The sequence below is a fragment of the Triturus cristatus genome, chromosome 9 (genome assembly GCF_964204655.1).
Source record: "Triturus cristatus chromosome 9, aTriCri1.1, whole genome shotgun sequence".
In the NCBI taxonomy this organism is placed as follows: domain Eukaryota; kingdom Metazoa; phylum Chordata; class Amphibia; order Caudata; family Salamandridae; genus Triturus; species Triturus cristatus.
Genome location: NC_140592.1, coordinates 1,177,507,734 through 1,177,651,912, shown reverse-complemented (window position 1 = coordinate 1,177,651,912; position 144,179 = coordinate 1,177,507,734). Strand labels below are relative to the sequence as shown.

General features: G+C 44.9%; 1 long non-coding RNA gene across 1 annotated transcript; it reads right to left on the bottom strand.

Moving 5' to 3' along the window:
- Window positions 1–50,657: 50,657 nt before the first annotated feature.
- LOC146799579 (uncharacterized) lies at window positions 50,658–126,261 on the bottom strand. Its single transcript, XR_014969283.1, has 3 exons — window positions 126,225–126,261; window positions 126,084–126,141; window positions 50,658–50,712 (listed from the first exon to the last, which is right to left on the bottom strand). It is a non-coding gene; the product is annotated as an uncharacterized LOC146799579 (long non-coding RNA).
- Window positions 126,262–144,179: the final 17,918 nt, after the last annotated feature.

The following is a 144,179-nucleotide window of genomic DNA, read 5'->3' as shown; positions in this document are numbered from 1 at the left end:
CCCAGGCCGTCATCATCAAGTGGCTTGGGGTTGTAGGATTGCTGCCATTGTCGAGGCGACGGGGGAAACGCTGTCATCGAACAGCTGCTGCGTCGGCCTCTTAGGGCAATGTGTCAGCTCCAAACAGCGCAAAGTTGCTGCTGCATCAAAGTCAAGGATTAAAACAGCTGCAAAACCCATGTCTGATGCCCAGAACAAGAGGGGGCACCTCAGGAAAGTGTAGGACTCACATATGCCAGAGTCTAGCAGAACCAGGAGTGTTGCAAGAAGTCATTTGTGTCCCTGAGATTTCAGAAAACAGGAGGCAGCCAGGAAGCCCTTGGAGAATCTTCGGATCAAGGATGTAGAGAGCAGGTACAGTCCCTCTTTCTCCCAGGCAAGAAGCAGTAGGCAGCAGGCAAACACACAAGAGCAAATTGCAAAGGGGCAGTCCTGCCTGTAGCACAGCAATCACCAGACAGCATGCCAACACAGCAGAGCAAGTAACAAAGGCACAGTCCCTCCTAGGGCACAGCATCTCTTCTTCCAGGCAGAATGTCCTTGGTTCCAGTAGAGTTCGGATGTGGTTGTGTCAGAGGTCCATAACATATACCAAGATGTGCTTTTAAAGTGGGGGAGACATCAAAGAGGCCTTTGAAGATCACCAGGTCCCTCACTCTCCTGCCCTGGCTCCAGACACACTACAGCGGGGTGTACAGCTCTTTGTGTGTGGACAGGCACAGCCCTACTCAGGTGCAAGTGTCAGCTCCTCCATCCTAATCTACCTATGGAAGGCCCATCAACCTTGTGATGGGTCATCACGATGCAAATGTCACACTCCAGCTCCCTTTCTTTGACTGTCTAGAGGAAATGCACAAAGCCCAGTTGTCTCCAAACCCAGACGGGCATTTAGAGACAAGCAGAGGCACAGAATGGTTAAAGTAAGTAAATGATGACAACTTTCTAAAAGTGGCATTTCTAGACTTACATTTTAAATCCGAATTCACCATAAATTGTGATTTTATATTTTGAGTCTAGAACACCAAACTCCAAATTTCTATCTGGTCCCAATTGGAAATTACACTGAAAGGGTGTTTAACCCCTTCAGTGCCCCGCCCTTTCCCCCTCCTGTGCCGGGCATTACATTAGCGGGCGGGGTCCATGACGAGATAGTCTCGTCATGGGCAGAGCGCAACCGTGCTCCATGACGAGACTATCTCGTCATGGGCATAGAAGAGGTTAAGGCAATCTCAATGTTAACCTATGGGAGAGATAGGGCTTGCAATAGTGAAACACAAAGTTAAGTTAAGAGTATTTCACTACTATGACATGTAAGAATTAAAGTACATGTTCTAATTTTTAAATATACTTCACCCTGCCCATGGAGCCACCTTGGGCCAGCCATAGGGATGACTTACATATAATAGAATGGAAGGTTTGGGCCTGGCAAGTAGTTTAACTCGCCAGGTTGAAATGGCAGTTTAAAACTGCACACAGATGCTCTGAAGCGGCAGGCCTGAGTCATATGAAAAGGGCTACTGAGTGGGTGGCAGAATCAGTGCTGCAGGCACACTAGTAACATTTGATTTACAGGCCGTGGGCACATACAGCGCTCTTTACTAGGGAATTACAAGTAAATGAAATATTGCAATTGTGGATAAGCCAATGTTACCATGTTTAGAGTTCATAGCATCTGGTTAGCAGTGGTAAAGTGCCCAGAATCCTAAAGCTAACAGAAATGAAGTCAGCCAAACAGGAGGTCAGGAGGCAAAAAGTCAGGGGAAACCACACCAAGGATGCCAGGTCTAACATCAATCTTCCCAAATCCTGAGAGGAGCTTCATGAACAATTATCTCTCCTCATATTACCTACAGGATCTAAAAAAAAATCCAATTACCACTGCTTTGCCTTCTAATCAGGTAGACTTTAGTTTCTGTAGGACTCCAACCGACTCAAATAAGTGTAGGTAGCAAGAAGCAATAGCTCTATTATTCTGACGGGCAATAAGGCGGAACTAGCCAGTCTGAGGGGCTATGACTGACACATCAATAAGGCGATTAGTTATAAAATCTGATGGCCCACCTGCCCTAGAAGAAACCGTCCAGATGCTCCACTGGAGGAAACGTTGTGCACATCCCGAAGTTAATTGTTCAGTTGCTTACGTTAGCCATGAATAGTAGTATGATGCTTATGAGGATGCATCACTTCATTGCTATTGCATCGCCTAATTAGGTTCTACCATTCCTAATTCATTCAGTGCCATTTTCATGAATGTTCATTCTTTACCTCAATATGCTTACTATGATAGGCCAAAAGTATTTCAGGCACATAGCTTATGTTGGTTTGCTACCACTCAGAATTTGCTGCATTAGTGTGTCATGGTATTTTTGCTAGGACAAACGGATCACCTGAACCACAAAATATCATTTTGCCGGAGTCCGCGGAAAAACTTGCATGAGAGCTGATCAATTCAAAACCTGAGCTCAGATTGCCAGATGCTGTGACATGTTTTAGAGCCATTTGCAAATATTCATTTTTGCATTAGAAGTATGCTGTGGTTTGACGTGGATCCCTTGCGCTCCCTTCATGAGAGTAGAAGACAGGCAGTGTGACTCTTTCCAGCACAAGCCCCAGCTGATGATCTCACAAACTTGATCCATGCCTCCATCCATCCATCCTCACTGCCACTTGAGAAGTGAAATCACCCAGCACGATTATGTCATTCCAGAGCTATGCCGTGTTTTAATTAAATTTAACAGACCGGAATCATTTGTCTTGAAAGATGTGAGTCTATTGGCTGGGACCATGGCGTAAAAGGCTCATCCGTAAGAAATAAACAAACATTGCATGTCACAAGATCATCCGAAAGGATGAACTGAATTTGTCTTTCATGGGCAGAGCTAGGGGTAGGCACCAGTAAATTCTGCCAAGTAGCGATTTGCAGAGTTTTTGCCAAACTCTGCATTCCAAGATGAGGGAAGAGTGGGCAAAACTCTGCCGGTCGAGCGGAGTTTACCACCCACCCCTAATAATTACACATAAAATCTGAAAAATTACATGAAATTACACAAAATGCAACTTGGTCGTTTCACATGATATGTTTGCACAAAATGGATCCTTGCACACATTTTTGTTATGTGGACACATTTAAAACAAAGTGCCGCTAACAGCAGATGGTCTTGTTCTGTTGCTTGTTGTAAATTGTAACTGCAAGTGGCATGTTTCACTGGTAAATGGTGCGTAATTACATTGAGTGACATAATGGGGTAATTTCTGGGATATTGTATAACAAGCTTAATGCAAGATTTTCAAAATTATGTAAATTACGCCATCATAATTTACATTTTGCCTAGACCTAATCACATACAGACTGCTATCACATCTGTTGTGAACACTATGGCGGTGTCACATTTCTGTGCTACTGGTTCCTTCCAGTACACAGGTAGCTACAGCCACCTTTTTTCAGCTATTCTCAAGCAGTTGCGGTATAAATGTCTTTATCTAATTTCCGGCTGATAATGCTACAATGAGCAATGAGAGGCATACCACATATAGTTACTTCCACAAATGGAACCCTCATTACATTGCTACCACCTCATTACCAGGTGCAAGTGTACCATAATAGGAAGCATGTTGACTCCATTAATGTGCAGATGGTTTGCATAGTAGATCTCTACATCACCAGTGATTTTGCAAAAAGTCCAGGCTCCACCTATGAATTACTTGTGCTGTGCAGCAGCTGAATACCACAACAGATGGCAAGCTTGCCCATGGAGGGTTTGGTTTATAGGTAACTATCAAACACTATATTGATGCCAATTGTTGTTGTAAAGTTGTGCTGTTACAAATATAATTTCACTCATGTTTGCTTTTGTGATTTGTGACACTTGGGGCAGTTGACCTGTGAGGCTACCAACAGCTGAGGCCACGCGGGATCCTAAATCAAGAGCCGACCACTGGGGACCTACCGGACTGAAGCGAAGAGCAAAATCAGATCGCGAGAAGTGGGGTGGGCCCAAGCCTGATGGCGACGAACAAAGTCAACCAACATGCAGTCCTGAGCAGGCCGCTCCGGTGTGAGGCCTGCCGCAAATAGACAGGAAGAGGTAGAGACAAGTGTAGTGACAGGAAGGGCCCCAAGAACTTGAGCAACTGCAACGGGAGTCGCGAAGATGCACAACAGGGAGCAGAGGGTCATGGACCCAGGCTACGACAGGCGGTGAAACCAGCACACACTGGAGCCACAGCAAGTGGAGTTCAGCATGAGGTTCCAGCGCACTAAGGATTTGGAGTCCAAGGCGAGAAGGCTGAGGCGGGGAAGCTGGGCCTGCAATTGGCCATGGATCCCAGCAGTAGACCAACCAGCACTGGTGACCCGGTCTAGTTGTACGTGGCATAGGACTGGTGTCCCCCTTTTATTTTTTCTTCCTTTTCTGCCCAAGCTTGACAGATCACTGGGAGAACTGGACCAAGGGAGGTGCACACAGAGACGGGATAGAGCCTGACTTCGAGGGGGCTCAATGGCCAACAGAAGTGTCTAGTCACGAAGATAGCGTCTGAGAGGCGAGGCGGGTGTATCAGAGGAAGGCTCTCAGACCCCAACAGAGTTGAAGGAGAGTCGCCCGGAAGCCCAGGAGCAGATAGGAGGACTGGGTCAATGGCAACACCAAGTCAATCAAGATTGGGCCACTTTCTTGGCTCTAGGGAGGTTCTAGCAGCGATGCAAGCAGTAGACATTGACCCTAGATCCTTGTCTGACCACTCATTGGTTCTGCTAGACCTTGCACTCCCTACCCCAGGCGCAAAGACCCCATTTCTGGTGACTGCGAGAGACTCTCCTATGTAGAGCAGAGGTAGTAAAGCAGATAGAGAGCGCGATCGATAGATACCTAGAGGTTAACGATACAGTGGAGACCTCGTGACTGCAATGATCTGGGATGAAATTAAGGCGGTGCTTAGAGGGGAAATGATTACAATTTCTGCATCAGAAAACAAGGAGCAACGTGACAAGTGTACGCACCTATAGCAACAAACTCGCAAAGTGGAGCGTATCCACCACCGTCCTTGGGCACCCAGAGTCTGGAGCCAACTAGAGGTGACCAGGAAACAACTTGCTGGGCTAGATTTGGACAGGGCGGAGTATTCACTTCTCCGCCTCAAGCATGCATTTTATGTGGGGGGTACCAAGCCTAGGAGAATGCTAGCAAACTCAGAGGCCTGCACCAAGCAAATGTGGTTAAGACCTTACTGATGGAAGATGGGACAGTGGAGATGGGGGACGAAGCAGAAGCGGAGAGATTTACGGCCTTCTATAAAGCTTTTTACTCAGAACAAGATCTCCCCGCCACAGGCGATCTCCGGATACCTGGAAAATGCTAAAGTAACAAGCTTGACAGGGAGCAAGCAGCGAGCCCCATAAGGATAGAGGAAGTAATAACAGCTAAATCTAGACTGAAATCACATAAATCCCCAGGTCCAGGTGGCTTTTCAGGCCATTTTTAAAACCTTCTGTAATTTACTGGCTCCTCTCCTCACCAAAGTTTTTACTGAGATTTCAGACTCAGAGACACTCCCCTACTCCATTAAGGAGCCCTTGGTGGTAGTAATAGCAAAACCCGCGAAAGACAAACGTCTGTATGCTTCGTTTACACCAATATCACTCTTGAACATAGACACAAAATAATTTTCAGGGATCCTAGGATCCCGTCTTGCCTCTTATATGGCAGGACTAGAAGGTCCAGACGAAGTCAGATGTATTCCTGGCAGGCAGAGCTCAGATAACACCAAGAGAATTCCTCACCTCATAGACAAGGCATCCTGATTTCAGCGGGACTCAATTCTTTTCTCAATAGACATGGAGAAAGCCTTCAACAGAGTCCACTGGCCCTATCTAGAAGCGGTGCTGAAACGATTCGGATTGGGAGACAAATATCAGGCCTGGGTGCTAAGAGGGCCATGGGTGACTGTCCGGGTGTATGACATGAGATGTGGGAACTTTCTCATAGATCGCGGCACGCAGTTATACGCGCTCTACATGGAGCCCTTTGTGCAGTGAGTCAGGAACGACCCAAAAATCATGGGCATACGATTCGGAGTAGAGGAACACCTAATCACCCTTTACGTGGATGATGAAATTGTATCTTTGAATAGCCCACGGGAGCCCTGCCGGAGTTCCTAAGGGAGGTTGGGAGATTTGGAGCGGTTTCAGGATTCCAAATTAACCTAGCTTAACCACAAGCATTGAGCCTGACAATGACACGAGAATCTAAGGACTTTCTTACACAGACTCTCTCCATCCATTGGGAGCATAGTATAACATATCTGGGGGTCCAATTGGCAATGACTATCCAGGAAGTGATAGATATAAATGGTCGCACATTGGTTAGCAGAGTGCATTCCGATCTAATGAGGTGGAGAGACTTCCCCTTGTTGTGGCTTGGAAGGATCGCAGCCCTAAAAATGTCGGTCCTTCCTAGGATCCTGTACATATTTGTGACGCTACAGCTTTGGCCCTCTACTGCGACACTTTAGACTCTACAGAAAACCCTTCAAAATTATGTTTGGATGGGCAGACTCTCTCAAATGCGTTGTGAACTCACTTGCCAGACACCTGCGCTGAGGGTACTGGGCATTCCATGTATTTTGTGATATTTCCAAGCAGCACAGGTTAGGTTCCTGGTAGAATGGCCTTGCCCAGAATCAGAGAAAAGCTGGCTTTTCATGGATAGAGCACTGGCAGGAACATCCTAATGGAAGGTCCCCTTTTTTGGCAAGACGCACCACCCCCCAACCTTTACCTCTCCGTGATAACAAGCCCCACTCTCCGAGTCTGGGACATTGTGGCCAACAGAGAGAGCTTTCTTCCTTCCTCTCCCTGCTTACTCCGGTGGTGGAGAATCCAGACTTTTCCCCAGGGCTGAATACAGTGGCCTTTTGAGAATGGGTGAAGCCAGGATGCAGATTGATAGGACATTTCTTTGATGTAGAGGGGGCCATACAGTTTAAGGAGAGATAATGATATACCTGAGAGGGAGAGATTCTGATACTTTCAGAATAGGCATTGGTTGATGCAGCCCGAAATGAGACAGGTGACCCAACACCGTTTGACAATTTCACGTGGCCCATAGGGACATTGTTGTTTTTCACTGACTTGGCATGAGGTCATTGCAGCTTGCCTGCTGCTTTGCACACGTTACTACACGTCTTTGCTTTTTGACAATATTCTCAAAGACTCCTTTCACATGAGAGCTCGTCACTGTGTTCCCTCTCTGCATGTTCCTGTGATTTTGACTGAACATTATGTGCAAGGTCGAACAACAATGCCCCTTGTTATTTTGTTCTGGCCAGTCCTTAGCCCTTAGACAAAACATACCGATGCAGCTGTTGTTTGGACAGCGTACTTGGGTTTTTGGTTGGGTGCACGAGTAGGTGGTAGACACTTGGAGAGGGAACTTTCCAGGGAGATGAGCGCTAATGATGTAGATCTACCATCTATAGGCTAAGGTATGGGGTCTGCTGTCAAAGCCCAGAGATCTTCTATTATATAATAATACTTCTTCTTAGCAAGGGGAGGGAGGTTAGGCACTATAGTGCTTTCTCCATTGTCTTTTTATGATGACATCTCCCTTCATGATTTATGGACTGACTGCTATGCTGACAATATTTGTACGTATACTGCATGTTAGGGCACGTTAGTTAAAATATAAAATGTAAACTGTTTTGTGTCTCCGTCAGAACTTATTGTGAACGAGTACAAGGGAGTGAGCGAAAAGGTGAGTCTTGTTACAGTGATTCCTGAGAGAACTGGGAGTGTTGTGTTCTGGGATGTCTAATCATTTGTTTCTCTGCAAATGAGTAGGAGAGCAAGTGAGACACTATAGCTGGTCGGTCCTGGGTTTGTGGGTACTAAGGTGGTGGGAAGACTCAGTCCCTACACACCAAGGTCCCATTTCCTGCGCATAGTTGTATTTGTGCAAAATCCCTGCTACAACAAGTTTCGAGAAATGGCTATTGAGCAAAGAATCAGACAAGCATTTAATGTCGGACCTGTATAAATTGCTCTCTGACAAACCTCACGAATCCAGGTTGGTGTCCCAGCTGAGATGGGAGAGAGAAATGGGGTGGGAGCTTTCCGTTCAGGAGTGGCGGGGCATCTTCCACTGAGCTAGGCACACAGCCACCAATGCAGCCAGCACAGAAACAGCAACAACTAGTGTCACCTACTAGTACTTAACTCCAGCCCACTTACACAGAGTGAACCCACAGTGTAGAGAAAAGTGTTGGAGCTGTAATGGCACCCTGTGGAAACTTGCACAAATCTGGTGGGAGTGCCCTAACCTAACCCAATTTTGGGAGGAAATCCTGACAGAGATTGACAAACATTTCAGCACCCAACTCCTCAGGTTCCTGGCCTATGTGTTGCTTGGCTTCCCCAATCCCACTGACGTTTCCCCTCAAGGCTAGGAGAGGTGGGCACAAGCGCTGGCTCTGGGGGCGGCCCACCAAATGATTCTAGCCCTCTGGGGCACTGATAGGCTTCCGGCAGAATTGGGGTGGCTCCACCGCATTTGGCACCTCTTGAGGATGGAGAGAATTACTATGACACTGACACTACAAGAGGAAGCATTCCGGGAGGCCTGGCAACTGTTTATCCTCCTTTTGTCACAAGAATTCACAGAACTCACCTACCCTAGGTATCTGATACTGCGACGCCTGACTAATCTACAACCCTAACATTATGAAGGAGGCACTTGAGAGTACAAGAGCTAAAGATATACTGTAGCACGAGAACTTGAGAGCACCGAGGGGGGGGGGAAGGTTTTGGGTGGGCTTTGTTGGAGGCAAGTTCCCTTTTTGTATATTAATATAAACGTTGCAAAAAGTACTGATATTGGCCAAATGTTGATGCTATGTCAGAGATTCCAGTGCTTGAATACCTGCTTTATGACGCAACAAATAAAAACAAATATAAACATAATCGGTGTTTTGATTGTGCAATAGCATATTTCCAATATCTTACATTTAATAATGAGTATGCTATATGAGAATTTATGTTTGCAGTTGTTGTATTATTATTTCTGCTTAATCCATCCTAGGTCATGTCATCCTGTCATCTGCTGGGGCACTAGCAAGGCATAGTTTGAAACTTTGGAGTATTGCACACATACTTATTATTGTATTGTAGTATTGTATTGATGCTTGTATAGCGCACTGTCAACCTACGGGCATCCTGGCGCTCTGACAAAACAGATGTCACTAATGCTGAGAGATTAGGCAGGACGGCAACAATCAGGCTGCTGGAAAAAGCCAGGTCTTAAGGCTCTTTCTGAATTCCATTAAGGAGTACATCTGTCTGATCCTCAGTGGGAGCTCGTTCCACATCCGAGCACCCACCACACTAAAAGCCCTCCCGCCCATCCTGGCACGTTTGAATCTAGTTTGTACCAGCAGGTTAGCGCTGGAGGAGCGCAACTTTCTCGGTGGGAGATAACATGTAAATCTCTCCTGAAGAGGGACCGGGCCCGTCCCATGTGTTGCTTTATGGATCAGACAAAGGGATTTAAAAAAGACCCTTTCTCTGACTGGCAGCCAGTGGCTCTCGCAGCGCCTGAGTGGAAGAGGAATCGCGCCCGCGATTTAGCGCCAGCTTCGCTGCAGCCAACTGAACTCTCTGTAGCCCCTGCAAGATGTAATGGGGGGCCCCTAAATACAGGGAGTTACAGTAATCCATTCTACTTAATAGCGTGCTCCTTACGACCAGGGCTCGCATGTCTTCTGGCAAAAGCGGGAGAATCCGACGTAATAGCCGTAATAGCCCAAAACACACGCTGGCTGTTTTACTTGCCTGCGAGTCCAATTGGAGGTTACTGTCAAACAGGAAACCGAGGTTGCATATTGTATTGGCTGGAGCCAGTGGAGCCTCATCCGGGGCGAGCCTGAACTCCCCCGGCAGGTGTTGAATCTGCCTTAACGGCGCGTAGTACAGTACCTCCGTTTTTTCTCCATTAAACTGCAAGGAGTTTCTCCGCAGCCAGTCTATGGTCAGACTCATACAATTTTGAAATTGTTCTAGGGGGACCGCCTGTTTTCCTTCCAGTGAAAAAGCCAATTGCGTATCGTCTGCATAATTGACTAGCTCAACCCCAAACTCCTTGATAATCGAGAATAGTGGCTGTAAATATATATTAAAAAGAATGGGGCTGATGCTGGAGCCCTGTGGTACCCCATAAGCTACGGGGGTTTTTCCAGAGGAAAACGGCCTCAGAGTTACCACCTGTTGTCTCCCTGCCAGGTAAGAGCGGAGCCACTGTAGCACCCGGCCCTTTACCCCTATTTCCTCCAATCGCTCAAGCAGAATTGGATGACTTACTGTGTCGAATGCGGCTGACATATCCAGGAGCACCAAAACAGCGGTGCTCCCGTTGTCAGCCCGCATTCGCATATTGTCCATCATAGTGATCAGGGCCGACTCCGTCCCGTGACCGGGACGGAAGCCAAACTGGTCCCTGTCCAGCAGGTGATGTTCTTCCAAATAATCTGAGAGGGATCTACTCACGGCCTTTTCCAAGATCTTGATAGGAAAAGGGAGGAGGGAGATAGGCCGGAAGTTAGCCGGGTTAGTTGGATCCAGGGTAGGCTTTTTGATAAGAGGGGACACCACCGCCTGCTTCCATCCCTCCGGAACTGAACCTACTTCCAGAGATTGGTTACAGATCTGACGCAACCTAGGAAAGGTCAGGTGGCCATATGACTTCCACACTTTCTGGGGCAGGGGGTCAAGGGGTGAGCCAGAGGAGATACTGTAAGCCATTGTATCAAAGGTAAGGTCCGTAAAGGTAGGGAAGGTGATCAGGGAGTATTGCTGGTCCGAGGTCCCCTTAGTTACCTCTTTACCAGAGTCCTGAGCAGCCACTTCGTTGTCCTTAAAAACGTCAACGATCTTTGCCACTTTATCCTTAAAGTGGGTGGCGATCTCGTCACACAGCTTTTGTGAAGCTTCTACTTTGTTCTCCAGGCATGTTGGAGCTGAAATAGTTCTTACAATTCTAAAGAGTTCCTTAATCCCGTTTGGTGCTTGCACAATGGATTTAGCATAAAAGTTAGCCTTACTTTCCAGAATAAGCAGCTTGTACCTGCTCTGTTCTATCTTTAATGTAAACTTGTCCCTATCCAAATACCCCTTCCTCCATTTCCTTTCGGCCTTCTTGCATTGTAGTCTTAACTGTCTCAAGTCTTCATTATACCAGGGTGCTGAAATTTTATTCCTAGTTTTTATTTTTTTCATCGGGATTAGATGATCTAGAGCATCCGTGATAAACTCCTGGTAGATGTTATAATTATCCTCAAGCGTACTGGAAGCCTGGAATGGGCTCACTGTGGGTGGTATTAAGAGGGCGCCTGTCCTCGCTAATTTAATCCAGTTTCTACCTTTCCGATACAGCACGGCAGTTTTGGCTTGGACAGGATGATCAACTAGCCGTATTTTGAAATGGATGAGGTAGTGATCTGTCCAGATTTGGGGGGTGATATTTAAGAGTTCAGCCTCTGATTCGTTTGCAAATAAAAGATCAAGTATGTGTCCTCCCTGGTGAGTCGGGGAGGTGACTAGTTGTTGGAGACCGAGTTTTTTGCATGTGTACCTCAAATCTCTCAGCTGGTTCTTCATACTGGCATTCTCCCACCAGTTGAAGTCGCCCAAGATGACCATTTTAGAATGTGATAAGGATAGGTCCGCAATGGTGTTCAGGAGGGGCTGCTGTAAAGTATTGCTCCCTGGAGGGCGATAGCAAAGCAGTCCTGTAAAGAGATTACCTCTAGCTTCCTGAAGCGAAAAACCCATCAATTCGATTCCCTCTAACTCATCCACCTGTAACAAAGTGAAATTGAGTTCCTCCCTAAAAATCAGTCCCACCCCTCCTCCTATGCCCTCCTTCCTAGGTTTATGTATGATTTTGAATCCGTCGGGGCAGGCGAGGCCAATCTCTATGGCTGATTGCGCTCTGATCCAGGTTTCAGTGAGAAACAGGGCATCAAGCTTCATATCCTCAATCAGTAGCGCAATTTCAGTATGATGCTTTACTAGTGATCTGCTGTTTATCAGCCCACAATTAAGGTAACTAGGCAAATTGGTGCGCCTATTTCCTGTATCCAACCCCAAATCAGCAGCATTATCATCCATCTCAGTGTTAACAACAGCGGCAATGTCTGCCCTGCTACCTATCTCCAGCAGCTGTTTTTTAGAATAAGTGTGGCATACCTTATTGGTTTTACAGTCGCCGCGCAACGTCCTGGACTTTGCCTGTTTATGTAGTCTGCCGTCTTGGAGCACTAGCGCGCACACCAATATGGCGCCCAACTTCAGTCCCAGACTGTCCTAAAATGGCGCTCGTGAAGCGTAAGTGAAGGATGGAGCCCCGCTCTAAGCAGCAGGTGAGTGAATCTTTTTTTAAAGTGTGGGTATGCGGAGGGAGAGGCCGATGAAATTAAAAATATATAAACAATAAAAGACCAAAATCGGTCGGTAATCTCAGCAGCAAGTTACCAGCCCCTGAGATGCCAGTGATAACCTCCGTGTCAATCTGCTCTGCAAATAGCGCGTTAAGTCAAGTGTGTCAAGAGATCTTCAGTGCAAGTTGCCAGACCACTGATTGAATGTATCTGAAAAAATAGCAGCACACTTCCTCATGGTCATGAAGTGATGCCAATGTAAATAAGTTTCATCTTAGGTACCTGCCACATTTTGTGTATATGTAAAGTCCAGAGGGCAGATTTATGAGACTGTCATGCAGTGCAGCAAATCACCTTGTTGCGCTGCACTGCGTGACAGGATAAAGGGCAGGAATGCCCTGTGTTTAAGCCAATACAGCACATTGCTGCCTTTTTCCTTGCACTGGTGCCCTTTTGGCAGCCTAGCCCCAATGCAGGTACACTTGCACCATGGTGCAATGGGGCCTCTAGTGCATGCAGGATTGTTTTCGTGCAGGAAGGGGCAACTTCCTGGACAAAAATAATCCTTAGAGGAAAGTTTCTCTTTCTGTGTGTGTCACAGAATGCAGCATCAAGAAAGAGGAAGTATTGGGGAGAAATAAAGATATTTCTCCTTGTTATGCCTCCCCTGGGAAGGCATATATTTTTGGTTCATTCCCAGGTTTTTCCAGTTCTGAGAATGCATCAAGGGAGTTGCATGGGAACACCCACGCAATGCCCATGGAATGCCTCCCTAGTGCAGAGTAAGACAACACAGCTATTTGTGCTTCTTTACTACAGATTTATAGAGCCACTAAGGGCCGCACAAAGTTGCCTTGTGTGGCTTCATAAATCACATTTGAGTTTTGTGTCATGCATATACCCCTTTGCGTGTTGCAAACACGATGCAAACCTGCAGATAAATATGCCCCTAGGTCTCTGACTTGATGATGTCCACTGTAGTATATCTGTTGAAAATTGATGTGGCATCTGTGAAAGGAAGTAGGGGACTCGTAAGGTAAGTCAAAGTTCCTTTATTGAAGTCCAAGGTAAACGACCGGTCAGAGCAATCACCAATGCCAACTGCTCTGCTGACCATTCCACGTGCCACCATTCTAACATGGAACCCGCAGTCATGGTGGCATGTGCTAGTATTAAAAATACAGAGCCCAACAATCTGTGCATAATATATGTATGAAACATGGGAGCAGTCCAATGTGTGGCAGATTACCTTTTGTGTTGCTAATGTATTTTGAGGGGCAGTTGCTCACAAAATGAAACACTGAGTGCATGATTAACAAAGGTAAACTTATGTTATGTTAAAATGATTTGTAAAGCACTTCTATACCCTGCCGTGTCTTGGCGTTGCTTCGAAATTGCTGCAATCTGACAACTAAAACTGATAGTTTACTTCCTTAATAGTTGAAAAGCCATGTTTTCAAAGATCTCCAGAAGGTTCAAATGTCTGAGATCCATTTAATGTTTGCTGGAAGGGCATTCCACATTGTAGTTGCATTCCATATAAAGCTTCTTTTGCCCCAAGAAATAGGCCTAAAATTAGGAACAATTATATTATTGGCGCTAAGTGAGCACAGTCGTCTGGTTGCGCGATACCAGATGAAACTCTGTTGCAGGTGTTTCAGGTCTGTACCATGGAGCTTCATATGGGTAATACATAGTGCCTTGAAAGTAATTCTCTGGCTAACTGGCAACTAGTGGTGCTTGCGTAGAGCTTGTCTGGCTAATTGAAATGTAGGGGTACCTAGTAGTAGATGTGCTGCTGTATATTCTGGAGCACTGAAGTTCAGAGAGGAATTGCAGTTAGATGTTCAGATATAAGCCATTATAGTAATCTAGTTTGGAAATGATACCTGTTTCTGATAGTATAGCAGGCAGAGGAGATGACGGCCTAAACTTGGTCACCATATATCAATTTGCTATCCACTTAAAATCCCAGGTTTTTTACTTTTACTTTCTTTTATGGTTCTGGAAAATTGCCCAGTTCTTAAGGCCACCAGCTGGGGGACCAAAAGTAGGTGTCATTGTCAACGAGGATGATCTCTGTTTTTTCTGAGTTCAGGTTGAGGCAATTTAAACTCATCCATTCACTGATTGCCAACATGAAGCTTCTGAGTCTAATGTTGGTATTCCCTGTGTTACTAGCTAAAGAAACAACAATCTGGATGTCGTCTGTGTGTGGTCTGTTAGGGAAGCTAAAGGATTTGATCAGAGCCACCAAAGGTGTATTGTACATGTCAAATATGGTAGGGTTCAGTGAAGACCATTGTGGGACTCCACAAGGCAGAGAAAAAGGGTCAAATTTGAAATCTCCAGAAGATTCTGATTGCTCTCTCTCACTCAGAAAATAACTTATGAGCTCTAGTGCTTTTCCTTTGTTTCCTACCTTAGAGAAACAGTCAATTAATGCTTATGATTGACCATATCGAACGCCGCAGAGAGATCCAGCAAAATCAGTGCTGCTTTCCCCCCTGTATCAAGGGTCGTTCTGATCTCTTCAGTGGTCACGATCAGTGCGGTTTTGTACTATGCCCGCTTCTGAACCCAAATTTAATCAGGTCAAGGAGTTGATTGTCATGTATGAAGGAGAAAATTTGTTTTTTTAATTTAAGGGAGTAGGGTGAATCTTTTCTATAGTTTGGGGAAGTGACCGGTATTGAACATAATATTGAAGATTGTCGTCAGATGCTGTGCAGTAATCGCCATAGCCTTTTTAACAGTGGCTGGAGGACACGGTCTGTTGGCAAACCTGAGTTTGCTTAATTGTTTTGCTTGGCAACCTGTTCAATTTTAAGAGAAAATAATTCAGTGAATATTACAGCCTCCCGTGAAGGGTGACCAGGACTAGTGTCATTTGACTCGGACATGGTGTGGGAGGAAAAATTATTAAAGATCACTTCTATTTTGTTAAGGAAAATGTTAACTAGTATATTTCAGAATTATTGGCTATGTTCAGCCGAATTAGTATAAGGTGGGGTGCACAGTTTGTTAACTGTCAAGAATAACTCCATTGTGGAATTTTCAATTAGTTAAGGGGCATATTATCAAGGACGGCGTTAAAGAATTATTGCCGGTTTAGCGGAAGAAAACTGCCGCTAAAGCGGCGATAATGGCCTTGATAATATGCCCTTGAGAATTCCAATAGAAGTCCACGTTCTGGTGTGAACATGGGCTTCTATTGGAATTCTCCAGGGCATATTATCAAGCCCACTATCGCCGCTATAGCGGCAGTTTTCTGCCGCTAAACCGGCGATAATTTTAACGCCGTCTTTGATAATATGCCCCTAAATTTTTTGAGTGAAGTACTGTGATTTTTATTCAACTATTAATGCCTTGTATTTTGTGAGGTCGTGTTTACATTTTTCTTTTTTTGTGTGGCTACAGTTGACACCTATTACAGGCGTATGATTAACACGTGGGTAACTGAAAACACAAAATTGGGGTCCAGCAACCCCTTCAGTTCTTTGGTAGGCTCCCCTGCGGAGGGCAGATACTGGCAAATGTGATGTTAACTTAATAAAACATGTGAAAGTTCTGCATATAAAAAGATGGGACAGCCTATATTTTTATGTGTGGAGTTCTCCCTCCCCATCTGTGGAGTCTCTACACTGGTAAATTTACAATTAAAATACAGTTATGTGTATACCGAAAAAGCGTAAACCTACATAAACGTTTACGTTTGCCTTTGTGAATCAGGCCCTGTCTTGATATCTTCAGCATAGGTAGAATAATTATATATCTTGGTTGTACATACTGAGATGACAGTAATTATTTTTTTAGGATGAAATGTATATTGTGTCTATAATAAATGATAGGCAATTACATAAAATGTATAGAGAAGTATGAAGGTTTTCGTAACACATCAATGTAACATGTAATTAAATGTATAACAAGTTTGTTAGACATTATTTTTGTTCATTATTTTATTGTTTAATAATTTAGAAAAAATATATAATTTCAGATTCTTCGAAAATAAGCGATTGTTTTTTTTCGAGTGAGGAATTAAGTGTGAGGCAGTAATTGTTTGAGCCTTTTTCAAGACAACAACCCATGAGTGAATAGAAAATATGTGGATAAGGTGAATAGTTCAGAAGCTTAGATTAGAACTTCACTTTTTGCATCTCTTGGTGATGGGTTCTTGGATGTTGTCCTCAACCAAGCCAGATGAGCGACCCTTCCTGAAGTGGCTTGAGTGCCAAGGCAGGGTGGTTAACAGGTGCCTCCGTGTATAAGAGTGGCCCACTTTATGGAGCTGATGGCTGTAGATGTTTCTGGAATTGAGCTGGAAGTAAGTGATGCTTGACCATGAAAAGCAGCAGCTAAATGGGACACTGCTGCAGAAAATGCTCCGAAAGAATCCTGCACCACCCCAGAATGTAAAGTGTGGTAAATCAGAAGATGCTCCAGGAGGCCATTTTGGGTTCTGTGAATCTCATTCTGGGCTCTCATGAAATTGCTATGTAACCTCAGGAGTTCAATATTCTGGCCCAGCTGATCCTACATCGCCCATCAGGTCTCTCCACATGATTCCCTGTTTTTCCCCAGCCTTTTCCTGTGACCCGTGTGTGTGACCACAAGTGTAATATGCCTTGGTTATATATACTGTGTCATCACTGTGGGTGCAACAGGAGCTAGGACACAGGTGGCCACAATTGTTAGTGGCGTGGGGTGACAGGAGGCTTCTGAAGGCAGTGATGTGTGTAATGGGGATAGGTCTCTGCTGCATGCACTAGATCTTGTGTCCTCTGGGAGAGGGATAGGTGTAGGGCACTGGCACCCAAACCTGAAGGGCCAGGCTGGTCTGAAAGATCCTCCTCTTCTTCAGGTGTGCTGCTCCCACTGAAGGTTTGTGACCTTCTTTGCTCAGGCACAGTGGGTAACACAGACGAGGGTAAAAAATTATGCAATTATTATACCAATTGTAACGAGAATATTAACTCTAAAACATTTGCCTTTATTTGTGTTCATATTGCGAAATATGTCTTCAGTGTTTTTGTACACTGTCGCTCAAATTGAGGGTCTATAACATTACATTATTTTCCTTCATATTAAACAAGAAGAGGTTGAGAAAGATTGATGCAGACTGAAGTGAGATTATTTAGCATTTCACAGGCCATGGTTGGCCTAGTGTGTTTGAGCCATGAAAGCCATGGTTGTCTGGCTCTCCTTTCCCAGGGTCTATCTTACTATGCCTAAAAAATACTGTGTGAAGTCCCTCATACACTCGGATGTCAATATTTATGTTGTACAATCCTATCTTTTTCATGGCAGTCAATGAAGACATACTGCACAACATGATTCAACATTCAAGGTATAGGCCATTTAGAAAATGTAGATTCACAATGATTCCTTTTGCTTTGTAGGACAAATGACAGAGCTATATTACTAACATTTAAAGTAGAAAAAATAAATGTAAGTCAGGCACTATGCAGGTGTTATTCAATATCTGTAGGTTAGCTGATTCTCTGTCACTTCACCAAACCCCTCTTGTAGAGTTGGGTATATTAGCCAGATAAAACAATGGAGGTGCAGTACTACCCCGCCTTTATAACCTACTCTCAATGACAGTATTTTCCATACTGACTGACACAAAATCTCTGGGCATTAGCTGGCATAGGTGTTCCAGCCACTGATAATCTGTTGTTAGTGGAGATATGCTGCACTGCAGTTAAGTGAGACAACCGCAATTAGTTAGACAGCCTATCTTCCCTGGTCAGCAGACACAGACCACTTTGAACTGCTTTTGAGTGGCTTATATATACATCATTAAGTTTCCCTTTCTATGATGAGCCCGTGGATGTGTATTTGTCGTTTTAAGAAAAATAAATAGTCCTAGCACCTTTCAAGGACCCATCTCTGCAATTATATTTGATGACTGTGTGTATCACAGTAGAGTGCATGGTATAAGACAAAATGGCTAAACTACAATAGGACTCCACTTTTCCATTCCTTGCGTTTTAGGCATTCTTAAAAGCATGCTTGTGTGTACAATATTAAAAAAATAAGAAAAATCAAGGAATGCAGTGTTATGTGATTTCCAAAACCAGAATGGAAAACATGTAGTCTTGGTAGCATGGATTAATCTCTTCCCATGTGTACTAGCACACATTATTATGTTTATATTGTATAAGATCAATAGAGACAATATGTTTTATGTGAATCTGAGTTGATGGAGATTAGATTGTTATTAGTAACTTGAAAGATGTGGTTGATACATATGGGTGTATGTGAGTTGTTGTCCAAATGGAAGTTCACATCTCTTTGATTATGTCTCTTATATAAGTTGTGTTAAGGAGAATGTTGTGCCAGAGTTAGTATATGGTAGATTATAAAGAATTTTGTAATTTGTGGGAGACATTGGGTAGTCTACTTGTGTGAATAGGCTTTAATTAGTGTATAGATTTGCATTAGGTGTGGCAGAGAATGGAGAGGGTGAAATAGTTTTTGGTAACAGGGTTAGTGTTTGTACTTACCAGTCTCAACTCCACTTGCAATTCCCAGGCTGCTTTCAGTGTGGAGCATGAGCAACGTGTCTCCTCTTAGGGCATGAGGATGAGAGGCTGGGAGAGCCATCAGCATTTGCCAGTTCCTCTTGCAGTGGTATCTGATAATGGTGGATGGGATGATTGATTTCAGAGGACTGAAGTATAGCTACCGGACAGTCCTCCCTTATGACAGATAGTGGCCTGTCAGGCCAAACCCTCGACATGAAGGGCGGTCCATCCTCCAGACTTTAGACCAGCCCACTTGTGTCTCCATGAGGCCTTCTCAATTAGGTTTGTAGAATTTCTTTGAGGTCCCATCAATGACTATCAATATTGTGACTGTCTCCTGCACACCAAAATGGATGCCAAATTTCTTCAGAGTTGGTTGTAGAGCACAACATCGATTTCTCTATCCATTTGCTTCCCTGAAGAATTCAGATGAAGAATACATGTCTCTGCTCTTCATGGGACAAGGAGCATGGTTTGGGGCAGCCTTAATAGCCTGTCTGGATTTACAAAGAATCATCAAGTGGAGTCCTGGAGTGGGTCTCCTGGAACACATGTGTGAACTCTCTGGAATTCCAGTGGTAGTGAAAAAGTGAATTGCAGAGGTATTTAGCTTGTTTTTCCCTTGCAGGTTTTCTGGCATTCTGTAGAAATTTGCACCACCTCTCCTACTGCTGTCCTCCAACTATACATTCTTCCTATAGACAATCCCGCATATTTGATCCCATGTCAATACCTAGGTGCAATTAATATTCCATTGTCTCAATTTTTTTTTCAATAAGTTCAAACATTTCAGGAATGCAGCTATGCAACTAAGTATTCATTTTGCTTCACTTAAGACATCACTGTATTGCCTTTAAACGTGGCTGTGAGAGACTTCATCAACATCAGCCCTTGCATTAAGGTGTCTAGTGTAATGGCAGTCATGGCAGCAGATGTTGGGTCAGCTATTTTATATTTGTCCAATATCACTTCTGAAAAGAAAACTTGCCTTCTGTGTCTCTGATGCAACTGATGAGGACCATGCTAAAAGGCTCTGGGGTCACGCTCGCCTCAGGAGAAATTCAGAAAATATGAGCTGCAGCAGACTACTCACCTGACTGATTCTTGCAACTTAATACTGCCAAAATCTCATCCCAACTTATTCCTTCCTCCAGCACCTTAATGACAAACTTTTTAGTCACTGAGATGTAACTCTTGAGAGTATTAGGTATGCGCATTTTTAAAGTGCAGTATTACCTGTAAGGATATCCTGGCGCTGAGCAGATGTGTGGTCCTAGCTTAAGTAGGGTTGGCTGGTTAATTGAAAAGCCAGGTCTTCTGCTTCTTGCAGAATTTAAGAAGCAATGGAGGAGGCTTTGATGTGGAGTGGAGTGGAAGGTCATTACATGCTTTAGGAGTGATGTAAGAGGACACCCATCCTCCTGAGCTGGTTCCGTATGTGCATGGGAGATGAAATTGGATAGCAAAGCAATGATTCTACCAGCATAAACACCAAATCCCTCAAGTTCATAGCCCAGTGGATGCTTCTTTTACTTGCTTAGTACAAGATATTTTCTGATTCGTCTGTAAAATGTGTCTACCTCTGTAAGAGTAGAGGCTACCTTAACACTTTCCTCATTGGCACTGGAGTAACTAATATCCAGCGCAAATGAGGTAAGAGTTAAGGTAGCCTCTACTCTTACAGAGGTAGACACATTTTACAGACGAATCAGAAAATATCTTAATTTTAACAATTATCCCCATGAAAGTGCCATTATCAATCAAAAGACAAGTACACTAGTAAGAGAAACAGCACAATGTTGTACCAAACAGGGTGCACAGCTGATGTGTAAAATATTGTAGCTGGAGTAGTGGGTCTATGAGCATATAGTATATACAGAAAAGTTACTTTCAAATATTGCCTGTGTTCCTGAAATAGGCCGAGACACAAGACCATTCCAAGATTGCCATCAGCTATGTATGGACGGCAAAGACCTTGTATCTCAGATTAACATGTTGGCCAAGTGATAGTGCAGTCAATCAGCGATTCCTTTCACCACCACTCAGTGTGGTGTCTGGCTGTTCCATTTAACTCAATCCACTCTCTGGTTCAGAAGTGTTCAGGAAACCAAGGTTCAGAGGGTGGCAGTGCACATTCGTCTTCACCTGCTTAATGTCATTACCAGCACCTTAAGTGTCTGATCCCAGTGATCTCCACCCTTGATGATCGAGTCAGTGGTCATGTCAAACAGGCTCCCTTTTAGGACTTTGGTATCTAGTTGGCAGAGGTATGCAACCTGTCCAAGTAGGGACCACAATCCTAGTCAGGGTAAGCTAGATACACACTAAAAGATAACCCATGCTCACCCTCTGGTACATTGGCCCAGATCAGTCGATCTTATCTAAAGAGGCAATGTCTAAAGTATTTGTGCAACACACACACATAGTAAAACAATGAAAATACCACAACAAGACTCCACACATGATTGGTAAAATAGAGAATATTTATCTGAATAAAAGAAGACAAAAATGACAGCAATCTAATAAGTAGAACCAGAGCTATGAATTTTGGAATACTAGACCAAAAGTAGTGCTTAGAAGTCAATAGCACAAAAAGGTTACTTGAGGTCATGCGAGAACGGGGTAAATAAAAAATTAAGGTCAACCGCGATGGAGGGTAGGCCGGCTACAGGACTCAAATAGGTTATGCTGACAAAGTTACTTGGATTGGGCAGGGCGTCGTACAGAGTGTGATGCATCAGTTCGGATTCACACAGTTGGGTCGCATTGTTAAAGTAGAGCCTCACAGTCAGGACCTCGGATCGGAACTGCGTTGTCATCGAACCTCAAAATCAGGTCCTGAGTTGTCGTCGAGCCGCGCAGAGTTTGTTGTAGCTTATGACAAGTAGCTAGGTAGAGTTTTGTTGGTTTCTTTATTAGTTACAAGTTGCTATGTACATCAGCCTTAAAGCCAGGTGAATACATTGCGCCAGCCCTTACTCCAACCTCACCAGGAGCAGCCTCCCTGCTGCTCAGCCCATCTCCAACTGTCACCACTCATCCACACAGGCACCCAAGTATTCCATTCATCACAGTCACACCAACATACCGTTACCATCTTTCACTCTGGCTGAGCAGCTAGGAGACAGCCAGGCTGGGTAGCATACAATGGCACTATGAGGATATAACATTATCCCCTTCCTTTTAAAAGAAAACTGAAAGTGCGAAACAAAAACATGGGCATAACTATAAACAAGACAAAAAAAAATACAGAAGAAGAAAAAGTTCAAACTCAGGGAAGGAAACCCAAATACAACTTCACAAGAGTAAGAACACTGCGTACTTGACAAACCAAATACCCATCCTTCCCAATAAACAAATTCAAAAATGTAGTAAAGGGTGAGCCACACCCCAAGACAAACACCCAAAACCAAAACAGGTAAAGATGGTGAAACCATTATCAACACAGTATACACACGGTGAGGCACGAGGCGACTTACATACAACAACAACACATGAAGCACATGGCGACTTACACAGTACAACAACACATGAAGCGCAGGGGGACTTACACAGAACAACACGTGAGGTGCAGGGCGACTTACACACACAACACTAACCAGTGATGCATGGGATGACTTACACACAGGACAAGAAAAAGTGAGGTGCAGGGCGACTTACACACAAAGCTACAACATGTGCGGCGCAGGGCGACTTACACACAAACGAGAAGACGTGCAGCGCATAATGACTTACACATGTCAACTCCACAACAAAAGTATGTGAATGAATCAAACATAAGGATCCAGAAAGAAATCAACAGAGTTGTCTTTGGATCGCTACTGCATCGGCGTCGAAGAGCCCTGCGTTGGTTCAAATTGATGGAGTGGTGAAGATGCATCGATTTTGTAACAGCTGAAGAACCCACTTCTAAGGCCCCGGACTGAAGGAGGACCCTCCGGCCAGGGCAGGACTCCCAAATGGATGAATCCAGTCATTGTACTCAGCAGGGAAGAGATCAGCAAGCAGCAAGGCAGCTCAGCACAACAGTGAAGCAGTTCCTTAGAACAGTCAGTCAAGCAGAGTGACAATCCTTGTAGCACAGCAGTCCTTACTCCTGGCAGAGTTCTTCACAGGTCCAATAGTGTACTTTCTTGGTACGGTCAGAGCCCCAATACTTATACCCAAATGTGCCTTTGAAGAGGTGGTGACTTTAAAGGCAGCTCCTTGAATTGCAGAGGTCCCATTCATTCTATCCCTGTCTGCCAGGCTATCTGTGGGGGGTAATCATGTCTTTGTGTGGGGATCTGACACAACCTATTCAGATGTAAGTGTCATCTCCCTCTCCTCGTTGTTGTCCACGAAGGGCTATCAGAATGCAGATGAATGCAGATGAGTTCTCTGTCACGCTCACCCTTTCTGTGTTTGTGACAGTCTAAAAGGAATGCACAAAGTGTAGCTGTCACCCCTCCCATCAGACATGTATTGGAGACAGGCTGCAGGCACACAGAACTAAGTTAGAAGTAGAAACATGTCCACTTTCTAAAAGTGAAAAGACAACAAAACAGATGTATTGCACTCAGTGTTCACAGCATAAACAATATGTACAATAGAAACAAACAGAATTCAAATACAGTGTGCACCCTCTGAGGTGGTTCTACCCCCACCGCCTATTCAAAATTGAGAGGAAAAACTAGGACAGAAGTCTTAGACAGAAAGTGCACTACTACCTGCACTCTATAGAGTGTCTCACAGCTTTCTAAAAGTGGCATTTCTAAAATAGTAATTTTACATCCAACTTTACCAGTAAAGAAGATTTATCATTACCATTACAAATATATGAAACCTTTAGCTGCTCGTTTCTAATGAGGAATTACAGCTTTAAAGTATTTTAACTCAGGAGAGTGCTATTCTCTCTTAAGACATTCTCTTTCACAGCCAATTTACGTTATAACACATTCTCTAGCTCGATCTCCTCTCCACCCACACAGGACCCTTGTACTTTTTATTCTAATTTGTAGGATTTATATCCAACTCGTAGCCAGTTTAGAACCTTTATATCACCTCCGCTATTGGTGCTCCCAATACCTCCTTCACATAATCAAGATGGAGACAGTGGGTACCATAGCGTTGTCAATATGTATTCATGATTACTGTGATGTACTGTTACTACGACCTAATACAACATGAATCTCATGATATGCATAACCTACAGTAGGCGATTGTTGGTTGTAAACTCCAAATGTCAACATGGCATCTATGCTCCCAATTCCAATCATACCGAGTGTTCTCTCTCCCCCTCTCTGCATCCCTACTCCAAGAGCGCTGTTGCTTTCTATCTGAATTTTTATTTATTTTACCACTGTACTTCTATGCATATGTACTGTTTATCCTGTGTTTCAGAAAATCAATAAAAAGATTTGAATTAAAAAAAAAAGTATTTTAAGGAATTCCCAGTGCTAGCCTATGAGAGGAGTTGGCCTCACAGTATCGAAAAACGAATTTAGCTGGTTGTCACTACAAGGGCATGTAATCCTAAAAAAAGTAAATGTCTTACTTTTTAGATACACAGCACCCTGCCCTTAGCACTAACCAGGGCCTACCTTAGGAGTGACCTATGCGTAATAAAAGAGGAGTTTAAGGCTTGGCAAGTGGTTTTAAATGCCAGATTGAAGTGGCAGTAAACTGTACACACAGGCCTTGCAATGGTCGGCATGAGACAGGTTTGAAAGACTACTTGTGTGGGTGGCACAACCAGTGTTGCAGCCCCATTTGTAGCATTTAGATTACAGGTTCTGGGTATACGGTATACCAATTGGCAAGGGACTTATAAGTAAACTACATATGCCAATCAGGTATATACCAATGTCGCCATGTTTGGAGGAGAAGCGCATGTCCTTTAGCACTGGTTGACAGTGATAAAGGTCTCAGGGTCTTAAGGCCAACAAAAAGATACAGCAAAAAAGAGATGTAAACAGGCAAAACGTTGGGGGAAGACCACCCTAAGGATGACACTCCTAACACCCCCAATTTCCCATATCCTCATTATAGGTCCAGCCATAATGGTGTGGGGAGGCAGATTCCCTCAGGCCCTCCCATCCTAATTTACAGCACATACACATACACCTTACACCACAGCTCCAGACAGATGAATGGCAGGACTACATGAGCTCTAGTCCATAATGGCCATCTCAATTTGTATGCTTTTATATTCAGAATGGTATGTATATGAGGAATCATAAGTAAATACGGGCTTCTTTGCTTAATAAACGATTTTATAGTTATCTTAAATAGTCGGTAAACCATCGTCTCTTCCTCGCTTAAAATCATGTTCTGCCAATCCAGCAAACGGAGCAGAAATTTTTGGATGTGCTCATTAGAAGCAAAAAGCATTAGCAGATAAAAATGATCTCCAAAGAAGCCTCCATGCTCTGCATAGCTGTTTCTCTGTGGCAGTGGCGGACGGTGACATTTGAAAGTGGTGGGGCGTAAAATGTTTGGCATACTTTAGCATAACGAGCGAGCGTAGCGAGCGAGGCCGAACAACCTAAGGGGGGTTCGGGGGGTTCCTCCCCCCGAGAAAATTTTGAAAAAAAGAGTGGAAAAATGGTGCATTTGCAAGCAAATTTGAGAAAGCAGAAAGGTTATAAAAGCAATGAAGAAAGTGCAGTTATTACAGTAATAAAGAGATCATGTCATATAACATAGGTAGCTGCTTATTCAGTATAACCACAGAGCTTCATAACAGACTTTGAGATATAATGCATTTCTGAGTACCTCACAGGTGTTTTTTATTTAACAAACAACTAAACAGGTGGTAGGAAACTAGCAGCATTGAACATACATATGTTTACTTTTTGTATCTAAACTCAGCACGTCTGTCTTTTAGAGCAGCAAACTTTTCAATTACTTGAACGTTAAAATCAGAGATATTTTGGACTAACTTGCTCTCTATAGAAAGCATTGCCAAAGCATTCAGTCTTTCCTGAAGCATGGTGTTTCTTAGGAATGTCTTAATCCTCTTTAAGGCGGAAAAAGATCGTTCTGCCTCTGCTGTTGTCATAGGAGTGGTTATGACAATTTTAAGTAAAGTCACTGTCTCTGTAAATGTCTTTTCCATATTTAGTTTATAAATTAAAGTCAGCAAAGCCCTGGCATCTCTGGCATTTCGGTACACAGGCATTGAGTACAGTACAGTCAGCTCACTTTTGAGGTCCTCTTGGTTGAGCATGGGATAAGCTTCCACAGCCTCATGCAGAGCATGCTGAGGGAAGGATTCACCATATTTTGCAAAGTTTTGACTTTCCAATAATGCGGCACTCACCAAATGTTTTGTGAAAGCAAACCGTTCTTGTGCATGCACAATTACAATGTCACATATCTCCTTTGCATTTCGGACCAGAGTGGTGATGTTTTTCCTGTGGTTTCCAATAGTTGAAGCCTCTGGCAGTTTGCTGTCTAAATTGTCCACCTCATTTCTCACTATGCTTATGCGCTCGACAAACATAGCGGTATTTCTTTTCACAGAGACAGTATCGATCTCTCGTGCTTGTAACTGATTGTATACATTTTCGACAGCTGACATTATGTCTTGAAATAAAAACAGAAAGAACTGAAACTCTCTATCTTTTAGTGTTCTAGCAAAGCCACGGGCTTCACTTTGAGTTTTGAAATCAAAGCTGTCATTGACTTCTATATTATGAAAACATTTCACAAGGTCCTCCCTATATTGATATATTAGTTGCACTGTACGTATGTTAAAGTTCCAACGAGTTGAGGATCCCCTTGGAACCCTTTTGTCCACAATCTCCTGAAGTGCTTCCGTTCTTTTTGGGGAACGTGAGAAGAATGCTGCCATGCCTCCTACATCCAGAAAGAAAATTCGTGTCTCGGAGATCTTTGATACTGCCTGCTGCATAATAAGATTAAGTTGGTGGGCGTAACAGTGCACGTAATGAGCATAAGGGTACACATCTCTAATTCTTTTCTGTACTCCACCAAGGCTTCCACTCATTACGGACGCACCATCATAGCTTTGTGCAATCATTTTTTTTTTTTGGTGCACCTCTGGAAAAATGAAGTTGAGTTGCCGCAGTATAGCTGCAGTAATGGTTTCTGCAGTAGAGTCTCTTAAATGAGTGAAACCATAGAACCTCTCCACAACATTATTGTCATTGTCCAGGTACCGAAAGACTAATACGGACTGTGTTTGTGTGGCCACATCAGTGGTGTCATCAGCCTGAATAGCCACAAAGTCTGTGTTTTGCAACTCTTGGACAATATGGCTTCTCAGAATTTCGAGCATACACTCAAGGAGTTCATTTTGGATAGTTTTAGAGGTGCCCTTAAAGACTGTAGCAGTTGCTAAATGTACTTCCATTTCTTTGTCTATGCTTGCTATTAAATCCACAAGGCCTTTGAATATTCCTGGATTTGTGGAATCTTCTGATTCATCATGGCCTCGCAATGCCAGTTCGAAAGCACCACAGAAACGAATGCAATCAATTAATTTTGATAGTATGTGCCTATTCCTAGCAACTGTTTCATTGTGTTTCTGTATTGTTTGGCGGTATGCACTGCTTATGTGCTGCTCAATCGGTGTGTCTCCCAACATTCCCAGTCTTGTTACGTTTTCCATATGCTTTTTTGTGTGTGCATGCTTCTTGATTTTTTCAGACAGATGCTTCAAGTCTATCACTCCTTCTCTTGTCCAAGGAAAATCACCATTAAACAGCAAGCAGGGGAAGCAGAACAGTTTGTTTCTTGTCGGACACCCTGTAAGCCATTCAGCTTTTGTGTACCAGGTGTTTGAGAATGTACGTGTGTAAGCTTTTCCTCTGTCCTGGGTAACTTGTTGTAGTTGTAGGTCTGGCCGATCAGGTCCTAATCTCTTTATCTGTAGTTTCTCTTCTAGTTGCCGTGCATGGAATGACCGTGTAATTAATTGTTCTACCGTATTCATCATGTCGATGTTGTCCTTACCAATATGAAAGAAGCCTGTCAATAGTCAAAGTACAACGTATAAGATTTGGTGCATTAATTGCAAATTACAGTATAAATACATCTACCTTGTGCATTTTCGCAATAGTGTGCCATAGTGGTTGCTGAAGGCACTGAAACAGACACTGTTTGAGGGCCTTGAAGAAGGCAAGGAATAGATTGTGCCTTTCACAACCGTTATAGCCCAAACCACAGGGCTAAGGCTCAGTATTAGTAAATTCCATCCACTGAGGGAGGGTACAATGTACAGAATGTGCACCCACCCCAACCACCATGTAGAGTGACCAGAAACATAGCCCTAACTCCAATCTAAATAAAAATATCATCAGTTTCCTTACCTTTAACACTGGTGTTTGCTGGGTCGTAGCTGGGATGAAAGAGCAGCAAAGGAGGTTGGGGCCTCTTGTTCTTTGTCCAAAAATTAGGTAAAGGTTCCAGTTGCAACTTGTCAGGCTTTACCAGGTGCTGAAAATAAAAATATAACAATTTATTTTTGAAAGATTAGGGTAATCAAACAAAGACTGGGGGAAAAAAACATAACGCTACAATTTTTACCTTGCAGTTTGCATGCAGCTTAGATGACAGTTCATAGCTTTTGTCTTTTTTAAAAATGAATACCACCTCTGCCTCCCTAGTACCGACAAATACTGCCTTTATTATATATTTTTGTATTTATATAAAATAAATGTATTGACGGCGCTCGGGATTCGTTCTGAGCGGTGTCGGGAGACGAAAACACGCGTATTTTTGTTCTTAAAAAACTAAGCCTTTTTCTTCTCTGCTTTCCCCGTTGTTCATATTTTTCATCTTTCTCTTCCACCTACTTTCCCTCTATTGTGATCGTCTCTCCTTGTTCGGAGCCCAAAGTCTGACAATTACCAAAGTACGAAACTTCTTACAATGAGGCCAATTAGGACACTGTCGTACAGGGCAAAGTTCATGATGTATACGTGGTTTATTTGCAGTCAATCTTATTTTCAACAGCAGAATGTAATATAAAAGCGCAGTCACAGTCAGCGGTAGTGCAAGAAAAACAAACTACAGCTGGACACGTTCACAACAAAGCTTTCGTCCCGACATGCTGTAGCAGCAGGCAAGCCACCCCATTTTCCTTCACTGAACATTTTTAAGGAAATAGAATTTCTTCGCTTCGCTCTTAAACACGTCAGAATAGCTTGATCATATTTTGAGAGCTGAGCAAACATCTATGTATACCAATTAAACGGCCTCAGTGCTGTGAAAATAATCACAGAGCCCGGCCGAGCACGATTTCTTCAAGCGAGGGGTGGTGGGGGAGTCCTCATTCCAGAAGCAATTCTAAATAAATCATACTGGCTTGTTATGCAGCCGGTGTTTGTGGAATCCCCGGAAACTCGGAAAGGACAGCCCTCTCTTCGTTACTACTAGTCTTCGGACAAGAGTGTGGTAAAAGTAAACATACAGGTTCACTAATCTAATCACTATTTCATCTTACCTTTCTGCCAGGCCCGCCACCGCCAGATGGTGAATATTATAACGAACGTAACGTCGACGAGTGCGACTCGTGACTGACTCCTCGACCTCGACTCCGTGTCCGTGAGTGACTCCAGTCATGTGGCAGCACTGGCGCGAGGCGTGGACGAGCGACACGTGCCAACTGCCGAGGAGTCAGCGAGCGTATCAGCGTACGCCTCGGGAAATCAGGCCAATCATACAAGTGCGGCCACCACCCACGCGCGGCACCCTGCAGGCTGCGCGCCGTGCGCGGATCCTTAGCCAATCATGGCGCTGCATCAGCAGCGCACTTCAACAGGATTGGGCAAAGAGCAGGGTTACTCCCTGCCCATAATGAGACCCGGGGGCTGCGGTCCCTCGCCTCGCCACACCCACACTGCCTCAGAATGAGTCGCTAGGGGAGGAGGGGGGAGGAGGGAAGGTCAAGGTATTGTGTGCGTGTGCGCATGTTCGGGCCAGTCATGACTAGCCCAAAAATTGACATGCGCACACTGCTGCTGCTGCCTGCTGCACTATTTGCGCTGACAGCCCCGCCCCCAGTGCCGTCCACATTGAGTCGGGCATATCCCGATTCCGAGTGCGTGCGGCGCCGTGCGCGAGTCGTGGCAGGCTCGCGATCGAAATTCCAAATATGCATGATGAATGATGACTTGTGCTTAGTGGGGCAACGCCCCAACGCCCCCAATGGACGGACCGCCACTGCTCTGTGGCCGTTGTGCACACATACAGATTACATACTTTGCAGTGCACTCAAGAGTTTGGCGGACCAACAATGGTAATAAAACTGCTTTGGAATCATAAAGTCAAAGCATGTCAACGTTGGAAGAGGCGCCATGCATTGTGATGCTCAAGCTCAGCAGAGATTAATATTAACAGCAAGAATGGTACCTCCCTCGGATCAGACTGACAACAAATATATTGAGATCCAACAGCTATCAGATGGGTAATACAATTTACTAGTGAAATGTCACATCTTGCAAGGTGAGTTGAGGACTTAGGCTAGTTGGTGCAAATTTGGACAAATGTGTTTGTCAAGTTTAAACTTTGCCACAAAAGATATGTAAGTCATGCACCTGGAAGCGCATGTTGTGTTTATGCTTGGCTCAACAAAGGCGATACAATTGTGCCATTAAATGGACGGATGCATGCATACAGGTATGGACATCTTGACAGATGAAAAATCTAATGCATGGAATAATATTGGACAATTAGATGACAAATTACTTTTCTATTAATGTTAACGTCAAAAAATGGCTGGAAAAGCAGCGGTTGCCTTAATCCCTCCCTGATTTTGAAATAAATTAGCATACGCAATTGTCTAGAAAAGTATTTTTCGTATGATTTTTGGGTTTGCAGAGAGCATTATCTGGCTCAGCCCACCCTTGTCATATTAATACAAACTAACCTTTGCACACAGCTTAGTGCCAAGTGTCATTCATCCCTACAAATCAAGAGGAGGCAGTGAGGCTGTGGAGATTAAAGGTCAAAGCTATCAATCACTTCTTTTTCAAAATGAATTGAAGCAGCTGGAAGTTAACGGAGAATATATTTACTTAAAACAGTCCATGCAAAAATTCATTTAAAATGATTTTGAAATAGTTGAATTTGCAAGACATATAGGCTTGAAAATGAAGGAGTGCGTTTGAGAAATGTGAAGGATTCTCATAACCCACAATAATAAATCAGCTGAGATTGGTGCCAGAAAACCTGCCGAGACAACCACTTAAATGCCTAAAGTGAGAGCAGACTTCCTGCAGGGACAAGGGAATTCACAAGGAAGAGTTTAGTTTAACATATAAACGCGAGCACCTGAACGTGGAAAAGCGGCAGAACGGAATAACAGGCATAAACTGAATATTGCCTACAGAAAACAAAACAAAGAAAACATATGCCAGATTAAACGAATGGAAAGACCTGTCTGTAAATTGAAGAGAACACATTAAAGTCAGAGAAGAATTATTCTCACAAAGTGTGGGGAAACGCCTAGCGGTTCTTAAGGAAAAAGAGCGCTTGGTGAGGTAACTGGCACCATCTAGTAATAACATAGAAGGTTTAAACAAAAGAACAGGAAAGGACAAAGGAAAGAGGTCAAGAGAATAAGGAATGGAAGAAAAGTAATAATAGTGAAAGAGAGCTCTGGAAAGATAGGGCGGGGTTCAAAGTTTCGGGGAATGGGGCTAAACCGAAAAATACAGAATACAGAATGAGAAGGCAGATCAACCCAACTACCTCAAAGGGCAAGCAAAATACACACAGGAAAGAAGTAAGGGAACAAATGCGGAGTAAGATGAAGTTGTAACCAGCTAGAACAAGGAATCCCGGAGTATAGTTAACTAAGGTTTTCATACATAAGAGATGAGGAGCAGGAACAGAAGAGTCACAGCAGAAAGGCAGGATCTGGAAAATCAAGCAACTCTATAAGTAACACTGACATCACTAATAACATCAGAACATAAATACAGAGAAATAGATACAGATTGGGTTGGCCACCTGGCGTGAGTGGGGAGCAACCCCTGTCTGTAGGCCAGGTAGAGCGGCCAGGTAGATGCTTCTGTACCCTGTTCTCACTGGAGAATTTAACTTTTACCACAAAAAAGATTCATATGAAAAATTCTCTAAATTTATGATAAAGTTTGAAGGTGGATTAAACTGGCAGTCACAGGCAGTATCTGCCTTTGTTTGGATGAAGGAACTTCAGTCATGCTTGTATTACTGAATCTTTCTGCTGCATTTGATTGCCTTCCACTCCACTCTAATCCACAGACTACATGAAGCAGGCATCCATAGCAAAGCGCTACACTGGCTTAGGGACTTCTTTGATAATTGCACACAATTATTTTTGTCTCAGCCCTTTCAAATCAAGAACCACACACATCAATACAGGGGTCCCTCAGCGTGCATGTTTAAGCCCAGCTCTGTTCAATGTTTATGTGGCTCATTTGGCCCAGATTGTGAGAGCTTGTGGAGTGGAGATTCTGTTATGCGTAGACACTGGAGGCAGCCAGAGTTAAAAAAAAAAAAATCTATTAGATGTAAATTTCTAAGACCCCCAGTTTGACCCCCCCATACTCCGTCGCTCCACCCGCCCTACCACCCTTTTTTTTTGTCGTGGCCGCCACTGGAGCTATGGTCAGCAGACTGGTGGCCCCCGATCTTGACCCTTCTGCAGACCCTTCGCCTCCTCTTGGCCAGATGTGGTGGCTAGTTTTTTTCGTACCTAGCCCTCTATCATTAGAATAAGCTGCCCAACTTCCAGAACTTCAAGAAGCTGCTAAAAACATGGGTGTTCTGAATTTCACTCTGCTTTGGCCTACAGGGCAAGCACTGAGCTACACCTTTGGGAGTGAGTGGTGTGCTATACCAAGTACATACATCAATGAATAAATATTTCAACCAATCATTCATTTGTCCACCATGCCATCTCAGACTAGACACAGTCATATGCAAACCAGTCCTGCCCTTGACCCAATAGGATTAGTCCAGCCTGAACTGCCAAGTGAGGCCCTTTCTAAACTGCAACACAAGCAACCCAGGACCAGTTTCAGTCTCAATGAACTTCTTCCGTCGAATGTATCTTGGTTCCAGGGGCGCAGTGAGTAAGGGACCCACATCTGGGCATACGCTTGGCCACTTAGGGCTTTCATCAAAAACACAAAAGGTGAAACTCATTGTTTTTTTCCCCTCCATGCGTCCTCAGATTAGACCCAGTCATATAAATCAATCTTCTCCTTGGACTTCCTTATCAACTGAATGCTAACTGTGTATCACTTGAGGAATGGGAAAACTAGAAGCAAATCAAGATTGCTCCTTGAAATCTCCCAAAAGATCTAAACCACTCAATTAAAAGTTCGCCTGTCAACTACCAGGACTCTGCAATCAAATCAATGCAAACATGTTTTCTTGTCATAAAGACTTGAAAACGTAACTATTCAGCATTTACCTTTAGGAACAAAGGGCTAATTTGCACCCTGATGGGTGGCCCGCCAGCTCAACGGGTCAATGGAGACTTTCCCAGAATAATTAGCAATTCTCACTTTCCTGATATAGTTAGCAAGGTGGATGCCTGTACGCACAGCTGAATGCCAAGCGGGTCACCATCATGTTTAGGTCCACTCTACATTGCTAAGTGTATTAATTAATTCCTTGCTTGTTTAAAAGTGTGGATCCACAAAATAATTGTTAGTAAATTGAAAGATTTAATAACATGCATGTTTCTAAGAAAAATATTCTGGGCCCGATTCACAGAACTAACTTAAGACAAAATCCTAAATTTACTACCAGTTTGGTATTCACAGAAGGCACTTACTCATTTTGGTATTCACAGAAGGCACTTACTCATTTTGGTATTCACAGAAGGCACTTACTCATTTCGGTATTCACAGAAGTTAGGACTCCTAACTTTAGGACTCCTAAATGCCTTCTGTGAATACCTAAAGTCTTAAAATTAGGATTTTTCTCAGTTTAGGAGTAGTAAAGTTAGGACTACTAACTTTACTACTCCTAAACTGGGGAAAATCCTAACTTTACGACTTTAGGTATTCACAGAAGGCATTTAGGAGTCCTAAAGTTAGGAGTCCTAACTTTACTACTACTAAATTGAGAAAAATGCTAATTTTAAGACTTTCGGTATTCACAGAAGGCATTTAGGAGTCCTAAAGTTAGGAGTCCTAACTTTACTACTACTAAACTGAGAAAAATCCTAATTTTAAGACTTTCAGTATTCAGAAAAGGCATTTAGGAGTCCTAAAGTTAGGAGTCCTAACTTTACTACTACTAAACTGAGAAAAATCCTTATTTTAAGACTTTCGGTATTTACAGAAGGCATTTAGGAGTCCTAAAGTTTGGAGTCCTAACTTTTCTACTCCTAAACTGAGAAAAATCCTAATTTTAAGACTTTCGGTATTCACAGAAGGCATTTAGGAGTCCTAAAGTTAGGAGTCCTAACTTCTGTGAATACCGGAATGAGTAAGTGCCTTCTGTGAATACCAAAATGAGTAAAGTGCCTTCTGTGAATACCAAAATGGTAGTAAGTTTAGGATTTTGTCTTAAATTAGTTCTGTGAATTGGGCCCATTGACTATAATTAACTAATATTGCCATCATGAAAGGAAAGTAAAAGGGTGTAATAAAAAGAGATAGTAACGAGCCTTGAAAAACAGAATGAGCTTTATTTAAGGACATATTACAGTTGAGTGAGAATACGAATACAAAGTCTAACACACATAGAAGTGTCAATAAACAGAGCTATCAGTGGGTGCTGCAGGACACATATGCTGTTATTGCATGTCTGATGCAGAAGGAAAGGCCTTGATCATCCTTTAGAATTCAAACAATCTGATCTGATCAGAGGGAAATTTGATATATTGGGTGAACTTTAATGATTGTTTTGGTTGGAGATCAGCTCGTCGTGATAATGCCTGTATTTTGGCACCTTACTTTGGGTCTTTGATTACTTGCATGGAGGGATGAGAAGTCACCACCTAGTTCAATATATTTGTAATGTTGATCATTGGAAGGATGCACACCGCCACAAGATATGGTAGAGGGCCCACAAAACAAGCATTTGCAATGCAATTGGTCTCGCATATGTGAGAGTTTAAGATATTTGCACTGTAAATTTCAGTGCCTTTTATTTATACGTTTTGATAATTAACACATAAATAAAAGGCATTGTCATGTACAATGACAATCGCTCAAATTCTTGTAAATGCGAGACCTATGCAACAAAGCAGCTGCCACTGTCCCACTTAGAAAGTGAAAGCGGGCATGGCACACTGAATGTTGCAGGAATGCATGTCAATCCATGCAGTGGGAGAAACTACTTGAAGAAAATAGTGCTTACTGACTAAAAAAGGCTCACAGTGTAACAAACAAAGTAAAAAGGCCAGTCCTCATGGGAGGTTATGAATGAAGACAAGGCGGTACTAAGGAGGAACTAACAAGCCTATTAACAAATCAGAAGCCAGCAATTACGAAGGACAATGACACAAGCCAATGACAAATATGGACGGAGAGTGGACGAGGCTTCTATTCCATACTACAATAGAGCATGGCTCGCACAGCAGCGCATGCGCTGCCCAGGCTCGACCTAAAAATGGCTGGAAGACCAGTGCAAAGGAGACTGATCTTAAGATATTTAAAATGGGGATGGCAAATAAGGTGTGTACAATACATAAGTGTATATAGTTAAATAAAGGGTGCAGAATTAATGATGAGGACTTTATGGAAATGCAGTGACGCAGACAGTGAGGAATAACACAACTTTGCTTAAAAATATCCAAGGAAAGAAGAGAATACTTTTTTTATTTATGAGACAATGAGGACAATATTGAGTTGATGGAAATTGCGACTGGGTAAGAAAAGTAAAATATGTTTTTTTTAAATTTAGATAAGTGGTTGAAAATGCGAGATCTGATCAGTAATTGGGAGAGATTATAAAATGCCATTACGGATCAAGTTAGTTGCTTCATCTTACAGAAAAGAGCATTGGGATGAAGCTAGGTAAACCATTGTTACAAAAGCAATGCTTGATTGAAGGAGTTATGTATATAGTAGATTGAATGGATGTTAAGATGGCAAATATTAAGGATTGGAATGGAAATAGTTTGTGCAAGGTAATTTGACCATAAATTTTAAAACGAATGGCCTGATCTAAGGATGCTTCAATTAGCCATGAATTGCGATATTTTGGACTTGCAATATGTGAATCGAAAAATGGAATGTACGAATCTAATGGTATCCAGAAAATAGCAATCGTTAACATTTGTAGTTCACACATGCAGCACCACAAATTGCGAAGCATTAAAATCCGCAACATCAGCGACCATGACATCACCTTACCTGGGAAGTGTGCCAAGTATGGAGAAATCCATAATTATTCACAACACAGATTACTCCACGTGACACCAATCCAGAATGACGAGCCAGGAGCCACATGAGAAGGGTAAGAGAATAGAAAAGCACACGTTCAGCCATCAAGAACTGTAGATCTTTCTGAGGGGGTGTGTTGCAAAGCATGGCACACATTTTGGCAGAACCTCACTCACTGTGCTAAAAGCCACAAATAACAAAATTAAAACAGGCTTCATTAATGATGTGGGATGCTCAGCAAGTCTGTGGACAAAAATCAGTTAAAGTTCGTACTACATTCGTCCAGACTAAGGACACATTTGCAACCAGGAGCCCGGAGGCTGCAACAATCGTGTGGCCCCAGCACTAAGCCTCCACCCACTCCTATGGAAGAAATGACTGAGAGTATTTACATACTGTTACAGAAGGGCCCTTGACTGACACATCATCTCCTTTACCTAAAACATCATGTAAGCCAAGTAAACATAACAAAAGTTGAAAACTGCTGATGCAATTTTTATTTTATTTATTTGAATTGCCATATCAGGATTTCAGTATCTCTGACACAATGCATTATGGGCAGTATATTCTATATGGCACATAAATGTTACCATGTCAGACACATTCCTATTTCATGCACACCTTACTGAAAGAGATGCCAAAAGGTAAGCCAGGAAGCAATATAAAGACAAGCATTTCAAGATTCTAACATGCTTCAATGTGATAATTGCGAGGTCATGGGAAAAACACATTTGTAATGGACCTAGCCATGCTAGCACATTGATTAACATGTAACGAACACTAAAGTTATGCTGATCCACAAGTAAGTTGTAGGAAATCATTGTTTAATCACAGTTGTGAGAGTATTTGTCAGAGTGGGCGGACCGTGTGATGTTGCTCTGTTATTCTCCACAGATACCTTTTTGGATTCTTTCGTATGATTTTGCTTTGTGTAATTTGTACTACTAAAACAAGGCTGGAACACTGTTTTTGTGATTATTTGCCTTGAGAAAGCCCTAGGTGTTCCAGCAACTTTGGGCGAAACACGTGTCAGCTGCACTTTCTGTCACATCAGGCATTAACCCTTATACTCTCAATAAAAATCAATCAAAGATACAAATAATTATTTGGGTATTTATTCTTGAAAAAATCCCAAATTTTCAAGGCATTGCCTTTTTTTCTTGAATTGCTATGTATTACTATTGTTGAATGGGAGGGGGCAAAGACGAGGCAAAGCTTAGAATCTGTCATGCTGACCCTTCCCTCTAATAATAATGATCATAACCATCATGCTATGCAGTGAACATCTCAATATTTGGCTGATACACTCATATATTTTTATGTGCATTTCTTGAAAAAAATATTGATGCAAACAAGAAAGCTAGGGTTATGGTTTTAAGAAAGATAAAATCACATGTAGGAGGGCAATTGACTTATTAGAAAACTTTGTTTTGCTATGTAATGCTATAGTAGCTTACAATCTGTGAGATATGTCCCAGCGTATTCTCATGTCTATTGCTATATATATATATATATATATATATATATTTTTTTTTTTTTCTAAAACACAGGTCTACCAGCCGTTGCACCTCAACACTGCGGGTGCTTGCTCAGCGCACTGTAGAGTGCGTTCTATTCCACAACGCAGGTTCTCACATTCGCAGAACATCTCCACCAGAGCGCACTTCTGAGCCATACACAATGTCCAAGCTTAAATTTCAATGTATTCCATCGTTTCTGCACAAAAGTTAACAAACGCGTTTCGGCGTTGCCGCCTTCGTCAGTGTCAACTTGAAATTTCAAATTAGGTGTTTAAATAAAGATGTGCTATACAATTCATAAACATAGAAAGTGACTCATGAATCCAAAAATAAATAAAGAGTGTTCATTCATGCGGTGGCCATATTGTAAAGGTCTGACTTACGAAATTTTGTTAAGCCAAATTCATATTGCTAAATCATTTCACTTAATTAATGAGTTCCTCTGTCACAATTAACAGTTTTTCATATTTACAATATAAAATAAATGACATGTATTGAAAAATAATTTATATCAATCACTTAAACCGGGAATTAAGCTTCAATCCTTAATCTTAGGAAAGCCGTCAGGCGCGGAAATTAATTTCATGTTCCGCACTACAATCCCCAGGGTTTCTGACCTATTCAAAGCTGCCATACCGTTATTACGCCCTGTATGGGCAGACTACGCAGCCTCGCTTATTTGCGTGTTTTCATTTTATGGACATTCAATTGTAAGTATTCTTTAGTTGAACCTACTGCCCTAAATGTGCTTATCTATGCACTGTAAACAATTTAAATACCAAGAAAAAGTTATCCCTCAAATCTACAGTTTTGATCTATTTAGATCAGCAGCCCTTATCACTATGAGGCAATAATAAATTAATGCCACCCAGTATCTCTTACTCAAGAGCGGATTTAGTCTATGTGAACCCACATTTCTTCTTCATTGTTAAGCCCTCTAGGCATTTTAGTTTGCAACTTGATAATGTACTTAGATTCCAGTGTGCGTAATTTTCTCACATGATCTCCTCCCCTCTCAGATTTGACAACCTGATACAAGCAGAGGAATGTGAGACGATTACTGTTGCTGTCGTGTTCCATTTCAAAATGACGTGCAACAGGATAGTTATGATCCCTGTTATTTATCGCCCTAAGATATTGCAGAACTCTTTTTTTAGTGGGATGGATAGTGCTTCCCACATACTGTTTCCCACAGGGGCACACTAAACAATAGACCGTATAGTCTGAGTTGCAGTTCAAGAGTTGTTAGATAGGGGTTTTTGCCTTTTTCCCTGGTATAAGATAATCTTTTACCTTATGGCTGTTTTTACATGCTTTGCACTTCATGCAGGGAAATAAATCCCTTGATGGGTACAGTTTTCTTCCTTTTAAGCTTCTCACCAAATGATCCTTCAGGGAACTGTCTCTTCTGTATGTCACTAGAGGATAATGTTTTCCCCACTACATTGTCAGATTTCAATATCTTCCAATTTCTTCTGAGAATTTGAAACACTTCTGATGATTTCTCAGTAAAATTGGTGATGACCCTGATATTCTTATCTTTACTTTTTTCCTTATCTGTGAGCAGTTGGCTTCTCTCTGTGGCAATGCATTTTAATTCAGCTTCATCTAAAATGCCCCTACAATAGCCTCTTTTCTGAAATCTCAGTTTGGCCTGCCCTATAGCTTTGTCACATTCTGAGGGGGTGGAACAATTACGCTTCATCCAAAGGAATTCACCTAAAGGAATATTGTTCACCACACTTCTAGGATGACAGCTCCCTGCGTGCAGGATTGTATTTCCTGCAGTTGGCTTCCGGTAGAGCGCTGTTTCTATATTGTTTCCTTCAATGTAGACCCTCATATCTAAGTAAACAACCTCTTTGTTGATAATGCAACTAGTAAATTGCAAATGATGGTCGTTTATGTTCAGGGCTCTGATGAACTCCTCAGCCTCGCTCTGCGAACCACGCCACAAGATGAAAAGATCATTAATGTACCGTGTCCACAGAGCGATGCTATCCATCCATTTTTCATTGGTACCCGCCCAGGCCACGTGCTTCTCCCACCAGTCCACGAACAAGTTTGCGTAGCTGGGGCCGAAGCATGTGCCCATGGCGGTACCTTGCTTTTGTAAATATAGTTGCCCTGAAAAAATGAAAATATTGTTATTCAGACAAAACTTGGTCAGTTCAATAAGCATTTGATTATGCTTGCGGTATTTCAATGGTCTCTTCTCTAAAAAGAAGCTAATGGCTTGCAGGCCATTCTCGTGATTAATGGATGTATATAAGCTGACAATATCCAATGTTATTAACAGCATATCTGGTTCCCATCTGGTACCCTCAATGATGCGTACAAAATCCTTCGTATCACATAAATACGAGTTCAAATCTTTGACCATAGGAGAGATGAAATGATCAATGTATATTGAGGTATTTTCCAATAAGCTATTTTTTGATGATACGATCGGTCGTCCTGGAGGCCATACTTTGCTTTTATGCACTTTAGGTAAGTGATAAAATGTTGCCAGTTCTGGATGTTCACATGTAAGAAAGTTCCAATCTTCCTGATCCAATGTTCCCTCATGTCTCCATCTCGTAATGAGTTCCTGGAAATCTGATATGCTCTTCACATATTGTTGTCTATTTATGGGAATATAGTGTTCTTTCCACTTGAGTTGAGACAGCGCTTCATCCTCATATTGTGTTCTTTTGAGGATCACCACATTATCCCCTTTGTCTGAGGGTTTTATGATTATTGTCTCATCCGCCTTGAGTTTTCCAATCGCTTCCCATTGATCTTTGGTTAGATTCTTCCTTTTCTCATTGAATCCCTCTTTCTGTAAAATTTTCAGTTCATCTATAACAACCTCCTGGAAGGCATCAATTGCATCATATGCTGTCCTTGGAATTGTTCTCGATTTCATTTTTAAATTGCTTTTGCATCCTTTTTGTGCAATGCCACTATCCTCCAACCTCTGGGTAGCATTGGCTTCATGATTTTCCTGATCATCATCTAATTCATGAAGTGTCAGGATAGCTTGCAAATCCGCTCCTGTTAGCTTATCAAAAGCCACTCTTCTTTCTGGAACTTGAGTTACTCCTTCTTTAGGATGTAGTAGATGTATTTTCATAAGCTTGATCTTCCGAATAAAATTATGCAAATCTATGCGTGTCTGTGTGTAGTCAAATGCTGGAGTGGGGCAAAATGTAAGGCCCAACTGTAATACTGTCAATTCAGTTTCTGTCAGATCTCTGTCTGACAGATTAATTACAGTTTGTTCATTCTCATTTAATTCCATCATCCTCCCCGCTTGCTGCGTGTTACGATTGGGGTAGAACGTTCCGTTTCTACTTTTTTTGCCCCTCCTTGTCTTCCTCCTCTTCTTCCTCTTGCTTCTGGTGAATGAGTTCGCTGGGCTGGTCGCTGTCTCAGGTCCCTCATTAGCTTGTATTCTTGAAAAAAAGTTGTGGGTTGACTTATTCCCCTGGTCTCAATATCACTTGATGTTTGTTCTCCTTCAGAGGCTTCTATCTCTGATTCTGAAGTACTTAGTTGTATTTGTGTTTCCTGCCTGCCAGATCTCAATTCTTTTCTGGGGGCATCATACTTCTTGGCGAACATTAATATCCGACCATTATCATAGTCACGTTTATCCCGTAAGAACTTATTCTGAATTCTTGATTTTATTGTCGCTTCATGGTCAATGAGACGTTTTTTCATTGCTTGGCGCAGTTCATCACTTCTTTTCGTGTCCTTCTCACCACTTATTTTTTCCTCAATGTCTTTAATCTCTTGTTGCAATTTAGCTCTATCACTCCACGCATATTTAATTAAGATTTTTAGCATTTCTTTAGTGACCTCCGTTGTATACTCAGCCCATTCCTGTAAAAGTGCTTGGTCTGGATTCTCATAGGAGGGAACTGTGTAAATGCGTAGTCCATGTGGGACTCAACCAACATCAAGATACTTTTGTAGGCTGGTGGCTTCCCACCACTTTTGTATCTCTTTTTCATATGCCTTTTCCAATGCCACATATAAACTTTTCAGCGTTGTGGGAATATTCTTATTACTTTGTCCATTCTTGCTTTCAGTCGTGTCTCCCATTTTTGAAAACAGGCTTTCAGTTGCTTCTTCTCTCTCAATATCCGAAAACATAATCGTCTGCAGAACTCGACAATTATTATTATGCTTGTGACAATCGTATTGCTCTACGCGGCTTGCCGATTTGAAAATAAAGTTCGTAGGATGACTCACCGCAGCCACATCGCCCGGCTCCTCGGGTTCACCAACTCGCGGGTCCTGGCTGTGTTTCCGCGGCTGCGTTCTTCACGAAACAGTCTTATTCTCCGTCTTTGTTTAGACACCGTAGTTGCTTGTACGGTTACCTTCGGCGGGGCAAAGAGCAATAAATAATTTCCAAAACACAGGTCCACCAGCCGTTGCACCTCAACGCCGCGGGTGTGTAAAAGAGCTTTTAAGCATAGGATTAGCACAGTGCCATTCACACTGAGCTAGAAAGTGGCAAAGCATTTTGCCATTTTTACAACAATGTTTTCAAGTATTGGATCAGCAGTGCCACCCACACCAAGCTGACAAATGACAGGTACAGTATTATACCTTTGAATTGGTAAAATACCATGGCAATCTGGAATTAATAAAAACAACCCTTGCCACGGTTTTCATTCTTATTAGGTTATATATAACCATATATTTGCAGACTCTGCCATTTCAGGTTCAGAGTGCCACATATATTATGCAAAAAAAGTAGGAAACCATGGGTAGTACATGAATGTGTTAGGTGGACAGCAGCTTCTCTATAAGGGGAGCACTATATAGACACTCTAAATATGTTCACCTCAAAAATCTGTTTTTGTAGCAACATATTTAAACATAGCCGAGTCCAAAAATGACACAGCATTTTACCAGATAGAGAATTATGGATCTGGATTGCTAAATGCCATCCATGGCAACCTGGGGTAAATGCAGCTCCTGACACCTCTTTCACTCTTATTAATGCTTGTGGGAGAAGCATAGCTTTCTCAAGAAGACACAGATAAACTGAGGCGGAATTGGAGACTTGCTTTGTCATTTCTTGGCTTCATGTGGATACAACTTGTTAATCTTTTGCTCAAACACATTGCCAAAAAATGGCAAAAATGTAAAGGAATATAATGTAGCACATTCAGATAGACGTAAAAGATCAATACATTCATCACATGCAGTTTTGAATATGACATTTACATGGTCATCTGTCCTAGCAAGAAAAGTTACATAGGGAGCACCATTCATCCGGTTAAAAAACACATATACTTAAACATAAGAGAGCAATTGCACAATTGAACTGTCCTTTTGCAAATTGGTATCAAGACATATATGGAGAGAAATGTGAATTATTGAAATTCTTTGCCCATGACAGGGTCCTTCCCAATAGTTGAGGCAGTGGATCAGAAAATATATTAAGACAACTTGAAATATGCTGTACAATCCAAATAAAATCTATATACTCTTCATGTTTCAATATTGAGGAAGACTTGAGTATACATTTGAGATAAGCATATATTTGTCTGTTATCAGAGTATTGGTGTAATGCCACATGCCACTGTCAGGTAGTTTGTCTTAGCAGGCAATAATATTACAAAATGGCAAGCAAAATAAATGGTTTGTAAGAGAGGATTGTTGATGTAGGGCGAAGAACAGGCCAATTGTCACCATAGTGCAAAGATCCTATTGGGCATTGTGGGTTATCACTGCTGAAGATTCGCGTTGGCGCTCACCGCGAGCTGTTGATGCTGCAATGAGGAGTGCCAATCTAATGCTGCCAGGCGTAGATGGTGGGTGCTGTGGTGCAAACAGTCGGGTTCCCCCGGACTTGGCTATTGGCGGGCTATGCGGACGGCAGGATCTTGGTGCGAACTGCCCTGTTTGCGTTTGTGAAGAGCCCAAACATCAGGTTTTCTCCTTTTCTTGATGAGAGAGCTCAACTGATGCCACACCAAGTGCCCAGAACCTGAGGGGAACCTCTTTGGGATTTTGAACTCACTCCAGCAGAGGCCAGCAGGGCTCGATCAGTCCAGTCACAGGTCCAGGCAGCAGGTCAGCTGGACAGTTGCAGGGAGTTCTGAAACTTGTTATGTCCCTGTAGCTCAGAACAGGAGGTGATCTGGCTAAACCTTGGAGTCACATCAGCCTGGGAAGGTAGAGTCTTCCTTCTCAGCTGTCGGGACTACCGGTCCCGATCACATTAAAACTACTAAAATGGCTGCCCTTATTTGAGCGCATGCGTGGAGGAAGTCAGGTGGCGTTAAAACCCGACCTCCCATGTCTACTGACGCTTCGCGCTCCTTGTTGGTTCTCGGCTTCCGCGTCTTTGCTTACCTGAAGTTCCTGAAAGTCGTTGTTGCCTCAATGATCTCGAGAGACTCTGGCTAGCATTGAGTTGCGGGCTTTCCTTCCTGGGACGTCACTCTGTGTCCTTCTAAATCGGCGTCTCGTCGGCGGTGATGGCTGAGGGGGCCTGAAGTCTTCTTGTCGGCTTTCGTCGCACAGACACCCTCTTTGCTTCAGCGCTTCCGGCTTTGCTCCTGACGACGGGTCATGAGAGGCTGTGGTGGACTTTGCCCCAGTGATATCAAGACCTGCATAAAAAAAGAAAGGGGGAAGAAGAAAACTAAGCTATTACGGTAACAGCGCTCTTGCGCTGCTTTTGTTCACTAACATAATGAAATTACTTACCTGACTCGCTCTGGCACTGTGGAATCCGTCCCTTTGTCTTTTTTCTTTATTTCTTTATTATTTTTGGTACCACATCCCTAAAGACAAAAGAAAAGGGTGAAACCTGAAATTAAAGGTTCATATAAGTTTAAGAACACAAGCAAGATACATTGTAAGAATATTAAAGAAGTTATGAATACAGTCAAGAAGAAATGAAAATGTGAAAGACGCCTTTTACTTTAGAGTAAGTTATGCTCTTCATCCTGACGGGTCCTGTGCAATAAGAGAGTACCAACAAAGAATTTACCCCTGTTCCTTGTTGTGTTTCCCTTCTTCCCTGAAATACCTTTGGCACTTTGACAGTTGTTGGGTGCGATGGGTTGTTTGGGGAAGTAGTGGATATTGCTTCATGCCTCTGACGTTCCTGCAAGAATTTAGTGAATCCTGAAAGACTTGACATCAGCAAGCAGAGCAGCAGGAAACAGAGCAGCAGAGTAGCAGGGCAGCAGAGCAGCCACCCTTCTGGCAGCAAAGCAGACCAGCAGTCTTTCTCCTGTAGTATTCAGAAGGTCCAGGAGTGTACTGAAGCGCAGGGTCTGAGGATCCGATATTTATATCTGGTGTCCGCTTTGAAGTAGGAAAGGTTTCAATGGAATTTCCTTTGAAACTCTTGAGGTTTCCTGCCTCCTCTGTCTTAGCTCCAAGCTAGCTTGATGAATAATGCTGTGGTGACAAGTCCTTTGTGTGTGAAGGCAAAGCACAGCCTACGCATTTGCAGGTGAGGCTGTGCCCAGCTCTGCTGAACCCCTCCTGCCAGTTGATAGCCCATTCAGACACACTTAATCTCTCTATTGTGTGGTTGTCTGGGAGGAATAAACAAAGTCTATTTTTATTTTTTATTTTATTTTTTAGTGTCTTATGAGCAGCTTTTCTTTTCTTTTTTTTTTTTCTTTTTTTCCATATCACTCAATACAAAAACGATATCAGCAAGTATACGTACATATATCCACGGGCAGCATCAGGCATAAAAAGCAAAATTAAGCAAACAATACTTCAAATCCCGGTAACTAAGCTAAAGTAATATTCGGCTTAACATTAACCCAATTTAAATCATATTTAGGGGTAGTTTACAACATTAAAACACCTTAAAACTCATTTATCCAAGCAGTTAATAGTCCCCAGATCTTCCTTCCTTTTCGTTTAGCCTGAATACCCTTACGTTTATATAGGGCCATTTCAAATTGATATACATGCAGGAAGCGGCCTTTCCATTGCTGGAACGTCGAAGGAAGTCTATCCAGCCATGCCGCAGATATACACAATCTATACACCGACATAGCTATAAAAGTCAATTCCAGGCCAGGTCCTAAGTAGGTTTTGTCTACTCCCAAAAGCATAAGCTGTGGGGACGGAGTGATGACGCTTTTTAAAATCTCCCCTAAAAAGCTCACAATCTGTAGCTCTATTTGATTTAAACTGGGACAGGAGTAGAATATATGAACCAGGTCTTCCCCTGGAGCATGACATCTGGGGCAGGTTGTCCCAGCCGTACCGCCCCCTTTTGCAATCTTTGCTGGGGTCATATACAAGTCATAAACCGTTTTATAGTGTTGCGATTGCAAATTCGAGGCATACATCACTGTGCCCCCTAGCTCCAGTGATTCCAAAAACCCTGAGTCGACCAAGTCAAGTTTCTCCTTCCATTTCCGATCCTGTTTCTCGAGGTCGTCAGGGACCAATTCCAATAAGCAGCCATATATCTGAGAGATGGAGGGGGTAGCTTCTTTTATGATAACCTCCAATACCGGTATTTGATCAAATCCAGCGGACCCCCCTACTTTCTTTAGAAAAAAATCCCTCATCTGTAAATATTTGAAAAAATCTCGTGGTGATATATTAAATTTACCGCAGACCAGTTCAAAAGGAACAAACGAACTCTCTACCAAAAAATCTCCCAGTCTGCTAACCCCGTTACACCCCCATCTTTTAAAGCAGCTGTCTTGAAATATACAAGGCAGTTGCTCATTTTGTATCAGAGGGGTATATCGGCTATACCTGCCCACCCCTGCTTTTTTCCTAACCAATACCCAATTCCTATAAGCTGCATACAGGGTCTTAAAGCGGGTTCGTTTGAAGTAGCTTTGCTCAAAGAACATCATTAGACACCCCTGAGCAGATTTACCAAGCAATAGCTCATAGATGGAGGGTACCCTGATGCTAGAATCCTGTGCCGTTGTACGACAGCTGAACAATATCTGATAACACTGCAAGACTGCTGATCGATAATACAGCCTGAATTTTGGTAATGCCAAGCCGCCCCTACCTCTAGGTAGACACATAAAAGTGTTCGCTCTTCTGGTCTTCCCGTATGCCCAGATAAAACTAGCTGTTATCCGATCAATTTTTTTTAAACTATATATCAATAATTTCTAGTGGGAGAGATCTAAACACGTATAATATTTTTGGATGAAAAATCATTTTTAATAAATTACATCTTCCCATTATCGACAGTCAAATATTATCCCATCTCATCTTTTAAAATCAAGCTTGGCTTTCACCAAAATAGGGGACACATTTTTATCAACTATCAATTCTATCTTTGAAGTAATGCGAATACCAAAATACGTGGCCTCATTTGTAATCCTAATATCTGATGCTAACGTGTGCCCATTGATTAAAATTTGAGTTTTAGTTTTGTTCAAGAGGAATCCTGTCCCCTTTCCAAAGACTTCAGCCAGTTCCTCCACAGCCCCTATAGCCCTATCTGGATCACTTGTAATTATGGCAATGTCGTCGGCATAGGCAAGAGTCTTGGTATACCAGCCCTGTATTTAACAGGCACAACCTCTTGCGAAACTTCCAACATTCTAATAAAAGGGTCAATAAATAGCGCGAAGAGTAGGGGAGACATAGGGCAGCCCTGTCTTGTGCCCCTCTCTATTACAAAGGATTCGGTTTGTTGTCCCATTATGTTCAGATAGGCAGTAGGTCTTGTATATATTGCCTGGATTGCATTGATAAAGTTTATCCCCAATCCAACACGCTCCATCACTTTCCAGACAAAGGCCCACGACACACGGTCGAAGGCCTTTTCCGCATCTAAAAAACAGACCCCCATTGGTTTAGATAAAGCTTCAGTTGCGTCAAGTATAGTTATGACGCTTTGGATATGGTCTGTAGTTCCCCGCCCCGGGATAAACCCATGCTGTTTATCCTAAACAATCTGGTGTATGACCCCAGCCAGTCGGGTAGCGAAGATCTTTGAGTACAGCTTTCCATCACTATTTAGCAGTGTAATGGGTCTATAGGAGCCAGGCGCAGTGGGATCTTTATCTTTCTTTAAGAATATCATTATATTAGCAACATCCCATGATCTGGGCGGTGAAATCCCCTTACTAACTCCATTTACGAGGTTCTGCAAAGAATATTTTATAAAACTCTAGTGGTATAGAGTCTAACCTTGAAGCCTTACCTGAGGGCAGGGCAAACAAGGCCGATTGCAACTCTTCTAATGAGATTTCTCCCCCTAACATCAACCTATGCTCATCTGTGAGTATAACAGAGCCCAGCGGGCCAGATGAGTGATTGTCTGGTGATGCTGGGCCGGATATAAGCGGTTCTTCATACAGGTTTGCGTAAAACTCCCTAAAGGCCTCCCTAATTTCCCCAGGTTCCGTGACTATATTTCCGCTCATATTCTTAATTTTATCCATATTAAAATCCGTGCTCTGCTGTTTGGCCCTGACTGCCAGGTACCTCCCAATGCGCTCATTATATACATAACGGTCCTGTTCGCTAGCAAGGAGTTTCCCGGCTATTTTCTCTGCATGATGTTCATTTAGGCGGGCCTTAATGATGGCTATCTCGTTTAGAACAGAAGCCGGATCTCTTCCATTTTGGACAACGCCAATTAACGTAGTTTCCAGGGTACTTAAATTACGATATAGTTCTCCCCAGCAATCACAGGCCTTCTTCTGTTTAGAGATGCTAAAGCTCAAGGTTTCACCCCTTATACCTGCTTTGAACGACGAACCCTTCCGCGGCACTGCCCTTATTTATAGAGAAAAAAAAGCGCGATCCAGGACCGCATATGTTCAACATAATCAGGATCCCAGAGCAGCCCCCTTTCAAACGACCACTTTCTAGGTACATGACCGGCAATTATTAGCTCGAACACAATCGGATTATGGTCGGACACAGCTCCAGGATATAAATCCACCCGTGCCCCACTGACCAATACAGGTGTAACCAGGAAGTAGTCCAACCTGGCAAAACTGCCATGCGGAGCTGAGTAGTATGTATATCCTGGATCTGGTGCCCTTAACCCCTTCTGTGCCCATGACGAGCTGGACTCGTCATGGAGCACAGTCGCGCTGTGCCCATGACGAGTCCAGCTCGTCATGGCACCCACCAACGAGGGAAGCGCTGGCGCTCCCCCCGTGAGTGGTCGATCTTTTTCTTTACTGGGAAAGCAGGGGAAGACCTTCCCCTGCCTCCCCCGCCCCCGCGTCATTAATTACGTCAGCGCGCAAGCCGCGCTGACATCATTGGAGGATTCCCCTTTGCTCTCCGAGGCGCAGGAAGCCATTTGCTTCCTGCGCGTCGGAGAGCAAAGGTGAGTTTTGGGGCTGGGGAGGGGGGATTTTTGCATCGGTGGGTTTGTGTTAGGGTGGGGGCACTATGGAAGGCCCAGGCATGCCAGAGGCTCGGCTTCGTTCGTGTGTGCCTGTTGTTGCTTCCTTGTGAAATGGATTCAAATTTGAAAAACGCTCGTCTTTCTAGTTGCTTCCCTGTGAAATGGATCCAAAAATGCTGAGAAATGCCCTTCTTTTTAATTTTTCAAATCCAAAGTGCAGCAGCATGATTTTTGCATCGGTGGGTTTGGGTTAGGGTGTGGGCACTTTGGTATGCCCAGGCATGCCACGAGGCTCGGCTTCGTTCGTGTGTGCCTGTTGTTGTTTCCCTGTGAAATGGATCCAAATTTGAAAAACGCTCGTCTTTCTAGTTGCTTCCCTGTGAAATGGATCCAAAAATGCATAGAAATGCCCTTCTTTTTAATTTTTCAAATCCAAAGTGCAGCAGCATGTAGTAAAATAGAATTTCTTATATGAGAATTAAATACCTAACTAATAGCAAGACAGAGGGGTTGCAAAGTGGCCAGATTGTTTTTTTTTACATCCAAATATACCAGCATCACTTTACAGAGTTTGCCAGTGAAGTGCTACTTTCATTTTCTCGCCTTTCTTTGAAGAGCATTGTTGTTTCCAGGTTGGGAGAGTGTACCATTCCTGGAGGTACTGCAATACCTGGTTGATGGGTGGATTGGAAAACACAATGTGTACCATGGCTCTGTGTTTATGGATGTGGTCTTTTTATACCATACTGCTGACGTTTTGTAAGGATGTAAGCAATGGACAGTGAAACGGTTCCCTTCAGGGCCCTCTAGTCATGTCCATAACTTTTCAGGTGAAACCACTCGCTGATTTCTGAATAGTTAGTGAGAGATCGTTTAGGTAACCATGTTGTTTCTGCTTACATTTCACATGCTTTGCATTCCCTATGAGTGGTTGCTTTTTTTTTTTTTTTTTAGGCAGCATATTACTCTTATCAAGTGCATAATTTGAATTGAGCCACATCCAAGTGTTTATAGCGGGCACAATTAGGTTATAGCTGAAGGCAGTGCGAGTTTCTCTCAGTGGGCAAGTATGGTGTTCAGTGGGGATGTGGCACTATGGCCAGAGCTGTGGAATTTGGAACTGGGGAACCGGGTTCCGCATTCATGACCAGTCCACCACACCACTGCACTGAGGGAGCACATTCCCATGCTAGACCGTAGAAGGCCCCACTAGACCTTAGAAGGCTTGATGTCTTAGCACAAGCAGGTGTGCCCTAGTGGTGTCAATTGTGGGTTAACCTTGAAGGCCTGTCCACCACAATCCATACTGAAGTTCATCTCCAGTCTTGCGGGCAGGCCTACGAAGCAGCACACCCTAGAGCAACAGTGATCCAGTCGCTGTGACTGTCACTGAGGTCACATGAACCTTGAGCAGGTTAGGGCGATGCAAACGGTGTGACCTCACTGCGTACCTATTTCGGGTGGGTGTTTGCATTGTGCGGAGGGGATTACCAGGTAATTATTCACGCAGCTCTCTGATGGATGTCACATGAGGTAAAATACTGCAATAAATGGCAGCCACTCTGAAAACAAGAGAAAACGTTATGTTACATGAGGCAATGGTGGTAATTGTGCATGTATCAAAAGCAAACAAAATACAAGAGGTAGCAAACAATACGTTACAAGAGGAAAAGTGACATGTGTGCAAGTTACAAAAGAGTACAAAGTACAAGTAGAGGTATAAAAGTGCAATAAATGGCAGACACTCAAAACACAGGAACACACTGGGAAGGCACTTCTACGGGCATGGAGAACAGAATTTCCTATAATGTAAAGACTTCCTTCAGACAATAGAGAGGGTGTGAATTAAGTTTGGAAGTGTCTTTGCAGGAGGAGAACTTTGAGGTCAGTTTTGAAGGACTGGGAAGAGGGAGGGGGTGGTCCGGAGCTGAGGCTGAGTTCCAGATTCTCGCGGCGTTGCTTGTAAAAGATTGGGCCATCGATCTTTCCTTCTTGAAAGTGGGAGGTTCAAGTAATAAATGTTGCACAGTACGTGATGGTCTAGAGCATTATATGCATATGTGACAATAACGTTTTTTTCTCCTTTTTATTCTAGTCTAAAGCTTTTGATTCCTGATTCCAGTTTCGACAGTGGTTGTTCTGCAGTTTTGTGTAGTTGCATTGTTTTGGTAAGAATTTTTTGTTTGTTGTATTTACTCCAAATGAGTAATATTGTAATGTCTGAATGAATTTTTTTGTAAGTGATGACATAATGGCCGCATATTTAGTTAGTGGTTTGAGCATGAAATTCTTTGCAATGTGTTTTGCATAGTCTTATGTGTAATTGCTTTTCTCTTTATTTTTTAGTGGGATATTGTTGATCCATACTGTGTCTGTACAGAGTAGGTGGTGGTGAGTAGTTTAGCAGCCTCTGGCAAGTGAGTGGTATTGTTTTGGAGTATATATGAGTTTTTGATAAAGGTGCTTTTTGTTTATTACTTATTTTACAAAGTGTTAGTTGTTGTTGACTTGTTTGATTATTAGTAAGCAATATGGCTAGCCGTAGAATGACTGCTCAACAGGTGGTTGGTATACTTCTTGAATCTTCCTCTGAACATGATTATGAGACTGACAGTGCGTCTGAGGGAGAGGAGGGAGGGGAAGATTCTGGCAGTGAGTTTTCTCTCAACATGGAATCATCAGATGATGAAGGTACTCTCAGTGCAGATGAAGGTACTCTTGGTGTGGATGAAGCAACTCTCAGTGAGTATGAAGTGCCTGTCTTAGAGGAGGAAACTGCTGTGCCGATGGTGCAAGAGGCATCTGGATTGCAGTCTAAGGCTGCTAGGCTTCCTACTGGAAGTGCTGGACTTTGGGTTGATCCAAACATGGTGCAGCCGGTGTTGCCTGCCTCTAGCGGTGATGCAGGGTGTACAGTGGATTGTGAACACTTTTTGCCTATACAGTTTTTTCTGTTGTTAATGGATGATGTATTATTGACCCCCCAGGTTGTCCGTCCACTTTTGGAGTTTCAGAGAAAATTGTGTGGGATCTTGCTAGAAGACTGTTTAACAGAGGCCACCATTTGTACCTTGATAACTTCTATACTGCTGTGCAATTATTTAAGGAATTGTATAAAGTGGACACTTTTGCATGTGGCACAATCTGCTCTAACCGTAAAGGTTATCCGAAAGAGCTTGTTTGCAAAAAACTTCAGAGGGGGCAGTGCAGTTCCTTGCGTAGTGATGAACTACTAGCTGTAAAATTTGTGGACAGGAGGGATGTGTACATGCTGACTATCATCCATGATGAGAGTACTTCACCTGTGGCTGTTTGGGGTCAGGTTGCTGAAGTGCGCAAACCTGTGTGCATTCTAGACTACAATAAGCACATGGGTGGTGTTGACAGAGTAGATCAGAGGTTGGAACCTTACTCTGCTATTTGGAAGGCTTATGTTTGCTATAAGAAGTTGGCCATCCATTTCTTCGAATTAGCAAATTTCAATGCTTTTATTGTGTTCAAGGAGTGTTCTCCTGCGTCAAACTTGACATTTCTTCAGTTTCAGCACTCTGTGATAGCTAGCCTTGTTGTTGTGGAACATGCAAGTGTTCCTAGATTTGGAGTGGTGGAGGATTTGGTTCGATTGAAAGATCGCCACTTTCCTGATTTCATCCCTCCCACACTGGCAAAAGATTTTCCCACTAGGAGATTCAGAGTCTGTTGGCGAAGAGGTACGCGGAAGGAGATTCGTATGTACTGCCCCGACTGTCCTTCTAAACCTAGGCTGTGTGTCCCTGCTTGTTTTAGAGCATACCACACGCAAAATAATTTTTGGGAGCATTCATGAGTGGTAAAGTGAACTGCCTGGTCTGTATTCTTTGAAAAATTTGATTCTGTTTCAAGGTTGGCGTTAGTGCAATGTATTTAGTTTCTGATTTTGTGTTTGTAGATTTGTATCGATTTGCGATTTGTTTGTGTTTTTATTTTTGTCTAAAAAAAATCCTAAATGTGTTGGCGGTGTGTGTGGACTGGCACTTGGTTGGCGGTGTGCATGGAATGGTGCTTGGCTGGCAGTGTGTGAGTAGTGACTAGCTGCTGGTCACTACACACACTGCTAGCTGAGTGCCACTCCACGCAATCCATCAGCTTGTATAGTTGCTGTGTCAGGAATGTGGGTGTGTGAAAGTGATGGGCCCTTGAATGGCGCTGTGTGCTGGTGTGAGTTTTGTTATGTGATGGGCCCGCGGCTGGCGGTGTGAATGGTTTTGTATGTCTCACACGTATGAAAGGTGTATGAATGGCCTGTAAAGAGGTTGGTGCCTTGTCGTGGCTTTACAGCTCACGAGCTGTGAGTCAATGGTTCAGTTTCTCGCCCTTTCAATTATTAACAGTGCATTTCATTTTTGTGAAATCACTTGCTAATACAATTGTATATACTGAACCATCACTCACCCTCGTGCCAAATCCAACCAGTATGTGTGTGCGATTGAGGAATAGATGGCTGCGCAGTAATATTTGCCTTTGTGAAGCAGGGTGTACCTTGTCCCTTTTGTGAATTTTGTAATGTGTTGTTTTTGTGCCTGGTGGTGCGAATATTCTTGTGTGTATCACGTATGAAAGGTGTGTGAATGGCCTGTAAAGCGGTTGGTGCCTTGTCGTGGCTTTACAGCTCATGAGCTGCGAGTCATTGGTTCAGTTTTTTCTCCATTTAATTATTGACAGTGCATTTCATTTTTGTGAAATCTCTTGTTAATAAAATTTAATATACTGAACCATCACTCGCCCTCGTGCCAAATCCAACCAGTATGTGTGTGCGTTTGAGGAATAGATGGCTGTTCAGGAATCTTTGTCTTTTTAGTTTTTCTGCCAAGGTGTATGTTCCATGTAAGAATAACCCACCAACTGTAGATATTGTCGTAAACCCACGGGAGTTCATGGTGATGTCTCTCTTGTGAATTCCAAAAAGTTATTTTATCCACAATGTCCTGCAAACCTCAAAATGTCTGTCACATTTTCCTTGCAATATTGTGCCGAAATTCTCACGCTGTAGAAACAAACAATGTCAAAACAATCTGGTTTTGCAAGGGGGTCAACTGTCTTTTTAGCCTGTGCTCGGTGGCCATCTAGGGAAACCTACCAAACCCATACATGTCTGAAAACTAGACACCCGGGGGCTTCCAGGGAGGTATGGCTTGCGTGGATCCCCCAACGTTTCCTTACCCAGAATCCCCTGCAAACCTCAATTTTAGCTGAAAAAATTACTTTTTTCACACATTTTTGTGTGGGAAAGTTGTGGCATCACCGGGCTCACTCAAATTTCCCACCACCCAGCGTTCCCCTGGGTCTCCCGGTAAAAATGGTGCCTCACTTGTGTGGGAGGCCCAAGTACCCGCGACAGGCAAGGGCCCAAAACATAGTGAGGTGACTTCAAATGGATGTATGACGATACATCGCGGACATTGACATCGCGTGCGGTAACCACGCCGCCAATACATCGCGGCAACCAGCACATCGGCATTTTTAAATCCGTGCGCCGTTGCAACGCGAGTGCGTTGCGGCCTATAGGCAAGTGCGATACATCGCCAATGTTAACATTGGACGTCGTAACATCGCGCCACCCCACCTCCCCCCTTAACCCTGACGGCAATACTTTTATTTCTATTCCCCTTTTTTACATTTTTTTGGGCTGTGTATTTATTCCCACAAAATACGTACATTTATGTAGTAGAAAGGTGAGTTCAAGTGTAAATAGTATAAATGTTAAATATAATATGAAATGTGACTCATGCTGACCAAGCCCTGCATGCTTTTCAGAGGCATTGAGATTTCCAAACAGACAAGTCCGACTCTGTAGTGTTGGAATTGTATCATATTATCACAGCCAATATATCTGCCTACAGATATGTTGTTCCCATAACATTGACTCCTGAAGCATCGACCCATAATATTGACTCCTGACACATCATCACAGCATATTTAAAAATAATAAGTACATCTGCCCTTCACTTGACAATATTTTGGGAGTTGATGTTATGGTCCCAATAAAACTGTAGATTGATACTGTGGCAGTCAATAATGAAACATACGACCAGGCCTTTAAGTGGGCCGGGTCCTGCCGGTGCTCAGCACCGGCAGTTCTAAAAAAATTGGTGTTGAGACCGGTCCCTATCGGGCTCTACATTTTTGCACTCAACCTCGGGGTGAAAAAAAGAAAAATCTTAACTCTGCAGCATGACCACCCTGCACTGCTTTTGAGGTCACTTCAAAAAGACTCGTTAACGTTTTTGTTCACTGTCTCGTCATTTCAGACCTGAAGGATTTTCATATTATATACAACGAAGCCGTAGTTGTTTCTTATGCAAATAACAACCATTGACAAAGTCAATAGTCTTGGCTTGTAGGTGTAATGTGTAAGCAATGACAGACGCAGCAAAATACCAGTCGGGCAGTACACTTTGCTAAGCACAGATTTTGAGCTTATGTGGTTTTAAGCCACGCCCTTAACTACATTGGCCACGCCCCTTTGAGAGACCCTTCCAGTTTTTTCATCCCACTTAAAGCCCTGCATACGACCACTCCTTCAGAGGAGACAAACTCTCTCTCAACCTTCCTTCCACCCTCGCAGTCGAGCACAGCGCGCATCTTTACCCTATAATACAAAAAGAGGAGAGTGCAAACATGAGATCACTGGACAATATCTGCAAGATCAACTCAAATATTATCTCAGATCTATTTCTGTCTGATGACTAAAACTGTGTAGGTACAGAACATTCTGTGCCGCATCCCACACTGTAGATGGTTTCGTCTGACAGCGGAGGAAAGTTAGGGAACAAGTTTTCACTGTGTCTGCTTTGGTGTGCATTCCTCTAATTGTCATAAACTGCTCTCCCATCATCTCAGAGGAAATGAGCTACTAGGAAATACTAGTTTAACAAACGGATGGGACTGGTGGGAAGCAGGAATGTCTAATCTCCTTCCATGATATGGGATTGAAGTCACAATTTATGTTTTGTCTGTGCCTCTCAGAATACGAATACTTTGCCCAGCACCCAACGCTGAATTACCTCTATGGGTCGACGGAAGGGAGAGTGGAATTACGGTATTGCAGAGCGCCTGCGCAAATGTTTTCCTACACACACCAGAGAGAGGGGCCTGGATGAACGGGCACTTGAGCAACGCTGTGGATACCATTGGTTACCAGGGCAGAGGGAAGTCCTACAAGCCGCCATTTGTGCGCAACGTGTCTTCCGCCACGATCTTTCTTGGGGGTGTTTTTTTTTGGTGCTGGGGGCTCACATCCATCCATCCACCCATTCACCCATCCATCCATCCATCCATCCAGCACCCTGTCGCAATCTGAGCATCCATCCATCCACCCATTCACCCATCCATCCATCCAGCACCCTGTCGCAATCTGAACATCCACCACCCACCCATTCATCCACCCATGATGCATTTACCCATCCATCCATCCACCATGCCCCCATTTACCCATCCATCCACCCACTCACCCATCCATCCACCACCCTGTCTCAATTTTACACATCCACCCATCCATCCATCCACCACCCATCCATTCATACATCCATGCCCCCCTAATCTCCTTCCATGATATGGGATTGAAGTCACAATTTATGTTTTGTCTGTGCCTCTCAGAATACGAATACTTTGCCCAGCACCCAACGCTGAATTACCTCTATGGGTCGACGGAAGGGAGAGTGGAATTACGGTATTGCAGAGCGCCTGCGCAAATGTTTTCCTACACACACCAGAGACAGAGGGGCCTGGATGAACGGGCACTTGAGCAACGCTGTGGATACCATTGGTTACCAGGGCAGAGGGAAGTCGTACAAGCCGCCATTTGTGCGCCAACGTGTCTTCCGCCACGATCTTTCTTGGGGGTGTTTTTTTTGGGGGGGGGGCTCGCATCCATCCATCCACCCATTCACCCATCCATCCATCCATCCAGCACACTGTCGCAATGTGAGCATCCATCCATCCACCCATTCACCCATCCATCCATCCATCCATCCATCCAGCACCCTGTCGCAATCTGAGCATCCACCACCCACCCATTCATCCACCCATGATGCATTTACCCATCCATCCATCCACCATGCCCCCATTTACCCATCCATCCACCCACTCACCCATCCATCCATCCACCACCCTGTCGCACTTTTACACATCCACCCATCCATCCATCCACCACCCATCCATTCATACATCCATGCCCCCCTCCATCCATCCATCCATCCACCCATTCACCCATCCATCCATCCATCCAGCACCCTGTCGCAATTTGACCATCCACCACCCATCCATCCATGCCCCTATCCACCCACCCACCCATCCAGCCACCCACCCATCCCCCCACCCAAAATTGCCATGGGTGGGGGTTGAATGGCCCGTACAAGCCGCCATTTGTGCGCCAACGTGTCTTCCGTCACCGAGTTTGCCGTAGCATGACGATGTTTCTTGGGCGTCTTTTTTTCCCTTCAATGGCGCTTGTGGGGGGGTGGGGGTGGGTGCGGGTGGGGGGCCTATTATGCGTTTGCCAATGTTGTCCTTGAATGGTGTTTTTTGGGGCGTGTGGGGGGCCTCTTAGGCCTCTTATAATGGTAAAATGGTAAAAGGTTGGAGGTGGGGGTGGGTGGGCGTTTTGAATGTGTGTGCGGACATTACACGTCACCGAAATAAATGTGCACGCGATGTAAATCCCTGTGGGGGGTCCGTTTTTAAGGTGCAAAGTAAATGTGCCCTTTTTAACCCTGTGTAAATGCGCCCGCGATGTAAAACCCTGCGGTGTTAAGGCTCCCGCGATGTTAAACCCACGTTGCAAACGTCACCGAAGTAAATGTGCCCGCGATGTAAAACCCTGCTATGTTAAGCCTCCCATGATGTTAAACCCGCGTTGCGATGGCAGCGCGTGAATACAGAGTCGTTGTAATGGGTATTTCCCCTTCAAATTTGCCTATCTCAAAACCACCTGGTTTTGCAAGGGGGTCACCTGGGTTATCTTGCATGAGGGAAACTATTTCCTTGAGTTATGGCTAGGTTGCGTATAGCATCTATTAACATCTGTGGCCTGAATGATAAGGCTAAAAGAAGGAGGGTACATGAAGAGTTTCGTTATTTAAAAGCAGACCTGTATTGCCTTCAAGAAACACATGTTGCTAGAGAAGATAGGGCCCTGCTGAACACTGTAGGCTTAAAGGTTATCTGCCATACAACACAATAAACTAGGACCAGGGGGGTAGCTATTTTAGTGAAAGGCACCTCAACTACTCCAGGCCGCAGCGCGGTCGACAAACTGGGTAGATGGGTGATACAGGAATGCAAGGCCGGCAGTGGCTCTTTTACACTATGTGTAATATATGCCCCAGTGTTAGATGATCCAAGCGTTTTTAATTACTTGGCTGTTGAACTACTAATGTGGCCTGGTCCTTTTGTTGTCTGTGGGGACCTTAATCTTAATGGGTCAAGAGGTGGGATTTGTGATATAGAAGGCAACTATGTTGGACGAAAGCCACAATCATTTTGTGCACTTGGGCACCTGCGTAAAGAGCTTGGTCTGGTAGATGTATGGCATGCCTTAACCCCTTCGCTGCCAGGCCTTTTTCACCCTCCTGTGCCAAGCCTTTTTTTTGGCTATTTGGGGTAGTGCGCGCTTAGGCCCCTCTAACTTTTTGACCACATTAGGTATCCACGCCAAATTTGCGTCCTTTTCTTCCAACATCATGGGGATTCTAAAGGTACTCAGGGTTTGTGGATTTCCCTGGAGGGGTCACAGAAATGAGCCAAAATACAGCAACATTTTGTTTTTTTCGGAAAAATTTGAAAAAACGGGCTGCAAATGAAAGCATCTGGGTTTTTCCCTGCAAATATTATCAAAAAAGGGTTTGTGGGGTTAAAATCACCATTTTCCCACCTTTTCGGGGATACCAGACTTTTGTCAGAAACCCAACATTTTTTACACAGTTTTGGCATTTTTCTGGGACATAGCCTATTTTTGCTATTTTGTGTGCTTTTGACCTCCTTCCAGTTAATGGCAGAAATGGGTACAAAAGCAATAATGGATCCTGGAAAGCTATACATTTCCGGGAAGAAGACAACATTCTGAATTCAGCAAGGGGTCATTTGTGTAGATCCATCAAGGTTTTTTTATAGAAACAAACAGTTAAATATAGGATAAATTGAAACTTAGTTGAAAAAAACAGCCTTTTGTGTCAACGTTTTCACCTGTAATTTCTTCTAATTATGACAACTCTTTGAAAGCAATATACCGTTGCTTCCGCTGGACATTACTGGTTGTGGGGATATATAGGACTTGTAGGTTCACAAAGAACCCTACGAGCCCAGAGCCAAAAACTGAGCAGCAACTTGCAATGGTTTTTTATTATGTACCGGGTATATAGTAATTATTCTGTAAAAATGTGTACATGGAAAAATTGGTATGAAAGACACCTATGTATTTCTGAAATGGGAACAAAATATAGAGTTTAGAAACAGTAGATATTTGCACATTTCTGAAATTGGGAATACTCATACTAGCATGAGAATTATCAGTCATTTTTTAGAATGACTTATTTTTTACACAATGTCTTTCCTTTGGAAGGCAGAAATGCATCAAAAGTCAATAGATAATAACAGTTCCTTTACAAATCTGAATTACCCTAAGTCTCCCAATAATAATGGTACCTCACTTGTGTGGGTAGGCATAGTGCCCGCGACAGGAAACGGCGCAAAACGCAACGTGGTCACAACTCAATATCGCAGTGAAAATTTACCCTTTTTTGGCAAAGTGCCTAGCTCTAGTTTTTTAACCCTAGCTCTGCGGGCACCTTAGGAAACCTAGCAAACCTATACATTTTTGAAAACTAGACACCCAGGGGAATCCAGGATGGGGTGACTTGACTGCCTCCCACCAGGGTCTGTTACCCAGAATCCCTTGCAAACCTAAAAAATTGTCAAAAAAACCACATTTTCCCCACATTTCTGTAGTGGAAAGTTCCGGAATCTGCGTGGATCCACAAATTTCCACGCACCCCGTGTTTCCCAAAGTCTTACGAGAAAAACGGTACCTCACTTGTGTGGGTCGGCCTAGGGCCCGCGACAGGAAATGGCGCAAAACGCAACGTGGTCACACCTCAATTTCGCAGTGAAGAATGACCCTTTTTTGGCAAAATGTCTAGCTGTAGTTTTTGAACCCTAGCTCTGCGGGCACCATGGGAAACTTGGAAAACCTATACATTTTTGAAAACTAGACACCCAGGGGAATCCAGGATGGGGTGACTTGACTGCCTCCCACCAGGGTCTGTTACGCAGAATCCCTTGCAAACCTAAAAAATTGTCCGAAAAAACAAATTTTCCCCACATTTCTGTGGTGGAAAGTTCCGGAATCAGCGCGGATCCACAAATTTCCACCCACCCCGCGTTCCCCAAAGTCTTACGAGAAAAACGGTACCTCGCTTGTGTGGGTCGGCCTAGTGCCCGTGACAGGAAACGGAGCAAAACGCAACGTGGTCACACCTCAATTTCGCAGTGAATGGCGCGCATAAGGCAAGCTCGTCTGCGCTCGTCCGCGAGCGTCCGGGACCAGGGGCCAAGGACCCTGCGAGCCACTACACTTATACTTCTGCTGAACTACAGGTATGGCGCCCAACCGCCACGACGTGTCCACCTGTCCCTTATCACGCAGCTAAACGCATTTCTCACTTAGGTATAGGCAACTCTGCCTCCCTCACGAACGCCCCTGCTCCTGAGTACTCTATGCGCACGACCACACCCTGCTCCACCTACACGTTCAGGTGTATCTATCTTAACACCCGCTCCATGATTAAGCACCAATCTGATATATTTCTGCTACTCATGGACAAACAACCTGACATGCTGCTACTGACGGAGACCTGGCTCACTCCGGACTCACTACCGGATATTTTAGCTGCCCTACCTGCAGACTACTATATTCTATCAGCACTCCGCCCAGGCGGAAAAACTGGGGGAGGAGCAGCAATAATCGTCAATAAAAAGTTCCAACTCAGACAGCTCCCCTCTCTGCCTTTACCTAATACTGAAAATATAGTCGCCAAAATAGACACCCCCAATGGCTCACTTATATTGGTCCTATTATATCGCCCTCCCCAAATCATGGCTACATTCCCTTCTGTTCTAGCTCAGCTACTGGCACCATTGGTTACTAACCATCCTAAACTACTCCTGGTTGGAGATCTAAATTTCTGGTTCGACAATCTATCGTTGGACCCCCAAGCTGCAGAGATGAGCGAACTCTTCTGTGATCTTAACCTGACACAACACATCCACACCGAGACCCACCAGAAGGGCCACAGCCTCGACCAAATCTGGTCTCTGAACCTGCCCCTATCTGTATTAGACATAAAACCCTGTTGCTGGTCCGATCACCACAGCATAAGTTTCTCTTTCCAGCTAGATAAGACAACCCACTTTAAACTACAATCCAGTAAAACCATCAGGAAATGGTCCTCCATGCATATGCCAGCCTTTCTAAACTTCTTGGGTAACTCCCCCCCCCTCGACAGCAACAATGTGGATGAGGCCGATAGCCGGCTCAATGAATGGCTCACTGAAGCGATTAACATCTATGCTCCCCTCACGCATCTCAGCTGCTCAAGGAGCCCGGATGCACATAAATGGTTTACACCCGAACTAAAAACACTGAAATTAGAAGTGAGGCAAAAGGAAAGAACCTGGCGCTCCCAGTACTGTCCACTGGCCAAAGCCGCATACTGCTCAGCCAGGAAGACATACCAAAAAACTCTACAGAACCATAAAACAACCTACTATTCATCTAAAGTCCTCAACTCTACCAACAAGTCAAAAGAAATTTTCAGGATTGTGAACGACCTTTGCAACGACGATAGAACTTCCCCCCCGGTAGTTCCCTCACAAGCGTTATGCAACTCCCTGAACGACTTTTTCCGTGATAAGATCTTAACGATTAAGCAGAACATCTCCACACTCCCATCATCCGCCCCAGTGGATGACATCTATCTCAATCCCTCAACCTTACATTCCTATCCCCTTATTGATTTGAAAACTTTCTTGACATTATTGTCTAGAGTCAAATCAGGATCCCCTATGGATGTCTGTCCCCCCCATATCATGAAAGAAATTGGTCGAGCTATGCCCAACAGCATGATATCCCTACTCAACGACTCTCTCACGTCAGGGACAGTACCTAGCAGCTTCAAACAGGCCTTACTGATTCCCCTCACCAAGAAGCCTGGCATCGACCCGCTCGACCTTACGAACTATCGGCCCATATCTTTGCTACCTTTTCTATCGAAAATGCTGGAGGCGCACGTCACCAACTGCCTCTCTAACTTCGTGGAGGAAACAGAATATCTCCAACCCAACCAAGCAGGCTTCCGACCTGGTCACTCCACTGAGGCAGTAATATTGGCAGTCCAGAACACCTTGAGGTCCAACGCTGATAACAACCTTCATCAAGCCTTAGTACTTCTCGACTTGTCCGCGGCATTCGACACGGTTGACTATTCCATTCTGGTCAACCGTGTCGAACAGGCGGGTCTCAGAGACTCTGCCCTAGCCTGGTTAAAATCGTTCATCTCCGAACACACCCAATCGGTTCGCTTAGGCTCCTTTTCTGCCGCCAAGGCCAAGTCTTTCTGTGGGGTGCCCCAGGGCTCCTCACTATCCCCCTTGTTGTTCAACCTGTACATGCGGCCCCTCCTCTTTGCCCTGAGTAAGCACAAAGTCACTGTATATAACTATGCAGATGACTTACAGCTTATCTTTGTTCTCAATTCCCCTAACGCGGTGGAGGACTTCCAAGCCACCATGACCCTAATCCAGAGCTGGATGTCCTCAAATCACCTCAAGTTAAACCCAGGGAAAACTGAGTTGATTCTGCCCGGCAAGAGCGAAATCAGTTGGAGCCCTAACTTCTGGCCGTCGGACATGGGTCTTCCCCCTAAGAAATCTTCCACTGTAAAAAGCCTGGGGATAACCATCAACGGGGACCTCTCGCTAAAATCCCAAATTGGTACCGTGGTCTCCTCTGGATTTTTCCAACTAAGGAAAATCAGGAAAATCGCCCATTTCCTCACTCCCTCCGCCTTAATCCAGGTAGTCATGGCCTTAGTCCTCTCCCACATTGACTTTTCTAATAGCCTATACCTAGGCCTACCTGCAGGACAACTTAAAAGACTACAGTACCTGCAGAATCAGGCCGCTAGGCTGATCTGCAAAGTACCCAAATGCGAATCTATCAAACCAGGCCTGGAGAGTTTGCACTGGCTACCTGTGGCTCAAAGAGCCGAATTCAAAGCCGGGTGCATTATCTTTAAGGCTCTGCAAGGCAAGGGACCCCTATTTATCAGACAGCTGATCGGTAGATATGTCCCCTCACGGAACCTAAGATCCGCCCACAAAGACCTTTTAGAAGTTCCTCGTTTCAAGAAAAAACGACAAGGCGGCAGCAGCTTCCACTTCCTGGCAGCCACCCTATGGAACTCTTTACCACTAGCCCTCAGACAGAGTAAAGACCTCCTTGCCTTTAGAAAGGCTTTTAAAACTCACCTCTTCACAAAAGCTTATCCGAAATAACTCTTCCGGCAGACTCACCTCTTGTTATGTTTTTTATCTTACCAGCGCCAAGAAGCCCTTGGGCGTACGCGCGCTTTATAAATTTTTAATAACATAACATAACATAACAGTGAAAAATGACCCTTTTTTGGCAAAATGTCTAGCTGTAGTTTTTGAACCCTAGCTCTGCGGGCACCTTGGGAAATGTTGGAGGGAGGACCACCGGGGAGTCGGGGAGACTATTCCGGGGCACCTTCCTACTGCAAAGTTATAGCCGAGCGCCGCTGAGAAGCCCCCTCGGGGAGGTCTTTCTCCTATGATCGTACTAGGCCCAGTAATACCACCACACAGGACTCAATATCAGTTGCTTGACTTGGTTCTTTATCAACAGTAGTACGTTCAATATTTACAGTGGGATCGAGGGATCCAGTAAGAGTCTCAATGTCTTTCAGAGGGATAGGGTAGCGGGACAGTCTTAGTACCAACCGGGTACGGGAGGGCTCTGCGCCAGACCTTGAGTGCTGGTCTCAGAGCGGCTCGGACGTGGGGAGCCGCGACGGCGTCTGCAGGGCTCGGGTGGTAGTTCCGCTTGGGTCGAGCCGCGACACAGTCAGCAGGGCTCCAGTGGTAGGTCTGCTTCGGTCGAGCCGCGACGAGGTCAGCTGGGCTCTGATGGTAAGGTCAGCAGGGCCCCAAAGGTTCGTGTAGGTCTTTAAGCACGGTGGAGCCGCGACGTCGTCAGCAGGGCTCAGAGTGTGGGTTCAGGATGAGCCTTCTTCCGTAGGGTCAGCCGCGATCCGATCAGCAGGGCTCTTGACTCCAGGATACAACTGTTGTCCTGTTGTCGGGTCGCCCCAGATATAGGACTGGAGCCCTTTGATGTCCGGACCCTTGTGCCGGAGGGGGCGGAGAGGCCGGGTAGGGAGCGGCCAGACGCCCAGCAGGAGAGGCGCCAGGCCCCAGAGAGCTGTGGGGCGATCGCACCTAGGTGTGGAAGGACGGTTGGGGGTCCCATCGGTCTGCCCTCCGCCGGGAGTGGGAAGGGTTCACGGGGTACGCCCTGGGCCAGGGGTTGGCGCCTTGATGTCGGGCCTCGCTGGGACAGAGGCCGGGTGAAGCGGGGTCACGCAGGTGGTCACGTGGAGTGACGTATAATCCAAAATGGAGGAGCCCCGAGGTGCATGGGACCTCGTGCGGCTTAGCGAGGGGGAACGGGACCACGCCACGAGGCCGGCTCCCACACGCGTCCCCCCCAGCTGAAGGCAGGGAGAGTCACCCATCTCCTTGGGGGTTCTCCTCGCCGAGGCGGAAGAATCTGGACAGGCCGTCAGCGTTGGCGTGGTCGTTGCCGGGCCGGTGTTCCACAGTGAAGTCCATCCCTTGCAGCGAGATGGACCATCGCAACAACTAGGGGTTCTAGCCCCGCATTTGCACGAGCAACCGCAAGGGCCGGTGGTCAGTTTGGACCCTGAAGTGGGTGCCGAAAAGGTAGGGCCGGAGCTTCTTGAGAGCCCATACCATGGCGAAGGCCTCTCGCTCGATGGTGCTCCACCTCTGTTCTCGCGGCAGCAGTCGGCGGCTGATAAAGGCCACAGGTCGGTCGAGGCCCTTGGCGTCCAGCTGGGAGAGGACCGCCCCGACCCCGTACTCCGAGGCATCGGTCTGGACTACAAATTCCTTGCTGTAGTCAGGGGCCTGTAGCACAGGGGCAGCGCACATGGCCGCCTTGAGGGCCTCAAAAGCGGTCTGACAGCGGGGCGTCCAGTGCACCGCCTTGGGCTGTTTCTTGGAAGTGAGCTCCGTAAGGGGGCCCACAATGCTGCCATAATCCTTGATGAATCGTCGGTAGTAGCCTGTGAGGCCTAGGAAGGCCCGGACAGCGGTTTGGGTTGCGGGGGGCTCCCAGGCCTGGATGGCGTCGACCTTTAACTGGAGGGGCGCCACCTGGCCACTCCCCACCTGGTGGCCCAGATAGGTCACAGATCCTTGACCGATCTGGCATTTACTGGCCTTAATGGTGAGTCCGGCTCTTTGGAGAGCGGCCAGGACTTCCCCGAGGTGTCCTAGGTGCGCGGCCCAGTGGTCGCTGAAGACGGCAATGTCGTCGAGGTAGGCCGCACTGAAGGCTTCTAGTCCGGCCAGGACCTTGTTCACTAGCCTCTGAAAGGTCGCTGGGGCGTTCTTCATACCGAAGGGCATTACCCGAAAGTGGTAGTGCCCATCGGGGGTGGAAAAGGCGGATCGTTCCTGGGCGCCGGGAGTGAGCTTGATCTGCCAGTACCCAGCGGTGAGATCAAAGGTGCTTAGGTAGCGGGCGGCCCCTAAGCGATCGATCAGCTCGTCTGCTCGTGGCAAGGGGTGGGTATCGGTCTTGGTGACTGCGTTCAGGCCCCGGTAGTCGACACAAAACCTGAGTTCCGGGGCAGTGCCGGGGGCGGCGGCCTTCGGCACCAAGACCACCGGGCTGGCCCACGGGCTGTCGGACGGCTCGATGACTCCGAGGGCGAGCATCTTGGCGACCTCAGTCTGTATGCAGGCTCGGACTCGGTCAGGTACTCTGTAAGCGCGGTGTCGCACAGGGGGGCTGTCCCCAGTATCCACGTCGTGGACGCACCAGGGGGTCACCCCGGGCTTGAGAGAGAAGAGGGCAGCGAAGGGTTGCAGCAGCTTCTGGCAGTCATGGCACTGTTCTGGTGTCAGGGTGGCGGAGAGGCGGACGCCCTCCAAGGAGGTCTTGGCCCGAGGACCCCAGGAGGTCTGGTAGGGGCTCGGAGTCACTTTCGCCCCCATCGTCGGTAGCCAGCAGCAGGCTTAGTTCAGTTCGGGCAAAGTGGGGCTTGAGCCGGTTGGCGTGCAGGACCCGGAGGGGGTTCCTCGGGGACTCCATGTCGACTAGGTACGTGACGGGGCTCTTCCTCTCAACTACCTTGAAGGGCCCAGTCCACTTGTCCTGCAGGGCGCAGGGGTCCACGGGTGACATGACCCAGACTTGCTGGCCCGGCTCGAACTCGATGGTTGAGGCATTTTCGTCATACCAGCGTTTCATGTCTTCTTGGCTGGCTTCGAGGTTGGCTTCTGCCAGGGCCCTGAACTTCCGAGTCTGGTTCCGCAGGGTCAGGAGGTACCGGTAGACGTCGGGAGGGGCATCTTGGACTTGCGCCTCCCAGCCCTCCTTGACCAGGCTGAGGGGCCCTCGGACGGGGTGCCCATACAAGAGTTCAAAGGGGCTGAAGCCCAGGGATTTCTGGGGTACCTCCCGATAGGCGAACAGGAGGCAGGGCAGCAGGACATCCCATCTCTTCCTCAGGGGCTCTTCCAGGCCCTTGATCATCCCCTTCAGGGTTCTGTTGAACCGCTCGACCAGTCCGTTCCCCTGGGGGCGGTAAGGGGTGGTGAATTTATAGGTGACCCCACATTGTTGCCAGAGGGATCTCATGTATTTTGAAATAAAGTTCGTACCCCTGTCGCTCACCACCTCTCGCGGGAACCCCACCCTGGAGAAGATGCCCATCAGGGCCCGACCCACCACTGGAGCTGTCACGGTGCGGAGTGGGATGGCCTCGGGGTATCGGGTGGCGTGGTCGACCAGTACCAGGATGAAGCGGTGTCCCAGGGCGGTTCGGGGGTCGAGGGGCCCCACGATGTCGATCCCCACTCGTTTGAACGGGGTGTTGACGGTTGGAAATGGTTGTAGGGGGGCTTTCACTCGACCCCCAGTCTTCCCGCTATCTTGGCAGGTCGGGCAGGACCGGCAGTGATGGTCCACGTCTCTTCTCATTCGGGGCCAATAGAAATGGGTCACTAGGCGGCTGTACGTTTTGTCTCGCCCGAGGTGTCCGGCGAGGGGCACGTCATGTGCCAGGTTCAGGAGGAACTCTCGAAATCGGAGGGGGACCACCAACACCCGGCCGGCCCCTAGTTCGGCGACTTTCTGCTCACTATACAATAAGTCATTGTCCCAATAGACCCAGTGGGTTCCCGTGGGGTCCCCCGCAGCCTGGGCGGCCGCTTGCTGTCGGGCCCCCTCGAGGGACGGGTATGCCTTCTGCTCTTGCTGGAATTGTTCGCGGGTGGGGCCCCCGTCGTGGCGCCACTGGGCCAGCTCGGGGAGCTCGCTGAGGGAGGCGGCCTCGTCGGTAGAAAGTTCGGATGGCCCGGCCTCCTCATCAGGTTCCTCCGGACCGGCGGAGGGTGATAGTTCGGGGCCCGTCGGCTTGTCGGGGGGCCGTGGCAGGGGCTGGTTGGGCGGTCATGGACCGGGTGGTGGCGCAGGCCCACTCGGGCAGTCCTAGCATCCCCAGATGCTCTCGGCGTTCCACCTGGGCCCAGGGGGAGCTCTCTAGGTCATTCCCCAGGAGGCAGTCCACTGGAGCATCGTCGCGGACAGTCACTTTTAGGGTGCCGGACACTCCTCCCCACTCGAAGGGGATCCTGGCCATCCGGCACATGCTCTCGGTGTTGTCCGCGGTTCGGACAGGGCATAGGACATGCGGCAGGATTTGTTCGGGGGTCACCAGGTGGCAGCGGACAGCGGTCACACTGGCCCCAGTGTCCCGGAGGGCCTCGGCCCGTCGTCCATTGATGGTGACCCACTGTTGGTACTTCTGGGTGTTGCTTGGGATGGCAGCTCGGGGCACCATTTCTCGGGAGCCCATGCATACAAGCGACATGGCAGCTGGTTCCCACTCGGGGGCCCTGCCGTCGTGGTTTTCCTCCTCGTCTTCTCCCTCCCCCAGGGCTGCGGCCGGGGAGGGGGCCCAGCGGTCCCGTTCCGTCGGTTCACGGGGCAGGCCGGGTCGCTCGCATAGTGGCCGGTCTGCTGGCAGCCGAAGCAGGTCACTGTCGGTCGTGGTCCAGGCTGTGCGATAGGAGTCCCCCTTCGGCCCAGGGTCGGGGACGTGTGGTTGGTGGCTTGGCCTCGTGGCGGGCTTCTGGGCGGCCCGGCCGGGAATTCTCGACTGCGGTGGGACCCCCCCCTCCGCCTCGCTGGCGGGGAGGTCCCGTGGTACTCCGTTGGTAGTCCCCCCACGGGGTTCCGGGGGACCCGGGTGTTGACCCATCGGTCTGCTTCGGCGGCGAGCTTCCGGGGCTCGGTCAGTTTACTGTCCAGGAGGTGTTGCCTTAGGTCAACAAAGCAGTTGTTGGCGAGGTGCTCCCAGACAATGAGGTCGAATAGTTCATTGTATGAGGTGACCTTGCTTCCTTTTATCCATCCTTCCAATGCTCGGCTGAAGAAGTCCACGTATTCGACCCACGTGGTACCGGGGAGCTTCTTGCAGTCCCGGAAGCGCTGCCGGTACATTTCGGCTGATAGTCCGTAGCGTGTGAGTAGGGCTTCCTTCATGTGGTCGTATGATGTCATCACCGCGTCGGGGAGTTGCAACAGGGTATCGGGGCCCTCGCTGAGGAACCTCCCCCATAGGCCGGCACCCCAATCCTTCCGGGGTACCCGATGGGAGGTCATGGCTACTTCGTACGCTCGGAACCATTGCTGGATGTCGTCATTTTTATAGTACTCCTTGACGACATCCTTGGGGATGTGAACCTTTGGCTCGGTCAGTGGCAGAGCGTCCCGGGCTCCGGGGGTGCTGGTCTAACCCGTTTTAGCTTTTAGTTCAAGTTCCTTGAGGCAACCTCTCGTGCTCAAGGGTTAGCCGTCTCTCCTCTAGTTCCCGATGCCGTTTCTTTTCCTCGATTTCCTCTTGCAGCCGTAGTTGCTCCAAGGCTATTTTCTTCTCCGCCAGCAGGAGCTCACCGTCCAGCCGGAGTCGGGCGAGGTCCATTTCGTGTGTCCGGACCCTCTCCCGTTCTCGCATTTCTTCGTGGGAAAGGCTGGTTTCTGGGACGGTTCGCCCCCCATCTTTCGGGGTTGGGGTTGGCAGGTTTCCGTCCCGGGCCGAGGTCTCTTCGGCTCGGGGTGGAGTGGTCTCGGGTTCTGCCCAGGCTTTCAGGGCTTTCTGCATTTCTTCCTTGGTGCCCAATCCTGTGGTTGGGATCCCTTTGTCCTTGCAGAATTGTTTCAGTTCTTTGTGGGTGTATTCTTCCAACCTTTCCGGCTGGAAGGTTGCGGCCACGGTTGCCTCTTGGCCGTCCATTGTTCCCTTTTCTTTCCGTCTGGTTAGGTAGTGGGTGCGTTACTGGCCTGTACGATTGAGTCTGGCTCGGATCCCGTCGCTGGCCACCAAATGTTGGAGGGAGGACAAGCCAGGGGTTGGCGCCTTGATGTCGGGCCTCGCTGGGACAGAGGCCGGGTGAAGCGGCACGCAGGTGGTCACGTGGAGTGACGTATAATGCAAAATGGAGGAGCCCCGAGGTGCATGGGACCTCGTGCGGCTTAGCGAGGGGGAACGGGACCACGCCACGAGGCCGGCTCCCACAGGAAACCTAACAAACCTATACATTTTTGAAAACTAGACACCCAGGGGAATCCAGGATGGGGTGACTTGACTGCCTCCCACCAGGGTCTGTTACCCACAATCCCTTGCAAACCTATAAAATTGTCCAAAAAAACACATTTTCCCCACATTTCTGTCGTGGAAAGTTCCGGAATCTGCGTGGATACACAAATTTCCACCCACCCCGCGTCCCCCAAAGTCTTACGAGAAAAACGGTAACTCACTTGTGTGGGTCGGCCTAGTGCCCGCGACAGGAAACGGCGCAAAACGCATCGTGGTCACACCTCAATTTCGCAGTGAAAAATGACCCTTTTTTGGCAAAACGACTAGCTGCAGTTTTTGAACCCTAGCTCTGCGGGCACCTTGGGAAACCTAGCAAACCTATACATTTTTGAAAACTAGACACCCAGGGGAATCCAGGATGGGGTGACTTGACTGCCTCCCACCAGGGTCTGTTACCCAGAATCCCTTGCAAACCTAAAAAATTGTCAAAAAAAACACATTTTCCCCACATTTCTGTGGTGGAAAGTTCCGGAATCTGCGTGGATCCACAAATTTCCACCCACCCCGCGTTCCCCAAAGTCTTACGAGAAAAACTGTACCTCACTTGTGTGGTTCAGCCTAGTGCCCGCGACAGGAAACGTCGCAAAACGCATCGTGGTCACACCTCAATTTCGCAGTGAAAAATTACCCTTTTTTGGCAAAATGACTAGCTGTAGTTTTTGAACCCTAGCTCTGTGGGCACCTTGGGAAACCTAGTAAACCTATACATTTTTGATAACTAGACACCCAGGGAAATCCAGGATGTGGTGACTTGACTGCCTCCCACCAGGGTCTGTTACCCAGAATCCCTTGCAAACCTAAAAAATTGTAAAAAAAAAACACATTTTCCCCACATTTCTGTGGTGGAAAGTTCCGGAATCTGCGTGTATCCACAAATTTCCACCCACCCCACGTTCCCCAAAGTCTTACGAGAAAAACGGTACCTCACTTGTGTGGGTCGGCCTAGTGCCCGCGACAGGGAAATGTCGCAAAACGCATCGTGGTCGCACCTCAATTTTGCAGTGAAAAATGACCCTTTTTTGGCAAAATGACTAGCTGTAGTTTTTTAACCCTAGCTCTGCGGGCACCTTGGGAAACCTAGCAACCCTATACATTTTTGAAAACTAGACACCCAGGGGAATCCAGGATGGGGTGACTTGACTGCCTCCCACCAGGGTCTGTTACCCAGAATCCCTTGCAAACCTAAGAAATTGTCAACAAAAACACATTTTCCCCTCATTTCTGTGGTGGAAAGTTCCGGAATCTGCGTGGATCCACAAATATCCACCCACCCCGCGTTTCCCAAAGTCTTACGAGAAAAATGGTACCTCACTTGTGTGGGTCGGCCTAGTGCCCGCGACAGGAAATAGCGCAAAATGTAGTGAGGTAACATCAAAATTGCCTTTCTCAAAACCACCTGGTTTTGCAAGGGGGGTCACTTGGGTTTTTGGCCCGGTGCTCGGCGGCCATCTAGGGAAATCTACCAAACCCATACATTTCTGAAAACTAGACACCAGGGGGCTTCCAGGGAGGTATGGCTTGCGTGGATCCTCCAACGTTTCCTTACCCAGAATCCCCTGCAAACCTCAATCTTAGCTGAAAAAAATCCCTTTTTTCACACATTTTTGTGTGGGAAAGTTGTGGCATCACTGGGCTCACTCAAATTTTCCACCCCCCAGCGTTCCCCTGGGTCTCCCGGTAAAAATCGTGCCTCACTTGTGTGGGAGGCCCAAGTTCCCGCGACAGGCAAGGGCCCAAAATGTAGTGAGGTGACTTCAAATTTGCCTATCTCAAAACCACCTGGTTTTGCAAGGGGGGTCACCTGGGTTTTTGGCCCGGTGCTCTGCGGCCATCCAGGGTAACCTACCAAACCCATACATTTCTGAAAACTAGACACCCGGGGGCTTCCAGGGAGGTATGGCTTGCATGGTTCCCCCAACGTTTCCTTACCCAGAATCCCCTGCAAACCTCAATTATAGCTGAAAAAATCACTTTTTTCACACAGTTTTGTGTGGGAAAGTTGTGGCATCACCGGGCTCACTCAAATTTCCCACCTCCCAGCGTTTCCCTGGGTCTCCTGGTAAAAATGGTGCCTCACTTGTGTGGGAGGCCCAAGTACCCGCGACAGGCAAGGGCCCAAAACGTAGTGATGCGACATCAACATTGCCTATCCAAAAAAATGTTTGGGTCCTTGCCTGTTATTAAAGATTAAAGCCTGAAGTCTTACTCCAATGTGATACCACTAAAGCCACCCCTAATTCTAAAGTAACTGCTGCCTATTCTCTCTCCCCTATAATTTCATGTGCATCCGGACATTTCCTTCCCCAGGCCATGAAATGCTGCACCAATAATGCAGTTACCACTACTTGCTGTATATCGTATAGCGTGCCGTTGCTCCGTCTACCATTACCCCTTACATTACCCCTTACATTACCCCAACCCTCCCTCCAGCCTGCCATCAACCCCCACCACCCCTCCCTCATCACCCCCCCCCCCTATACTGAAAGCAGTCAGACCAACTGGTCTGTGTGATGAAACCCGTCTACCAACTCCGTGGTGCTCCCCCCCTCTTAACATGTGTTGTCCCCTTAACTCCTAAAAAAGCCACAATTCAACAAAGACTCGGATCATTGCCCATACATTTGCCATATGCAGGAAAAAGAGGGTTGTCTAAATGTCAAACAAATTTCAATTTCCGCCCCCACCATATCACAGCCCGGCAGGGTCCTGGTCTTCAAGTATTATTTTCGCTCTTTTAGACCTGGCCCAGATATTCTTTAGCCAGAATCTCTGACGTAAAAATTTTTACTGAGCCGCGCACTATTGTTTTCAATCTGGCAGGAGCCAGTAGATATGCTTCATGACCCGCATCCTGGAACGGCCTGATAGCCTGTTGCAGTCGCCACCCACGTTCAACTGTTGTGTGGCAGAAATCCGGACGCGTGAAGAACGATATACCTTGATATGTCCGTCGAGTGTCTGGGCGAGCTTTCTCAAATATTGCCTGTCGCAGCAAGAAATTCCCAAAGAAGACTAAGATAGCTCGTGGCTGCTTTGGATTTCTGTCCGCAGATGTTTTTTTGCTAAACATTGGAAATCTATGAACTCTTTGCATTTCCGAGGCCCAGTTCCATCCAGCCAATTCGGGGAATGATGTTTTTAAAAGCTCCAACATATATGCTCGTATGTCCTCGCCCTCCACGCCTTCCTCTATACCAAGGAAGCGGAGATTGTTTCTACGCTGGCTGTTTTCCATATCTTCCAGCTTCCATTGTACATCGCTCAGTTGATGTTCATGCATCTTGGTTTGCTCTTTCACTTGCGTAACTGCATCTTCAAGAGCCACCGTTCTATCCTCGATGTGGGTTAGGCGTTCCCCAATCTCTGAGCAAGCCTTCCCGACTTTACGAACAGCCCCTTCTAGTTTTTTTGTCGCCTGCCTGGTTTTTTTACTATCCGCCCGCGTCTCAGCTCGGTGCTCTTTTATAGAGTCTAATATTATACTGAGTTTGGTACTAATAGGGGTGGCATTAGTAGATTGAGGGGTGGTCATCTTTGAGTCATCAGCAGTAAGATCCCCTGGCGGAGTCTCAGCCATCATTGTGTGGGAATAATCCCATTTTAAGCCACTACCAGGAACTTTCTTTGTTGTTTGTTTTCGGGGCTCAATGCTGCTCTTGTGCAATTTCTGTTGTTTCGGGAGTTTAAGTGCTGTTTCAGGTGCCTCCAGGGTGCTAGATTCCGATGTGACTGAAGGATTCCCACTAGACTCGCTGTTATATGAGTCAGATTCCGAGTCATCAGTCAGAGAGAAGAATTTATCTACCCCCTCCAAGGTGGTATCGAAGGTTGCAGCTACTGTAGCGCCGTGTAGCCCAGCAGAGCGGTCCTTATTTTTTCCATCTTTATCCACGCCGCCCCCTGCTCCTGCAGGTTCGGTTACTTGTTCAGGTGGCAAAGGATCACTAGTGCTATAAGGCTCTCTGCCCTCTATCTCATCCTCACCATTCTCTCCCATCGCATCCGCCTGTGGCGTGGCATCTGGCGCTGCCGATGTAACCTGCCTACTAGTTTTTTTACCCGCAAATGGCAAAGATGGTAAAGATGGGCAGGTCTCGGTATGTTTGCTGGTGAAGAATTCCGTAATTGAGGGCTGTGGTACATGTTGTATGTCAATGTCTAGAGCCCCTGTTCCTTCTTCAACACCTGCACCAGCACCTATCTTGCTTGATTTAGGGGCTTGATTCCTCCTTTTACTAGTGTTAAAACTGCCCAATCTGCTTTTCCCCGCTTGGGCTGTTGCTGCCACTGCTGTCTTACCTGGCCCAGGTTGCTCAAGGATCCCATCCGGACTGACGGCAGGAGCTCGAGTTGTAGATCTATTCAGGGCCATGCCGGCCGCTTCACCTTTATCTTTCTGGGTCTTAACAAGTTTTGGTGGCATTTTGGAGCAGGCAGCCACCCAGGCAGTACTGTAAACTAATCTAAGGGCCAGTCGTGGAAGCTTTCTGGCAAGTCCCACCCACCAGTTCAGAGCACTGAGACAACGACGAGAAGCAGGCTCACAGAGCGAGCGCCAGTCCCCACTCTTCGTCCCTCTCCAGACCGGCGACCCCGTGAGCATCAGTGAGGCGATGTTGATCTGCCGATTGAGCAAAAGGATCCGCGAGTCACGAGGGACCCCGAGCTGTCAGGTCGATTCCCACAGCCGGAGCAAGGTAAGGTCCTTTGGAGATTTCGGGGAAGAGCACCGACGCGAGTATCTAAGCGGGCGCCATCTTGCTTTTTAACAAAGTCTAAACGCAAACTATGCCAAGTCATGTAACCAAGGAACAGGCTGAAGACACCAAATGGTTAGGACAAGAAAATGCCCAATTGACATCTTCAAAATTGTAACTTAAAATCCGACTTCATCATTAAAGAGGATTTTTAGTTACAATTTCTTAGACACTAAAATGAAAGGTTTACCTGTGTTTCACTACTAGGATATGTAAAACTTAACAGTACATGTCCAACTTTTTTAATATATTGCACCTGCCCTCTGGGAAGTGTAGGGCCTACCTTAGGCGTGAGTTAAATGCATTAAAAAGTAAGGTGTAGGCCTGGCAACAAAATTGCTGTTTAAAACATCACACACAGGCTGCAATGGCAGGCCTGAGATATGATTAAAAGGGATAGTTAACTGGGTGGCACAATAAGTGCTGCAGGCCCACTAGTATCATTTCATTTCATTTAGAGGCCCTGAGTACATGTAGCACCACTTTAGGGGACTTACAAGTAAATTAATTAGGCCAGTTGAGTGTAAGCCAGTTCTACCATGCTTAAAGGAGAGAACACAAGCACTTTATCACTGGTTAACAGTGGTAAAGTGCACAGAGCCCTAAAGCGCCAACAAAAACTGGTTCAGAAAGCATGAGGGCGAAGGCAAAAAGTTTGGGGGTGGCCCTGCAGAAAGGGCAAAGTCCAACAGTATTGATGTATGTTTTTGATTATTTTACTGAATGCAGCAGCAAGACTACTCCTGGGCATACCCAGAGGACAGTCAACCTCTGCAGGAATCAAATCACTCCACTGGCTTCCCATCAAACAGCGTGTGGAATTCAAGTCTCTATGTCTTGTGCACAAGGCAATATATGGCGGTGGTGCTGAGGAAATCCAAAAACTGTTCCCACCGTATATTCCCCCACGTGCTCTTAGATCTGCTAGCCTGGGCCTCATTAAGACCATAAGGACCAGACGGGCAAGATGGGGGGGCAGGGCGATATCACAATGTGCGGCAAAGCTTTGGAACAAAATGCCTCTGACCATGAAGCTTCAACCTCACTTCCAGCTTTTCAGGAAGGTCCTGAAAACATGGCTGTTTACTTCCGCATAGGTTCGCGGTTAACACAGCACGTTGTTCTTGTTTCACAGACCGCCAAGACGCCAAGGCAATCGAGGCTATATAAACATAAACATAAGTCTGTTTTTTTTATGTGTGCACTATATTTTGTTCCTGCCTATCTTTCCTTACTTAATGGCAGACTCTTGCTATTATCAATGAGCAAGGAAGTCTTCCGGCTGAAATGCGCTGGGTACTGTAGCTGTAGCGTCTTGCCCACCATCTATTAAATAATTAATTCAGCAGTTAGAGAGAGCGTGTCTGCTCCAGTTTTTACCCTGCTGAGAGCTATATTGCTTTTCTGTGCGACTCTAATTTTACATTTTGATTACTGAATATTGGTAGGTTTTCTACAATTACAACAATAGGAGCTGGATAGTCTGCTGCATATCAAGGTTTTTGATCACAGGCACCTTCATTTTTGTTTAATTGCTTTCATTTCCTGCACATTGTAGCACCACAGTTTATCGAATTCAACATTGTTATCAAGCCAAGCTTTCTCTCAACGTGATGGACACAGAAACCAAAAGTAGCCATGGATATTGGCAATTATCTGCAGTCTTCAATATTTCTAATAAAAATTCAGCAGAGGCCTGTATCCACATAAAAGTACAATCAATATCACTTAAAGCAAAAGGCCATTCAAGACAAGAAAAACAGAACAGGAGAAGGAGGAGTCAAGAGTTCCACAAAGTCTGGGTGTTAAGCAAGAAAAGTATTATCACAGAACTCCTTAAAGTGATCAGGTTATGGGGAAGTGAGCTAAAGAAAACGAGGTTTTGCGAAGCCAGTGAGTCTAGCTACTCCATAACCATAAGTGCTTGTTGATTGATTGTTGCGTTGTCTCTCTGGTTGTGGGGATGAGTGAGTGGGTGAATATGAAAATCAGCCTAAGGATGAATAGTTGAAGGATCCCAAGTAATGGATGGATGAGTCAGCACAAGAGTAAAGGGATGAATAAGTGATAACATGGCTGGACGAAAGGCTATATGAATGGTTACAGTTGTGCCAATCATATAGGCAGAGGCCTCAGACAACCTTAGTTAGTGTTATTAAAAGCTCAGCATTACCAACATAAAACCAGGGTCGGCATCACACCAGCGCTGATCACCATCCCCACCATGCCAAGAGTGCATACACTAAGTTAAAAAGAACTACAGCAGGTGGGCACCATTAAGCCAAGAGCGCCTGCATAACGTCAACATTTATAGCCATTACACCAGTACAAGCATATGGCAGGACTGGGCAACATCACACCAATAATGCACATGACATAACATGTCAAGAATGAAATTAAAGAGAGATTTATAACGCTCTCTTAGTCCGAGGGTATCAAGGCGCTGCATCAAAGAATTCCGAAACCCTATCAAAGAGAACCCACCCCAATGAGAAAAGGCAGGATGACACAGAACCTACATAAACTAAAAACAACAAAATAATACAAATAGACTATGAAGCCTGGGAGAATAAGACCTAGGATGTGAAGAGCCAAGTTTTTGAATGTTGTTGAAAAGAAACTAAAGACTCACAGGCCTATTACAATCTTGGCCGTAAAGTCTCCAACCTTAGGTCGGAGGCTTTATGACTGAAATTGTCGGTTTCAGTTCCGACCGGCTGATTATGGATGATGGATGGGTGGAACTCATGGAGTATACTCTGCGAAGTTACCCAAAAACTCAGTGAGACACCACTGAGTTCTGCGAATAGCGAAGTTGTGACATGTTGTGCTGCTCGCACTGATCTTTAGCACTGGGATCTTGTCTTACACTGATAAATCAGCGTGGATGGCATCACACAGAATGTGCAGCTTCTTTCTGATGCTCGAGTAGATTTTCTACTCTAGCTGCAGCTTTCTCACTGTGAGCGCTAAAGCCCTGCCGCGACTGATCACGTTGTGAAATCTCTCCAGGAGACAGTCTATCGCTTGATATTTTTGCTCGTTCTTATCAATTTACTGTTGGCGAGCGAGAAAAAACGACAACATGCGGCGGCTGGCAGAATTTTTCCAAAACTTCGCACTCCAAGTGGAGCGTGGAGTGATCAGAAACTGCGAACTCTGCCAGAGGAGCGGAGGTTACCACTCACCCCTACTTTTCATTCCCTCATCATTGGCTTCACAGACACTTTGTACTTTAGCAACCTGTCGTCGTCGAGCCCATCTTTAGATCCACACTGCCGTCTTGTTCTGTTGAAATGTTCCAACTCCAAAGATAATTATTTGATGAGGACCAACCTGGTTCTTGTATCCCACCCACACTCCATTGTGGTAGGTCTTAAACCTTACCTTGGTCCTGGTCTAGCACAATCAGTTGTCCAGTGATTTGTGATTTGTTTTAATTGGTGCCACCCTAACCCTCAGGGCCATATTTTTTTAATAAGAGGAGGGGTTGTGCAGCACACCTCCCCGAGCCATTTCAGGTCCAAAGGACCCTATGCCTGAGACCTTTTTTTTCATTAAGGGAGAAGGCACGTGGCCTCCCTCCCTGAGCCTTTAGGGTCCCAGAGAACCCATCACCCAAGGTTGTGTTTTTTATTGAGGGAAGGGGCGCACAGCCTTCCATCCCCAGGCATATACAGGCTTGGGGACTCAATCCCCAAGGGCCTCAGGTGGATGCCCTTGATCCCAGCCAGGGCATCTACAAACCACTTCCTGTGAGGGGCATGGAGAGAGCCCCATGGCCGCCATTACCCCAGTCAGCTCCCCAGCCAAGACCATACTGCGTGCTGGCTGGAGCTGGCACCTTTCTTTTTCTCCCACTCCAGGAGAAGCTGCATTTTTTCACTGACCAGGAATGTGCGCCTCCACTGTCCTGGGCATCAAACCATATTGTACAATGGGTATTGCACTCCATGGGGGAGGGGGTCCTCGGGGTAGATGCCAGCACATCCCCTTCTTAAGGTAAGGTGGACCTGGAGGATGGGCTTCACAAGGGCTAAAAGTGGTGCAGGGATAGGGGCAGCATAATCCTCTCCCCTTTTTTAAAGAAATCAACCCAAGGAGATGGGGTCAGTGGGGCTCAATTGTGGCATGCAGTCCCCCACTCCCCATTGCTAAGTAACGTGCCCCGGGCGATGGGGTTCCCACGGTACAATAGGAACAGGGCAGGGGGATGAGGGATCACATGCACCCTCCCCATTCTTAAGAATTCAGCTCAAAGAATGGGATCTCCAGGGCCAGAAGTGGCTAAGGAAGGGGGGCCCCATTTATGCCCCATGTCCAAATATTATTAAATAAAGACCCCCAGGCTCCACCCTACCCCATGGGTCTAATAAATGATTTTTATAAACCACTGCACAGTGTTGTTTTTTGCTTAATTTAAAGCTGCAATCTCACCGGTGTCACGCAGGATTGTGTCTTTCAAATAATGTATTTTTATTTTGGGCCCGGGGGAGTCCCAAGTGCTGGGAGTGCAGGGTATCCATACCCTGCCGTCTGTATCTGTTTTATTGTTTAATTTCAGGACAACGGACTAAGTCCCTGGTCTTGTACTGGTTATCAGCAACATTTTTCTGCATGTTGCAGGCAGTGATTAGAGCACTCAATTCTGCGGGAGCAATACTCCAGCGTGAGCGAGCTAGCCTTAGAGAAACCCACCACCCCAGGGCCAATCAAGCTGCTCTATATTTTTTTTATGATTTAGAGGGACTCTCTGGAGAGTCTCACAAACCCACCCATCTAGATAGAAAACTGTTGGTCCTTAATTTCTTTACAAACTCCTGAACAGATTTACACCAAATAGCAAAAAGCTTGCTTTCTGGAGCAAGATCCAGCTTCCTGACCCATTTGGTTTAAATCTGTACATCAGTTTTTGTAGTAGCACTGTACAACAAGTCTATGGAAATGAATAGGGATTTTGAGTTTTGGGACCGACCCTTTTTCTCTGTCCCCCGCCTGACAGATCAAGAAGCACTGCAAAATATTTCATGACGAAACTAGTAAAAAAAAGAGCACTTATTTGCAAAGTTCTGTGAAGATTCGTCAAACTGTGCCAAATTTATAAGCAAACCAAAACAGACATTTCGTATATATATATATATATATATTTAAAGCTCCGTGGGGGTCCAACGATTTGAGCCGCACTCGAATCCACAGACGCTTTTTTCCCCATAAAAGCATTTATTGGTGCGAGCTGAAACACACTCCAGTCCTTTACAAGCAGTTAGCCGCCACCTGACGCGTTTCGAGATTTACTCTTCTTCAGAGGTAGTCGCGGTTAAAAAGGAGCATGAGGCTGCAGCGTCCTAAATAGCACTATCGTGCACCCTGATTGGGCCGCTCGTAATGAGGCAACACGTTGCATTATGCAGTCTTTTACTTTCCTTAGATGGATGTCCTTTTGTAATCCCTGCTGAAATAGAGCTCGCAATGAGCCTCAGCCCGCACCTATGGGGAAAGAAGCGTCTGTGGTTTCGAGCGCGGCTCAAATCGTTGGACCCCCACGGAGCTTTAAATATATATATATATATATATATATATATATATATATATATATATATACCCCTCCCAACTGTCGTTCATTGTCATCTTGACGCCCCTACTCATTTCTGCTTGTTCTTTGTGGTCAGCTTGCTACTCCTGCCACCCTCCCGCCTGCCATGCATACTTTGTGTCTGTGCCCCTGTCCCCTTCCTCCTGGCCTCCGTGGTCCATCATGCTGCTCCTGCTTATGCAGGCCTGCCCTTCATGTTCAGACTTTAGCCCCTGCCCCAAACCTCTCCCACTGACCTTCATTCTGTGTGTGTGTGTGTGTGTGTGTGTGACTCTGTCCTCCATGTTCAGTCTGCTGCCCCTGCCTTCCTCCCACTGGCCCTCCCTTCTCCATACTGCTTTCTCACACCTGCTCTCCTTGGTCATCTTGCTGGAGCTGCCCTTGTTGACCTCCCCTCTATGGTCAGCTTGCCTCCCCTGCCTTGCCCATGACCCCATGCCCACCCTGTGGGTTCCCCTTCCCCTACCAGCCCTCCCTCAATGGGCCGCTTTGCTACCTTTGCCCATGCCAGCCTGCCCTGAATGGTCAGATTGCTGCCCCTGTCACTGCCTCCTCCCTCCTACTCTCCATAGTCAGTTTGCTGGCCCCCACCTGTTCCCATTCCTGTGCCCTCCATTCTCCATGTGCGTGCCCCTTCCCTCCTGTACTCTGTTGTCCATTGTAAAGCCGTTGCCCATGCTGGCCTACCCTCAATGGTCAATTGGCTGCCCTTGTCCCTTCTCATCTTCTATCACATGTGCCACACCTGACAGGTCGAAACGCATTGGTTTATTTTGTGTATACACAAAAAACGAATCTTGGAAGCTACTTTCCTGTGATTGTGTTTCTATTTACTGTTTGGGGAGTGCCCCAAAAGTTTTGGATTTGATTGAATTCACAGAGGGTCCCTGTGATTTGCGGTGTGCTGTCATGAAATAATATTGGCAATGCGCCGTGAGGAAGTGTGACCCATTCCTACTGTGAAATATATGTGAGCAAGACCGCTTTGACGGTCGAAACGCGTCTGGACTAAACCGAACTATGTTTGTTTAAAATAAATTGAGCACCATTTTGCACCAGCGAAAACGTGTCCCTGTCTTTGGTATATATATATGTATTGCAAAGGACCAGCGCTTGAAGTGCACTCTCAATTCCAGTCACATTAACTCCTCAGCGGCTTCCCTTCCCTCGGGCAATTTTATTCAGCCTTACGCGTTTCAGAGCCGTAGCGCTCCTTGATCACAGGCGTTCATGACGAGCACAAGAATACAAAGAAGGCATTATGGAAGTACGTCTTTTATTTCGCCACCACCCAGTATCAACATCGTGTTGCATTCTGGTACTTTGCATCTCTAGTAGGCTTTCCTATAGTAGGCTTGGTGCCCTCTTTGTCATTTCTTCACCATAGTGGGTCCAGCGCGTCCTCATGAAATGATTAAAATTAAATTGGCCCTCCAGTGGGCCCCCCAGGGCAAAGGGCTTCCGACAATGAGGGTAACTGGATACTCCATCCGGAGACTTCATACAGTCCAAGTGTCTCCGTGGACCCCCAATCCGGGTGGTGCAACTTCGCGACAATAGACTGCCGCTTAACATTTGTATTGCAAAGGACCAGCGCTTGAAGTGCACTCTCAAATCCAGTCACATTAACTCCTCAGCGGCTGGTCCTTTGCAATACAAATGTTATGCGGCAGTCTATTGTCGCGAAGTTGCACCACCCGGATTGGGGGGCCACGGAGACACTTGGACTGTTTGGTTCATTAAGCCTTTGCAGAGGTGATTTACGAGAGGCGGCAGTTTTTCAGCATTAAAACAACGTCTTGCAGCTAAAATAACCTTGGTGAGTGAACTTGAACTATTGACACGGTGGGGAGGTTTGTTTGGCACAAACGCTGAAAGCCTGGAAGCAGAAGCTTTTCTAGGGCTGGAAAGCACTTAATTAAACTTTCAGCAATTCGAGGGTTTCACAATGTCAGAGGAAATTCTACGTGGCAGAGAAGCGGCGGCGGCTGCACTCTATTCTAGTCTGCCCAAAATAACATCTAATTCCGGTAAAAAGACTGCTGAATCGAGCGGGAATGATAACACTGATGAAAATCAAATTAAAGCATTATTGAAAAGATTGGAGAAATGCATGTACCAAGAAATGTCTAAGTGGTGGGAGCACAAATCACTAACAATGTATTTGGAAGAGAAGCGTGTGCCTCGGGGGCTTCGTATACTTTTGGCGCCAAGTTATGAAAAGCCGAATCCAAATATGCTCAAAGAATGGGGCCATACCAATTTGGAGTCTTCGGCTAAATTGTTGCAAATACTAGTCAAATATGCGAGCATTGACAGAGAAGCGCTAATGATTGAAATTGAAGAAATCAATGTCCTATTGGCAAAGTTTGAACCTAATGTTTTAATTATTGAAACGCGCAAACAAATAAATGAGAGAATTGCCAAACAGGAAGAGAAAATCAAAGCGCGAAAGGTTTATAAATTCGCCCGTGACAAGGAGGACTATGCTCAGGGTCGCATCTATACCTTTGCTAGAAAGTTTGACAATGCCAAAAGAAATAAATTTGAACAACAGATAAAATCAACGAAGCCAGTTAACAATGCATTGGCTTCAGCTGCTCTGTTACCGAGTACAGTGAATAACATGAACCAGGAATTAAGTGACATTGAATCACTGACAAGTGGGTCTTCGTCGGATGAGGAAGGATGTAGCACATGGGACCCCAATACTATTGTTTTGGATTTGGGAGAAGAGGTTGATTTTTTAGTGTCAGACAGGCTCCAAACACTACGGCCTCGGACGAAACCACCACAGAAAGCTCAACAGCAAAAAGAGCAAGATGTAACAAAAGGAGGGGTGAACGTCGGAAAAAACACAAAATTGCCCAAAAAACAAAAAAAGCAATTTTGGCGAAAAAAATATTAACAAGTAATGAAATTATAAATCTATCCATGATCACCCTTAGCGAAGCCGAGAAACAACTTTTAAGCCTTGGGTTGACTTATTGTCCGGTTTCTGATTTCAACTACACAAAAACGAGAGTTGATATTTATTTGTACATCAGGAAACTGAAATTAAAAAAGTTTTTTTGTGTTAAGGATGGCCAAAATGAACATGAGAAGGATTCATCGATTAACACTGTTGCTGTTAGAAACCCTTTGAACTTACAAGCTAAAGACACTAAAACTTTATTGGCAATGCATCAACTGGCAACAAATGACACGATTGATCTTGATATGACATCCACACAGGAGGAATTGAGAATGGCCTCGGTTGAGCAGCTGGGAGCAAACCTAAGCCCATTCAAACCAAAATCAAAATTTATTCCTACAATGCCTAGGGATTCAATTGATGTTTTCCAAGACGTTGTTGTGGATGATCTTAAAAAACTATATCACAGGATAAAACACAAAAAAAGATACAAAAGTCAACAGGAAAAGGATTATTTGTTGCTAACCAAAAAATTGGGTGATGATCATAGGATTATTGTGGCCACCGCGGACAAAGGAGGTAACGTGGTTACCTGGCCACAAGATGCCTACATAAAAGAAGCAATGAATCAACTTAACAATCAATTATGCTATGCAAAGAGTACCATCAAAGAGTTTATTCATGCCAAAGAGACACTAAAAAAGCTACTGTGGAAATGGAAGAGAGAAGGCATGATCTCTAAACAGGAATTTGATTTTTTGCATGTTGAACATCCCCTATTACCCAAATTGTATCTTCTACCCAAGGTCCACAAGCAAGTTGTTCCAGTGCCTGGGAGACCAATTATTTCCGCCATTGCAGGAGTAGCGGAGCATGTGACTGAATATATTGACTACTTCCTGCAGGACTTGGTGAAGGATCTTCCCACTTACATTAGAGACCACTGGGGACTTTATTGGTAAGATCAAAAATGCTGGATGGAGTGACAATATGCTATTTATCACCTTAGATATTGAGTCGCTTTATACAAGTATTGACCATGCATCTGGGCTCAGAGCTTTGGAATTTTTCCTGGCAAAAGGCCCATTAATTGTTATAATCATAACAAATTATTGATTGAACTTACCAATTGGTGTCTCAACAACAATTATTTTTTATTTGGTAATGACATCTACATCCAACGACGTGGTGTGGCGATGGGGGCATGCTTCTCTCCTAGCTATGCATGTTTACATGTAGGCTGGTGGGAGGAGCATGTCCTCAGGCAAACATACTATGGTATTTACAACAAACATGTGGCACTTTAGTTGCATTTTATAGATGATGTTTTTATTTTATGGCGTGGTGATCTTGCCAGTGCAACTGAATTTGTTACTTCCATCAATATCAATCAGGAGAATCTCAAGTTCACTTCATCTATTAGTAAGTGTGAAGCTGAATTTTTAGATGTTAAAGTGTTTATACACCATAATCACTTGGCCACTAAACTCTTTCGGAAAAGCACTGCTGGAAACAATATTCTTCATGCCAGTAGTGCGCATCCTAGACACATCATTGATAATATTCCATTTGGGGAATTATTGAGACTCAAGCGGATTTGTAGTGAAGCGAGTGATCTCGAAATGTGTACAAAGGAGGCACTGGAAAGGTTCCGACAGAGGGGGTATAGGGAATCAGTCTTGAGGGAAGCAGTTCTTAAAACAGAAGCCAGAACTCGGGAATCACTATTTTCATCTACATCTAATACATCTTTAGATAGTGAGTCCACTAACATCAGCCAATCCCCCAGGCTCATTACAACCTATAGCAAACAGGCAAGGCAAATCAGATCTATTATTCAAGAACGTTGGCCAATTTTGAAAACTGATTTAGTCTTAAAACCCAGATTACCGGATAGGCCAACGATAACTTACCGGAAGGGGCCCTCTTTAAAAACGCATGTTTGTCATGATTTTCCTGAACTTCAAAAACAAGAGGAGTGGTTGAAATCCCGGCCGGGATTTAAACGCTGTACCACATGCAGAGCGTGCAAATTTGGAAAAAACACCACCCAGTATTGCACACCATTTAGCCCTGATCCGCTTAATATACATGGATCTTTTAATTGCAAAACTGAATTTGCTGTCTATATATTAACGTGTACCTGTGATCTTAGATATGTAGGGAGTACCCGGCAACCAGTACATGTTAGAATTCTTCAGCACTTACGTGCTATTGTAAATAATGATGCGTCTTATCCAGTGGCAAGGCATTTTAAAGTTTGTCATAACAATAATTTGCAATGCCTTAGTTATTTTGTTATCGCCTCGGTTCCAAAAACTAAGAGAGGGGGTGACCGGGATAAAATGCTCAGAAGATTAGAGTCTGAATTCATTTTAAAATTAGACAGCAGATTTCCCAATGGGCTTAATACAACGGAGGATCTGCATGTGTTTCTTTAAGACATGTCAAATTTTGGGTCAGATTTATTTTAGAGTGTATTGCCATGACCGCTTTCGCGTAAAAATAACATATCATGTAAAAATGATATTATGAATTTCCATTTGTTCCTCTTTTTCTTTTATTTTACATTTTATCTTTTCCTATGTGTGCTTAATCGCACAAATTAGGGATACACAAAAAAATGTTTTTTCACTTTTTTGTATTTGACATAGATTCAGTGATGTGTCTGTCCAGATTTAGAAATCAATATCAACATTAAATTCAAATATAGTGTTTGTGTTTATAAGATTTTAAAATTCAAACATTTCAAGTGCTTCACACATTATATTCTGTGTTCTGATAACATATATTATACTTTCAGGTATATGAGACAAATTTTAGTACAACATGTATGGTTAGGCATAAAATTAGCATAATTTGCACAATTTTCTTCCTGTGTTTACATATTTGCGTAATTTGCACATTTTGATATGATGAATTTTAATCTGATATATTTGCACTTTATTGCGTTATTTGCACAGTCAATTGAACATTGATACCATCATGTTATACATTTTTGGAACATTTGCATTATATGCATAAGAACTTTGTTTTGATACCAATTGAGCACTTGATGAATGTCTTATGGTATTTTGGATTTAAACCTGTTATTTAATTATTTACATACATTTAAGTTTTAAATGTATATGTTTGGAAAACAGACTAATGTAATTCTGAATAGTGTGTCTTCACTTTTTAAAAGTCACATGGTGTAAAAAAATAGTGAAAAAAATGTAACCAATGAAATACCTTAAAGTATTTAAGGGGCACATTTTATCCAACTGACTGTCTGTGAGCAAGGGCGGATGCCCGAAACGCGTCAGATTGGTGAAACTCGGCTGATAATAAATTAACAACACTTGTGCCTTACCTGGATTTGCGTGGTTTCCATTCTTCGTTTCTACGGATTTTTTGGAGATTACATATATATATGTACATATATATATATATATATATATATATATATATATATATATATATATATATATATATATATATATATATATATATATGTTTAGAAACGTTTTACAAGTTCTTTTTTTGATTTACCTGCAATGTGAAAGCCTTACCATATAAAGGCATGAAAACTTACCATGTGACTAAACAACTTCTTTATGTGAAAACAGCGATGTGACACCTTATCCTGATATCCTCACTGGAGGTAGTGACAGCACACCCTTCACAACAGGGTAGCAACAGGGAGGCAGTAAAGAGTGACAAATGCTCATTTAAATGAGGACACTGTCTAATAATGCAGAAGGCTGTAAAACAATCTATACAGTGACATCATGTTACCCAAGGAGGTAACAAGTATATCCACTCAAAAGGAAAGTATAAAGTTCACGTGAATAAATATATGAATAGAAACAAGCAATTTGAAGAACCTTTTCAGTTAAACCAAGCATAGACATATAAAACACAAAACTAGCTCATGCTGATCTGATTTCTTTACTGACTGCTGGGGTTTGAAACATATCATTGTCTCAGGAGACACCATTCCATTAACGGCAGAGGGGCCTCAACTCAGCTGGCGCTGGCATCCCAGAGTTCAGCGTTCATTAAACAGCACAGTTTGATGTCCGTATCCTCCAGCCCCTATAAGCATTCCCTCCTCATTAACATACCAGGGCCCGTATTATGTAATGGGGGCACTGTCCATGTTTGCGCCATGGTGCACATTTAAACAGGAGCACAGGCTGCAGACAGGCTAGCACAGGCTAGCACACACACCCTAATACAAAAAATGTGCTGCCCCCAGAGAAGTCACAAAAATGAGCTGCCCTGGGGGCACAGCATCAGTTAAACATGGGGACCACCTAAACTGGAACAGCCTCTCCGCGTTCCTCTGTGCACATGGCACCCACCTTCACTTGAAATGTGGAGTGACATCCCGCTCTAGACGGGTACAGTGAGTGAGTGCATCCATGGGACTCCTTTACACCCTCCAGAGGGCCGGCCTCAGGAGGCTCATTAACTGTGTGCTGCCTTTTTGTGGTAAGTACACCTCCTACGGGTCTATTTGCCTCAGCCCCTATTTCCCTAACAGGGCGTGGGAGCAGAGGCAGCGTGTTTCCCTCATTAGCAGGGCCCATGCTGCTGTGGTAAAGAGGAATCACTCACTAAAGACAGTGCTGGCGTTCCATGCACACTGGCGCACCCTGAATTACAGAAGCGGGTGCACAAGCATCTGCACCTTCTTTTGTATTGCTGGAGTGCCCTTGGGGTGCAGAAAACAGGATCACAGGCCCTTTGCCCCACTAGGGCATTGTTTGTAATCTGGCCCAAGATAGAAAAATTTGTTTTCACTACAAAACATAACCTTCCCAAAACACGGAGCTTCCTTTCTCCTTTGCTCTCTTTTCTCCCACAAGGGCTAGGGTGACCAGACGTCCCGGATTTGCCCGGGCAGTCCCTGTTTTTCACCTGCCGTCCCGGCAGATTTCGGCAATTTTAGCTCTTGTCCTGGTTTTTAGAGGGGGGTCGACAGAAAACAGTAAGAGGCACATTTTTGGGTATTCTAAGGCTGAGCTAATTAGCAGCTGTTATAAGTAAGCAATTTGATTGATAGGTATGATGTTGGTTGTCGAAATTACATTTTATTTATTTTCTTAATGCATCTTTTGTTATACCAAGTTGATGAGAGCTGTCATTCTGCGCCATTCCGTGGATGAAAAATTGCAGTCCTTCTATTTTTCCGAAATGTCCCGGTTTTTTGTTCTCAACATCTGGTCACCCTTCACAAGGCACTGTTATGTCCTCCTGACTACGTGTGTGTATGTTGTATAAATGTGGGTTGTGATGTCATACACTGTGGGTATGTCTTGAATGAGCTTATGCTTGTCTTGTGGTATGTTTCGTGACAGTCTATAGAATGATGATGTTGGAATGTGACAATGTGTGGATAGAGGTGGGTGAGCCGCTGAACGCTCGAGCCAGGCGAGCCCGGAGCCCGGCTCTGGCTCAGCCCAGAGTCCCATTGGAACCACGAGCCAATACCAAGCCGACCTTTCATGGTGCTTCTGCCTGCCACTCTCGCCCTAACCTCGGGGAGAAAGAGTTAAGAACAACAACACTAACAATTGAGGTAAAAAGAGGAGGCATATAGATACAATTTTAGTGGCTGATTTGTAAGAAATAAAACCAGTACAAAACTGGATTATTCACAGCTTCCTGCATAACCAAATCGTGTGAGCTTAAGCAATTATTTTCTTTCCTTCACTATTGCATAGGAACCTCCTTCAAATACCTAAATTCAGAATACTAGCTGAATAAAAGCCCGCTGAGTAAAATGCTGATCTATTCTATAAGAATCTGAGCTGCATACTGTATTAACGTGACAACTGTCTTGCCTCATAGTTCACTAATGGCCCTGTCACCAGGGTGGGGGCAGGACAAAATGGTTCAAATTTCATTTTAAAAAAATGATCATTTTGAATAAGTACTTCTTAGTGCAGTGATATAATGTGAAGCATTAATGTCAAAGCTGCCATATGTTAAAGAAAAACACTTTTTTGAATTTTAAAGAGACTGTCATATTTTAGGTGATGTTTGTCTTATTTACTTTGCAAATATTTTCTGGGCTTGTCCTGTGCACAGGCTTTAAGAGCCAAGCCAGACCCTTGGCTCGGCTCACCTCGCCCGGTAAATTTGTTGGGTCGCTCTCCTCCATGAGCGGAGATGGTTGAGAGAAACCAGGGAAGGTGTCCGTGTGTGCGACGGTGGATGTGACCCGTGTTCAAGATGAAATGCCAATTTATTGAGATTTAAGTCTGTGTATATTTAACACACCTCTGTTAAACATTCATTTTACTCATGTAAAATGCAATTAACTAATGGATGTGTAAAAATTAGTGAAGGCCACAATGTTTTAAAGAAAATATGAGAACATTGAGATGACTGGATCAAAGACTTGAGAAAATGGCATCTGATGCATTCTTTCATGTCTGTGACATCCACAGCAGTGAGTGCTCTGTGTACCTTGGATGCTCAACAGTACATCCAAATACTTGACAAACAGCTATGTATCTGAATTTAGTGCAGTGTTGTAGCTTAGTACTCTGTATCATCTCACACATGACTCAGTCTATAGTAATACAGGAAACTGGGGTAAGAGCCCAGCAACTTTATTCGTTCTTTCTTTTTTCCGTCATACATCGAATCCCCACTCCTTCAGCCCAACCGCCCACCCACCGCCCCAGCGTTCCATGGAGTCTACCATCCTCCCGAAATAAGCAGGTAGGGTACTTTACGTCAGAAGAACATAACAAACATATTGCAATAATAAAAAAATTAAAAATGGAACATAACGTTTGGAATACAGTGTTGAAATATAACAGCCTTTGTGGGAATCATTCACTTCACCAAGGGCCGCGTATGTCGCAAGATTCATGATTTCATTACAAGACTTGGGGCTACCATTATACATACTCTTTCATCTGCCACTTCAATCAGCAGCACCTTTAAAGAACTTCATCAAAAAGAACAATCCAGAATTAGAACTCCACTATCCAAAATGTCACTGTAACAGAACACTCTTCCTCTTTTAAATGCTGTTTTTGATCAGATGCCTTTCATCTATCATACAGTGCTTCATGGAGAGCTGTGCTGTTTACTGAGAGTTTGTGAGAAACGTTTATGTAAGAAGGGCTTCTAATTTATGGAAGCTGGCAAAATTAATAGAAATTCTTTTGGATGAGGAAGTTTGTTTAAAATAAGATTTGTTTAACTAAAGTTCTTGCATGGTAATCTAAACATAGCGTTTGAGTATTGTACGTCTTCCCATTTCATTCATTTCAGAAGGCGGTTAATTAAGGCCTTTTTCAGGGATGCATGAGGGCGCGTGTTTCGGTCTTACCGGTTGGAGGTACGGCACGTGTGGCAGCACTCGTGCGGCTGTGAGGACCTTTAATAAGCCTCGAAGCTCAGCGTGAGGTAGGCGCCCGCCCCTTTCAAAGGCAAACAAACAACCGAGACGGTTTAGGTATTTCTTACCACTAGCAGTGTGGAATACTAGGTAAAGCCCAGAGATTATTTCCTGTGATCTCGCGAATACAAGGAATATGCTAATGCATCATGGAGAGTTCCATGACTTTCATAGTCCGTAACACGAACAGATGATCAGCGGAACGGAGATAAGGAGAAAGTGTTAGGAGTTGAATTTAAAGAGGAATAGAAGTTTTTCATTAAGAAAAATTGGGATATTTATGTTTGTGTTTGAAGATATAGGGCCCGATTCACAAAAGTAATCTGAGACAAAATCCTAACTTTAGGACATTCAGTATTCACAAAAGGCATGTAGTAGTAGTAAAGTTAGGATTCCTAACTTTACTACTCCTAAACTGAGACAAAATCCTAACTTTACCACTTTTGGTTTTCACAAAAGGCATTTAGTAGCAGTAAAGTTTGATTCCTAACTTTACTACTGCTAAATTCATTTTGTGAATACCGAAAGTCGTAAAGTTAGGATTTTGTCTCAGATTACGTTTTTGAATTAGTTTAGAGGAGATAATTTTTACAAATATCAATGGGAAATGTCTACAGAAGGAAATAGTGGTGAACAGAATATGGTGGAAGGAAGAGTGAGTGAAGAAAGTTTAAGGAGACTAACACAAAGTGAAGTAAAGGCCTCTATGAGACAGGTTGTGGAATTGGTTATGGACAGGACAAGGAAGGATTGTGCCCCAGAACAGGAGTTCTGGTCATTGTCAGAGGAAGAAGAGAGTAGGATAGATGAAGTCCAGGTGGCTGTCAGAAGCGGCACGTAGAGCAAAGTTCTCCTTAGCAACACACAAGAAATGTCAGATAAAGAAATGACAAAGGATTCTGAAGATAATGTCATGCAGGGACTGGGTGACATATATGAAGAAAACATCTTGGATGTAAATCAAGATGATGATTTAGACGATTACATTAAGGCATCTACTTTGGTAAATGTTGTAATAAAAGACCCAATGGGAGAAGAGATGTTTGGCCCTTATAACATACATCATTCAAGAAGTGCAGACTGGTGGCCTTTGGATCATGTGAGTAAATTAATAAAAGAGTGAATAAGAAGGCATTTGGAGAGAGGTGAGAAATGTCTTAAAGGCAGAGGGGCAGATTTACAAGCCCCGTGCGCCAATTTTACGCCGCCGTTGCGTCACTTTTGTGACGCAGCGGCGGCGCAAAGCTAGCGCCATGCTGCGACAGATTTACAACATGACGCATCTAGGGAGATGCGTCACGTTGTAAAGCCCTGTGCCACATTAAACCAGGGTCAGGTTTAATGTATGCAGGGTGGGCGTTACTTCAGAAAAAGCCTCAGAAAAGTGATGCAGTGAAATCTACAAGATTTCACGCAGTCACTTTTCCGAACGCTGGTGCGTCAAATCCTTATGCCTGCTTCAAGCAGGCGTAAGGCGTGACGCACCATGTTAGGGATAGGGCAGGTTGGAACAGTGCTGGAGTTGAGTCGCGCTTGCGACACAACTTCAGCACTGCGCCAACCTTACCGCGGCAGATGCGTCACGCGTCTGCTTGTCCTTGCGCCACGATGCACCGCATTGTAAATGCGGTGCATCTGTGGTGACGCAAAGGCAAACTTGCTTGACGCATCTTCCCTGGCGCACCCCTTCTGATTTGCAGGGATGCACTAGGGAACGTAAATCTGCCCCAGAATGTTCAAGGCCCCAGATTGAGTGTAAGGTATGCTATACACCCTATCTCGATCCAGATATGATTTCCTATCTTTTTAAGATGCGTAGAAATCCACGTAAGGGCCTGGAAAGATCACTCAAACAAATGCCAGGATTGTTTATTAGATGTTTTGGGTCCACTGTCAAAGATTATGGATATGGCAGAAGAGGCAGATTTATATTGTGAACATATGGATGTAAAGTTATTGCGAGGTTGGTATGGTATTTGTAGGAAATGCCAATTCTGGACTTTTGACAGAACGTAGGAAATTGGTGTTGATGAAGATAAATCCAAAATTCGGAGATGTGGCCAATAAGGAGGCCAGCACCAATGCAAAATGATTACTCTTTGGTGATGGCATGGTTAAAAGTTTAGGGGAACATATAGCCACATTCACTGCGCTAGACAAGTCACAGAATAATACGAGAAAGGTATTTGGAAGTGTTTTTGGGGGGGCAGGGATTTCAAAGGTCCCAATATACTTACAGCAGCAGAGGGTCTGGAAGAGGCTTCCAGAGTTCAATGGGATTCTTCCTTAATGGGTACGGTTTGCGAGATCAAGAAGTGGCCAAGGAAGAGAATATGCAACCTCTGGTACCCGCGGTGAGTACGGAGATTTGTTCTGGTTCTTCCCAAAAAAGAGTTGGAGGACAGTTGGGAGATCATGTAACAGAATGGGAATGTATAACAAATGATCCTTGGATCTTGAGTACAATTCAAGGTTTCAAAATAGATTTTGTGGAGTTTCCAAGTCAGGTGAAGGAACCAAAGGAAATAAGTCTAAATCAGGTGCAAGTGAAAATAGCAGATTTAGAAATAAATGTGATGTTAGGGAAAGGAGCAATTTGTTTAGTAGGAGATTGCTTAAAAGGATTTGAAATCACATCATTTTTAGTGGAAAAAAGGACAAAGGATTGAGACCAGTAATAAATCTGAGAATTGTAAACAGATCTGTAGTTTACAGGCATTTCAAGATGATGGGAATCCATCTGCTAAGGGATATGCTTCAGGGTCCAGACTAGTTGGTAAAATGAGACCTGAAGGATGCATATTTCACAGTTCCTATGGAGGTAAACAGTCAGAGATTCCTTCGGTTCAGACAGAGGAAACATATCAGTTTCAATTTCTTCCATTTGGAATTTCATCGGCACCTTGGTGCTTTATGATGGTGATGCATGCTGTAGTGGCTCATTTGAGAAAAAGAGGTCACTGAATGATTGTTTATCTCGACGACATTGCTTTGATGTCACCAGATGAGGAAGTGCTAGTATCTCAACTGAAGGATACAATTCAACTTTTGGAAATTTGGGGTTTTATCATAAATGAGGAGAAATCCATTATGATTCCATCTCAGAGTTTGAAATTCAGGATAGACACAATTGGGGAGTTGTTGTTACCGGAGAGCAAAGTAAAGATGATAAAGAAGGAAGACAATTTGACTCAGTGATTTGGCAAGAATATTAGGATTGTTTTTATCATTGATCTAAGCTATATTCCCAGGCCAGTTACATGATCATGCTTTGCAAAGACAGAGTCTTTGAGGCAAGGCTTATGGTATGGAGACAAAGTTGCTTTAAAGCAGGAAGTGAAGGAAGAGCTGCATTGGTGGATGCACAATCTGGAGGCTTGGAATGGAAGAGCAATTTATGAATGTGTACCAGACGTTGTTCTGGAGTCAGATGCCAGTTTGATTGGTTGGGGTGATTGTTTGGGAGAGCAGAAGACAGGTGGTGCATGGTCAGCTCAAGTGAAGAATTATTATATAAATTGTTTGGAATTAACAGCAGTTTCATACACCCTGAAGAGTTTCAGTAACATATTACAGGGTCCACAGTTTTGTTGAAGATGGACAATGTTTCAGCAGTGTCTTACATAAACTGCTTAGAAGGGTGCAGGTCCAAAAGCCTATTAGAAATAGCGAGGGAACTTTGGTTATTCTGTCTGGCACAAGATAAGCTTAAGAGGGGAATATCTTCCAGGGTTAAGGAATTTGGTGGCAGATTGGAATTCAAGACATGTGAAGGATTTCAGTGAATGGAAACTGGGTCAGAGGTGTTTCAGGAGAATAGAACAGGTTTTGAGTCCTTTGGAAGTGGATCTGTTTGCAACAAGATTGACTTTTCAGATTAGCAAATATTACAGTTGGTTACCAAACCCAGGTGTGACACCGGAAGATTCATTCCAATAGAAATTAATAGATATAAAGAGATATGCATAAACATGCATTATGTTAGCGTCCGGTCTGGTGATGAATGGCAATTCTCAGATTAACACTCATAGAGAATCACGGAGGCTAACATTATCGCTCCCATCTTGCCCAAATGGAATAGAAATAATAAAGATTCAGAAATATTTTTTTTTAAACTTTTTAAGTAAGAAAGAAATTAGAAATTGTAATTATTAGTATTGTAATTATTTTTATGATGCTTTCTTTGGAGGACAAGTTGTTATTATATATGTTTTTTTCTTTCAGATTTACAGTTTTAAGAATTTGGGAATATTGAAGTTTCGGATTGAAGGAAGGAGTTTGTTTTCTTCACAGTTTTGCATTTAAAAGAGGAAGTGTGTTCTGTTACGGTGACATTTATGGATAGTGGAGTTCTAATTCTGGATTGTTCTCGTTTGATAAAGTTCTTGAAAGGTGCTGCGGATAGAAGTGGCAAATAGAAGAGCATACATAATGTTAGCCTCTGTGTCTTTAACTAAATCCTGGTTCTCTATGCATGTTAATCTGAGAATCGCCATTCTGAAAAGAGTTCCTGTTTACTGTTCTAAATCTTGTTGGAACTAAAAAGTGTCACAAAGGCCATATTTCAATTCTTGTGCAATGATGTTGCGGAATGTTTTAACGTCTGTCCACACAGTGAAGCTGTCCACTGACTTACAAGACGTGTTCTCAGTCTGATGTTTTTGTGTGGTGCATAAAGCAGCATACCCCCCCCCCCTCCCCCTTTGGAAACTTCTTGATTTTTCCTCTTGCCAAAGGCATCAGATGGTTTCTCAGTTTTAGTCATCACAGGTGCACTAGATGTTTATCAAACAATGACTCAGCTGCGAGGGTGTTTTTCTGCCAAAAAGACAATTGGCAGGGACGGCTAATGGTCCAGCTGTCGCGCAGCCGCTGAAAGATGGCTTGCGTGCTTTCACTGTTTGTGCAACTCTGCAGTAAGCAGATTTATTAAATTTACAGAGGGCAAATGTATCAAAAGGGATTCAGACGTTGCCTTTGTTTGAAATAAATATTCCTTTGTAATAGAACAATCAATAAATGTGGCAAATCGTTGTCTGAAACGCCTTTCCTTCTCAGGCAGCTCTGTTGCATTGTTGCAGGGCTCGGGTCCTCTCTAGACGGTGGGGCGGGGCTAAATGAAGTTCATTGCTAGCAGCATCCATGCAGTAAGTATCAGGGAAAAAGGCCACACAAGGGCATCAGATGGCCGAAAATGGATCCAAAATTGGCCTTATTCCTGCGGGAAAGGGAGCACCCAACCGGCAAACTTTACTAGGACTCTGAGAATCGTTGAGTCAGCTGCTGGTAAATATGAGACACGGCCCAAGTTTGCACTAAAAGTATTCATGACCCTATAGAATAATGTAAAACAAACTCAACAATCTGATAATAGGCCTCTTGTATTTGTTACAGCTACAATAATGCTCTTGTGTCAGCAGATAATGGCATTGATCATCAAAGAGAACGCTGACAATGCTGTGCTTTCTAGCTCTACCACACACTTGTCCCTAATGCTAATCTCTGTGCCGCTTTCCTCTTTTGAAGGTACTTTTAAGCACTTTTCTGGCAGAAAGTCCCCTTTCACTAGTGGTATTCGAAGTTGCAAAGTCAGAAATCTTAAAAGTTCGGCAATATTTCTTTATCTGAACCTACTGCCAGTACTGCCACGTGACTGCAGTGTAAAATACTGGATCTCTGCACTTCTCTGGGAGCTTCACCTCTGTCGCCTGAGGCTGTAGGGAGCAGCAGCTCATCGTTTTTAGCACAAAGTGAACTACAGTTTTCTCAGTCTTTTTCCACTTCAGTTTGTTAGCCTACTGGATTGAAACTTTAGTGCTATCCACATAGACAAGTGAAAGGTTATTTACATCATTTGTGAAATGCTCTAGAAAGTATGTATATGACGAATATGGCAGTAATGAGCAGCCAAGAGGATGGATGGGTTTGCAACGCAATACCCAACTTAAAACTCCCTTATTTCCTTCCCAACCTCCTTGTGAGATCTCCCATGCAATAACTTCGAGGGTCTACCTCCAGGTGCTGAGATAAGCAGTACCCACATTATGGACACCAACCCTTGGACACTTCGGTTTTCAAAAGTCAAGCTGGGGCTCCCCCATCCCAGTCCGCTCCCCCAACCTCCCTGAAGCCTCCATCATGAACAGCAGAAAAACACCAGAAGCCCTACAGCCTCACTACTTAGCACAGACAGGCACCCAGATTTCCCATACACATATTATCAAACTGAGTGGTAAAGTGAGCTCCTAGTTTTGGATACTTAGGGGCATATTTACAATAAAGTGGCAAAACATGTCGTTAAGCCAAGAAGACTAACGACACGCTTCGTCACTTTAGAAACGCAGGTGTGCACCATATTTACTAGAATATAGTGCATCCCTGCGTTTTCCCCTGCGCTGGCGCTAACTTTAGCTGCCTAGGGCCAACGCAGGCACCCTTGCACCATAGTGCAAAGGTACCTGTGTTGGGGGGAAGATTGTTTATGTGCAGGAAGGTCCCCCTTCCTGCACAAAACAATATTGAAACGCAGCACACATAGAAGTTGCATAACAGCATTTTTTTAAACGATTGTTTATGTACAGGAAGGGGGACCTTCCTGCACATAAACAGTCATAGGCAATTTGCTGCGTCTATGTATGCTTCACAAGGCAGCACACATGAAAACTGCAAAATAGAGGAGAAATAAAGCATTTCTCCTCGTTTCGCCAGTTTAAGACCAGGTTTTCCCTGGTCATAATTTTGGCTTCCACCTATTTACGCTGCCCTTGTAAATAGGAGGCAGCGTCAAAATTAATGGGTGTGGTGGTGGAACACCCACCGCAACACGCATTGCCCTCCCCTTTCACACTAAATTCAGCGTGAAAGGGTGCCTTATTTACAAGGCAGCGTTAAGCCACATTAAGTGGCTTAACGCTGCCTTGTACATAGGGCAAGGCACCTATCGCCATCAGAATGTCACTGAAAGTGATGTTGTGTTGGCGATAGGGGCTTGTAAATATGCCCCTTACTTCTCCTAGGCACAGGGAAACACAGATGAAAGACGCACTTCTGACCAGTAAAAGCTTGACCAGCCAATGTCAGGCAAAGAGACTACATCATACTGCCCTTTTCACTTCTGCATAGCAATGGAGTACCCTTCGACTGTCAAGGCGAGCAAGCTAAAGTGAGGCTATTCTAAGTGTTCTTATAAGTCAAACACACAAGCTTTATTCTGCAGAATTACCTATTCTGAAAAAGGTGTGGTCTGTAGGGGGCAATCCGTTTAAAAATGCCAGTGATGGGAAAGGAGTATGGTTTTGGTGAAGGATAGTGCTTTGCATCACAGAAAAAAATACCTGACCTGCTAATGAAAAATCTTAATGGTTTTGGCAAGTGCTGTTTCTGTAAAAATCTAATGAAAGAAGAAACTGCTAGGCCCATTCAGGAATATGGTCTCCAGTAACCAGTTTTCCTGATCTTGGGCCTAATTCACAAATGTAAACTTAGACCAAATGTCTAAGTTTAGACCTGAAGTCTAAGTTAAGACCTAAAGTCTAACTTTACTACTACTAAAGTTAGACATTTGGTCTAAGTTAGACTTTTGGTCTAAACTTAGCCCAAAAGTCTAACTTTAGAAGTAGTAAAGTTAGACTTTTGGTCTAAGATAGACGTTTGGTCTAAGTTGAACTTTTGGTCTAAAATTAGACCAAAAGTCTAACTTTAGTAGTAGTAAAGTTAGACTTTAGGTCTAAACTTAGACTTAAGGTCTAAACTTAAACTTTTGCTCTAAGTTTACCTTGTCTTGCTTGAACTCGACAGACTTTCCACTTTTTTATGGACTTATCTTTTTTGGTATTTTGACTATGTGCACTACCATACTGCCATATACGGTCACAGCACAATACATTGCCCCCTAAACGTACACAGTAGTATTGGTTACATCCAAGTGGTTTATTTAACTTTTCAGGAAGGCCACGGTGAGTTGGTATTGGACAAGCAAATGTTGTGTGGAAGTCAAAACCCATTTGTAAGGCTGCAGTTAATATTTACACCCCCTACATGTAGGACTAAAATCGAAGGCTCCAGAAAACACATCGAGACCTCGCTGGGCTGCAACTTTAAAAACACTTCAATAACAAATGGTGGGGAAACAATTGTTTGAATGTATGAAACCTACTTTTATTCATTAGAAAGGTTTCCTCACTAGATAGGTGTGCCCAGCAAGCCAACAGGTCTGGGTGCATAATCTATAAAGTTGAAAAAAGTCATGCCCCCAGGGTGAAGTGTTGTCAAAAGCTGTTTGTCACTGTGTAGGCCTAGATACATTGTCGATGGGCAGATCTAACTACGAGTAAAAGTCACTTTTTACACTTCAGTTAGGCAAAATACTAGAATCGTGATTGAAATTTCTTTCTACTTTTCTTCTTTGTACTCAAAATATTAATTCAATGGTGAAAGTTGATTTTGGCATGAGTAGAAAAGAAAGTAACTTTTAAAAGTACATTGTCTTGCCTGAAAGCCAACTGGGTTTGAACCAATTCCGCAGTTTGCCTTACATCACGTGATCCCAATTTGGTGAGCTGGTGCTAGCCTGCTAGCGAACAATAGCCAATTCTAAAGCCAGGAAGACTATTATAGTGCAGTCATCTGGGAGCACCAGCAAGAGATGGTATCACAAAGAACTTCACCAACAGAGCCTCCAGGGAAGGTTGTATGATAGTGATCAAGCGTGCCTCTACCATGCAACCCGAAACACAAATGCGTCTTAACCATTCGTTCCTTTACCATGCATGCCTTTACCACACAATTTCGTGGTAAAAGGCATGAATGGTAGAGGGGTATGCATGGATAAGCTCACCACAACTCCCACCCCCTCTCCCCACCATAATCTACAAACCCCCTACCTGCCTCTTAACATACACTACCCTGATCCCTTGCCACCACGCACTGTCACGAACCCTTAACATACACTACCTGACCCCCTCCCAACCCATGCGCTGTCCCTAAAACGAACCCAACCCCTTCCACTGCCCTTAGGCCTAAAACCCTTACTCCTAATTTAAAAAACTACCCCAACCCCGCCCGAGTCCTAAAAACGACCCCACCCCCCTAAGCCCTAAAATGACCCCAACAACCCATTCTCCCCCCCCGCCCTGAGTCCTGAAACCCTGCCCCTTAATATACCCTACCCGACCCACCCCCACGCTGTCCTTTAAACTGTGCCAACCCCTTCCACTGCCCTTAGGCATAACACCCTAACTTCTCATTTAAAACACTACCCGGCTGCCCTAATAACTACTCTGCCCTCCCCTAAGCCCTGAAAACTACCCGACTCTCCCAGCCCTGAAAATTACCCTGACCGCCCAGTCCTAAAAACTACCCCGACCCTACCCCAGGTCTGAAAACTACCCCCAGCCCTGAAAACTGTCCCTAGCACAAAGCACAATCCCGGAAACTACCCCACCAGCCCCCAGAACAGCTCCCCTTATCTCAATGTGTCCCCTGCCTCTCTGTCTGGCGAGGCCTCCTCCCAGCTCTGAAAACTACCGCCCGCACAGCCCCGAAAACTACCTCCTGTCCCCAGCACAGCCCTGAAAACTCCCCCCTACCCCCAGCACAGCCCCGAGAAGCACTCCTACCCCCAGCACAGCCCTGAAAACTACCCTCACATGCCCCCAGCACAGCCCCAAAAACTACCCCCAGCACAGCCCCACTCACCTCACCACATCCTATGCCTCTCTTCCTGGCGGGGTCTTTCTGCTTCCGTCCCTGCAGGAGCCAGCAGCTAGACCACGCACTGCCTTAACCACCCACATGGGTGGTTAAGGAATATGCATGATTAAGGCAAGCGTGGTTACGCTTGCGATGTCGGAACACGTGTGGCTGAGACCATGGTGTTCCAACTGTTTCCCCCCAGGGAGACCTGGGGAGACAATGATCCTGAGAGGTGAGGTAGTACTATCTCGAAGTTTACCGTAAAATGAAAGGGGAAGTGCTGCAAAATAGGGTTGAGTTTGTTTTTGTCATGATAAACTAACATTGCAATCCAATTCCAACCTGAGCAATGGGAGTTTATAGTAGCCCAACTCAGAGTCAACCTTTCTTTATTTCTGTACAGTTTAACAGCAGACTTGTGCAAGAGAGAGAAACAGAGATAGTGAGGGGCATATTTACAAGCCTCTATTGCCACTACTATGTCACTTTTCACGACATTCTGGTGGTGATAGGGGCTTCGCCTTATCTATAAGGCCGGGTTAAGCCACTTAAAGTGGCTTAACGCTGCCTTGTAAATAAGGGACCCTTTCACGCTATACTAAGCGTGAAAGGGGAGGGAAATGAACCCACTGATTTTGATGCTGCCCCATATTTACAAGGGTGGGGTAAATATTTGGCACCGCCAAAATTAAGACCACGGAAAACCGGGTCTTACCCTAGCACAAAGAGGAGAATTGTTTAATTTCTCCTCGTTTTTGCTGTTTCTGTGTGTGCTGCATTGTGTAGCACACATTATAACAGCAAAATGCCATTGATTGTTCATGTGCAGGAAGGTGCCACTTCCTGCACATAAACAATCATTCATAACGATTACTTTTTGCAACTTCTATGCGAGCTGCATGAAGCAGCTCTCATAGAAGTTACAAAACACCATTTAAAGATTGTTTATGTGCAGGAAGGAAAACCTTCCTGCACATAAACAATATTCCCCTGCAACGCAGACGCCCAAGGGGGCCTGCGTTGGCGCTAGGCAGCAAAATTTAGCACCAGTGCACCGAGGAAATGCCGGGGTGCACCATATTGTTCTAAATATGGTCCAGCCCTGCATTTCAGAAGTGGTGGAGCGTGGCGTTAAGCTAAATAGGCTAACGCCACACCACGCTTTGCCACTTCTATTGTAACTTTGCCCCTTAGTTTGGATGCAGTGTTGACTCCAGAATTTAGCTTTACATACTGTATCGAATATACCTGCTAACATTCTCTTTATTTCCCACTTTCTCTCTGAAAGTAAAACTCAACAAATGTTCTGAGCTGTAAGGAAATGGAAGCTGTTATGATAATTGCAATCACTACTCAGGATTGATATAAATTGATTGCTAAAGAGGTGTACCTTAATTGTTTTTCAATTAATCTCTGTGGTGTGACTTACATCCAATATAACTTGTTTGCAGCTATGAGATGAAAGGCATTTATCGGTATCATGTAACTCATATTATGTAACTCAGCCATAATTAGAATAATAATTTATTCAGTACTACTTAGATCTTTATACCATTGTTGTCTGACAATAGCATTCCTGTGAATGTGATACAGTGCAGATTTAGTTCATAACCCCAGAGATGATTGCTGGTGGAGTAACCAGCGCACTGAGGGCCTCATTTACCAAATTTTTTACACACAGCAACACAGCAGGCCTTCCTGCTGTGCTGCCGTGTGTCAAAATAAAATGCCTGGAATGCGGCGTATCTATAAGATACGGTGCATTCCTGTCCTTCTCCCCTGCACCGGCACACAAACAGCAGCCGTGCGCCAATGCAGGCATTGTGGGTCATGTTGCATGGGTGCTGCCATTGCGGGGATGATTGTTTTTGTGCAGGAAGTGTCACCTTTCTGCACAAAAACAATTATTGATGACATTTTCGTCTTTCTATGCATGCTGTAGAATGCAGCATGCATTGAATAAGAAAGAAACGAGGAGAAAGAAAAGTATTTCTCCTTGTTAAGCCACTCCCATGCCTCCCCTGAGGAGGCATAGGATTCTGAAACATTCCCAGCTTTACAAAACGTTGTGTATCTGGGAGTGTGTCAGGTTCCATGGATGTTGCATGTCAACACTGACCGCAACACCCATGGCACACCCCTTTCATGCAGAAAAATGGAAGATATGAGGCCCATATTTACAAGGCCATGTAAAGTCACACAGGGTGGCTTTATATGGCCTTGTAAATATGCAGTGGCGGCTGACACTGATTGGGGGTGGTGAGGCAGGAAGTCAGGGGTGGTGAGGCAGGAAGTCAGGGGTGGCGAGGCAGGAAGGCAGGTGTGGCGGGAGGAAGGGGATGAATACAAAATTAAAAACGTGCCTCCTGTCTGCGTCGCCAAGTCCTCCTCATTGCATCTCTCCACTCCCTCCTCCAGCCAGAACAGGAAGGACCCTGGAAGCACCCAGGCTTCCCTCAGCTAAACACGTTGCTGCCATGCAGCATTGTGATTGGTCTGAATGCCGTAGTTGGGTGCTTAGATGCGGAATGGGTGCCTAGTCAGGTTCTCTACCCAGGCTGTAATTCAGCCTGGGTGGGGAGCATGCTTTGTGCGCATGAATGTTTGGCTGGCCTGAGACAGTTGGCAAAGCATTCATGGACACGTAGGGAGTGAAAACAACTCCTCCCCTTGCCTGCTCCTTCAGCAGAGGAGCCCCACCTAATCCCGCTTACCAAAGCTGCCACGTCCCACAATAAGAAAAAATTAAATAAATAAAAAAATTTGGGTTGTTATACTTTTTTTATTTTTTTTACACTGCTGACTAGTGACGCACCGGCGGCGCAATGGGCTTGTAAATGAGGCCCAAAGTTCGTAAAATTAGAAGATGTAAAGAAAGAAGGTGCACAATAGAGTTTGAATCTGAAGGATGACTCTTAATGAAAATTAAAAGGTGCAAAATAGAGTTCAAAATAGTATCGGATCACTCTTGTGAAACGCAAGTGCAATTCTAGTTATTGTGGCAGGTGTGACGTTAATTTTCTTCCATCAGTCCAAGTATGACTTCCATCAGCTTTGCAGGAGAACAGGTTTAAAGTTATTTTGATTTTCAACAAGTTCCGGCTGCAACAACTATACATCAAGATTTCCGAGAAAGAATTTTGTGATTCAAGAAGAATGCATATTCTAGGCATTCAAGCTGGCCACCACCATCAGCAAGCCTTGCGAGACTCCAGTAGCTTCATTGGACATGTAGTCATTCTTAATTTAGGTGTTTCACATAATGTGCCACTCTGAGATGCAAACATTCTGTCCAGGTGGTGCGCCTGGTGACACATATGTTCAGATGCTTAGAAATGGAATAGGACATCATGCAGGACTGGCACGTAGTGGTAAGCACATCCTGCACCATTTCCTGACAGTTTCTGTGGGAATTCTGCCAAGACTGGTAATAGGGAATTCTCCAAATGTCAGAATGTGGACAAGATACTGAAGGCAGGATAAATGATTTTGCCTGGCTGCAGGGGAAAGAAGCCTGAAGGAATCCTAATCTCCCCTGACACCCAGGTTCTTGAACTGTTGTACAAGAGTTATTGGACAGACCTCCTGTTCTCTGTTACAGGGACACAGAAGGCATAGCAGGGACCCATCCTGTGAACAACATCCAGCTGGCCATTTGTGAGCTGACTGTACTGGACCTTGTGAAAGCCCTGGCTAGAAAGAGACATGGTGCCTAAAAGTCTGCTCTCATGATCTGGGGGCTGTTGGACAGACCAGGAGTGCAATTCCCAGCGTCAACAAATAATGGAATTCATGACTGTAGCAAGAGCGATGGAAAACAAATCTGTCTCACTCTTGGAGCAGGGAAGAGTGCCAAGTAAATGTACTGGAGTGTACCACTGTGGAAAAATAGTTTCTCTGTTCCCTGAGCTCCTGTCCTCTGTGACGCAGACAGTTTGCTGGTCACTTTTGCCTTATGGAGAACAGCATCTGGTCGGCATTTTTGTGTAATGTACATAGACTGGCAGAGAGCTTTACACCTCCATTACTCAGTTGGGTATTTTTTGTCATTTTTGGTTTAAAATTGTCAAAGTCCATATTTCCAGATCCCTTTGTCTGTTTTTAGCCGTTTTGTGAGATTTTGTCAATTCTACTGATCTTAATGTTTGTAAGTTGGTTTGGGAATTTTAATGTGTTGGGTGCCTAACATTAACATTGTTTGGTAATTGTTCAACTAAGCATGACTGTTTGCCGCTGATGTTGTAGCAACTAGGGTATACAGAGATTTTCATGCATCGGAACTAACAGGATTGTGTTTAATATGTTGATAAGTATTCAAGTTTGTGTTAATTAAGTTGATAGGTTTCCCTGGATGGTCACCGAGCCCGGGACCAAAAACACAGGTGCCCCCCTTGCAAAACCAAGCCATTTTGTGATGGATAATTTTGATGTCTCCACAATACGTTTTGGGCCCCTGCCTGTCACAGGTACTAGGGACACCCAAACAAGCGAGGTACCCTTTTTATCGGGAGCCCTAGGGGGATGCTAGGTGGTAGGAAATTTGTGTCAGCCCATTGATTCCACAACTTTTTCACACATAAATGTGAGAAAATGTGGATTTTCTTAAGCTAAATTTGAGGTTTGCAGGGGATGTTGGGTAGGAAAATGTTGGGGGGTCCACGCAAGCCACACCTGCCTGCACTCCCCCAGATGTCTAGTTTTCAGATATATCTGGGATTGGTATGGTTCCCTAGATGACTGCCGAGCCCGGGATCAAAAACACAGGTGACTCCCTCCCAAAACAAGGTCTTTTTGTAATCGATAATTTTTATATCTCCACAATACGTTTTGGGCCCTTGCCTGTCACAGGTACTTGGCCTACCCACACAATTGAGCTATGATTTGAATCCGGAGACTCGTGGAAATGCTGGGTGGGTGAGAGTTTGTGGCTTCCTGCAGGTTCCAGAACTTTTCATCACAGAAAGTGAGGAACATGTGTTTATTTTCCAAGTTTGGGCATTGCAAGGGGTCCGGGTAACATAACCTGGTGAGAGCCACACAACTCACCCCATCCTGGATTCCCCTGGGTGTCTAGTTTAAAAAATTGTACAGGTTTGCTAGGTTTCCCTAGATGCCTGCTGAGCTAGGGTCGAAAATCCACAACTAGGCACGTTGCAAAAAAGGGTCAGTTTAACTGAAAAATGTGGGGCGTCCAAGATGCGTTTTGGGCCATTTCCTGTTGTGGGTACTAGACCTACTCACACAAGTGAGGTATCATTGTTATCAGGAGACTTTGGGAAATGCTGGGTGACCGGAAGTTTGTGGATCCACTCAGATTTTAGCACTTTTAATCACAGAAATGTGAGGAATATTTTTTTGACAAAGTTTGAGGTTTACAAGGGATTCTGGGTAACAGAACCTTGTGAGAGCCACACAATTCACCCCATCTTGGATTCCACTGAATATCTTGTTTTGAAAAATGTATAGGTTTGCTAGGTTTCCTTAGGTGCCGGCAGAGTTAGGGTCCAAAATCCACAGTTAGGCACATTGCAAAAAACAGGATCAGTTTTCACTGGAAAAATGTGGTGTCCACATTGTGTTTTGGGCCGTTTTCTGTTGCGGATACTAGACCTAACCACACAAGTGAGGTATCATTTTTATCAGGAAACTTTGAGTAGTGCTGAGTGGGTGGAAGTTTGTCGCTCCCCACAGATTCGAGAATTTTCCATCACAGAAATGTGAGGAAAATGTGGTTTTTGACAAAGTTTGGGCTTTGCAAGGGTTCTGGGTAACAGAACCTGGTGAGAGCTACACAAGTCACCCCATCTAGGAGTTCCCTGGATAGCTCATTTTCAAAAATGTTCGTTTGCTAGGTTTCCTTAGGTTCCAGCATTGCTAGGGTCCAATATTCACAAGTAGGCACATTTCATAAAAAGGATCCGTTTTCACTGGAAAAATTTGATGTGGCCACTTTGCGTTTTGGGCCATTTCATGTCGCGAGTACTAGGTCTACCCACAGAAGTGAGGTTCAGTTTTTATTTGGAGACTTAGGGGAACACAGAATAGTAGAACAAGTGTTATTACCAATTCACTTTCTTTGCATTTCTGTCTTTCAAATGTGAGACAATGTGTATAAAAGAAGTCATTTGGAAAAATGTCCTCTAATTCACATTGGGTACCCTCAGTTTTGGAGACGTGCAAATAGGCACTGCTTCTAAGCTCTATATTTTGTTACTTTGGTACCTATTTTTCACTCTTTATATTTCATCAAATGGATTGCTATATACCCGGTACACAATGAAAAAGCATTGCACGATGCAGCTCACTTATTGGCTCTGGGTACCTCGCGTTCTTGGTGAACCTACAAGTCCTAGCAACCAGAAGGGACCAGCTGACATAACAGTGTATTGCTTTAAAAGATGTGCCATAGAGGAAGAAGAAGTTACAGGTGAAAACTTTGCCACGAATGGCTGTTTTTTCCAACTGAATTTCAATTTTTCTTTATTTCAATTGTTAGTTTTTATAGAAAAACCTTCAAGGAGCTACACAAATGACCCCTTTCTGAATTCTAATTGTTTCTACTTTTTAGAAATGTATACTTCTCCAGGATCCATTTTTGCTTTCACACCCATTTCTACCTTAAACTGGAAAGAGGTTGGAAGCACAACACATTGGAAAAATGTCCCAGTAAAATGCCAAAACTGTGTAGAAAATGTTGGTGTTCTGACAAAAGTCTGCCTGTTCCTGAAAGATAGTGATTTGTATCACCACAAACCCTTTGTTGATACATTTTGCATGGAAAATACCAGATGCTTTCTTCTGCAGCACTTTTTTTCAATCTTTCCTAAAAAAAAAAAAAAAAAATGCTGTACTTTGGCCAATTTCTCTGTCCTCTCCAGGGGAATCCACAAACCCTTGGTACCTTTAGAATCCCCAAGATCTTAGAAGAAAAGGACAAATAGCTGGCATGGATACCTTATGTGCACAAAAGGTTACAGAGGCCTAGCAGCGAAGGTGTTAAAAACTGTAGTATGCTTTGTTTTACAGCAATCACAGACATGGTCTCTGCTGCCCCCAGCGGGCCACCAATATTAGTGAGTCACAATTTACAACTTACCTCATTAGTATTCATGAGGTAGTTTAGATTGTGACCCACTACAATTCAGAATTTTAAGTACTGACCTATTATTATATAGGTTAATCATTAAAATTCTTTATTTGTCTCAAATAAACTTGTCTCAATTTGCTATCGCTATTTTGCAATGGGTTTGCATATCAGGCCCCAATATTGGTTTAACTCATATACTTTCATTTCATGTATAATGCTGCTTCCAGATTTGGAAAGATGAGCTGAACATATACCCTGAAATACCTTTGGTATGTTGGGGAGGGGCTGGCATTGGCATATACTATTAGGAGGTGGGAACTTATCCAGTGATTTTACATCTAAATTACAGACATGATATCAGCAAGATCAGTGCAAAGTGGACAGCTGGAATCAAATTAGGAACCACTGGAGCAGTTTGAACATATGTAAGGAGCTCAGAAAGCCAATTTTGATTCTTTCTGAAGAGCTAATGACTGCTGGAAGAGATATAGGCCTGCAATACAAGTGCTCTAGTAACCATTCTGCAAACCTTGACCCCTCAGATGGTCCTCCATCAGTATTGCAGGAAGAAACCATATGACAAACGACTTTAAGCAGATTCTCTTTTTTATATTTTATTTTAGAATGTATATGCAGAGTACAAGTCATTAAGTCGAAGTATATTGAAGAAACAGAAAAGAGTTGATATTACTAAAAGAACAATATTAATATTTGAAGTGTTTAGGCAATATCTACTTATCTCTACTTATGTTGAGTCCCAAAAAGCCCAAATTCAGTTCAAATATTTATGGCACATGTCCTTTCAGCATAGATTCTCTTACATTGCCCAAAGAGACGGGTGTGGATGATATCCAATGTGGCAATCCCAACTGCAAATAACTTAGTTGAGCATAAAATTGGTGCTGAGATCTGTCTCGCTTAAATCGAAAAAAAATATGCACCCGATCTTGGTGAATTTGTGATGCACACTTAGGGCACCAAGAATTTGGAGTGGCCACAATTTTATGTAAAAAAATAGGTATTAAATATGACAGCCATTTTCTGAAAAAATGCAGACTGTGGCAATCGGCACCTTGGAGAGTGCTAAAATTAAGAGTGTTAGTAATGTACCATTGCTTTTCAGTTAGGATAATTCCCTTTTCATTTTCCCAGCACCCACCGGACCCTGCCCTCACTGACTTTTCAACTTCGGAAGAGATGAGATCAGCCACCAGTTCACCACCATACTCAACACCTTCATTGCCACAGCCACCTTTCCCAACACCTGGAAACACGCAGAGGTCAGACCCCTTCTCAAGAAACCCTCTGAAGACCCCATTGAGCTCCAGAACTACCATCTCAATCCACTGCTCCCATTTCCCACCAAAGTCCTGGAGAAAGCCATCAACCTCCAACTTAACCAACAGCTGGAGAGAAACAACCTGCAGAATCCTTCTTAATCAGCATGCAGAACCAATCACAGCACCGAGACCTCTCTGCTTGCTGCAACAGATGACATCCACACCCTACTCGACAGAGGAGACTCAGCCGCACTGATCTTGCTCGACCTCTCAGGAGCCTTTCACCCGGTCTCCCACCACACACTCATCAACTGACTGTGAAAGTTCGGATTTAAAGACGATGCACTCAAATGGATGACATAATTTCTCACAAGGTGCACACAGAAAACCCCTCTCCCTCCCTTCACCTCTCAGCCCAAGTGCACCATCTGGGGTGTCCCTCAAGACTCATCCCTCAGTCCATCCTTCTTCAACATCTACATGGATGGAATGCACAACTTCAACATTGTCTCCTACACCGATGACACCCAGCTTGTCCTCTCACTCTCAGCAGACCCCACCATGACGAAGACTAACTTCTACAACTTTATGAAGAATCGGCACGCAGACCCACTCCCACTCTGAAAGACCATGCTCTCAACCTAAGCATCATCCTGGACAGCGAAATCTCTATGTATTGTAAGGTCAACACTAACTCCTCATCCTGCTTTCCGCATGCTCCACAAAGTCTTTAAGTGGCTCCTCATCAGCACCCGGAAAACTGTGACGCAGGCCCTCATCATCATCCGGCTGGACTACGGCAACACACTCTATGCAGACACCATCACCAAACTCATGAGAAGACTCTAGACAATCCAGAATGCAGCAGCCTGGCTAAGAGAACCCACATCACCCAGCACTTGCAAGACCTCCACTGGCTCCCCATCCATAAAAAAATGTCAATTCAAAATCCTGACCCACTCCTACAAAGCCCCCCAAGACCAAGGACCCACCTACATGAACCACCACCAGAATTTATGCCTACCTCCCAGAACCCTTCACTCCGCTCACCTCGTCCTCTCGCACAGACACCACGCATCCTCTCCTGCCACACTGGAGGATGCTACTTCTCCCACCTCACCACCAAGTCCTGGAACAACCTTCCCCTCCACCTACATACTTCACCATCACTGGCTCACTTCAGGAAAGGACTCAAGACCTGGCTCTTCCGCTAGCACCTCAACACAGCAGCTGGATATTCTCTCAGGTGACAAGCAGAGCTATATAAGTAATGATTGATTGATTGATTAGATAGTGCCTTGTAAATGGATCATTTAAGTTTAAAACAAAAAACCTCCGTTCTATTTGCCTAAAGTGATCCATTTATGGATATTTTCTTCTGAATCATCTATGTTAGTTAATGTAGTTTTATCAAATGCAGTCAAAGGCTGTGAAAAAGCAATCCAAATCCAACTCTTGGAAACAACCTCTGGTTGTATGAACCATTGTTAGGGTTTCCAAATTGTGTTCAACAAAAGGTCAGTTTATAGAATCCACTTTTTTGCCACCTCTTAATTACAGTCGTTGTTAGGAAAGAACATTTTGTGCCAATATTCAACAACCGTGTGTGAGAATTGATTAAAGGAATGTTATTTTCCTAAAGAAAGTACCTAAAGGTACTTATATCTTACATTTTTGGGATTTATAATATCCTCTGCCAATAGCTTAATTTTAGCTAATAAGTAGATCTGCCTTTGGATATCCTGACACTGGTGTACATATTTAGGGGATGGTTGAATAAAGAAAGTGAATAAGACAGGGAACATTGGACACCCCTGTCTGCTTCCTCAAATCTTTTCTGTAAAACCTGCTGTTAGCAATTAGCTTAGTAAATTGAGCAAGGAATGTAAATGAGTTCAACATGATAAATAAGGCACCCCAGCCAAAATGATTAAATGCTTTTATAGAGTGTAGTGATATTACTGCTGCTGAAATATCCTTGTTTTGGGGGAAGAAATCGGCAACTTCCATCAAAATGTCCATATTGGGATAGAGCTGCCTACCCCTCACAAAGCCGTTCTGTCCCTATCTATCAACATTTATACAAATCTGGAAATCCTCACTGCTAGGGCCTTGGCTAGTACCTTATATTCAGTGTAGAGAAGGAGAATGGGTCTACATGAACTGACAACTTCAGGATTTTTATCTTTCATGAAAAAGTTTACAATATTTCTATTAGGAAATGAGAGAAGAGGGGTCTCTTGGGACAGAAGCTTATTTAGCAATTTAGCTAGAATTGGAGATAATACCATAACAAATGTTTTATAAAATTTTATAAAATTCGAGGGAATGCTATCTTCTCCAGTTGCCTTGTTATTTGGCAATTCTCTAATGGCCACTTTTGTTTTCTGCACTCAAAACGGAGAAATTGTTTGCCTGGTGTCTGTTTCGTCAAATTTTTGGATCAATAGCTTATCTACGTACTTGGTGATCTCTTCCTCGCCTAGTGTGTATTCTTGCGTTTAAATTTGTTGATAGTGATCGATGAAGATTTGCATAAGGTCATCTGTGTAGGGAGTGGGCAAATTTGTTAAATGTATTAAAAGTATTCTGATATTATTTTGATTACTTTTAGGTTTTGCTGAACAGGCGAGAATTTTCACCATGTATTCCCCTTCTTAATGCAGTGCCTGATAACAGGTGCTGCTTCAAGTTGCTCAGCTTAATAACAATAATTCCCCAGAACTGTTTTTGTGAAATTGTCAAGCGCATTTTGTTTGGTCCAATGTCGTTTACATAAAGGCATGTTGGGTTTACCTAAGTTTATCTTGCATCCCCATATGTGCTCTGCTCTTCTCTTTTCTCTATTTTTGGCAATTTTTCAAGTTCAGTTTAAAGAACTCTTTAATGTTGATATTCATATAAGTTACACACTCATTTTCACTCAATAGCAACTTATTCATTTGCCACCATAACTTTGTGTTTCTAGAAATAGTCATTTGAGAGCAGAGTATTATTGCACAATGCTCAAAATCATATTTTGATTTGGCTGTAGCATGGATGCTTTGGGATTAAAGGGATAATAATCAATCCTTGTTACAGTTTTGAGTCTATAGTAGGTACAGGTAAATTCAGCAATATCTGGATTTTGTTTTTCCGAAGGGTCAATCAGGTCGCAGTGGCGTAGCATGGGTGGGGGGGGGGCAGTCCACCCCCAGGCTGCATGAGTTTTGGGGCAGCGGCCATCCCCCTTGGTTTTACCTGCGGCATCGCTAGCTCTCCTCCCCCCTGCTCTACATACGGCCGCGGGGCGGTCGCCGCAGGGGTGTCAACTAGTCTATCCACGTCACTGTCAGGTCGAGTTCTATGCCTTGCCTGGTCCCTATAAGCCTTCTTCCATCTCTGCACTTCCACTTCATTTTTTGTATGCTGACCCTTGGTCCTGTCAAAAATATTGGCAAGTTTTCACCCTCATACACAACTGCAACATTTTAAAAAACAGTTTGCCAAGAATCTTGTCAGCCAAATTCATACAAGTGCTGGCAAATACCAGCTTTTGTAACCAAACAAAACTATAAATGCCACTAACTGGAACTTTCACAGACAAAAAATTGTCTGGTGGGATCTTCCAAAATATAACTGACACTTTAAATCATTAAAGATTGAACAAGGCTGACTCAATACTCTCTCTTTTCTGTTGATGTTCTGAATTATTGATTTATATTGCAAATATTTTGTTTATATGTTGTGTTTACAAACGATCTGAGAGGCAGCCAAAATTGTCTCCAGCCAGACCTAAAACGAGAGTTATAAAACAGGATTACACTGTGAGTCATCATGGTCCAAATTGGTGTTTACTTTCCAGAGCATCATGAGCTGTCAATGAAAAATCCGGTTGAGATGTTAATTGCTCCCCTTTATTGAACGGAATAGAACCGGGCAGAAATGAGTGCGCCCCTGATTATACCGAGCAGACAGCAGTAGAATGCGGCACTCAGTGCACCCGGGGAGAATTCCAATGGTTCGAAGCATGAATCGGAGGCGGAATTATCTGCCACTATCAGAAGGAACGATTACTGCTGCATTCAAGCCTGTATTTCAATATAAGCTGATGGATGCCCATGATTAGACATTAAAAGCATGCAATTTACGCCTCCCTTTCTTGTGTGAAGGTGGCCCACAGGACATCGAGGAAGAAAAGGCATCCTAGTTACCGCCTGCCACGGGGAACCCCATCTCGAAAGGTCACCCTCTCATTATCTTCATCCCTGCGGCCATTTTGTAACCGTCACGCACGTGCCTTTTTTTAAACTGGTCCGTGTGCCCTGGAATAAAGCATTATTTTCTGTTCTTCTAAATAGATGGAGATAGAGTTGGATTTTAGTGAACGTTTCAAACGTGAGTTAAAGCAGTTTCGTTTATTCTGCACCTGTTGCAATTTACGGACTACGAAGTTTTATTCCAGCTTTTTTCAGAAGGCAATCAAAATGGCAGCCCTGTCTGTCAGTGCTGCATGTCTACATTGTAATGCGTGATGTCTAAATTGGGATGGTAGATATACTTGCGCACCTAAGTCAATATTTAGCAGTGCTAGTTAGTGATACAATTAAAAAGGGCCTGGTTCCATTTGTGTTACATCTTCTCTGAAATTTGAATCTCAAGTTTGTCTGCACCCAAGCAGGTCTGCGTTAGCGTTACTTACCTAACTTGAAATCTGTATTTTACAATATGACACATATGGGAAAGTGCCCTTTTTTGGCATGGTTGCCCCCACTTTTTGCCTAATGTTGATGTACTTTGACTGAGTGTGCCCTGGGTTCCTGCCAACCAGGTATCCAGGGCCTACGTTCTTTGCCTAAAACTGTACTGTTTCAAAACCCAATTGGCAACTCTCTGGCCACATGTAAGCCCCTTGTAAAAGGTACCCTAGGTACCAATAGCACTGTGACCAGGGAAGGCCTCTAAGGGCTGCAGCACTTATTGTACCACCCTCAGGGCCCTGTACCTTTACACACACACACTGCCTTTGCACCCTGGTGTTTTGGTGCAGAACAAAATGAAGAGTCGACATGGCACCCATCCCTGTGTGCCATGCCTACAATACACTGCTCTGGCATAGGTCAGCCACCCCTCTAGATGGGTGTACTATACCAGCGGTGAGGGTACAGGTGCAGAGGCCCTGTACCCCTACAGTTTTTAAAGTCAATTCTTAGACATTGTGTGGCATATTTACAACTCCTGGCGCATCTCTGCAAATCAGCAGGGATGCGCCAGAACAGATGCGTCACGTAACCCCCCCTTTGCGCCACCACAGATGCGTCGCATTTACAATGTGGCTCACCATGGTGCAAGGAGGGGAAGATGCATGGCGTACGGGCGGCGCATTGCTGGAGTCGCGTCGCAAGCGCGACGCAACTTCTGCAATGCAGAGGGCCAACCCATACTTAACGTGGTGCCTCACTCCTTACGCCTGCTACAAGCAGGCGTAAGAATTTGACGCAGCAGCATCGTACAACTGACTCAGTGAAATCTTGTAGATTTCACTGCGTCAGCTTTACGGGGCTTTCCTGCGAGGGAATGCCCACTCTGCGACAGAACGGCCACATGAAACCTGACGCAGGTTTCATGTGGCGCAGGGCTTTACAACGTGACGCATCTGCCTAGATGTGTCACGTTGTAAATAAGTTGCAGCGTGGCGCATGGTTTACGCCGCCGCTACGTCACAAAAGTGACGCAACGGCAGCGTAAAAGTGTCGCAAGGGGCTTGTAATCTGCCCCTGTAAGTGCAGTAATGTCATAAAGAGTATATGGTCTGGGAGTTTGTCATTACAAACTGCACAATACCATAATGGCTTTACTGAAAACCGAGAAGTTTGGTATCAAACTGCTCAGCACATTAAACCCACACTGATGCCAGTGTGGGATTTAATGAAAAATGCACTCAGAAGGCATCTTAGAGATACCTCCTGAAAAGCGACCTAACTTTAGTGTCATGGCTGAGTGGCTGCTCTCCAGTTGCCACCACCAGGCATGTGTCTGGACCCCTGTGTCGAGAGCCTGCCGCTCTCGGGGTCCTGAACAAAAGCACATCCTGGGACGGGGTCCCAAGCCTCTTCCCCCAGAGTAGGCAGGGTCCACGAAAGGGAAGCTTCAAAGGCCTGTCACCTTTGTGAGTAACCCCAGCAATTTGCTTCTCCCAGCAACTGGCCCCCACTGGTTCTGACCCTAACTTTCGTTGGGAGAATCAGTGGGAAAACCAAGTTAGGAAGCGAGGTGTGCCCACCTTTGCCAACCCCACCCTTCAGGTTGGGGAGGCGAGGTGAAACACAACTCTCAGTCCCCACCATCTTGCAGATGGGGTGACCCAGCCAACTGGAGTGAGGCTTACGCCCCCCTCCTACTGGAGGGTGGCATAATAGGGGGTGTACCCACCCCAAGGATGGGACCTATTGGTCCCGACCTGTGCCTACCTGTAACGCCCCTAAATTTAGCATTTAGAGGCAACCCTAAATCTTGTCTCCTAAGACCATAGCTGAAAAGAAGAAGCAAGGAGAAAAAGGACCAGACAGCCGTGCGGAGAGAAGAAGAGGAGGACACCAACTGACTTGGCCCCAGCCCTATCGGTCTGTCCAAACCTCAGACTCCTCCAGCAGAACCTCGGTGTGTCTTGCAGCCAGCAGTCCTTGAAAACTCATAGAACCTGCCCTGCTTTTGCAACCAAACAGACTTCCGTGAGCACCGGGCTTGCTCAAAACTAACCAACTCTGACTATGGCCGGCTCTGTGAGTCTCCATTACTCCGCTCCCGGCTCCAGAGCAAGATGGAACCAACACCCTAAGGAGGTCCTCCCAGCAATCCTAGCTTGGATCCCAGTGACCCCTGAACCTCAACAAGCTCCCAAACCAAACCTGCAGCCACCAGCTAGAAGGTCCCCTCAACTGCGACCAAACACGACACCCTGACAAACTCCGTAACGGAAGCGGTCCAGTAAGAGCAACCGCAACCAACCGATCGACTCCATCACCGAACGTTTGTGGTCACAAGACAACAACTTCCAAATACCCCATTTGCCTCAACAGCAGCTGACTGACTCTGACGGAACCTCGACCGAATCTGCAGCATCAGCCAAGACCGCAGCCTACACCCGGCTGCCTGTGTGCTGCTGGTGGTGTAGTTCTTGTGTTGCCCATTGGGCTCACAGTGCTGACCTCGAACCCAGGAGCTTTCGTTCCCAAATCTGGTGGCCTGCTTGCCACGGTCCACAAGCCCACGACCGTGCTTAATCCGTTGGCTAACGTCTGGTCTTTGCCCTCTTCACCCGGCCACTTCTTTGCCTCTGGCGGTGCGACTTGAGTGCCCATTTGACCGAATCTTACCCTCTGACTTGTAAACTCAGTTCTGCCTCCCCAGGACTAAATGTGGCTCATGAGTAGTACTGTAAGCCTGTATTAAGTTTCCAAAATGCATTGTCTCATTTTTCTGTCCCTCAGGAAATGAACCAGCCTTGTATCTAGAGATACCTTTCTGTGTAAGAAAAGTAATTGCAAATTAATTCTGACTATCTGCAAATACAAAGTAATTCACTGTAACTAATTCACTGCACCCGAACTGTATTTACACTACATATGCTTGCAAATTATTCTTATACTTACCTGTACCAGGCCTGGCTTGGTTCTAGAAAATCAATATAACTAAATAATATTTTTATACAAACCAATTGGTGAGATTTCAGACCTTGAGTGAGTGAAAGCATTTCTTGCCTGAGTTGTACAATAAATGCTTAGCACTACTCTCTGATCAGGCCTTACTGCTCGCGCACACTACCACAAATAGAGTGTAAGGTACGGCCTATTTTAACCTCTGCCTACCTTTGGGGATCCACTGGACTCTGTGCACACTATACCTTATTTTGTTATAGTATATACATAGCTAGCTTCCTACAACACACACAGAGAAATTAAAAGTTGAACGTCCATGTACACCCTTTAACATAAAGCTATGACAGACAAAACTCAAGTCCAAAACTATACCATCAGCAGTGCTGTTTCCGTCCAATTGCAATTTTTTGTTTACCTATGTCCTCATTAATTCGGTTGAGAACAAAAGACCTCCAAGCAAGAAAAATATTGAGCTCCTCCCAACACCCTCACCTTTAGCCTAAGAAGTCCCTTCCCCAGTCTTAACTCCCTCTCTACTTGCCACAAAGAATATCTCAAACACCATATTGTGTGCAATGTCACCAATCACGGTGGTGATGGAGCAAGGACTCATAGAAAAGAGACTTGCTCTGAAGCAATCCTCTCATTTAACTTCTAACCTTGTATTAACTATGTACAGTGTAAATTAATACGCACCACATTTGACATAAAAGACAGAGAACCTTGCCTACGTGTCTTACTAATAAGTAACTCGAGCAATTTTCTAAAATGGCCGCTAACGGGAAATCTTTATTGCGCATGTGTAAACTGCATCTACGCAGTATGATGAGCTGTCGCTTGGAGGGAATTTCTGGCGCCTGCGCAGACGCTATTAAAATGGCTGCTAGAAAGCTCACATGCTTTGCATCTGCTTTGCAGAAATTAAACCAAGCTATTTTTCTAATGCTAACGCGGGTAAAGCAATAATGGATAAAAGGGGTTTAGAGTAGATATAGGTGGTATACAGTGAAACCATTTTATTTTGAAATTAATATTTGTCTTTCTGACTTTCCTATTAGTATGCATTTGGGCCTTTTGTACGAATCCAGAGTCTGTAACCCACCTGACCTCCGCACATGCGTGGTGTGATTGAGCCGGAAGAAGTGATGTGACTCTGGAACACAGTCCAAGGACGCAAAAGATACATACCCTGGGAACCAGCACCGAAGTCCTCTGAATGAATGGGAATACATGAAAATTATACTTTTGTGTCTAAATAAGATGTGAATACAGGTGGGAATAGAGATTTGTGAATAGAAATTAAGGGGTGAGATCTTTGAACAATAGACTGATAGACTAAGATGAAAAATAAGCATGTTGTGATGATCATTCCCCCTTGCCTGTCCAATCAGAGTTAGTATTTTTATGATATTGAAATGTTAATGGGTGGAACATGAATACCAAAAAGTATAATTGAGGTAGTCTTAGTTAGTTAGTCAGATGGAGATTTGCTGAATGCTGCAGAGCTCGGGATGCTGTCGGAGTGATGAAGAATCGAATGCAGAATCATCTAGCCTAAAATTAATTTAGAAGAAGATCGCAGAAGAGTCTCGAGGAGGAAGAGAGTGTCATAGAGGGGTGCTACGCAAGCGTCGGTGACAGAGAGGTCATCTATCCTGTCCTGATTCCTGTCCGGAAGCCTTTGTCGCCTGATCTTTCGCGGGGGACCCTTCCCAGCTCCTTGGCCAGGGGGTTGGTTTTCACACCATCCTAGGTAAATATATTTTCATGAATGTGCAGATGTGCTTTTCTCTCTATCCTCTCCTTTCTGAGCAACGTCATTGCAGAGTATGATATATTTGTTTCCTTGATTGATAAATTGAATTTTTCTTCCTATGAGTTACGGAGGCTGTACTGTACTTTGAGAAATGGTTCACATGAAATTAATTTAGGTAAAGATTTAAACTTTTCCCCGAGTCTGTGGTTATTTCATCACAATAGAGAAATAATTTATGTCATTTCACCATCAACTAGTTCAACTAATTGTCCATTGACCAGAGGAAAGAACTTTTTGATCAGTGAAAGATTAGTTGAGAACGACAGGCGACTAATCTTGAAATGATAAAATCATAAAACCTTGACTCTAGTGGTTAGCACCAGGCTGTGTGTGAATTGTGTGTTTTATGGGCCCAGGTGAGTATATGGTATTGGAGTATCTGTTGCTGGTTCACCGCTGGATCAGCGGGACTTCCTCCAAATAATTTGCCCCAAATTAGAACCAAATGTTTCCAAAACCCACTCCCTCCATCACACAATCATCTTTCTAGCTTATTTAGAGAATCTCTAGTACCTGATGTTTATGTTTGCTGCATGTGAGCTATTTTTTCCCCTTACTTAAAAACAAACATCTGCTGCTCCCTCATCCCGTCCAACTCAAATCTACGGCTGCATTAAAGAAAGTGCACTATGGGTGCACCTAACATGTGCACCAAGCTTTGATATTAAAGAAGGGCTTTAGATGCTCCTGTGGCCACTTCAGTAATAAAGATTGTGCCAGCACAAAATGTATGCCAGTGTGATCTCAATGGGGAATTCCTTTATTGTCCCATGAAAATGAAGGAATCCTTTGCCTGTGAACCCCCCATTGTATTATAGATGTGAGCACGGAGGCAAAGAGGCCGTCAGATGGCGCACTGGCAACATAGAGATAGAACACATTCAGTGCGTCCCGAGTGCACCTCTTGGAAGGGAGAATGAGGGGCAACACCTTTCAGGTGGGTGCAGTTGTTAGCTGCACTTGCCTAGAGGTGGATCTCTTTTACCTTTAAAGTGCCGGCTGCGTTGCCACCTCCACAGTGAAAGCTGGAGAGGTCACTTGAAACAGCGGGTCCACTTTTTACTAACACGCGGTCCCCAGAGCAGGCACCGGTTCGAGTTGGTACTGAAAAAGTGGATTTGTTGTGGCATGGCATGCTGTTTGGTCTGAGACCAGGATACACTCAAGTGTGAGTTTCAGTGCAGAGTGGAACAGTACACTGTTGTAAGAAATTGGGTTATCAGTTGAGAGCGGTGGGGCCCTACTCCATTACTAAACACAAACCTGTCAGGCTTAATTTAGAGGCAATGTGTAAAGTATTTATGGAGCACTCAAACAGCAATAAAGTGAATTTAGAAAAATAGAGTACATTTTAATAAACATGGCACCAAAAGAACAAAAAATGAAATCCGTAGGAGTGAAGTTATGAATTTCTAAATTTTTCATGTGAGAATAGCACCAAAAAGCACAAATCGGCAATCACAGGTATCGGGCCATACTGTACTAGGTCAAAGTCACAAGTTCAGGTTGACTGCGATGGAGCACAGGTCAGATACAGGGATCATGGTAGTCCGAGTCCACTTGAGGAGTCTTGGATGGAGCTTATTGTCAGTGTGAGGAGCTGGTTGCTGCAGGACATTCACGTAGGCAGGAGACTCAGGTGGTCACTGTTTGGCGCAAAGAGCAAGTCATTGTTGGAACTTCACATTGGTTGGAGATGCAGTGATCATAGCTGACGTGAGGAACCCACTCAGTCATGTAGTGTCCCAAATTTCTGTATATTCGCCAGTAACTCAGTTTTGAGTACACTCTGATGGCAGCCAAGTGCCCAGGACCTAGGGATATCTCTTGGGGATCAGAACTCCCTCCAGCAGAAGCAAGCAGCAGGGCTCAGGCAGGTCCAATTGCCAGACAGTCGTCAAGTTTGTTGCAGAGAAAGACTCTGTAAACTTATTGTGTCTCTTTAGCTCAAACAGGAGGTCAGCCAACTGGAGTCACTTCTGATGCTTCTCAGTACAAGGCATGTATGCCCAGTCTTCAGACAGCAGAGCAGTCCTTTCTTCTGAACCTTCCATAGGTCCAGGAGTGCTCTGACTAGAGGTTCTAAGGGTGCCATTCTAACCAGTGCCAGCCTGTGGGTGGGGCATGTCCCCTTTGTCTAACCTTCCGCCCTTTCCTTGGTTTGGCTCCAAACCTTTTAGGAGGACAAAGGTGGGCAGGCTAGGTGTGAGCTTCAATTGTCTATGGCAGGGCAGGTAGCTTCAGATGTCAGGAAGGGTATGGGCACAGCTCCTAGACTACCCGTTGAAGCACAGGAAGGGCGGAGTACAATCTAGAGGTCATCCTGCTTAGAGAGGAGCACCTTGTCCTACTCCCAAGGCTCTTTTTTCCCCACGTCTGGAAAGAATATGCAGCTCACCACTGTAGAGCCATTCACAGTCATGTGACCCTGGACCTTAGCAGAAAAGCACATTTGATTGAGGCAGAAAAATGCCACCTTCCTTAAAGTGGCATTTTTAGAATAGAAGCTTAAATTCCCACTTTACAGCTAAAGAGAATTATACATTATTTGCTCAAATGAGTGGAAGAAGTATTTCCTTACCTTCTCCAAAATTGATATTACGTATTAAGAGTAACAATGTAGCCCAGTGTTAGTATATGGGAGAGATGGCCTTGCTACAGTGAAAAACATCTCCAGGAGTGTTTTACTGCCAGCACATGAAAAACTTAAGTACACATGTCCTAAGTGTTATATAACCTGCGCTATTAGCCTTCAGGGGGACAAATACATTTTAAAAAGGAGGCTTAGGCCTGGCGGAAGGCTTATTTTGCAAGGTTAAAATAGTAGTTTTAAACCTGCACTACAGGATGCAGTGATAGGACTGATGCATATTTTACAGTGTTACTTTATTGGCTGGCACAATGAACACTACAGCTCATTTTTGCCATTCAATTTAATTTACAGTTAATTGATGCATGTAGTGTCATATACAAGTGACACACAATGTAATTAAATGGGCCAATCAGGTATATACCAGTTTTACTCTGTTTAAAGAAGAGAGCACAACGCACTCTACCACTTGCTACTGGGTGTATAAGTGACCAGAGTCCTAAAGCCAACACAAATGAGTACAGCAAAGGAAGGCAGATTTTGGAGGCGACCCTACAGAAAGGGTCAGGTCCGAAAACCATATTTTTAATACAGCACCCTGATGTCTCTCTTTTGTCCCCAAAAACATCAAATAGCACTGCTTTAAAGAACTCCCCTCTAACTCAGTATCAAAATCCTATTAGATCCCAAATTCTGAAGAATGCCCTCTAACCAAAACTCTCTCCCACTCATATCGAGCTTCATTTTTTCTAAACATCACAACCATCTTTCCTTCATTTGAAAATTTCCACATCATTACACTTTTTACAACACTGTTGATCATGACTGTTGGAAATGGCCCTTTTTGCAGGGTTATCCCCAAACTTTTTGCTTCTTCCTCCTTTATTTTTTCTGACCCGTGGTTGTTGGCAATAGGACTCTGGGCACTTTACCACTGCTGATCAGTGCTAAAGTGCATATGCTCCCTGTATAAATTGTTATATTGATTGGTTATCCATGATTGGTATATTTGTTTCACCTGTTAGCTCCTAGTAAAGTGCACTGAGTGTGCCAGGGCTGGTGATTCAAATGCTACTAGTGGGCTGCAGCACTGATTGTGCCACCCACAGGAGTAGCCCTAAAATGATGTCTTAGGCCTGCTTGCAGTGCCTATGTGTAGTCCAGGACTGCCATGTTGACCTGGCCAGTGCAACCACTGACCAGGCCTTATCCTTCCCTTTCTGTACATGTCAGGCATCCCTATGGTGGCCCTAGGTACCCCCCTGAGCTGGGTGCAGTGTATCTGAAAGGTGGGGCATGTACTGAGGTGTGTAACATGCCCTGGTAGTGAATTACAGCCATTTTAGTTTTTCACTGCTGAGAGGCTATCTTGCCCATAGGACAGAATGGGGGAGGCTGTTTACATGCCTATCTTCCCCTAAAGGCAAGATAGAAAATTCAAGTTTGGTATCTCTGTGTTCAGAATTTAATTATACATCTTTTTAGCAAGATGGTTTTTTAAAATTCAATGGGTGAGAATAGCACTTTTTAGAAAGTAGCTATTCTCCTGTTTAACCTTCCTGTGTGCCTGTGTGCAGATTGGCTGACTGGTTTCATGTGAATGGCTAGGTGGCTCCAGGAGTCTGGATGAGTTAGCAGCAGGGTGAATAGGGAGATCTGCTCTAAATGGGTGGGAGGAGTAGCCCCTGGGTTTGAGTAGGGGTGCTTCTGCCAGCACAATGCTGGCTCCACCCCCTGCTGGCCAGGCTGAGGACTCTGCCTCTGCCAGCACAAAGAAGGCTCCACCTCCTGCTGAGCGTCTAACGACCCTGCCCCTCACTCTGAAAGGAACCAGGTGCTCCAGGGCAGAGCACACCCAGGAACCGGTTTGAGCAGGGGAATCCCCCCGCTGGAACAAAGAGAGACAAAGACTTGGAGGGGTATAAGAAGAGAACCCAGACACCTAAATTTTAGATCACTGTGGAACTAAGAAGGAACCTCTGCCAAGGAGAAAGCTGGAAGGAACTGAAGAGGAGAAGACTGCCTGCTTGCTGTTTTGCTTTGCTGCCAAGGAGAGGGGAAGGACTTTGCTGTGTCCCCTTCTTTTGATTCTGATCTCCAAGGGCCTGAGAAGAGCTGGCTACCTGTTAAGAAGTCCCAGGAACAAAAGGACTTCACCACCAGCTCCCCAGGAACTCTGCTGAGGGAGTTCTGACCTGCCTTGGAGTGCTTGCCTAGTCTTGGGGCCTCAGGAGGTCGTTTTGCTGTGTTTGGGAGCTGGAAAGCAGAAGCGTGAACAAGAGTAACTGGTACCCATCGCATCATCCATTTGAGAGACGTATCATCCGGTTGTGAGTCGCAAGAGCGAGAGTGCGAGGAGAATTTCAGCGGGGCGTCATCGCAGCACCCGGAATCCCCGCATCGCCGAGTGCGTCGAGCATCGTCCCGGTGCGTGAAGATTCCTGATGCTGCAAGGGTCGTCGCAGAACCAGTTTGCGTGGCGCACCACTGCCGGTGCGTGAAAGTATCCAGTCGCTGCGTGTGTCGACGCAGAGTCCCGTCCCATGACGCATCGAGGGTTGCGGCGCCAGAAGTCAGCGTTGCGCCGCGCATCGCACCGCACCGAAGATCGTCGCATCGTACCTGTGCGTGAAGCTTCCCCCTAGGAAACCTACGCAACGAAAGCCAAAGTCATCGCATCCTCCCCCTACAGATCGGAGCCGGCGCACCCAGCTCTGCTGTGTGAAGCAGGGCTGCTGCAAAGCCTCCCCAAGGTCTCAGGAGTATCGCATCGCCTTTGCCATCTTCCTTGTTATAGCTTTTGGGAACCTTAACGCAACTACAGGTACTGTTGGGCACGAGAGTGTCGCATTTTGTGCATTGAGAGTCGCATTGTGCAGGACACTGATTTTTACATCCTGGAGTACTTTCTGCAAACTCTTGAACTATCTTTAAAGTAACCTTTTTAATTGTATGTTAGTTTTTCTGTAGTATTTGGTCTTGTGAAGTTTTTAGTAAAGATACCTTATTTTTCTAAAACTGGTGTGGAGTAAATCTGTGGTGTTTCACTGTGTTACTGTGAGTGTTGGTACAAATACTTTACACATTGCCTTTGATAGCCTAGACTGCTCAGGCCAAGCTACCTAGAGGGTGAGCAGGGGTTATCTTAACAGTGTATCCCCCTTTCTCTGACTAGAAGCAAGGGTCCCTACTTGAACAGTGGTACCTACCCTGCCAACTAGAGACCCCCAGATCTAACATTGGTGGTCAGCAGTGAGGATTTGAACTTGTATTTGTACTTGACCCACAGTAATTGGTGTACATCACTAGTTTAAGTGCAGACCACTACGCAACCACATACCGTGTTTTGTTTTGGTTCTATTTTTGATCTGATCCTTGAGTCATCCAGGCATCATGTCTCAGAAGGGTAAAGCAGCAAGTGATGTTGCAGAACTGGAGTTTGATATTGAAATGTTAAGTGATTACAAATTAGGTCAACTCAAGCAGTTCTGCAGGATCTTTGGATGTCCAGGAAGGAGGAGCTACGGAAGACCTTAAGGGCCTGGTGGGAAGCAAAAGCGGCTGGGGAGACAGGTGATGCAGAGGTGGATGAGGATGCACAAGCAGGTGGTTTCAGGTCACAGGATATGCCTGTGTCCAGAGCAGCATCCAGGGCTGGCAGCAACCATTCAGCTAGAAGTTTTTCCCCAGAGGAGTTGGAGGAAAACCAAAGGGTTAGAGATCATGAGTTAGAAGTTATGAGGCTTGAGTTGAAGCTGATGGAAATAGAAACCCAGAACAAAGTAGAAGAGAGCAAGAAGATGTATGCCTTGGAAGAATTTAAATTGACCTTGGCACATGAACTAAGGATGAGGGAGCTTGATTTGGAGCTCGAGAGGCTTGAGGCCATGAGTGTCTCAGCTGAAGAAGAAAAATGGGTAGCTCAAGAAGTGAGCTTTGCTGAGTTGGAGGTGGAGTCCAGCTCAGATGGTGGCAGCAAGATTGTAGTTTCTAGTGCTGAGAGAAAGGTACAAACACCCAGAGATGTGGCACCTGACTTGAAGGAGGGGGTTGACATTCACCAGGGGGTTCAGGTTTATGATGTAGTTCCAGTGGAGTGCAGTTTCCCTGAAGTAGATTGGGGAACTGGCACAGGGGACCATATTCCTAGTGGTGGGAGGGACACTCTACTGACCCTAGATGAGAGGTACAGGGAGAGGGGTTCCCCCATGGTATAAACCTTGGTGTGTGAGTGTGAAGACCACCCAGAAGAGTGTGAGTTGTGTGACAGAGACAGTCAGATACTGTCTTGCCAATCTCAGGATTGGTGTGGGGTACTTGTGTGAGGCACTGGAGGGTGAGGCAAAAGGTAGCTTGGTTAACAACTGTGGGGGGCTGTGTGATTCATTTGTTGGAGAGCATATTTTAAGTCCCTGTTTCCCAGAGCTATGCCAACACCCGGTGGAGTGTGAGTTCTCTGGTTCCAGAGAGCTTCCTTTGGAGGCAGACCTTTGGTTGGATGCCAGAGGGTCTGAAGAGTAAGAGACTAGAGCGGAGTGCTCTAGACAGGGAATGCACTACTCATGTAACTCAAAGCTGAGTAAAAAACAAGTGAAACATCATTTATCTATTTAGCCAAACAGTAAGTGGTATACACCATATAACCATCTGTTGATTATTTATAAGTGAAAATAATAAATCATCTTTTGTTCTTATGACAGTGTAAATTTATTCACACTTCTGCCAAAATCAAAGCAAAATTGAAGATTCATGTGTACAATATTCTATATTACATATAGTATAGCTTGATTTTCCCATTTTCCCAATGCATTTCGGGCGCGATGTTCGCCCTTCTTCAGGGGATATCTAAAAGTAAAACATCAATCAATCATGTGCATAATAACTGACCAAGAGCAACAGTTTAAAAGTTTTACAGAAGGCAATTCTGGCGTCACATGGGTTTTGCAACAAAATGGGGCAGTGGAGAATTGGATTGTGTCGTTATCAAGTGTAGACCAGGAGGGGGTGTGGTCCCAGCAAGAGAGCAGCGTGATTGTAAACAAGAAAGTGAAAGACACCATGTCTAACTAAAGGTCGTCACACGTGCACAAGTACCAGCATAAAACCACCACCAAACCAGAACGGCGGATAAATACCTGGAAAAGCTAGAGTCTCTAGAATTAATCCAAAGTTGTAAACGATGAGAAACACGATCTAAAAAGAATAGGAGCGTAGTATTAACAAAAAGTAACAACGAGAAACTGATGAGATGATGAAATGGACATGAAAGCGCTTACCAAGAATTATATCGGCCCTAACGGACAGTGAAAAACAGTCGGAAACTGTATTAGCAATGGCGCGGGAACAGCGCTGTGATGGAAAAGGTAGAAACCTGCAAGTAACGAATGAGGAAGATTAAACACAGCGGTGTATGCGCCGCAACAACTAAAGACTATAAACAAGTCAGTCATGGTACCTGAAGGTGACTGCAGATATCTGCAAAAATAATCAGTTGGTTCATAGGGCAGTAAGTAGATCCACACGTGGATTCCAGTTGGATACGGGATCACGAGTGAAAACAGCAGTGTACGAAAGTGAGGAGGGGCTTATAAACACGAAAAACAGTGGCGGCCATATTAAGTTGGGAAGTGGGAAACAAATGCAACAGAAGAGGGGCTTATAAACACGAAGGACAGTGGCGGCCATATTAGGTTCAGAAGTGAAATACGAATGCAACAGGAAACAAAAGAAGACAAGAAAGCGAATAAACATGCAACAGTGTTTTGGAACGTACGAAGTTTGGGCAACTGTAACACATCCTGCCTATTTACAATCTCACAAAATAATAAAGGTCCACAGGGCGAACATATTATCTTATTGTAAATTGAATCCACAAAAATTAATAACAATAGCTCTAACCATAGAAACTGATGTTATAGGCGTCCTGCCTATTTACAATCTACAAAATGTGAAGAATGACAATTCTACCAACATATCATAACAAATAATGAAACAAAACACATAAATGATGACGTTACCCATTTGAGATGTAAGTACATGCCAATGTGTGTGTAAACAAATTAGGAGGTGCAAATGACGCGTCTCCCAGTATAATATATGCAGTCCTGACTATTTTGCACGTAAATATACGCAAATAAGGACAAGAATCTATATGTGGCTAAAGGCCCACGTGTATATATAAAAAATGAATGGGTGACAAGTGGGACCTGTGAGTGCTCAAATGCTGAATGGGGACTACTGTGACCACCCTCTTGTTATTGAATGAAAATGTCTACAGGAAACAAGCAAATTCAATTTTGTCATTGAGACCTTTGGGACTCAAGGTATTGAGATACCGAATCCAAAAGGACTCCCTTTGTACAATGAATTTACTCATGTCACGATCATTGCAATGTTGAACAACTTCAATAACACTGAATTTGAGTTGAGGGATCGTGTGATGTAGATCACTCCAATGACTAGCCAGTGGTGACGATGTGGATCTAGTTCGGATACGGCTTTTGTGCTCCGTGATGCGAATGCGTACAGATCTCTCAGTTTTGCCTACATAGTATAGGCCACAGGGGCATCGAATAAGGTATATGACATTTGCAGTGTTGCAATTTGCAGTGAAATTGAACTTAATGGGCTTACCCGACCAGGGGTGAGCCAGAGACACACCTGTAATAACGTTATTACAGTGTGAGCAATTGTAACATCTAGTCATTCCTTTGAATGTCACATCAGTGTAAGGTTCTCGTTTTTTGAGAAGTTCCTTGAGATTGTTAGAACGTTTGTATGCAAAAAGCGGTGGATGAGTGAACAAATTCCCAAAATCCGGTTCACTCTGAAGAATATCCCATCTGTTGAGGATTGTTTTTTTGATGGCAGGAGAGAGGGTCGAGAATTTAGACACATAGACTTCCCTAGATTGAGGAGGTTTAATGCGTTTCTCCAGAAGTGTTGATCGGGACACCTGGTTCAGACGTTGAACTGAAGCTTCAATAAGTTGATTGGGATAACTACGTGCCAAGAAACGAGTTTTAGTCTCTTCAAGGGTAGTGTGTAATTGTGCGTCATCAGAAATGATACGTTTGAATCTCAAAAATTGAGAATAAGGGAGATGGCGTTTCAATGAGTGAGGGTGAAAACTGTCGTAGAGGAGCGTGTTATTACAATCTGTAGGTTTTTTGAACAAAGAGGTTGCCAGGTGGTTAGATGATAGTTCTATATGTACATCAAGATACGAAATTGAAGGTTTATCCAATGTGTGTGTGAACTGGATTCTGGGATTGAAATCATTTAGAGCTGCCAATTTTGATTCCAATATCTGTCTGTTGCCTTTCCACATGATAAAAATATCATCAATATATCTGCGATATATGACAAGATGATCTGTCCATTCACTGTCATTAAGAATGTTCTCCTGTTCAAATTTCATCATATAGATGTTTGCGTAGCTCGGAGCTCCCGCAAAACCCATAGATGTTCCGTGGGTTTGGAGAAAAAATTTATTTTTCCATGTAAAGTAACTGTGAAATAAACAAAAGTGCAAAAGTTCCAAGAGAAAAATTTTGTTTGCAGGAATGGTGTCCATTTGGAGCAATGCCCATTCAATCGCCTCAATACCCTCAGAATGTGGAATTGAGGTATATAAAGATACAACGTCAACTGTGAGTAACCAGATATCATCAAAACTCTGAAGATTAAGATTACTGAGTATTTGCAAAAAGTGTGTGGTATCTTGTACATATGTGATGCCAGTCTGAACAAATGGTTGCAAAAAGTAATCCAAGTACCGGCCAATGGGATCATGGATAGAATCACACCCTGACACTATCGGTCGCAATGGTGGATTGGTGAGACGTTTGTGTATCTTAGGAAGTGCGTAGATGACTGGTCTACGGGGAAATTTTTTGTACAAAAAGTCATGTGTCTTGGTGTTAATCCACTCCATGTCTTTAGCATGTTTAAGAATGGTGAGCAGTATGTCCTGAAATTCAGCAGTAGGGTCCGACTGTAATGGAACATAAGTGGACTCATCAGACAACAGTTCACTGATTGCTGATTCATAAAAACAAGTGTCCATTATGACCAGTGCGCCACCTTTATCGGCCGCTTGAAATGTTAAGGAGGGGTTATTTCTCAAACTCTTCAATGCTGCTTTGTCCTGTGGTGTTAAATTCTGGTGTTTTTTCGATGGTGCTCCCAGATGTAATAGATCATGTTTAACCAATGATTCAAAAGTGTCTAACACTTTATGCGAAACAGGGGATACAAAGGTACTCTTGGGTTTGAACTCCTTGTACTCCGTTTCACTGGTTGTCGGGGCAGAAACAATTTGCGTGGAAAAGAAATATCGCAATCTTAATTTCCTCATGAATTTATAGAGTTCAACCTCTGATTGAAATGAGGTGGTATGGTAGGTGGGGACAAAGGATGTTCCCTTATTGAGAAAAGCAATTTGTGAATCTGACAAACTGGAAGAAGAGATGTTCACAACTAGTGTTTTTTCTGTCTCCTGCCTGTGCTTTGCGATTTTGTGCTTTCCACCACCTCGGCGGGTTTTGGTGGAATTGGGTCGAGGGGAGATTGACTCGTGGGTGGACTGTTTGCTGCTGGGCTTATTTCTAAAAAAGAAGCCTTAGTGCTAGAAGTTGATGGAGCTGATGAGCTCCCTGACTCATTAACGGTTGGTACTGAAGGTCTATTTAGACGGGTATCACTTGACGAAGCTACACTTTCCTCAGATGAAACGTCTCCTGATTTAGCAAATGTTCGTTTGTGAGCGTACACTTCCGCCCAAGAGTAAACTTCGTCTAATTTATAATCAATAGTGTCCCGCCTAAACTTACGAACTTTGCGTTCGTGAATTTCCTTAGCGTAACCGTCCAACTTGTTATTAATGATTTTGACAAAGCTTCTCCAGTCATATGTTTTTTCAAAGAATCTTGTAGTTCAGAAATTTCCATTTCAAGGTCAGCCAAAAACTTTTGAAAGTTCTTCCACAATCAGTAAGATTAAGTCTAATGAGCACTTATTAAGTATTGAAAACCACTTTTCCATGAATTTTTTATTCATTTTAAACATCATAGGTCTGAGTGGAAGTCTCAGCCCTCTTGGGATCCTGCTGGCTTTGTGGTACTGTATTAAAGTGGTGGCATGCAGTCGCTGATTAATTTCGCGACGCATCAAGTATTCAAGTTGTCGTAATTGCTGTGTGGATGAGCCCTGTGTGGCGTCGAATGTACGAGCCTCCCGTATAAGTCCATATATTTCTTGTGCTTCATTGTCGGTGTATGCCTTAGTATCCGCCTTATTGGCGGTGAGGTTAAGAATATCATCGAATGACATATTTCAGTGTGGTGCTACAGTTAGCTGTTAAGGGTGGAAATAAAGACACGAAATGTGAGGAGAGGGAACAGCTGGTGTGCACTCGGATGATAAGAGTAATCCCAAATTTAATAGATAGTTCACAAACTTAAATGGGGCTTAGTGTGCTGACCCTGAGGTGGTTCCACCCACCACCTGAATTCAAAAGCGTAAGAGACTAGAGCGGAGTGCTCTAGACAGGGAATGCACTACTCATGTAACTCAAAACTGAGTAAAAAACAAGTGAAACATCATTTATCTATTTAGCCAAACAGTAAGTGGTATACACCATATAACCATCTGTTGATTATTTATAAGTGAAAATAATAAATCATCTTTTGTTCTTATGACAGTGTAAATTTATTCACACTTCTGCCAAAATCAAAGCAAAATTGAAGATTCATGTGTACAACATTCTATATTACATATAGTATAGCTTGATTTTCCCATTGTCCCAATGCATTTCGGGCGCGATGTTCGCCCTTCTTCAGGGGATATCTAAAAGTAAAACATCAATCAATCATGTGCATAATAACTGACCAAGAGCAACAGTTTAAAAGTTTTACGGAAGGCAATTCTGGCGTCACATGGGTTTTGCAACAAAATGGGGCAGTGGAGAATTGGATTGTGTCGTTATCAAGTGTAGACCAGGAGGGGGTGTGGTCCCAGCAAGAGAGCAGCGTGATTGTAAACAAGAAAGTGAAAGACACCATGTCTAACTAAAGGTCGTCACACGTGCACAAGTACCAGCATAAAACCACCACCAAACCAGAACGGCGGATAAATACCTGGAAAAGCTAGAGTCTCTAGAATTAATCCAAAGTTGTAAACGATGAGAAGGTCTGAAGAGGCATTGGGGAGTGATCCCAAAAGTAGTGGTGCAGATATCTTCCAGACCTGTGAGGTGGAAGAGGTTCAGTGTAGCCCAGTTAGGTCCCAGTGTAGTGGGAGGGGTGTAGGGGCTCACGTCCTGTCTCAGTGGAGAAGGGGGGAGTGTGGGACTGTGGGTCCCAAGGTGCCCGAAACCCAGTCTCAGGGCCTGGAGGGTTCCTTAAGGGAACACCAGGTTGGGGGCCTAGACAGTGCTAGTAGGCCATTTGAGGAGGATCTCCTAGTGTCAGGAGAACCTGGATCCGGGTTGACCCACCTGACCACCTGGGAGGGCTGTGCATTAGGCATACTGGGACGGAGGAAACGACACAAAATACCAATGCGCTTTGTATCCCTAGCTCACTTGCTGGCCAAGCGCTGTATAGCCATGCACTGGTGTGATCCATCGGGCCCCCCGCTGGCGGCATGGGCAGGAGCGGTTCTTAAATGGGCAGCTGCTGAGGAAGAGGTAATCCGTGCGGAAGAAGCCAGAGGTATCCGCAAAACCCCTATTTCCCTGGAATGGGCGCTCCTATTGTACCAATTCAGACAATCCCAGACCCCGGAAGCCACAGCCACTGCCATCCAGACCCCCAACACGGTACAGCCTTCTGCTATACAGGCCCCTGAGACAGTGGATCTTCCACCACTACCCCCTGTGCCATCACCGGACCAGTCGGGTCCGTCTTCGTCACTCTATCACACTCAACGGCCCCCCACATCACTCTACACACTCGCCTCCCCCTGAGCGAGCAGCAACTGCACTGTCGAGTAGGCAATAATGGACCCGCCGCGTACGCCCACTCTAACACTACACACCCCATGGCATACCCCAGTTCAGTTCTTCCCCAGTTCCCCTCTATGGCAATGCTCTGCTACAACACAGACCACATCCTCACTGAACAAGATATTGATGTACTCCTTATGTTGACGGAGGTCTACTCTAATACCTATGTACCACAACTCTCTGCGACACACGCTGTATGTACGTTTAAACCTCAAAATGCCAATAAAAAGAATTTTCAAAAAAAAAAGTCAGGAGAACCTGGAGCCTCTGTAAACAGAGCTCCAGTGATTCTGGTGTCTGGCGGTACCGCTCCAGTTGGGAGGGTGCAGAAGTCCAGACTGAGGGGTGAGAGGGGGATGTGTTCCCCAGTGGGAGAACCAGTGGGTCAGGCACCAGCCAGAAGGGCTGAGTCTCCTAGGAGTGACCATGGTGACACCACTTCTGTCCTGGGGGATCTTCGCTCACTGTCAGGTGAACAGGGGCCGGGAGATCTGCGCCAGGCAGACTGTCACGAGACACATGAGTCATGTGTCACCCTCGGGGAGATACTGTGTGAGTCCCCAGAAGTCCTGGCATGCCAGGCAGGTGTGCAACCGCAGGGTTTAGTCCCTGGGTTGGGAGGCCAGGTTCAGGATCTGCCTGACCTGGAGGGAAGGACATCTGTAAGCTGTGTCCTGACCGGTTTGGCTTCCAGGGGTACCACTCCAGTGGGGAGGGTGCAGCACTCTGGAAGGGGGTGCAGAGGGAGAGAGTCCTCGCCTTTGACCCCGGTGCAACCTGAGGGTTTAGACCCTAGGTTGGGAGACCAGTTGCTGGAGAGAGGTCCTGAACTGGTGGGTTAGTTGTGTTCTGAGGGTGACTCTCCGGGGAGGACAGGGCAGGACCCCAGAAGGAGAGGTAGGGGGAGGAGAGCCTCGCCCGTGACCTCTGGTCAGCCTGAGGGTACAGACCCTGAGCTGGCGGGCCAATGTCAGGATGCCCTAACTGACTTGGCAGGAGGGAGAGTGGAGGAAAGGTGCCAGGCACCTGGGGCTACTGCCCTCCACTTTCTGATGCCACAGAGGTTAGAGAGGCCTGACAGGCATGAGGACTGGCTCTCATCACTGACAGTTGTCAGTGGCCCCTGTGGCTGGTTGTCCTGGTGGACAGGGTTGCCCCTGGAAGGGGGGCAGGAGTCACACCCTGGGGGTGGACTGGGCCACACCGTTGTGTTGGCCATGTGAGTACTGTCTACCAGTATGGACACATCTGTGATGGAAGTCCTGGTGCGCCAGGCAAGTGTTCAACCGCAGGGGTTGGTCCTTGGGTTGGGAAGCCAGGTGCAGGTGTTGCCTGACCTGGAGGGAGGGACATCTGTAAGCAGTGTCCCTACCAGTTTGTCTTTGTGGTGTATCACTCCGAGTGGGAGGGTGCAGACTTCTGGAAGGGGGTGCAGAGGGAGGGAGTCCTCGCCTCTGACCCCGGTTCACCTGAAGGGTTTAGACCCTAGGTTGGAGGGCCAGGTCCGGGGTGTCCCCCTTGACCTGGAATCCCAGTTGCAGGATAGAACCCCTGAACTGGTGGGTGAATGGTGCAGGACACCTGCCCCCAGGTGCCCTGACTATTCTAGAAGGGGGTACCACTCCAGGTGGGAGGGTACAGAGCCCCAAGGAAGAGGAGGACCGGGTATAGAAAAGCCCACCCCAGCCTCCTGTCCAGCCACCGGATACAGGCCCGGGGCTGGTGGGTCAGTGCCAGGTTGTCAGACCCGACCTGACAGGAAAGGGAGTGGACGAAGGGTGCCAAGCACCTGGGGCTACTGCCCCCCACCCTCTGATGCCACAGGGGTTTGAGAGCCCTGAGAGGCATACGGCCTGGGTCTCATCCCTGACCACTGTCACTGGTCACTGCGGCTTGCTGTCTGTCTGTTGGGACACACCTGTGAGCAAGTTAAGGCTAGGTGCTGCACAGGTGGTGTCCACAGGTGAAGAGAAGGGTTCCACATGGGTTGGCTTGGTGGACCCTGAGAGTATGGATGGAGAGATCCAACCGGGTTCAGGAAGGCGTAGAACAGGAATAGTGCCCTGCTGTTTGGCCCAGTTTCCGTGTTCTACCGCCCTAATCAGGGAATCCCATCGAGGTATTGCTTGGCCTACCCAGGCTTTAGGCTGGAAGGGGGTTGTGTTGGAAATGGCCCTTTTTGCAGGGTTATCCCCAAACTTTTTGCTCCTTCCTCCTTTATTTGTTCTGACCCGTGGTTGTTGGCAATAGGACTCTGGGAACTTTACCACTGCTGATCAGTGCTAAAGTGCATATGCTCTCTGTAAAAATTGTTATATTATTGGTTATCCATGATTGGTATATTTGTTTCACCTGTTAGCCCCTAGTAAAGTGCACTGAGTGTGCCAGGGCTGGTGATTCAAATGCTACTAGTGGGCTGCAGCACTGATTGTGCCACCCACAGTAGCCCTAAAATGATGTCTTAGGCCTGCTTGCAGTGCCTACGTGCAGTCTAGGACTGCCTTGTCGACCTGGCCAGTGCAACCACTGACCAGGCCTTATCCTTCCTTTTCTGTACATGTCAGACATCCCTATGGTGGCCCTAGGTACCCCCTGGGCTGGGTGCAGTGTATCTGAAAGGTAGGGCATGTACTGAGGTGTGTAACATGCCCTGGTAGTAAATTACAGCCATTTTCGTTTTTCACTGCTGAGAGGCTATCTTGCCCATAGGACAGAATGGGGGAGGCTGTTTGCATGCCTATCTTCCCCTAAAGGCAAGATAGAAAATTCAAGTTTGGTATCTCTGTGTTCAGAATTTAATTATACATCTTTTTAGCAAGATGTTTTTTTTTAATTCAATGTGTGAGAATAGCACTTTTTAGAAAGTAGCTATTCTCCTGTTTAACCTTCCTGTGTGCCTGTGTGCAGATTGGCTGACTGGTGTCATGTGATGGGCTAGGTGGCTCCAGGAGTCTGGATGAGTCAGCAGCAGGGTGAATAGGGAGATCTGCTCTAAATGGGTGGGAGGAGTAGCCCCTGGGTTTGAGTATGGCTGCCTCTGCCAGCACAATGCTGGCTCCGCCCCCTGCTGGCCAGGCTGAGGACTCTGCATCTGCCAGCACAAAGAAGGCTCCACCTCTTGCTGAGCGTCCAACGACCCTGCCCCTCACTCTGAAAGGAACCAGGTGCTCCAGGGCAGAGCACACCCAGGAACCGGTTTGAGCAGGGGAATCCCCCCACTGGAACAAAGAGAGACAAAGACTTGGAGGGGTATAAGAAGAGGACCCCAGACACCTAAACTTTAGATCACTGTGGAACTAAGAAGGAACCTCTGCCAAGGAGAAAGCTGGAAGGAACTGAAGAGAAGAAGACTGCCTGCTTGCTGTTTTGCTTTGCTGCCAAGGAGAGGGGAAGGACTTTGCTGTGTCCCCTTCTTTTGATTCTGATCTCCAAGGGCCTGAGAAGAGCTGGCTCCCTGTTAAGAAGTCCCAGGAACAAAAGGACTTCACCACCAGCTCCCCTGGAACTCTGCTGAGGGAGTTCTGACCTGTCTTGGAGTGCTTGCCTAGTCTTGGGGCCTCAGGAGGTCGTTTTGCTGTGTTTGGGAGCTGGAAAGCAGAAGCGTGAACAAGAGTAACTGGTACCCATCGCATCATCCATTTGAGAGACGCATCATCCGGTTGTGAGTCGCAAGAGCGAGAGTGCGAGGAGAATTACATTGCGGCGTCATCGCAGCACCTGGAGTCCCCGCATCGCCGAGTGCGTCGAGCATCGTCCCGGTGCGTGAAGATTCCTGACGCTGCGAGGGTCATCGCAGAACCAGTTTGCGTGCCGCACCACTGCCGATGCGTGAAAGTATCCAGTCGCTGCGTGTGTCGACGCAGAGTCCCGTCCCGTGACGCATCGAGGGTTGCGGCGCCAGAAGTCAGACATGGAATAGTCTGGAATAATTGTTTGCTACATTGATAGTAGTAAGGAAAATCTAAGCAAGAAAATCAGCAAGCAACATTTAATTAAATACACACCCTTGTAATTCAAATCTGTCTAGCCATGTTTCTTGCATAACTTCAATGACCTTTACTGCTATTTTAGACCATGTGACAGGGAGGACGGCTTGGGCGACTCTATACTTTGGCTCTTCCCCTCTACATCACAAGTCATGCTTCTTATCCTTCCACAGGCTAAATGGGAATCCTTCAGCTTTAAGACTCTCACAGCAGACCCTGTAGGACGGATGGTGATTCAAGTATCCAATCCAATGTGGAATGCACGCAAACCATAGAACTTAAGAATAATGCCAAGCCGATGCAGAGAGAGAAAAATTGAGGAGAACAACAGATCTTGGCCAGACGGGACAGAGTCAGTCATCACACCGGGAGTAGCAGACATCGTCGCTGAAATATCCCAAAGGAGAGGAATCCTTAAATCCGTGTCTAAGAAGGAACCCAACAACCCAGTCGAGGGAGTGACCCGGCGGTCTGCCAGCAGTCCCATCCACGTTCCTGGAGGATGCCAAATTAAGGGGATGGTGGGTGAGTATGGTACGGGCTTCTACCAGCATGAAAAGCAGCAGTGAATAACCTACCCTCCTTGCCTCATAAGTACCTAGGGTTCTCAGTAGCCTGAGTTTTTTTTCTTTCTTTTCTCTTCACACCTCTGAGGCCTTTGTGTCACAAAACCCTGCACTTTGTTTTTATCCAGCACTAGGTGGAGGTGAAGGTTTCATGAGCCCTATGAAGAAATAGGTAACTTCCCTGAGTTATTTTCTTTGTTCCGAGGATACTAGCAGGAAGACTCTTGGTTATGGACATATGGAAAGAAATGGGGGACTAATATTCCCCAAGAGAACTTATACCTATAACAAATATCCCTGATAATAAATCAAATCATGTTTAAAGACGACTTGTCTCACTTTGAGTATATGTCAAATACACAATCACCAAACCCAAATGGGATAGACCACCAACCCAACTTCAACATTTTACATTTAATCCTTTTGGCTCCCAAGCCTCACTCCCTCTTGGGCTGTACCCTTTTTTGGATGTTTGTGGTAACTTATATTTAAGCCTTCACAACCTTGCTCCATAAACGTACCCGTGCCAAATGTGTGTCCTTTTTTTCCAACGTCCTGGAGATTCTAAAGGTACCCAGGGTTTGTAGATTCCACTGGAAGCAACTGAGAAAATTGACAAAGTATAGCTTTATTCTGGGGTTTTTTTGGGGGGGGAGGAATGGGACAAAGTTTTGTGCAAGAAAGCATATGTTTTTTTTTTCTGAAAATGACATCAAGAAAAGATGTGCTGTGCTGGGATTACCATCTTTACTGCTTTCAAGAACAAGCAGAGTTGTATCGAGAAACAATGTTTTACCACTGGTTATGAAAAAAGTTAGGAAGTAGAACATTTTTCATAATTTGTAAGGTTTCAACCTTTTTTCAGCTTGAGGTGGAACAAGTGTTGAGCTCATGAGTGATCCCAGAAAGCCATACATTTCTGAAAAGTCAACAAAATTCTGAACTCACCAAGGGGTCCTTTGTGTAGATCCCTCAAGTGTTACCCAGGCAAACTAATCATTGAATTAAAAAAATAATGGGAATGAGTATGAAAAAACCGCCATTTATGACATTTTAATCTCTAACTTTTTGTCACGATGTCTGATTTCCAAAAACAACAAACTGTTACGTCCGATGAACCCTTCTGGCCGCATGGATATGTAGTGTATGTAGGTATTCCAAAAATAAGGGATAGTCAGCACCAACAACTGAGCTGCGCCTTACAATGATTTTTCTTTTTATACCTACTATATAACAATTCATGTGGTAAAATATAAGGAATGAAAAATGCTCATGAATGAAACCTACGTATGTCGGAAATAGACAGAAGATACTAGGTTTAGGAGCAGTGGTTATTTGTACACCTCTGAATTTTTGGTTACCCTTGCTATTGTGAGTCAAAGGGAATTACGTAAATTGTCTTCTTTCTTGTGCAATAGCTTACATTTGGAAGCAGAGAAGTTCAAATTGTAGTAACAAATGTGCTACTATATTGTGTTACCACTTGTCTCCTGATACAAATTGTACCCCGCTTGAGTGGCTGGGTCTAGCTCATGTGACACAAAACGCACTAAAACTCAACCTGGAAACATTGCATTTTCCCAGGGTGACCTGCCCCCACCCCTTTATTTATTTTTTCCTAAGTACAAACACTGGTGTCTGGTGGGCTTTCTATTGCCGGGCTGTAGATAGGGGGCAAACCTTCCAATCAGCCTCAGAGGGCTAGAATGTCTGTAATTTCCATAGTTGCAATGCCTAGTTGGCTTTCTGCCCCCCTGGAGGTGTGGTTTAGGGCAAAACCTCCAATATGCCCTGACCAGGGCATCAGAGAGACTGTAATACTCTTTTTGGGGGGTAGGTTACACAAAAGGTGATTGGAGGAATGCAATAAGTCTAACCACTACCAATTGCTTAGGGTATCATTCCAACCAATTGTTCTTCTGTATACTTTGTCACAACAGTTGAGACCCAGCCATATGCAAATCAGTCTTTACCCTGCTCCTATAGGAACAGTCCAGCATGAACTGCCACACCAGGTCCTCCCTGAACTGGACCACAAGCAACCCAAGACCAGGTTTGCCCTGACTGGGGCTATTCAGTTAAGCCTAGCTTGGCTCCACTGGCACAGTGAACATGCGACACACGTCTTGGCATATGTTTGGCCGCTTAGGGCATTACATAAAAAACACACAAAGGATGATTGGAGGAATGCTTTCAACTTGCTTAATCATACGCATTCACTTGAGGTAGTACTCCAACCCATTGTTCTTTTGTCCACTATGCCACCTCAGTTTAGACCCATCCATATGTAAATCAGTCTTGACCATGCTCCAATAGGAACAGCCCAGCCTTACTGGCAGGCCTTGTCCTTCCTGAACCAAAGCACAAATAACCCAAGACCATTTTCACCCTGATTGGGGCTTTTCAGTTTAGTGTAGCCTGGTTCCAGTGGCACAGTGAGCATGGCAACAACATCTGGGCATACACTTGGCCACTTAAGATGTTACATCAAACACATGAAAGGTGATGGAAGGTGATGGAAGGAATGCTAACAATACATATACCCACTGGCAATCGCTCAAAGTAGCATTCCTGTCCATTGCTCTTTTGCCCACCAAGCTACCTCAGTTTAGGGGGTAAGACACGGCCCCATGCATGGTGGGTAAACCACCCCCAGAAAGACGTGGCTGCAGGCCGTGTCGGAGTATGGGGTGTCTTTGGAGAGCCACTGAACGTAGTCACTTTTATGGAAGTCAAAAACATCCAGCGGGACGAGACAGGAGGCTGTAACCTAAGACAGTTCCAGTAGGTCGGAGACCCCTCTGGTGAAGGACTCCTAAACAGGATTTGCTGCTGTGGACAAGAAAGTATCAGGAGCAACCAGAAAGTCAGTCTAACCAGCGATTCGCTTTTGGCGGATTGACGAGCAGGCTGGTAGGCCCTGTCTTCCTTTCATTTTCAGAGCATTTTTTAGCCAAACATTTTCTGAGTCCCAGGTTTTAGATTTTGGCTATCTGGGCACCTTTAGCATCACAACTAAGTGTCCAGGACTTGGGGATTCCGGACTCACCCAGGCTGAGTCCAGGTGTGGGTTCAAGATGGTTGGAGCCTGTTTAGCAGTTGTAAAGTCCTAAGGCCAACAAAAACAAATTTCTGGAAAAATGGAGGGAAACAGGCAAAAGGTTTGGGTTGAGAACATCGTTAGACTGACAGGGCTAGCACTCATGCACCTTGCACTGAGTTCATCATATAAGCTCTCTGGTGTCTATTGGAAAATGTTCAATTTTAATTCTGTAATTCATCTTCAAATGTCTCTGTCATCATCCTCTTTCAACAGTCTTTCCAGTGGCGGCCCGCTGAGGGACTGCTGTGGAGCCGCCACTGGAAAGGTAAATTGTTCTATTTATTTATTTACTTACCTTACTCCGTTCCGCTGTATGTCGGAGTCTATCATCCCCCCCCCGCCCCACAGCATTCCCTCAGCGGGCCGCCACTGAGCCTTTCTGCATCATCCTATGTTACGTGGCAATGTAACATTTAGTCTAACCGCTGCACAGCTATTCTGCACTAGATAAATATGTATGTGCACGTTTACAGTGTTATATTTCTGACCAACGTGATTTGTGACTACGAGCATAGAACATATAAAGGTCAATGTGTATATACTAATAAATGTCTGCTAGCTGCATTCAGTAAACTGACGCATATAGATTTATTGAACGTGAGTGTGTGGCTGTATTCTTCATCTAATTCAGAAAGGATGCCCCAGAGGTGCTTTCAGTCAGTCCTCTTCATCTATTGGTCTATTTTAGTGACATTCACGCACATAAAATAATCCACTTCAGTGTCAGGGCTGATGGGCCAAAGTCTCCTTTAATTTGTCTTCCTTTTGAACATGCAATGTTTAACTATTTACATGTTTGACCTCCTGGCACCTCCCAGACCGCTTGCTATGCCCCTCATCTCACACTCGCGCTGTTAATGGTAGTGATCTCGAATGGTGCTGCCATGCTTTGCTAATAGTGTTTCGAGCGCATTCCAAGGTGCTGCCGGCGCGTGCACATGCAGACCCATGCTCTGGTTGATATCTTTGAATCCTAATCCCTTTTGTTGTACTTTGTGACAATGCACAAACCAGTATTTCTTCCTGTGCATAGCATGTGCGCATCCTCCAATGTTTTTGTCCATAAATTAAAGGAAGAACCACTCCAAGAGGACTGCCACCTGTGCATAGGCAACCATCGTGAAGTGCTGTTGCCAAACTTATATTTTTTTTACCATTCAAAGATGGCTGAAGTGTTGCTTCCAACCGCTCTGGCCATCTTGGAATGGTCAAGTCATAATAAACTTTAGCAAAAGACAGAGGCAAGTTTGGCAAAGACAATAGCTCTGCAGCCAAGGACAGACCAACAACCTTTGCCAGTTCTTGTATATAATCGATCTCTCTGCAATTTAGGCTATACCAGTCGCTCAGGATTGCCACTTCAGGTCGTACAACTGGATACATTCTAAAGGTCAATGTAAATCATTTTGCCTCATTCTGCCTCGTGCCCCTCCTTCCACACAAGATCCTGAGGTGCATCAAGGACTAAATTTAGAAATTTCAGTGCATCTCAATACAAATGACTGACTAACATATTCATCACTCCAATTGCTTTCATATTTCACCATACTAATTCACCACTAATCCATTGGGTTCCGGAGTAGAGTGCTACTCGCCGAAAAAGCACTTTGGCGCCTCGTCAGGGGTAGTAAGCGCATTATAAATGCAATTGCAATACAATACAATACATACTATAGTATATCATTATCTGGAATCAATATTGTGTCAAAAATATTGCTGGATGTACCTTTTCTATTAGTAACTTTAATAGGGTGATTTTTTTTAGGAGATATGTAAAATAAGATATTTATATAGAGCAATATTCTGACAATATTCTGAAACCCATACCTTAAAAAGAATTGACTTGCATCACCTGTCCACTGGAATCATGAATGGATCATTTTTCTAATTTTAGATTGATCACTTAATTGGCACTGGACAGCAAAGGTACTTGATCTCATGCGACTGGTATTAGTGTGAGGCATAAACTTTGTGCTTCATGTCTCTGCAACCCTGTGTCAAGCAGTGAATCTATTAACCCCCTGTTCAAACTCTGCGTTTAGGCCAAATTGTTTGTTTCATCACTGAAAACTATGATTTTAGTAGAAACCAGAACAAGCAGTGCAGGTAAGGATTTATGGTGTGAAACCTATACACTGTTGATTTGTAGGTGCACATAGCCTTGGTTTAGTGCTTTGGAGAATAAATAGGATCTTGCAATGCCTGATAAAGGTCTCGGATTTATGCCCCACTGTAGTAAAAATTCAGATTTACTATCCCTCAGTGCAAGGCACTGGCTTAACAGCGTCGCTGCATTATCCAAGCACAAAACTTCGATGGAATATATTGCTTGCACATACTGAAATACAACGAGCCACCCCAGCAGACACCAGGCAGCAGCATAAGCATTGGGAAATCACTTCTAAACAAGGAATTACATTTAAAGTTGCAATCAACTCCCAAACAGAGAGTTCCCATTGCTCATGCATATGTTATTTTTCTTTCAAATATCCACCCAGAGCTATATGTATGAATTGTCATATTCAAATACAAGCATCTATATTTGTAAGGATGAAAGCCAAGGGTGCGTGGCCTGGCAAGCTGCCAGGGCATAGCTTTTACAGCTCCCACCCCGGCCCGTGAATATCTGACTAATCCTGCCTTGTTACTGCAAAGACATATAGCCACATAAGATGCTGATGTAGGGGGGACCCCAGAGAGTCCCTGCGTGAGGCGAGCTGGGATGTGGGGGCCCCCATGTGAATGCTGGCTTCATGGGGCCCTTGCAAGGCCTGGACACTGGAGACCTGACGGTGTGGAACGGAGTGACTACGAGATGGAGAGGCACAGCCCCAGCTGTCGGCCCTAAATGTGGTGGTGAGGTGGTTGGGAGCCGAGCCACTGGGAGAGGCTCCCCCCTGGGAGGCTGCGACAGAGGCAAGCCAGAGCCGGCGTATACTCGTGCAGATGAAGAGACTGAGGCAAGTGCCGGAGCAGTGAGGTGACCTGCGATCCCCACAGGAGAAAGTGAAGCCACAGGGACTGCAACTGAACGCAGACTGGGATGAGAGGCCCCTTCTCAACTGGGTTGCGAGATAGGGCTCCCGCCGCCCCGACAACTGAACCCTCTGCAGCGGTGGATGTGAAATAGTAGCTGTAATGACTGGCTGGTCAAGGTCTAGTGTTTATAAGTAATGTGTTTCCACCAGCCAATCCTAGAGGGCTGGTTTCCACACTCAGCTCATGCCCATCCATCATAGGTGTCAAAAGTCATTAGACCCTGCTAATAAAAGAGACCAGGCGCACGTGCCCCGGGCCAGCTCCATATAGCATACCACTGTGTCTGTATGGTCATTTATACTGCATGGGGGGCCTAGGCCCCGAACCTCACATTGAGGGCGAGCAGGTTGGACCAATGTGTGCAGCAGCCCTGAAGGTTGGCGTGGGGGAAGAGTAGCCTGTGCCATGGCTCCCCTGCCAACAAGATGCAAGAGGTAGGCAAGGAAGATGGTGCTTGCCTGCGCCTGACCCTGCAGCAGCTGACTGCCCTGAGAATGAGCCTGCGCCAGCAGAACAAGCGTGGTGTCCCAGGAGGCAAGGAGGGACATGCTAGCAAAGTGTTCTGCCTGACGTGACCACCGTGAGGTTGTCACGGATTAGGCAAAGTGCCTGCCAACTCAGCAGGCATGTGGTGAGTTTGTGGGGTGGAAGAGGTGCAGCAGAGCTGTAGTGTTTCCCCAGTGTAAGAAGGAGTGGTGTGCCAGGTCGGGTGCATGAACCCTGATAGAGGGAGCTGACCGAGGCGCCGAGCAAGGCGAAGAAACTGTGCGCAGTGGCGTCACTAGGGTTGGTGTCACCCGGTGCGGGTAACTCATGGTGTCACCCCCTCACGACTTACCGCATGGACCTCCTCCGCTCCGAGCCCGCCAGTGGACACAGTTGGCAAATAACGGGACCATACAGAATCCTTAGTAAAGTTCGTAAATGTAGGTCCTATATTTACAAAATGTGCCTGTTAACAACAGTGTGATAATGACTCATTAATCAGGTTGTACAGTGGGCTACCTGCTAGTCAACAGTTTATTGGAATTTATAATATCATAGATATGGTACTTTTTACTGGTGTGGTGTTCCCACTATCAAGCAACACGATATATCAGTGGTCGAAGTAGGGGGAAAAAAGTAGGGGAACTGTGGGCGGAGAATCAGAGGGCGGAAATAACCCAAGGATTGGATCAGTGGGCAGAGCCAGAGGCGTGGCCAGAATGCGCGAACATCCCAATTTTTTGTATTTGTTTGGTTTCACTGCCCAGTTTTATCAACCAATGGATACACATGATTATTTAAGGTTATAATGAGTTATTGACAGTAAAATGTATTCACAAAGTGGGATATGCTTCTAATCACAGAATGTCCCCAAATACGATAAAATGTGGAAGCACAAGCCATTTGTCTCCGAGCCATGGAGTTTCTGTCATCAGCACTTCTCCCTTTTCCAAAACAGCAGTTCAAACATGAATGGCTAAAAATCCTAGTTTGCAAATGTTTTCTAAATAATAATGGCTCTGCCATATTTGACTCATAATGCA